The sequence below is a fragment of the Oncorhynchus masou genome, chromosome 14, assembly GCF_036934945.1.
Source record: "Oncorhynchus masou masou isolate Uvic2021 chromosome 14, UVic_Omas_1.1, whole genome shotgun sequence".
NCBI lineage: Eukaryota > Metazoa > Chordata > Actinopteri > Salmoniformes > Salmonidae > Oncorhynchus > Oncorhynchus masou.
The window spans coordinates 12,794,016-12,896,927 of record NC_088225.1 but is presented as its reverse complement, the minus strand read 5'-3'; the positions used below and the strand labels follow the sequence as shown (position 1 = coordinate 12,896,927).

At 43.2% G+C, this 102,912-nt stretch overlaps 9 protein-coding genes across 17 annotated transcripts; 6 read left to right on the top strand and 3 right to left on the bottom strand.

Annotated features, from left to right (window-relative positions):
* The first annotated feature begins 25,254 nt into the window (after positions 1–25,254).
* Positions 25,255–41,840, top strand: LOC135554268 (TLC domain-containing protein 4-B-like). 6 transcript variants are annotated; one of them, XM_064986461.1, is made up of 8 exons: positions 25,255–25,607; positions 26,369–26,471; positions 27,405–27,557; positions 34,469–34,558; positions 37,667–37,725; positions 37,840–37,934; positions 38,065–38,138; positions 38,237–41,840. In XM_064986461.1, the coding sequence occupies exons 3-8, from the start codon at positions 27,412–27,414 to the stop codon at positions 38,571–38,573; spliced, it is 801 nt and encodes a 266-aa protein (XP_064842533.1). In that variant the 5' UTR covers positions 25,255–25,607; positions 26,369–26,471; positions 27,405–27,411; the 3' UTR covers positions 38,574–41,840. The 6 variants fall into 6 exon arrangements, with proteins under 6 accessions (XP_064842533.1, XP_064842532.1, XP_064842534.1 ...); XM_064986462.1 differs by lacking the exon at positions 25,255–25,607 and adding an exon at positions 25,621–26,026; XM_064986460.1 differs by lacking the exon at positions 26,369–26,471.
* Positions 41,841–46,524: 4,684 nt separating this feature from the next.
* On the top strand, positions 46,525–60,739 carry LOC135554262 (calponin-1-like). Its single transcript, XM_064986454.1, has 7 exons — positions 46,525–46,773; positions 56,366–56,487; positions 56,710–56,776; positions 57,396–57,533; positions 57,676–57,792; positions 57,980–58,126; positions 58,310–60,739. Exons 1-7 carry the CDS (start codon positions 46,714–46,716, stop codon positions 58,547–58,549), a joined length of 891 nt encoding a protein of 296 aa, XP_064842526.1. The 5' UTR covers positions 46,525–46,713; the 3' UTR covers positions 58,550–60,739.
* Positions 60,740–60,859: 120 nt separating this feature from the next.
* Positions 60,860–63,134, bottom strand: LOC135554267 (transcription elongation factor 1 homolog). Its single transcript, XM_064986459.1, has 4 exons — positions 63,051–63,134; positions 61,775–61,905; positions 61,583–61,653; positions 60,860–61,427 (listed from the first exon to the last, which is right to left on the bottom strand). The coding sequence occupies exons 2-4, from the start codon at positions 61,888–61,890 to the stop codon at positions 61,363–61,365; spliced, it is 252 nt and encodes an 83-aa protein (XP_064842531.1). The 5' UTR covers positions 61,891–61,905; positions 63,051–63,134; the 3' UTR covers positions 60,860–61,362.
* Positions 63,135–63,527: 393 nt separating this feature from the next.
* Positions 63,528–65,898, bottom strand: LOC135554263 (uncharacterized). 2 transcript variants are annotated; one of them, XM_064986455.1, is made up of 11 exons: positions 65,832–65,898; positions 65,712–65,739; positions 65,523–65,599; positions 65,308–65,389; positions 64,914–65,136; positions 64,692–64,759; positions 64,534–64,589; positions 64,248–64,336; positions 64,068–64,141; positions 63,796–63,919; positions 63,528–63,637 (listed from the first exon to the last, which is right to left on the bottom strand). In XM_064986455.1, exons 1-11 carry the CDS (start codon positions 65,850–65,852, stop codon positions 63,628–63,630), a joined length of 852 nt encoding a protein of 283 aa, XP_064842527.1. In that variant the 5' UTR covers positions 65,853–65,898; the 3' UTR covers positions 63,528–63,627. The 2 variants fall into 2 exon arrangements, with proteins under 2 accessions (XP_064842527.1, XP_064842528.1); XM_064986456.1 differs by lacking the exon at positions 63,796–63,919.
* A 109-nt stretch (positions 65,899–66,007) lies between these two features.
* On the top strand, positions 66,008–68,572 carry LOC135554266 (transmembrane protein 205-like). Its single transcript, XM_064986458.1, has 4 exons — positions 66,008–66,118; positions 66,699–66,807; positions 66,975–67,138; positions 67,414–68,572. The coding sequence occupies exons 2-4, from the start codon at positions 66,708–66,710 to the stop codon at positions 67,714–67,716; spliced, it is 567 nt and encodes a 188-aa protein (XP_064842530.1). The 5' UTR covers positions 66,008–66,118; positions 66,699–66,707; the 3' UTR covers positions 67,717–68,572.
* Positions 68,573–70,293: 1,721 nt separating this feature from the next.
* On the top strand, positions 70,294–83,732 carry LOC135554265 (ras-related protein Rab-3D-like). The gene is made up of 5 exons (XM_064986457.1): positions 70,294–70,550; positions 75,092–75,331; positions 80,116–80,234; positions 80,327–80,451; positions 80,664–83,732. The coding sequence occupies exons 2-5, from the start codon at positions 75,092–75,094 to the stop codon at positions 80,849–80,851; spliced, it is 672 nt and encodes a 223-aa protein (XP_064842529.1). The 5' UTR covers positions 70,294–70,550; the 3' UTR covers positions 80,852–83,732.
* Positions 83,733–85,634: 1,902 nt separating this feature from the next.
* On the top strand, positions 85,635–90,571 carry LOC135554260 (erythropoietin receptor-like). Of its 2 annotated transcripts, none has more exons than XM_064986451.1 (8): positions 85,635–85,931; positions 86,296–86,446; positions 86,625–86,791; positions 86,895–87,046; positions 87,196–87,352; positions 87,496–87,583; positions 87,716–87,803; positions 87,908–90,571. In XM_064986451.1, exons 1-8 carry the CDS (start codon positions 85,832–85,834, stop codon positions 88,604–88,606), a joined length of 1,602 nt encoding a protein of 533 aa, XP_064842523.1. In that variant the 5' UTR covers positions 85,635–85,831; the 3' UTR covers positions 88,607–90,571. The 2 variants fall into 2 exon arrangements, with proteins under 2 accessions (XP_064842523.1, XP_064842524.1); XM_064986452.1 differs by having other exon boundaries at positions 85,637–85,931; positions 86,296–86,431.
* An 895-nt stretch (positions 90,572–91,466) lies between these two features.
* Positions 91,467–92,681, bottom strand: LOC135554261 (uncharacterized). Its single transcript, XM_064986453.1, has 2 exons — positions 92,418–92,681; positions 91,467–92,018 (listed from the first exon to the last, which is right to left on the bottom strand). The coding sequence occupies exons 1-2, from the start codon at positions 92,679–92,681 to the stop codon at positions 91,467–91,469; spliced, it is 816 nt and encodes a 271-aa protein (XP_064842525.1).
* A 121-nt stretch (positions 92,682–92,802) lies between these two features.
* Positions 92,803–97,430, top strand: LOC135554259 (zinc finger protein 653-like). 2 transcript variants are annotated; one of them, XM_064986450.1, is made up of 10 exons: positions 92,803–93,144; positions 93,371–93,408; positions 93,517–93,825; positions 93,969–94,240; positions 94,635–94,809; positions 94,972–95,062; positions 95,204–95,315; positions 95,484–95,598; positions 96,014–96,113; positions 96,332–97,430. In XM_064986450.1, exons 1-10 carry the CDS (start codon positions 92,849–92,851, stop codon positions 96,507–96,509), a joined length of 1,686 nt encoding a protein of 561 aa, XP_064842522.1. In that variant the 5' UTR covers positions 92,803–92,848; the 3' UTR covers positions 96,510–97,430. The 2 variants fall into 2 exon arrangements, with proteins under 2 accessions (XP_064842522.1, XP_064842521.1); XM_064986449.1 differs by having other exon boundaries at positions 93,969–94,498.
* The last annotated feature ends 5,482 nt before the right edge of the window (positions 97,431–102,912 follow it).

Genomic DNA, 102,912 nt, shown 5'->3' with positions numbered 1-102,912 from the left:
GTAAAATGCAGAGAGTGAGAAAGAAATTGGAAGAGTATCCTTATAGGCAGTGTGCAATGAATTTGTCTCCGGAACATGACTAGCAATTACATTTACCCTTGGAAAAGCATGCACACATAATCAGGCAATGTTTAAACTCCTATCCAGTGGAGGCACGAGGTTAATTAGTGTACATGGCTGAATCAGACAGGCAGGAAGCTCAGGAATCATGTTTGTTCAGATACATGACAGTGTAGTGTCCACGGATAATGCTCACATGAAGTATTTCTACATTTACACCGCCACCCTCTACACTGCAGTGATAAACAGAGTACACTCACAGAGTACACCTCTACTCACCACCCGCCTTTCTCTCTCTCCCTCTATTGTTTTCTATATGTCTTTCTCTCTCACCATCCCCTTTCTCTCCCTCCCCTTCTCAAGCACAAGCACAAGGTACACACTTCCCCCCTCTCACTCGCGTATTATCTTTCCCGGAAATTGCATTTCCAGCACAGCTAGGGCCCATTATAAAGAGGGAGCGACATGCTGTAACCTTTTTATAAAGCTATTAGTGATGCACCTGCCCCTCCCCCTTCCCAGCATCCCTCTCCACCCGTTTCTCCCATCAGCCCACTCTGACCCCCCTCCCCCTTCCGAGCTTCCCTCCCTACCCCTTCCTCCCATCAGCCCACTCTGACCAACCCCCGTCCCCCTTCCGAGCTTCCCTCCCTACCCCTTCCTCCCATCAGCCCACTCTGACCCCCCCTCCCCCTTCCGAGCTTCCTTCCCTACCCCTTCCTCCCATCAGCCCACTCTGACCACCCCCCTTCCGAGCTTCCCTCCCTACCCCTTCCTCCCATCAGCCCACTCTGACCCCCCCTCCCCCTTCCGAGCTTCCCTCCCTACTCCTTCCTCCCATCAGCCCACTCTGACCCCCCCCCCCTTCTGAGCTTCCCTCCCTACCCCTTCCTCCCATCAGCCCACTCTGACCCCCCCCCCCCTCCTTACAGTGTCAGTAATGTTATTAGCCTGTTTCTACACCCATTACCCTGATCTAACCAAACCCCTGGCCTGCAGCTGCTTAGGGAGCAGGGTACTGGGTGTACTGATAAAGTGGTTTTGGTGGAAAAGACGGGTAGAGAGAGCGAGAGAGAGAGAAACTCCCTGGCAATCGATGAATGTAAACAATGAACTGTCTATCTCCCCACCCCACCCCAAACGATTCCTAGCTATTGAAACACAAACAGCCAGTGTAACACCAGAGCAAGCATCAAACATCACACAAAGGCTCCTAGAGGCAGCAGCAGGCGTACCACGGCTCAGTACACAGCATCAGCACAAGTACATACGGATCTCTGCTGTTGTTGTTGCACAGTCATGTGGCCAATTACGAGAGCGATAAAAGGCAGGGCAGGGGAGAATGGAGAGCCATAGTGAGTGAAGAGGATGTTGAGACAAGCCAGACACACCGACGGACAGAAACCAAATCCAATTGCATGGGCTGGTTCCAAGAAGTGGGAACAGAGAGTGGGATTGAAACTGCGAAGCGAGGAAGAGGAGGAGGAAGGAAGGATAGTTTTCTGTAGCAGGCGGAGCTACAGTCAAGAGCCCAGCAGCCCTTAGAGACAGTGTCCCTGTTCTGTCCCACACCACCCTGGAGGGCATGATGCTGCACTCACTTCACCCCACTCACTGTCTGTGTGATGGAAACACAACAGTTTTACAATTCACATATTGACCCACCCATGGATGAGAATGAGCAGTAGCTGGAAGTAATGTGTGAATTCATCCTCCTCACATTTCCCCAGTGTCTCTGGAAGTTGGCTAAAAGGCTTGAGTCACTCTCAGCCAGTGAGGCACTCTGCTGTCCCTACGCCCCACTCCTCCATCTCTCCCTCCCTCCTCTATCCCAGCCAGCGCTGACACCCTATCCCACAGCAGACGCCCTGCTGATCTATACCATGACATCATCAGCGTGAGCCACCATCAGAGACTGTGGAAGAGACGGTGACCTGAGGGAATGAGATGCCTCTCTCTGCCTGCTGTTAATCTGACTGTTGGCGGGATCAGGACCTCATCACTTACACACACACACACACACACACACACACACACACACACACACACACACACACACACACACACACACACACACACACACACACACACACACACACACACACACACAGAGAGAGAGAGAGAGTGGGAGAGGGAAGGTGAAGTAATGGCCCATGAGCACATGCTGTCAGAGGAATTTTCTGGGTGTGATTAGTTATGTCCTAAACTGAACATGCATCCACTAAGGACTAGAGATGGTTAAGGTGAAAGCCCACCACATTGGTACTATCACTGCAATACTGTTACAGAACAGGAAAGAGAAAAGGATACAGTCTTATATATTTGGTGAAAAGCAAAAGTGTTTGATGAGATGACAGGTGGGAACAAAGGTGCTCTTGTGACTCTGCCACACTGACGACAAACAGTGTCTGTTGTCTGAACTCTGAATGCAGGAGGAAGCATCGGAAGCATCAACCAACCAACCACAGACCCAGCTGGGGCTCTTCATAGGAACGTCCCTTGTCAGGCTACCAGCCAGTCAGGAAGTGAACTCAGGACAGAGGCTTGAGTTCCTTCCCTCCCTTTCTCTCTTCCTTGAAGTCATCTCTGATCCAATGCAGTTGGACCGGTGTAAACATGGATTGGTTGATATTTCCATGTCAAGAGACAGCAATGTGAGTCAATACCTCATGCAGTACCTCTAGCCGATCACGGACCAGACAGACTGTCAGGGTCTCTACGGGATCCACTTCCCATCTAGAGTCTGGGCATCTGGAACCAAGTAGTGGTGCTGGAAGCCTGGCCTGCAGTGGGCGCAGAGTGAGTCTGTCTCCCCAGGGGCTGGAGCTCAAGTCTGGCTGGGAGTAGTGGGGAGGCTCCTGTGGGGAGCCTGCTCCACAGTTGTAGTCAGAGCCAATGAGAGCAAGAGAGGAGGAGGTGAGCAGCAGCAAGCATCACACCTCATTCTCAACTGAACATTACACATCTTTGCACCTGTGTGTGTGTGTGTGTGTGTGTGTGTATGTCTTTCAATACAATTTCCTCTGTCATTTCAGCTGAGGGTAAATGTCAGGAAATACTCCAAGTAAGATGTTCCTGTATGGGCCCTCTGAAGACATTTCAGGGGAATGGTAAACGGCCAATAGGCTGCCTTATCCCTCTTCAATCTAACCATCCTACATTTGACTATGTGATAGAGCAAACTGAAGTGTTGCTTTGAGTTCAGTCCTCTCTGCTGATTGTGTTCAGAGTGAATGGGCTTGACTTTGAGTTCCCTCCAGAGCAGGTGGCGCCACTGGCAATGAGGCAAAAGGGGCTTTGATTTCTAAGCCAGTAGCTCAGTGCATATTCAAACTAGCTCTTTTGTTTGTGTTGCTCCCAGTCCTGAGTCAGACAGACATGCAAGGAATACAAATCAGACCTTTGACAGGAGCAGTTAACCTGGCTCTAAATATAGCTGCCCTGGCCGGTTCTGGGAGAGACGGAGCACAGGGAAGAGAGGAGGAGAGGAGTGGAGAGGAGGAGACAGAGAGCAGCGTGGAGCTCTCTGTGGGGCTGCTGCTCGTTGCTCTCTTTCTCTTTCTCTCTCTTCTCTCCCTGAACTAGAATATGGAGGAAAGAGCAAGAGCAGAAACTACATGGAGCAATGACTGATGTGCTGTACTGATGTATCCAGCTCTGTGTGTGTGCAGGGACGTGCGCGTGCGTGAGTGAAAGAGAAAAATAGAGTGAAGGAGAGAGGAGGGAATGGGAAGCAGATTGACAAATGAAAGATAGGGAGAGTCTGTTTAATAAAGCAGCAATCTGGAGGGAGCGAGGGAGCGGGAGAGAAGGATAGAAGGAATGAGAAATGTGCTCATTCCAACAGGGATCTGAGGAGACTGCAAAGGAGGAAAGAGAGGGGAGAGTCAGACAGAACACAACAGGACGGGCGGGCGGTTAGAGGCATACAGGACTCCTGTTCAGTACTCCGCTGTGCTCGCCAGGCCCTTTGGAACTGCACACACCACAATGCCATTGCCTATGCATATTTAGTCTCTTGGGTAGCAAGATAAGAGAAGTGGAAATTCTCTTCACAAAAAAAGGAAAAAAAATAGGCGTAGATTTGAAATAAAACGTTTACTTTTTGCCTTCCATTGTATAGGCAGATTTATTTGAGCCTCTGATAGTTTCACTTCAGAAAAAATACTCATTTGTATCTCTAATAAATTGTGACAAAATATACAATATCAATTGATTGAGAGACTAAATCCATTGCTATATTTTTTAATGGCAGATCTACAGGTCAATGGGGAGCTGTGAAATAGCCAGATGCATAGATAGCAGGCTATCCATGGTGCAGGCCTGTGTTATCCCCCAGAGGATAAGGATGGTTTGGGGAGATTTGTTAAGCAAAGATCATAGAATTGAAGCTGTCTGTGTATAAATGCCATACCTGGAAATGCCGTGAGATTGGATTAGAGTGGATACAACCCATCTCCGAGATGTCACTGTCACTCACCACATAGCCCACTGTGTTCCTCAGGCAACATGGAGTGACCACTGCATGGACTCTGCATGCACTAGCAAGACATATGCACTAATTGCAATGATATACCCATCATAGCCTCATATGTTTTGTATGTTATCCTTTATTAAGAAATGATTGGGAGTCCCATAAGGCAGTGCACAATTGGCCCAGCGTCTTCTGGGTTTGGCCGGGATAGGCCGTCATTGTAAATAAGAATTTGTTCCTAACTGGCTTGCCTAGTTAAATAAATGTTGAATAAAAAATGTAAACATTTGGTCTTTATTAAGATATATTTAAATATTCTTTATTAGTCCTATAATTTGATGTATATGTTTTAAAGTATAGTGTACCCAGCATCTAGGTAACAATGTTCCGGCAGCCTTCATTTGGTTTGGCCCCCATGTTTTCTGAGCAAACAACATTTTAATTTTTTTTTCTTACTTAGATTGTAAAATCACCAGAAAATCAGCTCAAAGTGATTTTAAATTAGGAAGTCTTTTCCCAAGTATTCCAAAGCATAAATAGAAAGGCATTTGTGATTGTATCCCACCCAAGGTAATCCAGTTTTGATATATATATATATTGTTAAATACTGTTTTATCTGTTTTTGATTCTTGCGGTCAATTTCCAGTGTATAAATGATGTATAACTATGTTCAGGCGCCCCGACCATACGCTCAAGGAAAAAATGATGATCCCTGTTTTATAACCATGTTGTAGTGCAAAGAGCAAGGTGGGGCATGAATTTATAACAGAAATGTCGATCAGTCTGCCCTGAATCTAAATTCAGGACCATCTGTAATTTTAAATTACAGGTGATTAACGCATACCACGGTCATGTTTAGGGCAAAACGGCTCAAAGAGGGAGGTCTCTTAGCAGCATGGCACTGGTGTAATTAGTGTCCCTGGTGTGCAGTTTCATAATTCGACAACTTTTCTGAAGGTTACATTAGAATAATTGTCCTGCATTTTTAGCACCATTGTTTAATGTGGTTATTAATACAATGAAGGCAGTTGGCTGATTACAATAAAATGGTAGACTTCACTGGATTATTATTATTATTAGGCTATTATGACACAATCACAGAAGTCATCGCCCGCTCTTTTTGGCACTTATAACACTCATTATCTTGATCTGTAGGCTTTACATCGTGATGATGTGTGAGCGTGAATGTATTTCTCTCCCAATCTCGAGTCGCCTCCGCCGCGCCCCTTTGACCACGTTTGAATCTCAACAATGGGAGGTTCGAAGCGAGATAGAAATCAGAGAGAGAGAGAGAGAGAGAGAGAGGCATAGAGAAAGAGAGACAGAGTGAGTGAGAGAGAGAGAAAAATGCAAGAGATAACGAAGGAAAAATGGTGTAAGCGTGTGGCTTCTGCCTCCCGGATCTTCTTTTTTTTTTTAGAAAAAAGGGAGAGGCATTGGGATGGAGTATCTAGAGAGTGGGAGAGAGAGAGAGTTGGAGGGGGCGTTTCTCCTGGCTATGATTATCAGATATTTCCAATACATTGTCAACATCGTGTCGTCTACTTGAGTAGGGGAAACTGACAGGACTAAAAACAATTGGTGAGTATATGACATCTGAATGTAATATTTGGTAATGCTTTATATTTCTCCTCTTGCTGACAAAATACCCCAGTGGCTTACAATCACGAAACCCACGAGGATTTATAGATTGGTTGAAATTATCATATTTTTAACCAAACATTCGTGATCAATTGAACTTCATTGATACAATAAGGAACAGTACTCTTAACGGGTTGCTATGTAGGCTACACGTGATGGCAAATACTTGTTTGGCCATGGTAAAAGATAACCCTCCATCATCAAGTGGGAAAAGCGCTGAGTGTTTGAAACGCATCACAAAGCCAATGACTTCTCAAGCTATGTTATTCCATTTTACTTATCTGAAATGTAATTGTTTGATCTCAAATGCCCTTAACAGGACCGACTGTTTTTGTAAAGGCTAGTCTATGCATTCAGAGATAGACCTACGTGACTTGGTAGACTACCTTGTTCTAAATTCGTATTCCTCAATAGACAGCTCGAGATGTCACGAGCGACTTTATGAATGCATGTTGAGAGTGAGGCCCAGTATATTGCCAATGATTTACTTTTACCATGTCTGTTTGTTTTTACAGTAAATTCAAGTTATTGTTTGTAAATAGACGTTGATATAGATACAACACTCAATAACCTAAACCTTTGGAAAAAAATGAAGCCAACTAAAATTAGATAAGAAACTATTTTGATCAATAAGCCTACAGCTTAAAGTGTTGCTTGTTTTTGATTTTTCTCTATTGGGCCCCTTTGTTTTTTAAAGGTTTGTCATTTGGTTTAAAATAATGCCACATATGAAACAGGGCTATCCATATTGAATATGTGTAGCAGATGGCAACCCAATGCACAATGCAACACACAGATGAATGATATTCATTCACCTAAAACGTAACAGTATATTTAGGCTTAAAGCTAGAATCCTTAATTGCTACATCATTTTTTTAAATGTTAAATTAATGATATATACCAATTGCACAGGAGGCTGCTGAGGGGAGGATGGCTCATAATAATGGCCGGAACAGAGCGAATGGAATGGCATCAGACACATGGAAAACACTCATTCCGCTTCGGCCATTACCAAAAGTCTGTCCTCCCCAATTAAGGTGCCACCAGCCTCCTGTGACCCATTGATTCTCGAAGAATGTATGCCTCATGAGCTTCAATTATATTAGGGCCTACCCCATCAGAAACCAAAATATAAGCTTGTTTTACTCCATGTAAACAAACACCGTATCGCAACAAAAACACAAAACATGGTTAAAACTATCATTTTGATATCCTGGATGGTCAGCCCTTGCATCCATAGCTCTGACTATGAATTCGAGAGTGGTAACATTTCCCCAGGCTCATCCCTCAACTTTTTACCTAAACGGAGGTGGGTTGGCTGCTTTGTTATTGTTTCAATTAGCTATTCAAGCTTTTAAAGATAGGTATTCACGTATTTAAAGAAAGAAATATAATTTCTGTCACTACACGGTTAACGTCATTTCTTTAAAAAGAAGGTGATTGATGTGTCAGTCGTATTCTTCCACAATCTTATTTAGAATTGAATGATAATCTTTATAAAACACTGTAACTATTTGCATTTGTCCTGCATACATTTTTTGGGTTGTGAATTGTTTATATCTCTTGATCACTTTTTATAAGTATCTTGCATTTCAGTCTCTATGTTGTATATTTAAATGAACTTCTTTGAGGCAGGCAAGGTATTTTGTTTCAGTGAATCAATCAATTTTAGCCCATCAATACAACGTCCAAGGTTTATCCTATAGGTTTACCCGCTAGTGAGATACATAATTCAATAATGTGTGAATTATTACTCGAATGTCAGTCATATGAGCTTGGGACACATACTGCCTATAGACTGAATTGGATTGAATTAGTAGCATTTGCAGGGAACATTGTGAGTGTGCGTGTGAGCGTGCAAGTGTGTGTGTTTGCGCATGTGTGTGTATGCATATGCGTGTGGAGTGTGTGAGTGTGTGTGTCAGTCTCAGTGTGCAGTCAGTTTGCCCATAGGCACACCGGCCAGCATGAACTCCCTGAACTCAATCTTTGTCCATTAAATTCATATTGATCAAGGAGCAGAGAGAGACATAGAGTTCCGTCACATCTGTTTTTGACTGGGCTTGAAGCTGTGAGTGTATCTCCTCTAAGGAAGGAGATGAGAACAGAGAGGAATAAAAGAAACCAAGGGAAAATAGAAAAGGAGAGGGAAATGGGCATGTGTGTGTGTGTGTGTGTGTGTGTGTGTGTGTGTGTGTGTGTGTGTGTGTGTGTGTGTGTGTGTGTGTGTGTGTGTGTGTGTGTGTGTGTGTGTGTGTGTGTGTGTGTGTGTGTGTGTGTGTGTGTTTCTCTAAAAGCCAAACAAGCGGGACATCCATTTAGTAAACCAGCACAGACCTCTCCACTGGGAGCTGTCCTTGGTTCTGATCTGTGCTCCATCCCTCCTCCATCCCTTCCACCCCCCGATCTCCTCCCAACATCTCCCACCCCCTCCTCCCCCTCTCCCACCCTGCTAATTGACAATCTTAGCCTCCATTTGGCAAGCAGTGTGCAAGCAGTGTGTGTGTGTGGGGGGGGGGGGGATATCCTCAGATGGCCCTCAACATACTATGTTGGGAAAAGGCGAGAGAGGGATCAAATCTAATTTTATTGGTTGTATACACAGATTTGCAGATGTTATTGCAGGTGCAGCGAAATGCTTGTGTTTCTAGCTCCAACAATGCAGTAATACCTAGCAATAAATAAATAAAAACAATAATCCATAAAAAATGATTAAGAAATATCAGAACAAGCAATGTCAGAGACAGGAATATATACATATAGTGTGTGTGTGTGTGTGTGTGTGTGTGTGTGTGTGTGTGTGTGTGTGTGTGTGTGTGTGTGTGTGTGTGTGTGTGTGTGTGTGTGTGTGTGTGTGTGTGTATGTATGTATGTATGTATGTATGTATGTATGTATGTATGTATGTATGTATGTTACTGAACAAAAATATAAACGCAACATAAAACAATTTCAAAGGTTTTACTGAGTTAGAGTTCTTATAAGGAAATCAGTCAATTGAAATAAATTCTTAAGGCCCTAATCTATGGATTTCACATGACTGGGCAGGGGTGTAGCCATGTGTGGGCCTGGGAGGGCATAGTCCCACCCACAGGGGAGTCAGGCCCAGCCAATCAGAATGGGGTTTTCTCCACAAAAGGGCTTTATTACATATAGAAATAATCCTCAGTTTCATCAGCTGTCCTGGTGGCAGGTCTCAGATAATCCCACAGTTAAAGAAGCCGGATGTGGAGGTACTGGGCTGCCGTGGTTACACATGGTCTGCGGTTTTCAGGCCGGATGGACGTACTGCCAAATTCTCAAAAAGGACGTTGGAAGCAGTTTAGGGTAGAGAAAATAACATTACATTCTCTGGCAACAGCTCTGCTTGACCTTCCTGCAGTAAACATTATTAAAGTGACCAGTGTTCAATGACTATGTACATAGGGCATCAGTCTCTAAGGTGCAAGGTAGAACAGTGACTAAGGCTAGTGGTGATTATTTAACAGTATGATGGCCTGGAGATGTTTTTCTGTCTCTCTGTCAGAACTGTTTTTCTGTCTCTCGGTCACAGCTTAATTTAGTATTTTTCTTTGGTACTTTTTTACCCCTTTTTCTCCCCAATTGGTAGTTGCAACTCCCGTACGGACCCTGCAGAGGCAAAGGTCGAGAGCCATGCATCCTCCGAAACACGACCCTGCCAAGCCGTACTGCTTCTTGACACATTACTCGCTTAACCCGGAGGCCAGCCGCACCAACGTTTCGGAGGAAACACCGTCCAACTGGCGACCGTGTCAGCGTGCATGCACTCGGCCCGCCACAGGAGTCGCTAGAGTGCGATGGGACAAGGACATCCCGGCCGGCCAAACCCTCTCCTAACCAGGACGACGCTGGGCCAATCGTGCGCCACCTCATGGGTCTCACAGTTGCGGCCGGCTGGGACACAGCCCGGGATCGAACCTGGATCTGTATTGATGCCTTTAGCACTGCGATGCAGTGCCTTAGACTGCTGCTCCACTTGGGAGGCTGTCTCGGTCCCAGCTTTGATGAACCTGTACTGTCTCAGTCTTCTAGATAGTAGCGGGGTAAACAAGGCGTGGCTCGGGTGGCTTAGGGGGAAGAATTTCTTCAGCCTCCTGAGGTTCAAGAGGTGCCGTTGCACTTTCTTCACCACACTGTCTGTGTGAAGGGAACAATTCAGGTTGTCGGTGATGTACACGTAGATGAACTTTAAGCTTTTAACCCTCTCCACTGTGGCCCATTGGATGGGGGTGTGCTCTCTGTGCTGTCTCCTGTAGTTCATGATCAGCTCCTTCATTTTGTTGAAGTTGAGGGAGAGATTATTTTCCTGACACCACTCCGCCAGGGCTCTCACCTCCTTCCTATAGTCTGTCTCATCGTTTTTGGCCATGCAGACATGGTTGAACAAGGAGCATGGGGGGGGCACACAACCCTGTGGGGCCCCCGTGTTGAGAGTCAGCGTGGTGGAGGTGTTGTTGCCTACCTTCACCACTTGGCGTAGGCCCGTCGGGAAGTCCAGGACCCAGTGCCCTCCAAGCTTAGTGATGAGCTTGAAGGGCACTATGGTGTTGAAGGCTGAGCTGTAGTCGATGAACAGCATTCTTGCATAGGTATTTCTTTTGTCCAGTTGGGATAGGGCAGTGTGCAGTGCAATGGCGGTTGGATCTGTTGGAGCGATATGCTAATTGTAGTGGGTTTAGGGTGTCAGGTAAGGTAGAGGTGATATGGTTCTTACCTTAACTAGCCTCTCAAAGCACTTCATGATAACATAACTGAGTGCTACAGGGTGATAATCATTTAGTTCAGTTATCTTCACTTTCAAGGGTACAGAAACAATAGTGGACATCTTGAAGAAAGTGAGGACAACAGACTGGGATATGGAGGAGAGATTGAATGTCAGTGAACACTTCAGCCAGCTGGTCTGCACATGCTCTGAGGATGCAGCTTGGGATGTCGTCTGGGCTGGCAGCCTTGCAATAGTTAACATGCTTAAATTACTTATGTTGTCCACTGAGAACGAGGGCACACAGTCCTCGCAAGCGCCAGGGGCCCGTGTCAGCGACTCTATTTTGTTTGCTTTGAAGCGGGCAAAGAAGTGTCTGCGATCTGGCTGGCTTTCCCTGTATAATCTGGGATTGTCTGCCACATATGTCTCGTGTCACGAGCCATTGAATTGCGACTCCACATTGTCCCTGTACTGTAATTTTGCCCCTTTGATTACCTTACGGAGGTTGTAGCTGGTCTGTTGGTACACACCTGTGTTCCCAGTCACCTTGCCATGGATAAATGCAGTGGTTTGCATTTTCAGTTTTGCGGGTATGCTGACATCTATCCAGGGTTTTTGGCCTGGATAAGTTCTAATCGTCAGTGGGAATAACATCCTCTATGCACTTCCTGAAGAACCCCGTCAGCGAGTCAGTGTACACATCGATACTATTCTCAGAGGCGACCCGGAACATTTCCCAGTCTGCATGATAAAAACAGCATAGAATCCGATTGGTCTGGCCAATGTTGAACAGTCCTTACCACAGGAGCTTCCTGTTTAAGTTTCTGTCTATAGGTGAGGAGAAGCAGAATGGAGGCGTGATCTGATTTGCCGAAGCGAGGGCGGGTGAAGGGCATTGCCGCCGCCCTCATAGGGATAGTAACAATGATCCAGGGTCTGAGTTGCGCGTGTAGCACAGGATTTCCTTTACTAAAGTCCCCAGTTAATCTAAATGCGCCCTCAGGATATATGGTTTGCATTGTCCAGTGTAGTTTGTTGAGAGCCGTCTCTGTGTCGGCTTGGGGGGGGGGGGGGGGGGTAAGTGTACAAGGCATTGACAATGACCAAATTATTTTGGGAGGTAAATGCGGTCAGCATTTGATGGTTAGGTATTCCAGATCAGGAGAACGAATCCCTGATGTCTCTCTGGAAGGAGATCCTCGCCCTGAGCTTGTCTACCTTTTATTGTCCAGTTTATTGTGCAACAAGTAATATACTCGGAAGCAGTGGATGGTATGCACGCCGTCTGAGTCCGACTCGGGCCCCACTCCTGACTAGGGCCCCATCCTTCTTTGGCGTCAACATTTTGGTGCAGCCCCCAGGATGAATAGCTCCTGTCTCGGAAAGTTCATACAAAGGATCCAGGTTTCTGCTCAAATGACTGGTGAGTGACTACCGATCTAATATCCCAAAGTTATTTCCGGCTGTAGGTAATAATAAAATCAACGTTCTGAGCAAATAATGTAATAAAGAAATATTGCAAAGTTGTCTCGGAACTAGAAACAGGGCTACCATATCTGTCGACACCATCTTCTCATGTGAAAATAAAACATCTGTGTGGTATTTGGGCTCCCCTTAGTATTGTAAAACATACATTGACATCTGTTTGATAATTGGCTTCCCTGGCTCCTCGGCTTGGGTCATGCTAAATTCCGGTTTGGTGGAGAGGAAAACAAAGGTGTGTTATTGTGAGTTTAATCTGATGGGGGAAGGGGCGCTAGGTTGACAAATTATTTTGTGTTGGTAAAGGCTCCACAGGTTTCATACAAACAGCACTATACCATTCATTGGTCGCATTGGTCAATAGTTATTCTACATCTTTACAAAGAAAAATCACTGTTGGTAGTCATATAAGAGACTACCCACTGGGCACACACTGGCTGAATCAATGTTGTTTCCACGTCATTTCAATTAAATTATGTTGAACTAACTTGGAATAGATGTTAAATTGACATCTGTGCCCAGCGGGTATTGAATACTATCATACAGCCAAGCTAACTTGATACAGCATTTCCACCATAGCCTCTGAACATTCTGTATGTTGTGTGGTGATTTGAGACAGAAGCCATATTAGCAGCTTCCGCAATTTGTTAGGAGCTTTAGAGGGGAGCGTCCGTTAAATTGCATAGATAAATATGGTGAATAATTGATGTGATGCGTAGTGGGGAGCTGGTTTGGAGTGGCACTGATGCTCCTGGAATCTCACAGACGGTCAGTGGTAGATAGGTGTATGTATAGCTGTATCTCCTCTTCTACTTTAGGTGTCCATTCCCAGAATATAGTCCTGTTAGACAGCCCTGTCATGTTCACAGTGTAGACATTATATTGTTTATACCTCTATACAGTGTCATGACGTTAGCCTGGGGATAGGTTTATGACAGTCATAAATACCTCTTTCCCCCTTTTTCCTCTCTCTACCCTACTGATGTTACATTTGCAAACCCCTTGGTTAACATAGAGATTCTGGGAACATCAGAAGGTGGGGGGGAAATTAACTATATTCTGGTAATCCGACCAATTGAACATTTATGCGGTGGTACTTAATGAATATGATGTCAGTTCGGTTGTCATCTGAGACATTCTCATCAATGATAAGATGACATAAACTCTACAGTGTAAAGTCTACACATCAGAGTTATCGGATTCACATGGAATTGTTGTTCAATTTAGATGTTTGAATATGAAATTATTCATGATGGGATGAAATTAAATGTGATTTTAGCTTCTAAAATGTGAGATTTGGGTTTTCATAAAATAGGGCTCTGCTTAATCAGTGGCCCGCCCCTGTGAAGGGACATGGGCTATAAAACTTTTCAAACACGCCCTCCTCTCCCTTCCTATATAAGCCCTTGACGACAATATAACCTCCTGTTCCGAGGACGTGAGGACGACGGTCCGATGTCAGAATGGTTCAGATAATAACTACAGAACGAAGCCAACATCAGCATGAGCTTTGGTTGCGAATGGTATGAACTTTGAACTCTTATTCACTACAGAAATGATACCTCCTAGCCGTTGAGTTAGCAACAGCAGATGCAACGAGGGTTAGGAAGGAACAGACAGAGTATCCCGTCTATCACTCAACAACATTACTACAACGTATCCAATTGACAACCAGAGACGTTCTTCCAAGGACTCGGTTGGGCAACACGGCCTTCCATCTACCACCAACCTACCGAAGCGCAGCTCAGAGTAAATATTTATTGCATTTTCCTTTTCCAAATGGGTGGTAATTTAGGATGCATAAGATACTGTATTTACGATAGCACAGCTTCGCCCTTTGTTCCTCAGTCTTCCCGCTCTTTCACTCAAACCCAGCCCCTTTTCTTTTGTGTAACAAGCTGTCATATCTGTTCCACCCACTAGGGACGTTTTCCTTTATGACATAATTTGTAATGTGTATGTGTAATTCTGTGTGATTAGTTAGGTATTTAGTAAATAAATAATTAAACCCAATTTTGCATTGCTGATTCAACTTGTTAGCCAGGGTTCGTGCAGATAACTAAGAATTTACAACTTTCAGATGAGACTCCATGATCATGTACATTTTATAGATGACATCTTTGGTTCAGGGCTACAGTACTAGCTACATCCCATTGGGGTTTGGGATATGGGAGACTGCCCCTCTCCATCCTTCCCTTTAATTCACTCTCCTGTGTGAGAGCCTAAGGCAGTTTTAAAGAGGGAGTGGAGCTAAAAGACAGCTTTGAATTTCAGGCCTTGGATCCACAAGGATGCTATCAGACTCTTACCAAAATCCTCCCATTTAAACCCTTTCAGGGCTTTCTGTCTTCCTTCTTTCACTCCTCCTCCAAACGTGTGGTATGTCACATGCAGAAGTGTTTAGAATAATAGAGCTGGATTCATTCCTTTCATGTGCTCGCCTTTTAGCAGAGACGTGCAGAGCAGTGTTTTCTGGGTTTGATTCAACCCCTTCAGGAAGCAAGGGCATGAGGATGTGAAGTCTCCTTATCTCCACTGACAGCCAATCACAGCTCATAACGCCAGTCCAAAGCCAGGCGATAGCAGGCCCTTTAAGTTTACAGTCTGCCTGTCCCAATAAACATATCTCTCACTCAGTCCCTGCTCCCTCCTTTACGCTCTCTCTCTTTTTCTCTCTCTCCATTTCTCATGTGTTCAGCGTGGGGGCCTGGTCTCCCGGTGCTGCAGGGGCAGCACACTCCTTCAGATGTGTGTGTGACTGTGGCTCTCACTGATAGACACAGGGACAGGGATGGCAAGCCTCACAGCTTACACTCAGTCAGGGGCCGGGAATTCAAAAACTGCCAACTTTATTTTACACTGGTGTGGTGTGACAAGGTGACCGCACACGTGAGCTTGCAGTTACATCACGTTCAGCTGGCCTTTCACTCACCCCACACTGTGGAATATGGACTAGATGTCAGATATGGACTAGATATGGGAGAATTAACTGTATTTTTATACTATTACAGGCATAGATACAGGAGATATAGACATATAGAAGACATAGATACAGGTGATATAGACATATAGATGACATAGATACAGGACATATAGACATATAGAAGACATAGATAGGGGAGACTTATTCATTCATTGACTGTTAATTTCATATTACTACTCCAAACTGAAAGACAATTCTTCCTTTGCAAGTTGTTTTTCTTTTTTTCTCTAGGACCTGGACAATGTTAGCGGTAAATGAACCCCCGCCCACCCCTTCATCTCTCTTCCACTGTAATGGAGCATGGATAGGGGGATGGGGAGAGGAAATGGAGGAGAGAAGATGGAGGGGAGGAGGTGGCCGGAACGTTTGCTCCCGTCTCGACCACGGGTATTCTTGGGTTGATAATACAGATGTCGATGTTATTGCTTGAGAATACGCGTAGCTGAGTGGAAGCCATTTTCCTCAACCAACCTTTCCTTCTGGAGTCATATAGACATACAGGAGCAACATCCTCCGCCAAAGATCAATCTTCACTTTTGTACTGTCAGCTGTTTTAAATGTTCTACATTATATGGACCCTCAGTGTTGATCCAAGCAGCCTCAACGCTGCCCAACACTCTCTCTCTCTGAGCTGTGTTGTGACCAGTACCTTGAGCCCCAACCAGACATCCTCTTCAGAAGGTAAGCGCCTCCCAGCCATATATCACATCCCTTTTTTGCTCTGATTATTCCTCCGCTTGACAGATGCCCTTATCAGAGGCAGTGCGTGGTGGATGGGGAATCCAATAAGGGTTTGTGAGGAAGTGGGCCTGGGCGACACCACACCACACATCAGAGGTCCAGCAGCAGCTCCTGTGGCTCGTGGCGAATAAGGTCACAGCCAAAGAGCAAATCCAATATCCAGACTGGCAGGTAGGAGCATGGACTGAATGCATTAGAGCACAAAGATAAATCTCAGCCTGGATGCTGTTTTCCAGGCTGGCTGGAGGTGGTACAGGGACAGTCAGACGGGCAGGTTGAGGCAGGGCAACAGGGAAGGACATTCTAGGCTGAATGGTGTGGGAGATTTAACAAGCATTCCAACCAAAGATGTGTGTGTGAACTGGTGTATTTGTGATACAGTGATCTTGGTTAAACTACCTTTTTGTAACGCACAACCAAAAGTAGACATTTGACAAAACAGTATCATTGCCTTGCAAAGGTATTAGATTTTTTCACATTTTGTTGTGTTGCAAAGTGGGATTAAAATGGATTAAATTGTAATTTTTTTGTCAACAATCTACACAAAATATTCTGTAATGTCAAAGTGGAAGAACATTTATTTCTTTATACAAAACATTATAACGAAAGTATAGTAGTTGCGTAAGTTTTCAGCCCATTTGTTTAGGAAAACCTTAGTTAAATCACATAAAAAAAGTTACATGGACTCACTCTGTGTGAAATAATAGGGGTTGACATGATTTTTAAATGACTAACCCTTCCTCTGTCCCCCATAATGTACATACAATATCTGTAATGTCCCTCAGTCAAGTATTGAATTTCAAGCACATATTCAACTCCAAAGACCAGGGAGCTTTTCACATTTTTATAAAAAACAAATTAGACATTGAATGTCTCTTTAAGCATGGTCAAGTTAATAATTATGCTCTGGAGGATGTATTAAACCACCTAGACACCTCAAAGAACCAGTCATCCTTCTGAACTGAGCTGCAGGATGTTGCTCAGGGATGTTACCATGAGGTCATTGGTGATTTTAAAACAGCTATTTTAAAACAGAGTTCAATGGCTGTAATGGTAGAGAACTGAGGATGGATCAACAACATTGTAGTGACTCCACAATAATGGCCTAAATGACAGAATAAAAAGAAAAATATACAATATATTCCAAAATGTGCATCTTGTATGAAACAAGGCACAAAAGTAATACTGCAACAAAAAACATAGCAAAGAAATACACTTTTATGGCCTTAATGCAAAGCCTTATGTTTGGGGCAAATCCAACACAACACATCACTAAGTAATTGCCTCCTTATTTTCAAGTATGGTACTGGGGAGTTGTTAAGGATACAAATAAGTGGGATAGGGCTAAACACAGGCAAAATCCTAGAGCAAAACTCGCTTCAGGAATTCACTTTTCAGCGGGCAATAACCTACAACGTGAGGCCAAATCTACACTGGAGTTGCGCGCCACTTAGAAGGCCAAGTTACAGTTTTGACTTAAATCTGCTTGAAATGCTATTGCAAGACTTGAACATTGTTGTCAAGCTATGATCCCCAACATCTCGACAGAGCTTGAAGTATTTTAAATATAAAAATAGGCAAATATTGTACAATCCAGGTGTACAAAACTCTTAGACTTACCCAGAAATACTCACAGTTGTTATTTCTGCCAAAGGTGTTTCTATGTATGGACTCAGGGAGCGGAATACTTATGTAAGGACTATATTTAATTTATAACATTTGTATTCATCTTACATTTTTTATACATTTTTCACTTTGACATTAGAGTTTATGTAGATTGTTGACAAAAAATGACTATTAAATCCATTTTAATCCCACTTTGTTGCACAATAAAATACTGTATGAAGATATCGAAATCGTCTGAAAACGTTTGCCAGGCACTGTACATATACATTCATCTTCTGTTCCATTTTGTTATTAATACTTCCACTTGTTTTAACTGCACCTGTACGTGGACAAGCAGAAGAGAACTAGTATAACTTCCCACCGTGGTGGTTTTCATTTTAGTGTTTTTTTAATAGGGTGTAATAAGATTATGTAAATCCCTTCATTTCACAGTGGGAGGAGTCTGGGTCTCATCCATGTAAAGGGTCTTTGACAGCGTCTCTGTACTAAACACTGGAGACACTCAGCCAAGAGGGTTCTCCACAGCTGCCCCTCGAGACAGCACTGACATGAGCTCCTCTCTCTCAGGGTTGTGTGTGTGTGTGTGTGTGTGTGTGTGTGTGTGTGTGTGTGTGTGTGTGTGTGTGTGTGTGTGTGTGTGTGTGTGTGTGTGTGTGTGTGTGTGTGTGTGTGTGTGTGTGTGTGTGTGTGCGTGCGCGTGTGTGTGTGTGTGTGCGTGTGCGTGCGTGCGTGCACGTGTGATAGACAGTTGGCCTAAGGTTAGCACAAGCCTCCAGAGTCTTTATTCCAGTCTCTTCCTCCATCCTTTAATTAATGATAGAACTTGATCTCTAAGCCCCTGCTCATTAACCATTTTAATAACTTAATTTGTCCCTAATAAAACAAATTCCATGTTGACCCTATGTAATGGAAAGCTAGAAAGTAAACTACGGACTTGGCGGGTAAGATGCCCAAGATTTGGGTTTGTTTACTTACTTACATACATTACTGTATGTATTCAAGTTATCAATAAATGCTAAAGAGATTGCTCACACTGTTATTCCCTCCACTCCCATGGTCTTGCACTCAGCAATGTTACAGTAATGTCATATTTACAATTTTCTATTTTGGCTATATCAACTGATCATGTTTATTTTCTGTGCATCTTGCATGCGCTTGACACTAGCATATCACTAATGAGATCTACATCTGTGATGAAGCTGGTATGCTACTGTATATTGTTCACAATGAGCAACTACATCAACACCGGACAAGTCTCACTGCAGCCTGTCTCTCTGTACACTTCTCCTAATAACCATCCCAGTGAGCAAACAGAACAGAGACTTCAGACTGGGAATAAATAAGGAGGTCTTGGATTTGCTGGGTGGGTCTAGCTGTAATTTCCCCTGGATGGGTCACTCCATTACAATTACCCTGTAATATTTATCTAGACAAACAAAAGGCTGTGTGCGGGAGCAGCCGGCCGCAGGGAAGAAATCACTATGCAATAAGAGCCCTCTCTTTAGGACCCTGTCTTTATCATGGAGGAGCTCTTATGAGATGTGGCAGATTAGAGGAGGGCAACAGAAGGCCAGGAGAGAGCCATAGAGATTATTACCGTCATTGCAATGATCATCACTAATTGTCATCCAACACGCGCACTTTTGCACCTGTGGTAAATGTAAATGTAAACTAACCATGTGTGTGTGGGCTGTGAGTGTGTATGTGTGTGTGTGTGTGTGTGCATGAGAGAAAGTGAGTGGAAGAGAAAAAAGAGTTTGCATCCTTTTATGTGTGTGCATGCATGTGTGCGAGAGTGATTGGATGCATTTCGAATGAAGAAATAGATAAAGATAGAATTAAATAAATAAGATGCAATCACATGCATTGCTCTTGGTGCCTGGCAACCAGATCTCTTGGTTGTCATGGCAACAATTTCTACCGAATGTGAGGTGATTGGCAACCATGCCAACGAGGAGGGAATAACATTTGACCCCTCCTGCTGACGAGGAGAGGTGGGGGGCAGAGGGGAGCTGAGAGAGAGAGGGGGGGATGGAAAAGAGTAGGCCAAATAATATAGATATTCATCCTCTGAAACCTCTTCTTTCACACTCCTCCTTCTCAACCTCTCCCCTCTAGCACCAGCACACTACACTACCACAGATACTAACACACACTCATACTGCTCGCCTGCACACACACACATTCACACAATCCCAAACTCACACTCTCTCACTCACTCTATCACACCCCCACCTACAGACACACAAACACGTACAGTATCTACTCAACACAATCTCTCACACATGCATACTCAGCAGACCTGTATTCATCAGCAAGGCATTGTTTTGCTCCTGAAGCTATGCGAAACAGAAGGCAGTGTGAAGTCATTATGTGAGCTGCTCTGCCAAGAGGAGGGCCTCTCTCTTCCCTCTCCATCTCTCTATCTCTATCCTTGTTCTTCACTCTAGATCTCTCTTTCTCTTTATCTCTCCCCTCTTTCCTCTGTCTGCATGGCTAAACTAATAAGTGAGTGATTAATGGTCTGCTAATTGCTGTGTAATCTCCGTTAATTAGCGTTGAGATTTTTCAGTGGCTGAGTGCAGTGAGAGACAGATCTAGAGTTACTGACAGTTGTACCCACAGACAGACACACAGAAATACAGAGAGGGAGAGGAGAGAGAGACAGACCATGGGACGGACCATGGGACAGATGAGTGAGTAATTTGATAATGTATACATGTATACAGTATTTGCTTGTTGGTCAGGAACCCTCATGAATATGTTCTTTATTCCTGAATGGAGTTTCCTCTATGTTCACTGGTTATTCAACCAAGATGGGCAGAATATAGCACAGCAGTGTGTCAGTCAGGTCAAACCTGCACATTCACCAGATACAGATAAAATGAATGAAAGTGCATAAACAGTACACAATGTCTGTTCACGATTCGCATTTAGACTGTAAACCAAACACTGGCAGTGCTTTTGAACTCTACACCTGACCCACATGCACCACAGTGTCTGGACTGGAGTATCTGCAGGTGTTTTGCACCAGTGTTTAGACTAGTAGATGTATCTAGAGCCCCAGGGATGTAAAGTAGCCTCTGGGAGTTGGGATCCAGGTAAGCCAGGTGACAGGTGTGTGGGTGTCTTCAGGATGGAGAGCAGCCATCTCAGGCCAGATGTGCTGCTCCACAGATGTGTCGGTGAGAGTCATAACAGACCAGAGCCCAGCTGTTTAGAGAACACATTGCGCCTCGTCTAATGGCTGCCCTTAAACTGTGCATGGCAGGCCTTGTGTTAGACAGTAAACAGGGTTAAGTTCTGCTTGACATTTATCAGGGCAAATGTATGGGCTGATATGTTGTTTGTGGTCATTGTGTGTGTGTCTGTGTCTATGTGACCTGTGTGCAATATTTGTGCTTCATGCTTTATATGAATGTGTGCTCTGCTTGGTTGTGTGTATGTGCATGTTTCTGTTAGTTGTGTGTGTGTGTGTGTGTAGGTGTTGCATGGGATAGATTGTGCATGGCACAGTACAATTTATGGCACCTTCTACCACCCTCCCTTTCACACGCCCCCACACACAGGGACCTGGCAAAATCTGTACTGCTACACATCTCATTCCAACTGTTTTACATTAATAGCAGAATATTACATAATGTTGCATAAACTGAATATACACACAGAATGTATTCCTTTGGGATGAGGGTAAAGAGAGCAAAGGAGTTTGGTAAATATGGTTTATAATTTGTTTCTTTGCCATATTCACTTCTTACATCATGAAATATTGGTGCTCATAATGCGGAGTTTCACAAGCACAGGAGTCACTGACGACAATAAACACCTCGACTCCCTTCAGAGCTGTTGCCTGTTACTGTATGATAACAATGATGCCATCTTGTGTTCCTCACCGGTATGACAAGGCCTTCACATATTTTGAAAGCTTTGTCTCGTTTTGGCCTTTGACCTTTCTTTTTTAATATAAATTACAATAATAATAATATGGTAATTTAGCATACAATTAGCATACATGTTCCTTATATACAGGTTTTGTGGACATTTTACTCACAATCTTGGGCTTGTCAGCACTAAGCCCCAGGTCCAAACAACTGGGCCACTTTACTAAAACTGCTAATCTAATGTCATTATGGAAGAAGTCAGCATGTTCCAGGTTAGTTTGTCCTCATTAAAATTCTATAATTGTTTCCATTTTTCTTTTACAAGTTAATTGGTACTTGCAATAATCTAAGGCTACTGATTTGCACCAGAATGAGCTAATTAAACATACATAAGCTACGAACAGAACCTTTTATATTCAGACAGTAGGCTAACGCAATTGAACATGGAGTTTGGTGTTGCATTGCTCACAAGTGACCCTTCCATTGTCTTTTCTGAACCACACACAAATCAGCTTCTTGACAAAAATGGCCATAAGAGAAAGCAGTGTTACCCATCATTCTCTTATTTTGGCTTGGTTGTTTTGTAAGTCAATTTTTTCTCATTTGTGATATATCGAGACAGTTATTTTAGAGCTATTATTATTCATGTGTATTGTTATCGGAGTTAGTTGGCAATGGGCATGTAATAATGTGTGTTTGATCTCTCCCGCTTCCTTCACACCTGCATAACCTGCATTTCTTGTCACACATCCAGACACAATTGACACAGTTGCCTTCCCACGGATCATTATGCACTAACAAAGCTTTTCAAAATTCCCTCATGTTACCTAATTATGCCTATTAAATGACCACTGACATTATGTGGTTATTTTCCATCAGCCACTAGACTGACTTATTTTACTCCTTTCCTCCCATCTCCTTTCATTCAGCCACATTGATACCCACTAACTTTCTCTCACATACTTGAGTACCATCTTCTCGCAAGATTGTGTCTATTGCAGAGGGATCTCATGGATCCTCAATTCTGTTCCTACTGGGCAAAATAACCTGTCTCTTAGTCTCTACAGTACATGCGATGCACGTTGCACTATAATTGAATGACATAAAGTACTTTAGCTGGGAGGGGCCTTTTCTTTCTCAGCTGCTGACCTCCACCACTAGATATTCCTGAAATCCAATCAAGTCTCAAACAGCTGTTTCCTCAGGCCACGGCCAAGGCTATGTATGTATGTGTTTCTGTCATAGATTTGACTCTCATCTCCTTTCTTCTTTTTCCTCAGAGACATGTTCTCCTCAGCCTGCCAATCGACAACCTTCTCCTGGGCTGGATGACAATTATCCAGGACCTCCATCCTCTTTGCCAGTGACATCACACAATCCACTCTCTATTCCCTATGCTTCCCCTGAACTTGACAGTGGTTCACTGTTTCTGTTGACACACACCCAAAGATTCAAATAGTATCTTGAAATCTACTCTGTCCTCCAGCTAGTAGTGCTTAAGATTCATTGCTTATCATTACTGAGGACACCCACAATTGGCACAGCAGTAAGGTGACACATTCACTGGATAATTTTGCTAGCATGAGCCTAGAATAGCTTCCTTAAAATAGCTACTCTCATACACATATCATTATCATGATCTAATGGATTTAGTTATGTTAAAGAAATGTATGTTTTGCGAAAATAAGAGTGACAATGTGTTTAAAGAATGTGTTACTGGCTATTTGAGTTTGATTTGATCAGAAATTAAATCTGCTTGACAGCCTTGATTGTGGTAGACACAGCAACCTCCCATCATGCACCATAAGAAAATGATTAGAATGGTTTTGACTAGATGATATTCAGCTATGGATGAAAGTGACTTTTTTGTAGCAGGTTAGTAGAATTTAAGCTGCAGGTTAAGAGAATGAGCTTAGAAGGTTAGGATAATTAGATGGAGGTTATGAAAAGGGTTAGGGTTAGCTAAAATGCTCTCCTAACCTGTTACAAAAAGTCTCTTCCGTCCATACCTGTAGCCTATCTAGTCACAACTGATAAGAATTGACCTGTTAATACTACTGCTTAGTGCTGATAGAAACATGGTAAGACAACCAGGCAGCACTTTGGTGTCAATTATCTGCCAGTTATTCTACAGGCTATGTGCACAGAGCAGGCATTCTGCATTTTAAATATAATTATAAAAACACATCCACAGTAGAAACATCTGTGGTATGACCAAAGGTCAATGCAGCAATCTGAGGAATTCACATAGTTTAGCAGAAAGCAGATGTTATGGAATAAGCCATGTACTTTACCACTGTACCATAATGGACTGTATAGCATACTGTTTTCCTCATTTAGCTAAAAGCAGCCTTTCATGGAATATGTGGCTACATGTTAGAGGCCTGCCATAAGGATTTCCTTTATCTTTCTCTAGGCATACCGATAACAGTCGGCATGGCGAAGCACTGCCCTAACATAGTTTATGTAGGGCAAGTTTTGAATGTTGCCTGCACTCATGACCATGAAACCTCAGGAAGGGAAACAATGTTTCCCTTAAATTTTAAACTGAACGTCAATAAAAACATGTGCTACTCTGTGCAATAGTTCATGACCAATAAAGTGTTAGATAACAAAAATAGCATTTGTAAAAATTCTATAACTGTTCTTACAATCCTGAAGTAGTTTTCATTTCATATTTCCATTGCATGTGATTGCATTATGTCTCCCAAGGATGTGATTTTTTTGAAGACTGAGTGGTGTTTAATCTGTTCTGATTAGCAGTTCATGTTTAGTTAATCTTTGAAGCCCTTGATTGTTAACGATAGGATTACTTTCACCTGTGTCATCTGTCTCCATCCACTCTTTCAGCACTTTACTATCTTTGTCACTCGATCTCGAGCCCAGGGCCTTCTATTTACAAGAAGGCTCTAATCTAGTTTATAATCAATGCCAAATACCTAAGTGTTAACATGGGAAGTGCAGGGAACACAGGATGTTATGGCACCTTAATTGGGGAGGATGAGCTCATGGTAATGGCTGGAGTGGAATGATTGGAATGATATCAAATACATAAATCACATGGTTTCCAGGTGTTTGATGCCATTCCATTTGCACCATTCCTGGCATTATTTGCGCCATTCCTGGCATTATTATAAGCTATCCTCCCCTTAGCAGCCTCCTGTGCTGGAGAAACCAGACAGACAACCTTGACTCAGGAGGATGACTCAGTAGGTGACAGCAGAGAGCCATACAATTACAGAAATAACCACTCCTTTCAAAATAAATTGGATTCATAATAGCTCTGTCTGTAAAACCCTTTCAGTTTCCAATTATAATAAGTAAAATACACATATGGAATACACACATGGAAATGTGCTCATGTAAAAAATGTAGCCTTGATTTAATTGGCCCATGGCAAGTGTAAAAATATGACCTAACTATTTGTGGTGTGTTATTCAATAGCTTGTCAAGCCGCCGGCAGTCCTTCGTGTTTTAGTTGTGGACATCATTCAAATGCAGGGTTCATCATAGCAACGATGCTAACTAAGCCTTCGCATGCTATTGGTAGTGGTATCAGCTGTTCCATGTCTTTGTCATTGAAGAATATAATGCTGTAATGAATGTGGCCTTTGTTTATTGTGGGTGTGGCCAAACCGAGGGGTGTGAGCTCGATGGTGGGTGATATCTGCGTGTACGCGTCACAGGTTAATGCTAGCTGTCAATTGGAAAACAAAACGTCTAACTCCAACTTTACATTTTAGGCAAAACTTGGAACTCATTGTGGCAGGGAAATTAGCCTGGAATCCGCAATTATCTAGTTACTGTAATAGGTATGCATGAATGTCGCTGCTTTCTTCGTATAGCCATTTTCACGAGGACGTACACTAGAGAGCTAGCTAGTGGGCTACTGCTAGCTAGCTGACTTGCTAAATTGGCTACATCAGAAAGTGAAAGAAGACGGCAGCTGAACCGAAGCCATACCAATTTACTCAGACCTATGCGACTGATATCAGGTAGTTATTGATCTAGCTAGCCTTTCACTTATTATTTTGTTCACAACACAGCGATACATTGAGCTAATGCACTGCAATTTGTATGTAATAAACATCTAGCTAGTGACCGCAATACGACAATGAATACGACCCTGGTTGTGGCAGTATAGCACTGTTTTCTAGTCAATAGCTGTGCTCTCACAATTCGTGTAGCTAGCTTGGTTAGTCAACTTGTGGCTAAACTGGAAAGTGTACTACTGGCGACAATGTTTCCGAAAATCGAAGGATTGTACACGTTTCTTGTCGTGCACACGTTTGCTGTGTCACGCGCCGCAGAGAACAAGGGACTGTGCTGACAAGTTACGCATGATGATGATGTAGCTCTCTGCAACCGCAAAAAAAGAGCACTACACCAGACGGGAGAAGCTGTCCATTTACCAGTTATGTTTTAATATCCTCATTATTTTAAACTCTAGGCAAGGGGAAGTAATTGTACCCATTAACCCAAGCGTTGGTGAGGGGACTTTTGTCTGTATCCCAAGATTTACGTTATTAAATTGAAAGGAAATCTCATCACTTGTCAGTTGGCCTAGAATGCCAGTCGTAATTTTACCGTCATATGAGCTGCATTTAGACTAAACAAATATTACATTCATTGTATTTTTGCACAATCTGTCTTCTAAAAACCTCTGGTATATGCATTGCAGGAGAGAGGGGACGTTTTATATTTCCACTTGAACATGGGAAATTAAACCTCTTTGTGTTGGTCGATATACCAAAAGGTCTGACAACAGCAGGAGAGTGCAGGAGAACAAGGTCAAAGTGGATGGTGGTTGTCGGTATGCAGGCCTTTCCCCTCCTAGGCAGTCAGAACCAGCTTGCCAGGTGAAGAATGCTAATGAATAATTGAAGCACATGCAGCATATGATCAGCATGCTCTGGAACAATGAGGCTTCTCTCAAACACTGCTATTTTATTGGTCAAAATGCTATCTGGATAATAGTACAAATTCCTGATTGCTTACAGAGTTAGGCCTATTCCAAGGAGAGCTGGCGTTATTGCATGGGCCACTGCAGTAGCTAAGCTACCGGTTTCCTGTGATAGTGTTGATCAGCTTGACACAATTGCCTGTCCTCACATCCATGCTCAGAGCACATGGCACTGTGGTTTGTAGTAGCCTATGTTAAACAGTGAATGTGTTTGTATCAGACTAAAGTTGCATTAGGCTGTACTGTACCAATGCTCCTTTGTACTGGAAATGTGTGTTGATTTTGACACTAGACACTGAGTGAACATGGGGTGTTCCCCATTGTCCGGCTGTTGCTCTGTGGGTCCAGTCCTATTTTCTGTACATTTAGGCCAGGAGTACTGACTTACCCTATGAGGTTCTGAGCCTGCTGGTTTTCTGTTCTTCCTGATAATTAATTGTACACACCTGGTGTCACAGGTCTCAATTCTTCCCTGACTCTTGATTGCATGCATTCACCAACAGGAACCTCTAGCTCTTTACAATCATGTTTCCTTTTAATTCTTAGCCACAATTGCACATTTAATCCCTGTGCAAAATATTTGTCTAATAATGACTGATTTATTTTCTCTCGTTTCTGCTCTTTTACAACCATCTCCTTTTCAATGGCTCTCTCCCTTGCCCTCCTGTCCCTCCTTTGCCATCCTGTTTTGCTTCCTTCCATCCTCCACTTCTCCTATTCCTTCCGGCCCCCCTCTACATTACCCCTGCCAGTCTAGGGGTATTGTGTCTTCTGTACAGTAACAGTACATGCCTCTCACCCTTCTCTCTCCTGGTGTGGTACACTGTAGGTGAGTGATGGAGACAAGAGAGTTGACTGTGGTGGCTGGCAGCTTCGTGGGGTTTCAGCTGCTCTTCTCCGTGGCCAGCCCACTGTTCTCCTCAACCTTCACCCCTGGCTACGGCCGCCTGCCCTCCACCAAGCTCACTGAGTGGAACTCCAGGTACAATACCCTTCCAACAGGCCTCTTAACAGGTTTCACATTATAGACTAGTATTGTACCGTTTCTGCTGTAACATACTTCTATCAGACATTAACCCAGGCACACTGATCTTAGGTCAGAAATAGAGGTTGTCCGATTTATCGGAATGGCCGATTTTTTTAATTAGGGCTGATTTTCAAGTTTTCATAACAATTGGTCATCTGCATTTTTGGACACCGGTTATGGCCGATTACATTGCACTCCACGAGGAGACTGCGTGGCAGGCTGACTACCTGTTATGCGAGTGCAGCAAGGAGCCAGAGTAAGTTGCTAGCTAGCATTAAACGTATCTTATAAAAAATAATCAATCATAATCACTAGTTAACTACACATGGTTGATGATATTACTAGTTTATCTAGCTTGTCCTGCGTTGCATATAATCGATGTGGTGCCTGTTAATTTATTATTGAATCACAGCCTACTTCGCCAAACGGGTGATTTAACAAGCGCAGTTGCGAAAAAAGCACTGTCATTGCACCAATGTGTACCTAACCATAAACCTCAACACCTTTCTTAAAATCAATACACAAGTATATATTTCTAAACTTGCATATTTAGTTAATATTGCCTGCAAAGATGAATTTCTTTTAACTTAGGGAAATTGTGTCACTTTTCTTGCGTGCTGTGCAAGCAGAGTCAGGGTATATGCAGCAGTTTGGGCTGCCTGGCTCGTTGCGAGCTGTGTGAAGACCAATTCTTCCTAAAAAAGATTGTAATTCATTTGCCAGAATTGTACTTAATTATGACATAACATTGAAGGTTGTGCAATGTAACAGAAATATTTCGACTTAGGGATGCAACCCATTAGATAAAATACAGAATTGTTCCTTATTTCACTGAAAGAATAAACGTTTTGTTTTTCGAGATGATAGTTTCCGAATTTTGACCATATTAATGACCTAAGGCTTGTATTTCTGTGTGTTATTATATTATAATTAAGTTTATGATTTGATAGAGCAGTCTGACTGAGCAGGGGTAGGCAGCAGCAGGCTCGTAAGCATTCATTCAAACAGCACTGTCCTGCATTTGCCAGCAGCTCTTCGCTGTGCTTCAAGCATTGCGCTGTTTATTTTTATTTTTTTATTTCACCTTTATTTAACCAGGTAGGCTAGTTGAGAACAAGTTCTCATTTGCAACTGCGTCCTGGCCAAGATAAAGCTTAGCAGTGTGAACAGACAACACAGAGTTACACATGGAGTAAACAATTAACAAGTCAATAACACAGTACAAAAAAAGGCGAGTCTATATACATTGTGTGCAAAAGGCATGAGGAGGTAGGCGAATAATTACAATTTTGCAGGTTAGCACTGGAGTGATAAATGATCAGATGGTCATGTACAGGTAGAGATACTGGTGTGCAAAAGAGCAGAAAAGTAAATAAATAAAGACAGTGTGGGGATGAGATAGGTGAAAATGGGTGGGCTATTTACATTTACATTTAAGTCATTTAGCAGACGCTCTTATCCAGAGCGACTTACAAATTGGTGAATTCACCTTCTGACATCCAGTGGAACAGCCACTTTACAATTGTGCATCTAAATCATTAAGGGGGGGGGTGAGAAGGATTACTTATCCTATCCTAGGTATTCCTTGAAGAGGTGGGGTTTCAGGTGTCTCCGGAAGGTGGTGATTGACTCCGCTGTCCTGGCGTCGTGAGGGAGTTTGTTCCACCATTGGGGGGCCAGAGCAGCGAACAGTTTTGACTGGGCTGAGCGGGAACTGTACTTCCTCAGTGGTAGGGAGGCGAGCAGGCCAGAGGTGGATTTACCAATAGATTATGAACAGCTGCAGCGATCGGTTAGCTGCTCAGATAGCACATGTTTGAAGTTGGTGAGGGAGATAAAAGTCTCCAACTTCAGGGATTTTTGCAATTCGTTCCAGTCACAGGCAGCAGAGTACTGGAACGAAAGGCGGCCAAATGAGGTGTTGGCTTTAGGGATGATCAGTGAGATACACCTGCTGGAGCGCGTGCTACGGATGGGTGTTGCCATCGTGACCAGTGAACTGAGATAAGGCGGAGCTTTACCTAGCATGGACTTGTAGATGACCTGGACTTATGACTTCAAGCCTATCAACTCCCGAGATTAGGCTGGCAATACTAAAGTACCTTTGAGAACATCCAATAGACGAAGGTATATGAAATACAAATGGTATAGAGAAAAATAGTCCTATAATAACTACAACCTAAAACTTCTTACCTGGGAATATTGAAGACGCATGTTAAAAGGAACCACCAGCTTTCATATGTTCTGAGCAAGGAATTTAAACATGAGCTTTTTTACATGGCACATATTGCACTTTTACTTTCTTCTCCAACACTTTGTTTTTGCATTATTTAAACCAAATTGAATAGGTTTCATTATTTATTTGAGACTAAATTGATTTATTGATGTATTAAGTTAAAATAAGTGTGCATCCAGTATTGTTGTAATTGTTATTATTATATATAGAGATCACCTTCTGAGTCAAAATGCAAGCCGAGAATTACCGTTCTGCTTTTTTTTTTACATTACAAAAAAAATGTACGCCAATGCAACACTGACCAATTAAAAACAGTACTGTAGCAATGAGGTTTGTGCAGTAAGCTATACAAATCTTAAAATCTAGACAGAAAATATTTACACAAGAAGCAACCTAATATCACACAGTCAACCTCTCAGTCATTTAGTAAGTTCACCATTCTGCGATTTTTCACTGTTAACATCGCACAGTGTTCAACACAATGGCTCTTTGTCATTATTTATACACTATCACCTCATATTGGTTTTGCTTGAATTGCCCAATGCGTTGTTGTTGGGCCATTTTTTTTAAATTATACTTCAGAATTTGAGGAAGGCTGTATGATCACACCGGTAATAGATCCATTGTTGCATTACTTCTGAGGCACAGCTGATTGAGAATACATTTAAATAATTAGTCTTTTATTTTACTGGGCAGATGGTGCCTGCATCTACTGGTCAGTCTCAGCGGAGGGAGAGAATAGCAGACTGAGGTTCCGCCTGTCAACATCCCTCCGCTCTCCCTTTCCTCCACTGACACTGACCAAAAAGAGACACCGTCTTCCAGCTGATGGCAACTCGAGTTGCACCGTTATTCCTGCCTCATGCACATATTCATGTTGTTACTCCTATGAACAGAGAAAGTGAACTATTAAAAGACCCAAGACGCTAATAATAACAGCAATGCAAGCCTATAGAAACACTTTCCTACTCATTCATTACTGCTGCAGTGCTTGTTGTAGCGCTGAGTGGAAATGGGAAGAACATGTGTTGTATGGCTTATAAAAGTGTTGTATACAAAGTGTTGACAGTACTGAGGGAGAACTTGTGATCTCACTCATAAAACAGCAGTTCTTTGACATATTTGTTGACAGCCTCTCTAGTCATTTGAAATCGCACAGTATCAATTTTGCTGTAGCTTTCTTTTATGGCAGTAACGAAGCAGGCAATACAGTAATCTGAGCCACCCAATTGGCCAGCGGTAGGCCTATAGTGCACTTGATTTGTTCTCCAGCCCTGCCGGGAAGGCAGAGTTTGTACCTTCAGACACATGAAGTGGTTCAACATGGCAACAGTTGAGATACTTGGCACACAGGGCAGCTGAATCGGTTGCACCTACCACCAACAGCCCGAGACAAATAAAATAGGAACACAAGGCTTTATCGTTGTTTTGTTTTTTAGAGTTCATCTCAGCCTATGCCTCCCTCCAGTCCCTCGACTTCCTGGCACTGACGGAAACATGGATCACCACAGATAACACTGCTACTCCTACTGCTCTCTCTTCGTCCGCCCACGTGTTCTCGCACACCCCGAGAGCTTCTGGTCAGCGGGGTGGTGGCACCGGGATCCTCATCTCTCCCAAGTGGTCATTCTCTCTCTCTCCCCTTACCCATCTATCTATCGCCTCCTTTGAATTCCATGCTGTCACAGTTACCAGCCCTTTCAAGCTTAACATTCTTATCATTTATCGCCCTCCAGGTTCCCTCGGAGAGTTCATCAATGAGCTTGATGCCTTGATAAGCTCCTTTCCTGAGGACGGCTCACCTCTCACAGTCCTGGGCGACTTTAACCTCCCCACGTCTACCTTTGACTCATTCCTCTCTGCCTCCTTCTTTCCACTCCTCTCCTCTTTTGACCTCACCCTCTCACCTTCCCCCCTACTCACAAGGCAGGCAATACGCTCGACCTCATCTTTACTAGATGCTGTTCTTCCACTAACCTCACTACAACTCCCCTCCAAGTCTCCGACCACTACCTTGTATCCTTTTCCCTCTCGCTCTCATCCAACACTTCCCACACTGCCCCTACTCGGATGGTATCGCGCCGTCCCAACCTTCGCTCTCTCTCCCCCGCTACTCTTTCCTCTTCCATCCTATCATCTCTTCCCTCTGCTCATACCTTCTCCAACCTTTCTCCTGACTCTGCCTCCTCAACCCTCCTCTCTTCCCTTTCTGCATCCTTTGACTCTCTATGTCCCCTATCCTCCAGGCCGGCTCGGTCCTCCCCTCCCGCTCCGTGGCTCGATGACTCATTGCGAGCTCACAGAACAGAGCTCCGGGCAGCCGAGCGGAAATGGAGGAAAACTCGCCTCCCTGCGGACCTGGCATCCTTTCACTCCCTCCTCTCTACATTTTCCTCCTCTGTCTCTGCTGCTAAAGCCACTTTCTACCACTCTAAATTCCAAGCATCTGCCTCTAACCCTAGGAAGCTCTTTGCCACCTTCTCCTCCCTCCTGAATCCCCCTCCCCCCCCCCTCCTCCCTCTCTGCAGATGACTTCTGCTCACACTGCCCTACCCTGTGCTCTGACCTCTTTCTCCCCTCTCTCTCCAGATGAAATCTCGCTTTTTGTGACGGCCGGCCGCCCAACAACCTGCCCGCTCGACCCTATCCCCTCCTCTCTCCTCCAGACCATTTCCGGGGACCTTCTCCCTTACCTCACCTCGCTCATCAACTCATCCCTGACCGCTGGCTACGTCCCTTCCGTCTTCAAGAGAGCGAGAGTTGCACCCCTTCTGAAAAAACCTACACTCGATCCCTCCGATGTCAACAACTACAGACCAGTATCCCTTCTTTCTTTTCTCTCCAAAACTCTTGAACGTGCCGTCCTTGGCCAGCTCTCCCGCTATCTCTCTCAGAATGACCTTCTTGATCCAAATCAGTCAGGTTTCAAGACTAGTCATTCAACTGAGACTGCTCTTCTCTGCATCACGGAGGCGCTCCGCACTGCTAAAGCTAACTCTCTCTCCTCTGCTCTCATCCTTCTAGACCTATCGGCTGCCTTCGATACTGTGAACCATCAGATCCTCCTCTCCACCCTCTCCGAGTTGGGCATCTCCGGCGCGGCCCACGCTTGGATTGCGTCCTACCTGACAGGTCGCTCCTACCAGGTGGCGTGGCGAGAATCTGTCTCCTCGCCACGCGCTCTCACCACTGGTGTCCCCCAGGGCTCTGTTCTAGGCCCTCTCCTATTCTCGCTATACACCAAGTCACTTGGCTCTGTCATAACCTCACATGGTCTCTCCTATCATTGCTATGCAGACGACACACAATTAATCTTCTCCTTTCCCCCTTCTGATGACCAGGTGGCGAATCGCATCTCTGCATGTCTGGCAGACATATCAGTGTGGATGACGGATCACCACCTCAAGCTGAACCTCGGCAAGACAGAGCTGCTCTTCCTCCCGGGGAAGGACTGCCCGTTCCATGATCTCGCCATCACGGTTGACAACTCCATTGTGTCCTCCTCCCAGAGCGCTAAGAACCTTGGCGTGATCCTGGACAACACCCTGTCGTTCTCAACCAACATCATGGCGGTGGCCCGTTCCTGTAGGTTCATGCTCTACAACATCCGCAGAGTACGACCCTGCCTCACACAGGAAGCGGCGCAGGTCCTAATCCAGGCACTTGTCATCTCCCGTCTGGATTACTGCAACTCGCTGTTGGCTGGGCTCCCTGCCTGTGCCATTAAACCCCTACAACTCATCCAGAACGCCGCAGCCCGTCTGGTGTTCAACCTTCCCAAGTTCTCTCACGTCACCCCGCTCCTCCGCTCTCTCCACTGGCTTCCAGTTGAAGCTCGCATCCGCTACAAGACCATGGTGCTTGCCTACGGAGCTGTGAGGGGAACGGCACCGCAGTACCTCCAGGCTCTGATCAGGCCCTACACCCAAACAAGGACACTGCGTTCATCCACCTCTGGCCTGCTCGCCTCCCTACCATTGAGGAAGTACAGTTCCCGCTCAGCCCAGTCAAAACTGTTCGCTGCTCTGGCCCCCCAATGGTGGAACAAACTCCCTCACGACGCCAGGACAGCGGAGTCAATCACCACCTTCCGGAGACACCTGAAACCCCACCTCTTCAAGGAATACCTAGGATAGGATAAGTAATCCTTCTCACCACCCCCCCCTTAATGATTTAGATGCACTATTGTAAAGTGGCTGTTCCACTGGATGTCAGAAGGTGAATTCACCAATTTGTAAGTCGCTCTGGATAAGAGCGTCTGCTAAATGACTTAAATGTAAATGTAATGTAAATGTTTTACAGAAAGGTTTGTCAATCGACTAGGAATGCCTTGGAGATCCACCAGTTGATCGCAATTCACCTGTTGGGGGGGGGGGGGGTCCTGAGCCTCGGTTCATACAGGGGTCATGCCCACTAAACACTGCTACAGGATGATTCTCCTTCAAATTAGTTTGATTGCCAAGGTTCCACATGGCCCAAATGAGGTTTCTTCATTGTGTTCTCAGTGCTATAAAGGATGTTATTGTTATGTTACTTGAACTGTTTATTAGTATTACTGCTGCCGTGGTGCTAGTCTTGCATCATTCTCTGCCATGGCGCTGACTGTCCCTGTTTCTGTGTGCTTGCCCAGATTGGTGTCCACTGTCCATGCCCTGATCGTGGGCCTCTTCTGTCTCTACATCCTGTGTTTTGATGATGCTGTCAACGCAGACCCCGTCTGGTAAGATGAACTTCATTACTGTCTGCTTTCTGTCACTCTAGCAGCCATGGCTACTAGCCTACCCCAAGAGGGTGGGAAGGATGATGCTGCCATTCCCCACTGTCAGAGAGAAATCTCGGTGGAGTCTCCAGAGGTGTAGATTCAGTGGATTTGTCCTTTCATTGTCTTTTCTATGTTCTCTCTCCTACTGCTGACTGTGATTACATCATTGTATCCTGAAAGAGAGGAATGGTAATTTCCCCCTCTCCCTTCTGTTTCTGTCTTCTACTCTCTTCACTCTCCTCTTTCTGTCTTCTACTCGTGTTTCTCTCCTTCTGTCTCTCTTCCTCTGCCAACAAGGCTCCTTTTCATAGCAAACAACATCAGCCCAGTCTTAACCCCCCCCCCCCCCCCCCTTTCTGGTGACTGTCTCCCCTGAGTCCCTCTGATCCCCAGCAGCACCCTGCGTCTCTGGCTGTCTGATCAATACAGCACTTCCCTCGCTCTCATTGTCTGTCTGTCGCTGATGTAGCGGAGAAAAGGGGAAGTGAAGGGCCAATGGGGAGGAGTCCTGCCACCCCCTTCATCTGCTCTGTGTCCACATTTAGACTACTCTCTTTTTCCTTCTTTCTTTGTTGTTCCTTTACTCTCATAGGGTTTGTTTAATAGGGGTGTAATTGTTGTACCCTCCCAGCCCAAGCCATGTTGTCTTGTTTTTTTCCTTTGTTTTGGTCTTTGTCTGTGTAGTATTGGTACTTACCTTTTGTCTCTTATGTATTTGCTTTCCTGCCCATCTCTTTTAGTTTCTTACTTTTCCTCTATTTAGACTGGTAGCCATGTTATTTTGCTAGCGCAGTAGCTAGTTCCTCTTATTGCAACACTGAATGGCGTAAGCATTAAATCCTCAGACAATCTGATTGCATTACAGCATCATTTCGACATGCCACAGACTGGCATTGTGCTGGGCTTCACAGAACTAACCGCCCACAAAACCTGCATTGTGACAGATTCAGCTTCTTGCAACGTCACTCTGGCAGTTCTGCCTGGGTTTTGTCGTCATAATCCAATCAATCCAAAGCGTTTTCCAAATCCACCTCCTTCACATCGCTTGATTGGTTTATCTGAGCTTTAAAGGTACGATGTAGGCCTCCCGGGTGGCGCAGTGGTTAAGGGCGCTGTACTGCAGTGCCAGCTGTGCCACCAGAGACTCTGGGTTCGTGCCCAGGCTCTGTCGTAACCGGCTGCGACCGGGAGGTCCGTGGGGCGACGCACAATTGGCCTAGCGTCGTCCGGGTTAGGGAGGGTTTTGCCGGTAGGGATATCCTTGTCGCATCGCGCACCAGCGACTCCTGTGGCGGGCCAGGCGCAGTGCGCGCTAACCAAGGTTGCCAGGTGCACAGTGTTTCCTCCGACACATTGGTGCGGCTGGCTTCCGGGTTGGATGCGCGCTGTGTTTTCAGAAGCAGTGCGGCTTGGTGGGGTTGTGTATTGGAGGACGCATGACTTTCGACCTTCGTCTCTCCCGAGCCTGTACGGGAGTTGTTGCTACGATAGTAGCTACTAACAATTGAATACCACGAAATTGGGGGTAAAATTCAACAACAACAAAAAACAAAAAAGTACGATGTAACCAGTGAGCGCAGAATACAGAGTTCAGAGATGTAACCCCAGGTGTGTTTACTGTAACATTAAGATCCCTTTATTGGTCAAATACACAAAAGGTCCAACTGAACTGTGACTTCCACTTTTTAACCCAACACCTCCAAACATACACATAAATATAGAGGTTTTGGAGAGGTGCAGGGGACTACCACACTGGGCGCCCGAGAACTTCCCCAGCAACAGCTCAAGTGCCTCGCTCACGGACACAACGGCAGACAATGGAATCTAGGATTTGATACCAGCAACCCTCCGGTTGCCAGCTCACTTCCCAACAGATTTTTCCCGGCAGACCCGGGATTCAAACTGGCAACCATCCGGTTGCTGGCTCGCCTCTAACCACTAGGCTACCTGCTGCCCTGCCATACCTGGATCAGTGATGGAATCTGAGAATCTTTGGACCGATCTCATCCTGGCCCCTCCTGTTGATCTGTCTGAAGTTTATCTTAGCTTTAACAGTTTCACAAGTTTATCTACGAATGGCTTTGATTCTCTATATGGTTGAATATATTATTAGGCTTATGGGTGGGCTCCAGGATGTACAGTAAACATGAGGAAGTGGAGAAAAGATTAGTTGCATATGACATTGATCGTGGCTACATGAGTGGGGTTCAGAGAGGATGTTGCACTCAGACATACCCGTTCAGGGTACGTTGAGGTAGAGGTGAAGGAGGGCGGTGTCACGTGGAGCCCCCCTCTGATCCAGAGAGCACGTCGTGGTGTGCTGTCACAGAGCCATGACCCCGCCCTCAGCAACAGGATACCTGTGATAGAGAGAGGACAAAATCAGTTCGTGTCACTTTACTGAGACACACACATTATTTTGACCACAGTCACTTAGCAGATGCTCTTGTCAAGCGCCTCTTGAACTCTAGTCGACACCCAGGCCTAGGCAGTAAATGTGGCCCATGTGATACGGTGAACTGATAACCATGGCGTTGCCCAAACCTTGTCCAAGCAACAGAGTCGTACAATCCACTCTACAGTCAAGAGAAGTGGTTCTCATTCTTACAGTATGTACTATATGCAGGCTACTGTTCACATGTACACACATCCTGACACGTATTTGTCCATGAGCACACAATCACAAGGGTACAGCAGGCAAACAGAAACACACCCTCTGTGTGTGAGCACAATGCATTTGTCAACACAGTGCTGTTTAAACTGGACCTTCCAAGGACTACGGTATGTCAGCAGTAGCAAGACTGACTCTTGACATGGCCATGAGAAAAATGTGCCTATTTGAATGCCAGAAAAAAGATTGTAGTTAGAAGTTTAATTTTTATTTAAATGAACTATCATTGGAGACCCCTGCAGTGGACTTCACTAATACAGTATGTAGAATGTTTTGTGGACCTCACTAGATTTCTGTGAAATCGTAAGTAGCTTTTGTTTCTGTTTTACTGCATTAATCTGTAATGTGGCAACTGTTATTCTGAAAGAACACTTTGTTTTGCTTTTGCTGTACAGGGGGGAGCCTGGACTAGTGAAACTTAATGTGGCCATAACGTGTGGTTATTTGCTCTATGGTGAGTCTCTCATGTTTATCCTCTTGTATAACAATAAGCCATCCACATTCCCCTGTAGACAGTAGATGAAAATAATAAACTGTGTGCTAACTACCCACTTGTTGTTCTGTGTAGACCTTGTGCTTCTGGCCACTAACTGGAGCACAATGGGGGACAGCTTTTTTGTCTGCCACCACTTGGCGGCGCTCTATGCATATGGATATGTCTTGGTGAGTCTGGGAGAAAACCATGAGGACAATGGCTAATATTAGATGGTTCTTTGTGTTGCACATTTAGTCTGTTTTTAGTTTATTTCTGCCCATGTCTGTTTGTGGTAATACGTCTTTATGCTCTCTGCAGTCTCGTGGCGTACTTCCCTATTTTGCCAACTTCCGTCTCATTTCAGAGTTATCCACACCTTTTGTGAACCAAAGGTAAGCTAGCTCCACTTTTACTATATATGAATGAATACTCCTGTTTATCAGCCCCTACCTCTCAGTGTTGATATTATTCCGTTCTCATCCATGTATAGGTGGTTCTACGAGGTGCTGAAGTACCCTCGCTCGGACCGCTTGGTTGTGGCCAACGGCATGGCCATGGCAGTGGTCTTCTTCATGGTGCGCATCTTCGTCATGCCTCCCTACTGGGCCCGGGTGTTTGCCACCTTCGGAACGGAGGCCTTTGAGCGCTTGGGCATCGGTGCTCAGGTGGCCTGGATCACATCCTGTATCGCCCTGGACATCCTCAACGCCATCTGGATGTACAAGATCGCCCGCGGCTGCTACAAGGTCATGATGGGCGCCAGCGGCAGGAAGACCAAAGAGGTCTCCCCGCTCAAGCAGAACCATGTGAATAACCACACAGACTAAGAGATACTGGCCGGAGGGGGGAGATAGACAGACTCTGTGGAAGGGAGACAGGAAGGACTTCAAGGGCTCTTATAGCCCCTGCTAGCTCCAGCCTTGCTATTATCTCCATACCTGGAAATCATGTAGCCGAATGGATTCAGGTCCTCATCAGATTCAGTCTCACAGAATGAGACTGGTCCCACACTAGCTTCTGTACCTCAGTGTTTCATCAATGGTATTGTGGTACCCTGGCTGGGTTTGGTTGGAGATGACAGAGTAGCTGTTAAGTAAACTCATTCTTGTTCACCTTCAACTTCAACCCAAACTCAGTCATCTGAAGTGCCTGTGATGGACAGGTAGAAAGCAATAAAAGAAGAAACCGTACTCTGGCTCTGTCAGAGACTCCCTCGGCCATCATCCTTTACCCTTTTCAGTTCCCTGACCCGTCCACCCAGAGGAGAGCCTCCTGCTTTGCCCACAGAATAAGTACCTGTTAGTGTGCTAGTTTGACAGACCGAGACACCGCAATGCCTCTTAATGCATTTGCTGTGGCCTCCTTTTTATGAACACCACCTACATCGCCAGCAGACTGGTCCCCCGCTCACAGCAACAGTTCAGATTGAATCACCACTGGATTTCCCAACCACAGCCTGGATGCACATCCAGGGGAAATGGAGACGGGGATGTGGGGATTGGATCCTACCGCTGCCGCCAACTCTCCGGAATCATGTTTTTCATTGGACGCTTTTGCCTCATCTCGTCCAGGGTCTGGCTGTGCTCTGTTTGGGTCTCAGTTATCCCATTTGTTCCTCCTGTTACTCAACATCAAAACCAGGAATTGACAACGCGTCTTAACTTCACTACACTCTCATAACCCTCTGTCACAGCGGAGCGGTTAAATCCATCCAGTTTGATGCTTCTGTTCTACCTCTCCCCTGCCTTTATAAAGACGGGTCAGTCCCTCCATATGAGAATAATCACAATGAGTTGTTTTCTCCTTCTGTAAAGATGTTTTAGCCTTTGAAAAGATCTCATCCATTATCTCTAGTTCAGTGGACTGGAAAGGACGTTTTCTCTGTTTCTCTGGAGATTTTCCCAGCCACTGCAGTGTAACACTACTGTTAAACAAACCCTTGTTCTAGTGTCTATCTAAGGTACCTCTGGGGATTTTAACTTCCATTTTTCTCCTCTATTTTCTGTGTTCTATTGAACTGAATTTGGAACAAGAGTGGGTCCCTTTAGGGGGGGAAGCATCCTCCTGTTTTAGGTGCTGTTCTGCCTACAGAGTGGCAGCCATAGGAATGCTGGAAATGTGATGTTCCCAATCGTTTCTATAGATATTCATTTAAGATCAATTATGAATGACCTATCTGACAAGAACAGCCATACGCTGGCAATGTTGTACTATATGTGTAACCATGTAAAGTCCTACTGTATTACTCAGTTGGAAATCGTCCTTTCAAATCAAGTTGATTGGATTGATTCAAATCACTGAGAGCCTGTTAAGGAAACGTTGGATTATGATGATTTATACTCCAGTTTGGATCACTAAACAGGATAAATATGAATTGCATTAATCAATGGGTTCCTCTGCACTTCATTTTAATCCGTGTATTTTATGTTTTTCACCCAGCTGTATTGAGTGCATGTTAAGTGTTTTTTGTTTTCTGTCCTCCTCCTGTCCCTAAAGCGTTGACGTCGTTTGGGACGGGGTCTGAAATGTTTGACTTTTCACTGTGGAATTAAAGCACACTCCCCATGGTGGAGCAATAACCTTTTGAGACCCTCCATGTACCACCTAGGAGGGTTGTATTGTCGTGCCTTTACGCAAACAGGAAATCTTAATGCAGTCCGGTCGAGATTAGCATGACATTTTAATGTAAAACTGCTGTTTTTCCTCTTTTTGTTCTCGCTATTGTAATCTCTTCTCTCTATGGATACTGTTGTGTATATATTTTTGTACCCTGCACAATAATGAATCCAGACCAGTATTCTCCAAAGTTGACCCCTCTGTAGGGGCCTGCTTGTTTTTCTTCTGAATACGGGAGCAGGTCTCGATATGAATGTTGTGGTGGTTCTAGTGACATTAGGAGGAGTGGGAAGTGGCCTAGAGGCTGCTGGTTATGACCAGAATGAAGATGAGATTGGAAATGTAATTATTGTCATGTAGTTATTCAGCTACTTCAGCTCGGTTGAGAAGCTAGTGAGATTCAGCTCACTCTTCTCACCCAGTCCTCCAATACTTCAAGCTGTGAATAGAGCAACATGTTTATCATTCATCAGTCAAGAAAACAATATTTTCAACTGAGTACATGTGCAGCCTGATGATGAGATTTCTGGTGCGCCAGTAGGCTGTGGTGCGCATTTAAGTCTGCTTCGGATGCCTGTGAGAGAGGTTGTACTTCTGCACAATGTCCAAAGTTTGTATAAACTATTAATTGGATGTTTAGTGTTTCACTGGCTTCAGTGTGTCTGTGGTGTGTTGAATTGCAATGTAGACCTCTGGGTGATTTAAAATAGTCAAAGTTTTGGTTTTTGGAAATGAGGAAGTGACACGGCGGTTTCTGTAACATCATGCCCGAGTGCACTTGTGTCCGCAAGAAATAACCGTGTGGCCTTCTATCCCTTTTGGAAGGCTAACATTGTGTATTAAGAGGGTCTCAGGCCCTGGTGAGAAATGAGGACATGTTGTAGCTCCTGGAAGAACTGGTAGAACCGTTGCATTTATTTCAGCTGCATTTCATCTCTTGTGTAAAGGTTGAACTTAGCAGCGTCTCAAGACTTTTAGCCATTTGATACTAAATGCAATGGATTAGCCAGTAAATAACCTTTGACTGAATCCATGAATTCTTGCCCCAGCTTTTTGTGGACCCTCTCGGATAGTCCTGCTTCACCTGTGGAGCAGATCTGTAGACCGCAGCAGTCGCATCCTTTAAGTCACAAGTAGGTGCGGAGATGGAACAAATTAAGTCAAGAAAATAACGAATATAACTGATAGTGATGAAACGAGTGAACATGAACTAATGAGGAGAAAATCATAGATCAAATGTTGCCAGTGGGTTTTTGGTTGTTTTTTTATTATTTTAATGCAATGACATTTATTGTTACATTATTTTCTGAATATTTTAATGTGAAAAGAATACACAGGCCTTAGGGTCCCTGTCTCAACACCATGTGATTTAGATTGTCTGTCTACAATGACCACTACTAATGATGTCGTTGTAGCACTGAAAGTTCAGAATTACTTGAAAGTTTTGCTCTTCAATAAATTTGAAGACAGAAAAAAGATTTGTCTCAATCGCTGCTTTTTGGCTTCAGATTAACAATTCAAACACCATTGCCATTCAGGTATTTTGTTTACACTGGTGCACACAAACAGATAATTTCATGAAAATACTGCATGTTGGATGCATCGTAGTCAGAATGGGTACAGCAGTGTTGGATGGTTCTAAGCCTTCTAAGGTATGTCTGGATCAGTCCAATCTAGCTAGTCCATAACATTTTAATTGTTACATGCTTCGTAAACAACAGGTGTAGACTAACAGTGAAATGCTTAGATATGTACATATGGGTAGGGCTACTGAGTGGCGCAGTGGTCTAAGGCACTGCATCTCAGTACTAGAGGCGTCACTACAGACACCCTGGTTCGAATCCAGGCTGTATCACAACCGTCCATGATTGGGAGTCCCATAGGGCGGTGCACAATTGTCTTACGGGTTTGGCCGTCATTGTAAATAAGAATTTGTTCTTAACTGACTTGCATAGTTAAATAAAGGTTACATAAAAAAATGGAAAAGGGATAGTGACTAGGCAACAGGATATATAATAGTTACCTGTGTGAGAGGGTGCCAGCTACCGCTCCTCTTCTGCCCATTCTAGAGGAGTTAGAGAGAAAGAAGCATCTGAACCACTGTTTGGCTCTGATTGAATCCAGCTCTACTGTGTGCGCCGGTCAAGGGGCTGGGTCACAGACTGGGCCTGGAGAAAGTTACCAAACATGGTCACATGAGACTCAATGAAAGTCTCTTCTGCTACACACACACACTATGTCACCTACACTAGTACACAACATAAATGCACAGACGTCAGTGCTTGTAATGTTTTTGTAGTCTGACTGAATCTGCAAATCTGTTGTTGCTCCTTGGATCACAAATCTGTCTGTTTACTGTAAGTGGATAGTGTATTTAAACACAGATCTGATCGTTTAGGTCTGTAAGTATTGGTGAAATCTCCTTTTACATTTTTACATAGCATCTTAACGCTTTCAGCAGTTGCATTCAAGCTCCCCATGTCTTTGGCCAGCACTATTGAGCAACATAGCAACTAACAAAGGCAGTATTGGGATGTTTGAGGAGGTATTTGTGCAGAAAGCTTTCCCAGCCTTAAAAACAACTACTCTGAAATCAACATTCCAGACTTCTGAGAGGCTATTAAAAGTAACAGATTTTTTACAAGGTACTTGAAACCCTTGACAATTCAGTGGGGATTTAACATGACTTTTAACCAGTTTATCAAATAGCACTTTGCTATACTATACTATACACAAACACTTTATAAAAGCACCCAGACACTTGGGTATTAAGCACAGATTTCAGTCCTACTGTACATAGACAGCCCAAATTATGATGCTAAGAACCCAGCCTTCTGAATTCTTCTCAGCCTAGGTTGAGGAGGCCTTCTACCCTAAATAGCCAGACAGAGTGGATGAGGGTGTGGAGAGGGGGGAGCTGGAACTTTGGAAATGCCCCTCTACCATCCAGAACAGCAGTTTTCTCAACAGTTCCAGCTACACATGTGCACATTTCTTTGCTTTGTCAAATATTATGACTTGCACAATTTGTCTGCCTCTTGAATCTCGTAGCTCTCCCAAAGTCTTCTCATCTCCCTTTGCCTGAGCTCTGTTTGTAGCCTTAGGTGTCCTTCCTACCAAGGTGTACTTCCTACCAAGTTGTACTCTCTCTAATGGCTCTTTTCTCGTGTTTATAATTCAGTTTGAATTTAAAGTTGTAATGTTATCCAAACCTTGTCATCTCCTCACGACTCCATGCAACACAGTATTTCCAGTATGTTAGCGTTCAAATAAACAGACCATCATAAGAGGTTTCCAATCTGGAGGTGTGGTATGTTCCCTATGCTTCCTCACTGTAAATTACCCACAAAAGACCCACAGCACAGCAAATATGTAACAGTAGTTCATTATCAGTTTGAGGGATTCCACTTTCACATCACATTACATCTGGGCTGCTCCAGCCAGTCATGGCCCTTCCTTCTCCCATCATGCCCAAATAAAGTGTCCAAATTCCTCCCGTGTGCCTCTTCTCTCCTTGAGATGTTTATAAGACCCTTGCTTGGTCCCACACTCAGTTACTCTCTCTCTCTGTGCTTGTGCGCTTCTGTATTTCACTGACAGTCTGTTTATGGCCACGTTACATAAGGCTCCACTATAATTTGAGTTTGTCATCGCAGCCTCATACCTAAAGTAAGACTTTAAGGTGAGCTTTAAAGGGGCAATCAGCATAAATTAATGTTTCCTTTGATTCTTGAAGAATGTAACTTGTAAATGCCTCATGAGCTTAGTTGTAATGTACTACCCCATCAGAACCCAAAACATAAGCCTTTTATACTCCAATGTTTATAAACAAATTCAATGTAAACAAACACTGTATAGCCTCATGGTTCAAACTATAATGTTGATACCATGGATGGTCAGTCCTTGCATCCATAGGTCTGCCTATGAATTTGAGAGTGATTACATTTCTACAGCTCCATCCCTCAGCTTTTTACCAAAACAGTGGTTATTGTTTCAACTGCTGATTGGCCCTTTATGGTTTATGAGTCCTATCTTCACAAACAAGCTCTATCTAAGCTTTGCTTAGTGTACCTTTTTCTGGTCATTGTTTGTTAGTGTGCACTTTCAGATTCACAGTGTTCCTCAAACTCTTCATGACTATGTCCTGTTAATAAATGTCAACTATTGGGTTATAACGTAGTTGTTAACATTGTTAATGGTGCTCAGTAGTTAGATCAGTAACTCAGTAAGAGTCTACGCTTCATAACCTATTGGTTTATACACTGTAGACTACTGTGTGAAAAGATGTCTGCCAAACTCAAACTTCTACTACCACTACAGCTAGCCTATCAGGCTGAAACTCATTTATCGTCAAATAATGTGTGACCTTTTCCACACAAATGCAGTGTATTTGCAATCGTCTGAGCTGAGGCATTATTACTCTTCTCAACCCAAATAATTTACTTTTATAATGTTAGCAGGTCTGTGATCTTCTAGAAACCATTATAAAACAGGTATTTCTCCACTAGTGTACTGGTGGAAATAGTTAATTTGTCTTTGTCGCAGGCAGAGAAAGTCCACCTGACTTCCACTCTTCTTCATTTGAGATGCCCTGCAAAAAAACACATTGGTGTCCCAACGATATGCTCCAACATGTAATTACACTGTAACTGGAATTAGTCATTAATTGTCCATCATTGTCTAGGAACCTCCGTATTAAAAAACACTTGGAATCATGTGAGCTTTGCAGACCGTTTCACTGCTGCTGTACCATACTACTCTTGGCATGTTATCAACTTGATTTATTTACAGTAATCCTGCCTGTATTGTTACTGGGTCAGGGTGTTTGAACTCCACTATTCCAGCACTCCCACAGCCCTCCACCATAACCCTTTTCCCCATCCTCCATCCCCTCATAGTGCTTTTTCCAGAACCTTCTCCTCATGCCCTGTCTGGTAACGCATTACCACCATGTGTGTGGGAGAGTGAAAGTGGGACAGGACAAACAGCAGTAGGGTGAATCATCATGCTGCTCTCTGGGGAGCAGTGCTGCCTGTTCCCCTTTGACACTGCACAGCCCGCTGGCTTTGCATTCCATTCCCTTGTCATCTGCCTGTGGACGAGCAGAGCAGTGGAGTGAAACACTGGGGTATAAGAGGAAAACCAGCTCATTGTTCCAGGTGACGTCAGGCCCCCAAGCCATATAGGTCAGACCAACGACCTGAAATGAAACTCTATGGAACACACTATACTATATGTGTGGGTATAGGGGGTGTATGGGGGTGTTGTATAGGTAATGAAAAGATGGTAGAAAAACACTTGCCAACAAGGGTGTTTAGCACTTTTTCTTGGCTTCTTTTCAAAAAGATATCAACTTTTTTTATTTAAGTAGATTGTAGTATTTAGTTCCAAGTTTGTTATGGAAAAGCCAAGACAGGAATTGTAAAGCATCAGGGTTGAAAATGGTAAAGGAAGAATACATATAAAATGTGAATCACTACATAAATACATGTGGGATACATTTAATGTATTATTATCAGGATGAATCATATTGCTATTCATACTGGAATCCTTTTGCATAAGAAAGTGATCAATTCAATATGCTCAAGTGAGAAAGTATACATTTAGCCTTTTCAATATCTGCTTTCTTAGCCATCCTTGACCATGACCATAATTAGGGTTACACTCGTCTTGAACCTCTTTGCCCAACAATAGAAACCAAGCTTCTTCAGGTTTATGATGGACGGGTCAATACTTTCAGGCCTGACAAATAATTATGTCATATAGGATCAACACATACAGTAATGAAACACCTTGCCGCATGTATAAATATTACTTTATAATACTTTGTATAAATATAAAGTGATTGTGAGGTAGACCCTCAACTATTTAATAATAGCTATAGGTCTATGAATTTGTGATGTGCTTGATATTTATTTCATTTGGTAATGAAAGTAAAATTGGATGCAGTAAAATTAGGCAATTGAAAAGGATCATCCATCCAACATCCAATTCCCCTTAAGGTGGAAAAAGTGACACTGAGCGAGTCTAATGCCATACTGGTGACATCACCCAGAGGAAGAGGCAACGTCGGGATTGGATGGTGGCCCTAGCCAATCGCGCCGCACTCCAGAAATCCACAGATGGGAAGAGTTTAAAAAAGATTGAGAAAAGTGTTGCAGAGTGGTCCACAGCCTCACCAGAGCGAGCAAGAACGTTACAGAATCTGAATACTCCTGCAACATCCGCGGGTCTGTCATATCCATTGGAGTCCAGGGAGAAAGAGGACTTTGCTGTGGGTTTTCTCGTGCCAGGATAGAGGGGTGTATTTCACCATTTTTAAATCTCCTCTGTGAATAATCAAAGATAACTATGTCAAAGAATTTCAAAGGTGGACCATCCTTCGGACTTTCTGCCGAGGTCAAAAGTAAGGTATGTATCTCGCATGTCATGTAGCGTTCCTTTTAATTGAAATGAAAATAATGGGGTCTTTGAGTCATTTGCATCAGTGGGCCAAGAGGATGCTCGCGCTCAGGAAGGTGCGCACTTGACGCTCGCATATCTTGTTGTTGGTACGCGCATCTTCTCAGATGTATTAGTTGTAGGGGAACCAATGGTATATCGAGGGCCAATAATATATTTTTGCTTTCTGTTACTAGATTTTGTCGAATAGGCTTTTTGGACCGTCAATGGTGATCATGGATGACTATTTCGGCCTATACTGATAAATGGCAGCCTACCATTCTGACAGTTTACTTTATCGTTTAATATGTGAGGGTATCCAAACCAATTGTATCCGATTCATAACTTTGAACTGGGTCGTTTAGATTACAAGTGATATCACCTCACCTGTCTGCCACAGAGCACAATGACAGAATTACTCCCATATGAGCCCACAAGGCCTGATTTCAAGGTGTCTCTAGAAGGCTACCAGTATGTACATATTTTTTAAAGAGGCAATCTGTGATCGCTACATTCATTTTGGACTTTTAAATTCATGATATCCATTGATTATTGAAGAATATGACTTCTAAATCCTTCATGAGCTTAGTTCATTGTTCTTACCCCATCATCAGAACCCATCAATGGTTACATTTCTACAGACCCATCCCTAAGCTATTTTACCAAATGAGTCGTGGTTTGTTATTGTTTCAACTGCAGATTGCAGCTTTAAAGTCTAGGCGAGAACTAAATGAGTCATCAACACCAACCAAGAGTCAATGGACCAGCTACTGTAGGCCTACCATGTAGGCGACTGTGCTGTCAACATCCACTGATGTTCTGGGAGAGATTGTATTTTCAGTGACAGTGCAATGACAGTGATGCACAAAATGTGTGTGTGTAACAACTGCTGACAACCCATGTTCAGCTTGGACATAGCATGACTCTGCCAATGGGATCAAATAACTATCCCATGATATTCCAGAACTCCCAATTCCCTGTCTGTCAATGACAACTGAATTTGCTATCCCTATCATCAACCTTATCGTGTTGGAAGAGCCGTGGTTCCTGCATACATAGTGGTTTCCTATCCATACTTTCACAGGGGCACTCTTCAAACGAACATTTCCTTATAGTTGGCCACCATGGTTAGTGCCATCATCAGTGCTGCAGTATAGAAATAGGTCATATTCAATAGTGTATCAGTCAGTATATATATGTAGTGGGGCAAAAAAGTATTTAGTCAGCCAGCAATTGTGCAAGTTCTCCCACTTAAAAAGATGAGAGAGGCCTGTAATTTTCATCATAGGTACACTTCAACTATGACAGACAAAATGAGAGAAAAAAATCCAGAACATCACATTGTAGGATTTTTAATGAATTTATTTGCAAATTATGGTGGAAAATAAGTATTTGGTCACCTACAAACAAGCAAGATTTCTGTCTCTCACAAACCTGTAACTTCTTCTTTAAGAGGATCCTCTGTCCTCCACTCGTTACCTGTATTAATGGCACCTGTTTGAACTTGTTATTAATATAAAAGACACCTGTCCATAACCTCAAACAGTCACACTCCAAACTCCACTACGGCCAAGACCAAAGAGCTGTCAAAGGACACCAGAAACAAAATTGTAGACCTGCACCAGACTGGGAAGACTGAATCTGCAATAGGTAAGTAGCTTGGTTTGAAGAAATCAACTGTGGGAGCAATTATTAGGAAATGGAAGACATACAAGACCACTGATAATCTCCCTCGATCTGGGGCTCCACGCAAGATCTCACCCCGTGGGGTCAAAATGATCACAAGAACGGTGAGCAAAAATCCCAGAACCACACAGGGGGACCTAGTGAATGACCTGCAGAGAGCTGGGACCAAAGTAACAAAGCCTACCATCAGCAAGGGCATTGAAGATGAAACGTGGCTGGGTCTTTCAGCATGACAATGATCCCAAACACACCGCCCAGGCAACGAAGGAGTGGCTTCGTAAGAAGCATTTCAAGGTCCTGGAGTGGCCTAGCCAGTCTCCAGATCTCAACCTCATAGAAAATCTTTGGAGGGAGTTGAAAGTCCGTGTTGCCCAGCAACAGCCCCAAAACATCACTGCTCTAGAGGAGATCTGCATGGAGGAATGGGCCAAAATACCAGCAACAGTGTGTGAAAACCTTGTGAAGACTTACAGAAAACGTTTGACCTCTGTTATAAACCCTTTGTTGGCAATGACAAAGTATTAAGATAAACATTTGTTATTGACCAAATACTTATTTTCCACCATAATTTGCAAATAAATTCATTAAAAATTCTACAATGTGATTTTCTGGATTTTTTTCCCTCATTTTGTCTGTCATAATTGAAGTGTACCTATGATGAAAATTACAGGCCTCTCTCATCTTTTTAAGTGGGAGAACTTGCACAATTGGTGGCTGACTAAATACTTTTTTGCCCCACAGTATGTATATATGTACATGCATAATATATATATACACACATATATATATATACACACATATATATATAAATCAAATCAAATCAAAATCAAATTAATTTATATATATATAGCCCTTCGTACATCAGCTGATATCTCAAAGTGCTGTACAGAAACCCAGCCTAAATCCCCAAACAGCAAGCAATGCAGGTGTAGAAGCACGGTGGCTAGGAAAAACTCCCTAGAACGGCAGAAACCTAGAGAGGAACCAGGCTATGTGGGGTGGCCAGTCCTCTTCTGGCTGTGCCGGGTGAAGATTATAACAGAACATGGCCAAGATGTTCAAATGTTCATAAATGACCAGCATGGTCGAATAATAATAAGGCAGAACAGTTGAAACTGGAGCAGCAGCACGGCCAGGTGGACTGGGGACAGCAAGGAGTCATCATGTCAGGTAGTCCTGGGGCATGGTCCTAGGGCTCAGGTCCTCCGAGAGAGAAAGAAAGAGAGAAGGAGAGAATTAGAGAGAGCACATGTGGGGTGGCCAGTCCTCTTCTGGCTGTGTCGGGTGGAGATTATAACAGAACATGGTCAAGATGTTCAAATGTTCATAAATGATCAGCATGGTCAAATAATAATAAGGCAGAACAGTTGAAACTGGAGCAGCAGCACAGCCAGGTGGACTGGGGACAGCAAGGAGTCATCATGTCAGGTAGTCCTGGGGCATGGTCCTAGGGCTCAGGTCCTCCGAGAGAGAGATAGAAGGAGAGAATTAGAGAACGCACACTTAGATTCACACAGGACACCAAATAGGACAGGAGAAGTACTCCAGATATAACAAACTGACCCAAGCCCCCCGACACATAAACTACTGCAGCATAAATACTGGAGGCTGAGACAGGAGGGGTCAGGAGACACTGTGGCCCCATCTGAGGATACCCCCGGACAGGGCCAAACAGGAAGGATATAACCCCACCCACTTTGCCAAAGCACAGCCCCCACACCACTAGAGGGATATCTTCAACCACCAACTTACCATCCTGAGACAAGGCTGAGTATAGCCCACAAAGATCTCCGCCATGGCACAACGCAAGGGGGGGCGCCAACCCAGACAGGATGACCACATCAGTGAATCAACCCACTCAGGTAACGCACCCCTTCCAGGGACGGCATGAGAGAGCCCCAGTAAGCCAGTGACTCAGCCCCTGTAATAGGGTTAGAGGCAGAGAATCCCAGTGGAAAGAGGGGAACCGGCCAGGCAGACAGCAGGGGCGGTTCGTTGCTCCAGAGCCTTTCCGTTCACCTTCCCACTCCTGGGCCAGACTACACTCAATCATATGACCCACTGAAGAGATGAGTCTTCAGTAAAGACTTAAAGGTTGAGAACGAGTTTGCATCTTTGACATGGGTAGGCAGACCGTTCCATAAAAATGGAGCTCTATAGGAGAAAGCCCTGCCTACAGCTGTTTGCTTAGAAATTCTAGGGACAATTAGGAGGCCTGCGTCTTGTGACCGTAGCGTACGTGTAGTTATGTACGGCAGGACCAAATCAGAGAGATAGGCAGGAGCAAGCCATGTAATGCTTTGTAGGTTAGCAGTAAAACCTTGAAATCAGCCCTTGCTTTGACAGGAAGCCAGTGTAGGGAGGCTAGCACTGGAATAATATGATCAAATTATTTGGTTCTAGTCAGGATTCTAGCAGCCGTATTTAGCACTAACTGAAGTTTATTTAGTGCTTTATCCGGGTAGCCGGAAAGTGGAGCATTGCAAGTAGTCTAACCTAGAAGTGACAAAAGCATGGATTAATTTTTCTGCATCATTTTTGGACAGAAAGTTTCTGATTTTTGCAATGTTACGTAGATGGAAAAAATATTGAATATTATATTGATATGTTCTTCAAAAGAGAGATCAGGGTCCAGAGTAACGCCGAGGTCCTTCACAGTTTTATTTGAGACGACTGTACAACCATTAAGATTAATTGTCAGATTCAATAGAAGATCTCTTTGTTTCTTGGGACCTAGAACAAGCATCTCTGTTTTGTCCGAATTTAAAAGTAGAACGTTTGCAGCCATCCACTTCCTTATGTCTGAAACACATGCTTCTAGCAAGGGCAATTTTGGGGCTTCACCATGTTTCATTGAAATGTACAGCTGTGTGTCATCCGCATAGCAGTGAAAGTTAACATTATGTTTTCGAATAACATCCCCAAGAGGTAAAATATAGTGAAAACAATAGTGGTCCTAAAACGGAACCTTGAGGAACACCGAAATTTACAGTTGATTTGTCAGAGGACAAACCATTCACAGAGACAAACAAATATACACACATATATATACACACATATACATATATACATATATACATATATATATATATATATATATATATATATATATATATATATATATATATATATATATATATATACATATATATATATATATATATATATATATATATATATATACACATACATGCACAGTGGGGAGAACAAGTATTTGATACACTGCCGATTTTGCAGGTTTTCCTACTTACATAGCTTGTAGAGGTCTGTAATTTTTTATCATAGGTACACTTCAACTGTGAGAGACGGAATCTAAAAACAAAATCCAGAAAATCACATTGTATGATTTTTAAGTAATTATTTTGCATTTTCTTGCATGACATAAGTATTTGATACATCAGAAAAGCAGAACTTAATATTTGGTACACAATTGCAATTACAGAGATCATACGTTTTGTGTAGTTCTTGACCAGGTTTGCACACACTGTAGCAGGGATTTTGGCCCACTCCTCCATACAGACCTTCTCCAGATCCTTCAGGTTTCGGGGCTGTCGCTGGGCCATACGGACTTTCAGCTCCCTCCAAAGATGTTCTATTGGGTTCAGGTCTGGAGACTGGCTAGGCCACTCCAGGACTTTGAGATGCTTCTTACGGAGCCACTCCTTAGTTGCCCTGGCTGTGTGTTTTGGGTCATTGTCACGCTGGAAGACCCAGCCAAGACCCATCTTCAATGCTCTTACAGAGGGAAGGAAGTTGTTGGCCAAGATCTTGCGATACATGGCCCCATCCATCCTCCCCTCAATATGGTGCAGTCGTCCTATCCCCTTTGCAGAAAAGCATCCCCAAAGAATAATGTTTCCACCTCCATGCTTCACGGTTGGGATGGTGTTCTTGGGGTTGTACTCATCCTTCTTCTTCCTCCAAACACGGCGAGTGGAGTTTAGACCAAAAAGCTCTATTTTTTTCTCATCAGACCACATGACCTTCTCCTATTCCTCCTTTGAATCATCCAGATGGTCATTGGCAAACTTCAGACGGGCCTGGACATGCGCTGGCTTGAGCAGGGGGACCTTGCGTGCGCTGCAGGATTTTAATCCATAACGGCGTAATGTGTTACTAATGGTTTTCTTTGAGACTGTGGTCCCAGCTCTCTTCAGGTCATTGACCAGGTCCTGCCGTGTAGTTCTGGGCTGATCCCTCACCTTTCTCATGATCATTGATGCCCCACGAGGTGAGATCATCCATGGAGCCCCAGACCGAGGGTGATTGACCGTCATCTTGAACTTCTTCCATTTTCTAATAATTGCGCCAACAGTTGTTGCCTTCTCACCAAGCTGCTTGCCTATTGTCCTGTAGCCCATGTCTTTATACAGGTAACGAGTTCAAATAGGAGCAGTTAATACAGGTAATGAATGGAGAACATGGAGGCTTCTTAAAGAAAAACTTGCAAGTCTGTGAGAGCCAGAATTCTTACTTGTTGGTAGGTGATCAAATACTTTTGTCAAGCAATAAAATGCAAATTAATTACTTAAAAATCATACAATGTGATTTTCTAGATTTTTGTTTTAGATTCCATCTCTCACAGTTGAAGTGTACCTATGATAAAAATGACAGACCTCTACATGCTTTATAAGTAGGAAAACCTGCAAAATCAGCAGTGTATCAAATACTTGTTCTCCCCACTGTATATATATATATGCATATGCCAGTGGCATGACATCCGATGACAGCGGATATGCTCCAGAGACTGATAGACAGGTATGTCAGCAACCTAAATCTCCTTTTAAGGTGTCCCTGAGCTCTGTCTTACAACCTGAGCAAGTGTCTCTCTGTAAACAATTTACACTCCAGTGGGGAATGACAAAACACTGTTGAGGCAGAGGAGAGGCAGATAGAACAGGGCCTTGTGGATTCACTGGAATGTCAACCTTCAACATGTTTGTATCCAGGGGTGAAAGTAAATGTAACGTATTCCCGGTACAGGGACCTCCAATGTGTGTACACACTTATAGAAAATCTATATGGGCCTAATCATAGAATTACATTTAGAATCCCTATTAATTTAATAGGATCTCTACAGACCTAATAGTAAAGATTTGTCCTTTAACTTTTAAAATGTATTAGCCTATCTTTTAATGTGGCATAAACATGACCTGTCATGTGTTTTCATCTGAATGTCAATCAATTACTTCAAAGGCTAATGTAGGCTACCTGTGCAAGTTTCTCAGGTACTTCTGAACAACAGAAATTGCGGGAATAGTTTTAAAGCCATATTTAGATATTTTTCTGCTTTTTATTATGTAACATTTGTTAGTCAACTTGTCTATAATTAGATCCTTACAGCTCCTCTTCTGTCATTACTTGATGCTCATCTAGAATACTAGATAAACCCTTGCTAATGATGGCATAAATCGTTAGAATGATCAATGCATCATCTACAATCGATACAGAACAAAAATATAAATGCAACATGTAAAGTGTTGGTCCCATTTTCCATGAGCTGAAATAAAAGATCCCTGAAATGTTCCATATGCAATAAAATCCCTGTTAGTGAGCATTTCCCCTTTTCCAGGTGTGGCAGATCAAGAAGCTGATTAAACCACATGATCATTACACTGGCCTACAAAGTTGTTTTAGAGAATTTAGCAGTAAGTCCAACTGGCCTCACAACCGCAGACCACTTGTAACCATGCCAGCCAGGACCTCCACATCCGCCTTCTTCACCTGCATGATCGTCTGAGGAGGGGGAGTGGGGGTGCTGAGGAGTATTTCTGTCTATAATAATGCCCTTTTGTGGGGAAAAACTCATTCTGATTGGCTGGGCTTGACTCACCAGTGGGTGGACCTGGCTCCCGAGTTGGTGGACCTATGCCATCCCAGGCCCGCACTCCGGCGCCCCTACCTAGTCATGTGAATTAATTTATTTCAATTGACTGATTTCTTTCTATGAACTGTAACCCAGTAAAATCTTTGATATTGTTGCATGTTGCGTTTAAATCTTTGTTCAGTATATGTGACATAGTTAAAGTTTCTCTTTAATTTCTGCTTCTCTCCCGGACCGAGGACGTTTCGGGACCAGGGAGATTTCCAAATGACATCTGTTTGACCGGTTTAAAGGAAATGAAAAGCTGTGAAAACGATCCAACATGTTTCTGATAGTATTTCATTTCGTCTTGGATGCATATTTAATGTGGCTGATAATGAAATACTGCCAGCTTTCATGAAGCTGATGAAATTGCACTTTAAGGCTACACAACAGGTCCCTAAAAGCGCTCAATCTCATTCTCTCAAGATGCTGAAATAAATCAATCGCATTTCTCCACTCCTGATCCCAAGACAAATTTAACATTTGGTTTATAATTTTACTGTGAGGAACACTATTTTCTGCAGGAGTTAACATTATAATAGGCAACATGTGAGACCTCCAGTCAGTGTCCAGACATCAGTTACTATTCCAACTATTAGGCCAATCCACGCTAAAATAATTCCAACATTCATACAGCAGTGCCTTTTGATAAATGCAAAGAGACATCACTTTTTTGTCCTTCATTTGGCCTACACAAGTAGCCTGAATTGATGCGTACACTGCTGTCCGCGCGCATCTCGGTCTCGGCCGCTCATCTCTGCCTTATCAAAATGTCAGTGTTATTGTTGAACCACACTGCATTTTGGAGCGTATTCCACAAGTTTTCAAGTATATTCGCTCATTTTTCATGCGAATGACATGCGGTATGAAAAATAGTGTGATAGCCTACAGTTTTCTTGAAATCTGTTTTAATAATTGTGATAGGTTCATGTTTTACCGGCATGACGTACACCCACTCTCTATTTTGCCAGAATCAATGGATAGGTGCCAATTTTGGCATCAAAGACTTATACATTTTTAAATAAATGAACCAGTTCTGATTACATTCCTGACCTCCTGACACAGTTAAATGAAACTCTGACCAAAATACCTTGGCTGGATGCAAGTGTTGTCTGCAGGTCTTGGCATCTCATTATCAGATGTGGTTTGCCTGAGTAGATCGCCTCACTGTAAAAGGACAGATTCCGGAAAACCCAGAGGGAGAGAGGGAGCACAGGGAGGAGTAATAGGGAGAGCTGTTTCTCCCAAGTTTGGTGTGATGGACTGGAAGCTACACGAACCCTGCTGCTTTGAAATACCTGTTTGTGTTGGCTCCTGGTCTCACAAGCCCTCTCCCAGACTGTGAGTGAGCAGAACATTCAGAAAAGGAGAAAGTGCAGAGTGAGAAGGGGGCTACAGACCCACCATAGAATTTCTGGTATTAGGGGGATGCGTTTGCGCCAATAGGGAAATACATGGAAGCGGAGAATCAGTGTTTCTCCATGCAGGAATGTCCCATGTAACATTTCTTCCTGTTGTTTTTTAACTCTAATCTTCATCGTTAGGTTTTATTACAACGGGTGGGCTTTCAAAGGAAAGTGGAGAGGAATGTTATCCCTCTGTTACAAGATGAGAAAGGAAAAGGGAGAAGGGATAATAGCTCTGATAAATATCATAGTTCTATGACTCGTTTACTATAGTTAGTTTGTTGTAAGATCAATTTTATTTTTCAGGTAGCCAAGCACCTGTCACAAGATCATTCATCATGCAGAACTGACAGTTACAAGACCTGAGTGTCTGCAGATGTTAGGATGCAGTCAAATGCAACACATTTACAGTGCATCCGGAAAGTAATCAGACCCCTTCACTGCGTTGTTTTCGCTGTGTCATTATGGGGTATTGTGTGTGGCGGAAAAATAGTAACTTAATCCATTTTAGAATAAGGCTGAAATGTAACAAAATGTGGAAAAAGTGAAGGGGTCTGAATACTTTCCGAATGCACTGTATAACATTTGACCTCTGCCTCTTCAGTTGGCCCAGAAGTATGACCCCCAGAAGGAGGAGGAGCTGAGGCTGTGGATCCAGGACGTAACAGGCAAGAAGATCGCTGATCCTTTCATGGAGAACCTAAAGGATGGGGTCATCTTGTGCGAGTGAGTGAGCGATACTCTCCTCAGTACTGTGGCCGTGCAGAATGTCATGCAGAATGTCATGCAGAATGGCAGAGAGCATATTGTGTGTCATATCACCATATTACTTTCTGTGGCTTCCAATATAATTTTCTCATTCATTTCCCCACTGTTAATGATGACTGGGCCACTCAAAGTCAGAACAGTGTTTTGACTGTTCTGTGCTTTCTCTTTCCTTGTGTGTAGACTTATAAACACACTTCAGCCAGGATCTGTGAGAAAGATCAACACTTCCCCTCAAAACTGGCATCAGGTAAGCTTGTTCTGAGACAAGAAATGTTTTTGTATTATTATATAACATCATGCCCATCATGGCGTGCAGTAGGCTTTAGTTATTATAGATACTTTGCTTAGTATTGAGCAGCAATAAGCATGCCAAGAGTCAGTAGTTTTTTCCACTCCATACCTTTCATCCACTGAACTCGCTGAAATATGTAACCAGATAGATAGTCTTTTGCTTGGCATAGTGTTTATTTATTTACATTCCAAGCTGCAGCTACGTTGTTTAATAGGGCACATCTCAGCGTGCGTCTTCAGATCTCTTTATATGAGACTCAAAAAGAAAACAGCACTTTTAAGTGTTTGTTGAGGCACTTTCAAGAATCATCCATGACATACAATGTTAATAAGAATCAATGCACTCACATGTGGTGGTCCATTTGTCAAGAATAAAAGAGAAAAATATTATCCAACTGGTGAGTAGGGCTTTGAAGAAAACCCCACACAGCTGACCATTCTGAAGTCCTGAGTACAATGACTATTTAAAGAAACATGACAATATCAAAATAACAAATAACTCTTGTTTGTACTCTTGCTTTTACCTCAGTGGACCATTTTCTCTTGGCTAATTATTTTTCCTTTTCATTGCCCAGCTGGAAAACATTGGCAATTTTGTCCGAGCCATCACAGTTTATGGTATGAAGCCATACGATTTGTTTGAGGCCAACGACCTGTTTGAGAATACCAACTACACCCAGGTCCAGAGCACGCTCATCACCCTGGCTGGAATTGTGAGTGGAAACCCATAGAGGAATCTCAGCACATTGTACAGTACTGTATGTAGAAAGTATTGTCAGTGGCTTGTAAGAAACCTACTTCTACTTCACGTGAGGATCCATAATCTGTTTTTCTATCCTTCCCCTTTTTCACCAGGCCCAGTCCAAAGGTTTCCACTCCAAGCATGACATGGGAGTGAAGTATGCAACAGCACACCAGCGCCGTTTCGCCCCAGACATGTTGAAGGAAGGGCGCAATGTCATCGGCCTGCAGGTCAGAACAGTCTTTGTATCATATACACCTTATACACTAAGATATCACTGTTATTACAGGTGTAATATAAGTAGTCGTAGCAGCATGTTATAACATACCTTCATTTGTTTTTAGTTTGGCCGATAGGGTTGGTTTAATGGTATTAGTTCAGGCATAACCAGTGCACTACCTTTGCCTGTCTGTCCAGATGGGTACCAACAAACTTGCCAGCCAGAAGGGCATGACATCTTATGGCACGCGACGTCACCTGTATGACCCGAGGGGGGGAATGGAGAACCCTCTGGATCAGTCCACCATCAGCCTCCAGATGGGCACCAATAAGGGTGCCAACCAGGTGGGGTGCCATTTGATTTCACAAATATATATTCTCTGGTAGAGATAGAATTGACTAACATTCTGCACATCTTGGGAGTTTTCCCTCACTGCCTATCATGAAAGCAATTAATATGATATAAAATATTACTTTGTAGCCTATATCTAATCCCCCCCTGCTTTTCTTCCTCTCTCCCTCTCTCAGTCTGGCATGACGGCCCCTGGCACCAGGAGACACATCTATGACAAGAGTCTGGGCTTGGAGGAATGCGACACCTCCACCGTTTCACTGCAGATGGGCACCAACAAGATGGCGTCCCAGCAGGGCATGACCACATACGGCCTCCCTCGGCAGGTCTACGACAACAAGTACTGCTCCAACCCTGATGAATTCGTCAACAACGGAGAGAGGGCTGAGTTTGACGGTACTATGTACTATGACTAAAGAGAACAGAATAACCCCAGTCCCCTCCTCTCAAGAACCCCTCTCCACCAGCAAGACCACCCAAACTGTTATTTACTGTTTCCATTATTCTCCTCCCTTGGTGTTTTTTTGTGATCAACCATTCAAATCATTTTTGTCCTTTGAGGGGATTCATGCCTGGTTCAATCTCTTTGACCTTATTATTTTAAATCACTTTAATGTAGTGGCCCACACCCCTCTCTCCCTTTGCAATAGAGATTGTTCTATTCAAATACGGTGAAAATAAATACTAAGAGATACTAATAATGTCAAGAGACCCATTCCTTAATCAATCTTATTGTTATGTCATTTTTTTATTTATAGATCTTTTATAGTTTATAAAAATGTATATTTTCAGTTGTAGATCCCCCCCATCCAGCTTAAACATTGAGAATAAAGGAAAATGTTCCTTGAATGGAAAGAAGTGACCGACATGTTGCTGTTAACCTTTAACCCCTGAGGAACAGGAGTCCGCTCTGGGATTCAATCCCTCTGGATGACTCGGGGCCCACAGAATCAGAATGAGTCTTCCAGGACACAGGGACATGGACTAAAAACTTTGATCAGATGTATTCCTTGTGACTTTGCCTGTGTATGCACGTCTGCACTGCGCTGACATCCCTGCTCTAGCTCACAGGACTGCCAACCAGCCATTTTATACCACAGATGGATTTTTTAAAATAGTATTCTTTAAATCATTAGAAGATCAGTAGTAGGGTTCTCAAACCTGATACTTGAATTAATGTAAGCCCCTAAAGGCATCGTGAAAAGCCAATAGATTTTAATATTTGTAGTATTATAAGCAGTATTCTACACGTCTCGCACACTTAATTAGTGGTAAACAATGCAGAAGAAATGTTAGCCATTGTGCCAGCTATGTTAATGTGGATGTCATATAGGCCAGTTGGCATGAGACAAGTTATAATCCTTCTATAGTTTCCATGGCACACAGCTTTAATATATTTCTGCGCTATTTGCACTTTGCATCACCTTGTTGAATATGTACATGGATAGAATTGCTTATGACTAGAAGGCAGACAAGCCAGGTCGTTGAGAGATCCATAACATCTGCACGCTGTTATACACAAGATAACGGTCTAATTAACGTCCACTTAGTCATAGTTCAATACAGCAGACCCTGTATCACTAACTACTACATGATATGGGGTACCCACCGCAGATCTTGAATGTAATGTGATTTTGAGCACTGCAAGATGTGACAGTCATTCTGTGGATTCATTAATCACCTTGTACCAGCAGTTGCAAATGAATAACATAAGTCTGCAACATATTTATGCTTGGGATAATGTAGCCTAACACAGCTGCTAATGGTTTAAACATTAAACTGTGCATGATTGACCAAACCTTTGAAAAGCAGGCTTGTTTTGCTTGCTGAGGTTTGTTCAAGATCATGTCTTGCACCTGGAACGTTCCACAGAACACATCTCTATGCCTTGCATGCTCATGTACAAAGCATGGATTGGTTATGCCTTGTCCACAGACTGCGTACAGTAAGGAAAACAATGTCATTTTTCAAGTTGGGTGAACGATCCATTTAAGTTAAATTTGAAAGGTCTTGATATCGGTTACCTGGCAGTATTGTAATGTTTTTTTAAATAGGAGGTAAAGGAGATAAAGCTACATAAAATATTGAGTCCCTCCTGAGGTTCTGACCTCTGGAATTTATAGTGATGATTTGTCAAACTTTTGAAGGCTTAATACTTTAATTAAAGGGAACATCATTTGATGCTGAGCCCGTAATAATCTGAAGGCAATGTTGCATTTTCCCCCCCTACATTAGTGTGCCATCTAGTGTTTTGAAATCCCTTTAACATTTGGAGAAAAAAAACAGACTACATTCCACAGACTTAAGGTAAAAGTCATATGTACCACAAGAGGTGTCTTTATTAAAGCACCTAACCTGTTCTGTATAGTCACATGTCTAATAGCTATATAAGAAGTCAGTTGTGTATTAAGAAAATGTTTTTAGTTTAGAATGAGAGCCAACAGTGCCTAGCCAAAATACAATTGGCAATATTACCCTCTGGTCTAAAACATGTGTCAATGTTGTTCAGACAATTAATTGTTCAGTATTCTTAAAATCTTGTATTTATTTAGCTTTCACTTATAATGAAACTAGCTGCAATACAATAAAACACATCAAAATTACAATTATTTAATTTGGGTTGTGAGTGAAAAACTTGCCACCAGGCCATATCAGATTAATTTTCATTCATATTTGTTCTAGATATTTGAACCATTTCAGCGGTATGTGACAGATGCAGTTAGGTGTGAATTACATTGATGTGTTTATTGATCAAGTCATTCCCGTACAAAAATAATAATAATTGAAATAAAAATCATGACATAAAATAAAAACTACAGGATCACCCTTTTTTTCTCTTTCCAAATGAAATCTACTTGCTCCAGTAAAGGGGGACATGGCAGCTTGGGAAAGTCTAAAGACATATCCACCAACAGGCTTACCTGTAAAACATAAGAAATGATGAGGTGGTTTGAAACTTAGTGAGATTCTCAGAGATCAGGACCATTGGGACATTTCATTGCCCTACCCCTATCCCACCCTGCCGCAGAGAGGGAGGACAGGAAGTGTATCTTTCTTCATATCAAATCCATTAGTGTGTAGACACTGAAGTTTTCACAGATGTGTTATCTGTCTTCGTTTGTTCTCCACATTCACTACTTGACAAAGCCCTGGCCCAGCCAGAGATATGTGACCCATCATAGGGAATGAGGGGTGAGGTCAGACAGGAATAGAGTCAGGGGTACCACTGCTACTGATTGGCTGCTTCGCAAGCATCTATCCAATCACTATAAACATCCACTGGTTCTGAAAGATCTGGAGACAAATGTCAAGGAGAAGTTCATTTGGGATGTGCAGTTGTAAAGACATAGCATTTCTATTTTTTTAAACAAATGCACAAGCCATTCTGTGAGCAATATGGTGTATAGATAAGTGAATATAGTGATCCAATCAAAGAATCGAAAGGATACAAGTAATGGGAGTCTGGAATTCTTCCAAGCAGACAGTGCACGATATTATTCCTGTGTTTCGAGTGCGTTCCCTGAAAAGAGTAAAGAAAATGTGCATTTGAATAGGGTGTTAGGATATGTATCAACATGGAATCAGTGATCATATTTTACAGCCAGATCACTTGGTTGTGTTGGAACAGTATATGAACTTACATTTTGACATCACAGGACTTCTCGTGGTTACAAAAGGGACAGGTGAATTGGGTGTCCAAGTTACCCGTCAGTTTCTTTTTGGGAGGTGGCTTCCTCTTTGATTTTCGGCGTCCCATTCTCGATGTATAAATCTGTAAAATACAATAGCTACATTTTTTGGAGTTTACTAAACAAGTTCTGTTGGCGGTCAAATTCAATAAATAATTATGTCAATCGTGTTAGCTAGCATATATTATATATCTACTGCATGGTGCTGATATTCATGATTTTGGGCAAAAAGTCATATGCTGCGTTCAACTCGTAATCTCGGAAAACACTACTTGTAACTAGGAACAACGAGATGTGTGGGTTCATGTGCTTTGGACTCGTTGAGAATGCCGATTGCTGGTTAATGGCAAACAAACTGTGTCAACCATGAACGAAAAGGTACAGCTTTCATACTCATAGACATATTACTGTTAAAATAAGACTTTTATAAATCATGCTTTGTTGTTGAATTTAACTGCTAAAATTGCTGTTATCGAGGTATTGGCCTTAGTAGTTGATGTCAGAGACAGAGTTCATCATATGGACAGTCCAGCAAATTGGAGCACAGGGATCACAGACAAGTTTCGCATTAGTAATTAGTACGAGTTGCGTCAATGTATTTTCCCCAGTCCTATGCCCATATTTGCAAATTTACAAGATGTTATAAATGCATAAATATTCTGCCGCTGTAGACCATCTGCTAGTACGCATGTGCGAGCTAATACTTGACTCGTGTAAACAAACACATTTTTTGGACCGTATTTTCCACATAAATTCTAATTATATTTTCGCTAATTTAAAAAAGTCAGATGTCGATGATTAATGCTATTCTCTTGTTGGAGCCATGTTCACACTACACAAACGTGTAGTAGTAGCTAGTTCTCCGCCATCGCGCATGGACTTTTTTTTTTAGCTTGCAGCTATAATATATGAGATCAACCATACTTCCTTTTACACAAAACGTCCTGCAAATTCTACAAGTCCATTTCCAACAATATTGTTAATTGCATGAACCGTTTATTTTGGGATGATTTCTGAAGAGGCAGCTAGTAACGTTAGAGCGCGAGGAAAACAAAAGTTAGCTTGTGTTAGCTAGCTAACTAACACTGGCTTTCTATTATGCTAGCTATGCACAATTTAAACAAAATAGGATAATCACACATGTCATTTAAAATCGTGCTGGGTATATTATTTAGTTGTTTGCATGTTAGCCATACAATAAAGCACGCTGGATTAAGCATTTTCTTACCAGATAAATGACCCAAGTAATGACGCTAACAAATAGAAATTGTATCCGGAAATTATTCTGAACTCTTTCATCTGATTGGAAGATTAAGGCGTTTTTTAGGGTTGTCATTGGTCAAACAAATTATCAACCCGCCTCAGAATTTATAAACATATTTGATACAATCCCAAAATATATACATTGATTATGTAGTCTACCACAGGAGGCTGCTGAGGGGAGGACGACTCATAACAATGTCTGGAATGGAATAAATAGAATGGTATCAAACACATGGAAATAATGTATTGATGAGTTTGATTACCATTTAATTCATTCTGTTCCAGCCATTACTATGAGCCCGTCCTCCCCAATGAAGGTGCCACCAACCTCCTGTGTTTAATAGTGTACAGGAGATAATTCTTTATTAAAAAATAACTGCCTTTTATGTGAATTATTGATAAAGAAATGTGTTGAATGTACAAAGCTCAAACAGAAAATAACTGTCAGTGTAGACCACATTTGATTTTATTTGGCTGTCATAAAGAAGACAGTGTGAGACAAGGTAGGGCAAAAGGTAGATAGAGGATTCCAGCTATGACCTTTATTTCCTTCTGCAACAGACAAAATGAAGAATTCACTTCTAATGTGGTTACCCTTATAACATATACATACAATTAAGTGTGCTTATTAATAAGATGATAACATGAATTACTGTTGTCAGTAATAGATGAGAAACAGCAAAGCAGGATATTAGTGTGCTTTCATTTACCTGGCAGACACATCGATTTCCACTTTGATCTTTGGTGTCATTCCTTTAGCACATATTCCACTTTGCCCTTCATCTGAATCTGAATTGGCTGGCATAACACTCTGTCCTATTCGTTCAGTTCGGCCTAGCATGCGATGCAAGAGACCATGCACATAGCAAAAAAAATGATCAATAAAAACTGATCTCAGCAAACAGAAAAATACACTTTGTATTTCAATGCAAATGCTGCATCTTTTGTAGATCAACAGCAAGTTAATTACCAGATATCTTACCTGTTTTATTGGGAGCCTTGCCTTTCGATATTGTTATAGTCTGAAGCTTATTCTGTAACTCAGAAACATCTGACCTAGGGGAGAACACTTGTTATAGGGATGCATACTCATAATTCCTTTAGTAATAGCAGTCTGTCAGATTGCTTGCCATCTACTCTAACCTCACCCCAGAGCTTTCACCTTGCATTTGACCTGAGCATGTCCTGAGGTCTCTGCAGTTTGAGAGCGTCGTCCTTCATCTGATAGCTGTCAATCATCCTCTCCATGCACTGAAAATGGAGACAGATAGACACATATTCCAGAACATGTCACATAACATTAGATAAGCTTCAGCAGTCCAAATCATTATAGCCCAAGTACAGTTCAGAAGATTGTTTCAATTGTAAAGTTTGTATAATTTGTTTAATGAAGTGAAATCATTCAGGTCAAAGTGATTTGTGGGAGAGAAATGTGAGCTCTGAAATACCATATCTTTGCAGTATTTCTCTGTCAATCTGCGCATAGTTTCATCTCTTAGTTTTTCTAAAAAGGAAAGGAAAACTTGAGTAAGGTTTTAAAAAACCCTCCATTAGAACAACATTATGGAAGAGGGTCTTGTTCTGAAAAACATCAAATCAAACTTGCTAAGCAGGCCATGAATGTTGTGGATTTCCTCCCTTAGCTCAGCAATCTGCTCCCACAGGACTCTTCGACTGAAGAAACAGACAACATACACATACAAAAATGGAGAGAGAATTACATGTTATTACTGCATTAGCCTACTGAGCTAAAGTCTACTTATCATCATGCAAGTGTAGTTCACCAAAGTATCTCCACCACACTTCAGACTGCCTTATCCAGATCTACCTGTGGTAGAGTTCCTGAGAGATGTGGTTGATGGCAGCCTGCCTCTGGATGTCTGAGGGGTGAGTGCTGGAGCAGGAGGCTTGGAGAGTAGGACAGGAGCCGAGAGAGTGGGACAGGAGGCTGCGCAAGTAGTGGAGCTCAGTGGAGACCTCACAGCGTAGGCCCTCAAAACGCTCCTCAAGGTGCTGAGCGGCAACATGTGCAGCCAAATGGTGCACCTCGGCTGGAGGAACAAGGACAGGAGGACAGTTTATGTCATCTTTAAGTCATTGTTATGACAGTGCTATTTAGCCCTTATGACAGAGGGTTCAACTCAATTCAACAGTAATAATAATAATCATGGAATCAAGGGTCAGGTGTGGTTCGGGCGTGATTGTGTTGTGTCCTCACTTACATTGAAGGACTGCCATGGTATTGAGATTCTGGGTTCTCTCTGCCTCGTGCATGAATAAAGTTTTGCACAGGGAATCAATAGTCTACAAAACAGAAAATATTAATTGAAACAATATCCCCTGAATAAAACAGTAACCAAAACAAGCCACCAAAGAAAACAGTAGACAATCGTGAATATGGGAAAAATACTACATTTTACAGGAAGCAGTTTGTCACCTTGGCTTGTATTTCAACCTCTGACCTAATTCTTTCCACAACATCTCGGAGAGACTCCTGAGATTCACCTCCTGCTACTAGAAGACAACTCAAGAAAGTCAGTGAACAATGACCATGCAGTATTACACCAGGTATTGTCAAGTTATGTTCGTTTCTGATGATCACACTGACACAAACACATTTACACACCTTCAGCAGGAAGGGGCGGTGGTTCACACTGAAACAACAATCGGCATTGTATTAAAAATCATTCTAACAAACTATTTTGGTAGTGTATGACATTGATTGCCAAATGTGTTTTCTACTCACCAAGGCCCTCTTGTCGTCCATGTCAACTGACCTGAGCTAAGTAAATTGTAAGTGGGTGGATAAAAACGGTGTCACAATGACAAGGCGGGGATACGTTCTATCTCATTGATGATTGGTTTGTGGGTTATAATTTAACGTAATATTCATTTTGTCATCATGTGATTTGTAGATATTGCTTGAGGGCGTGGTTAATGGAAATTGACGTCTGAGAGAGGAAGTGTTTTTCTGGTGTTCGATCAACGGTAGTTGCGAAAACTGTTTCCCTTCAGTCAACATACCACATCCAGGTAGTTATTTTTCAGTTTGAGTTTTTAAGGAAAAAATAAGACAAACAAGTGAAAAGCCACTTTCCTCTCTTTGGAATGCACTGCAACACTACACGCGCGCAGTTGTGTAACTCACCTAGCTACGAATTACTATGTTAGCTGACTAACGTTAGATGAGTTGTGCTAGCGACATTTCTAGTTTATCTGACAAATGCCATTCCACTTTTGGTTTCCAATTCCCAAAATATGATATTGAATTCAGTAATTAATCCTCAATTAACAGTATAGAATTGCTGTTTGCTAGATAGCTAGCTATCCAACTTTGGAGTATTAGTCTTAGTAAACAGGTCAGAACTCTTATCTCTCGAAGCCACCATTACTTGCATGATAATTAAGTTTGCACGAGTAGACGGACCTCTTTCCAGTCCTCAAATTATGCTGTTTGAAGGGTCTTCCAAAGGTCTTTGTTGAATTAGTGTTTTTGAGTGGGGATGTGTTTTTTTTTTTGTTTTATGTCCCCCAATGCTGCAATGGAACTTAATAATTTATCTGGGTTGCTTGCTAACATTTATCTGGGACTTTTTCTCTTTTTGTCCCCCAGATTAATACCATGGTCACAGAAGGGGAGCCTACAGATTTGGTGAAAGTGCTGCACCTGCTGGTGCTGTCCTTCGCATGGGGAATGCAGTTGTGGGTCTCCTTTATAGCAGGTGATGATATTGGGATCGATAGGGGATGAGCAGAAGAAATCTGTTAGATTGTAGGGTTCTGCTAACACTCAAAGTGGCATATCAAAAGAAGCCAAGATTAAGAATTTGAGGCACAGTATTTGTCTCCCCATTTCTCTCACTTACATTATCCCTTTTCCCACCCACAGGTTTTACACTGGTGAAGCAGGTAACACTGCACACCTTTGGGCTGGTGCAAAGCAAGCTGTTCCCTGTATATTTCTATTGCTTACTGGGCAGCAACTTTATCAGCCTTGCTGTGTATGCAGTCTACCACCCCAGAGAGCTGCTGGATTGGCACGAAATCCTGCAGGTCATATCACATTCTATTTTGTAATTTAGGGCAGGATTCAATCTGTACCGGTGAAGCATTACAGCTTGCACAATCGACATGTAAAGATTATTTACAACGATTTAGATAATGGTTGTATCTACATTATAGACGTCACCTATGTCCAAATCAAATTTATTTATATAGCCCTTCTTACATCAGCTGATATCTCAAAAGTGCTGTACAGAAACCCAGCCTAAAACCCCAAACAGCAATCAATGCTGAAATTCTGAATAAAAATGGTTCTTCCCCTATAGATGGCTGTGTACTTTGTGGCAGTCATCATGGCAGGTCTAAACGCACAGTGGTTTGGCCCGTCTGCCACAGAGGTCATGTTCAAGCTGCGGGACGTGGAGCAGGAGCATGGCCTGGGGAACCAAATAGGGATAGGGAGCCAGAGGGAAGCCTACGCCAAACTCAGGGAGCAGGACCCCAAGTATAAGGCCTACAAGAGCACCTTTGGCCACTATCATGGCCTGTCCATCCTGTGCAACCTGATTGGGTTTATCTGCACAACCACCAACATAGTGTACACAGCTCTCAATTTACACACCATTTAGAGATTGTGTTTGGTGACAGGTTTTCATATTGACTTTCAATGAGGGGATGTATGTATCAAGTGTCTCAGAGTAGGAATGCTGATGTAGGATTTTTGCCTTTAAATCACAATAAATAAGATTCCATAGATTTCTCATCTGAACAATCAGATCTGGAAAAAATCTGAAAAGATCTGATATGATTGGTCAAGACCAATTAGTGGGAAAAAAATATCAGAATTGGCTGCTTGTGTAAACACAGCTTTAGGCATATTACATATGGGCCTGATCTTATTTCAGCACTCCTAGTGAGACGCTTGATGCATACGGCCCCTGAACATAATGCTTAACCATATTTTTTAAAATATGCCTTTTTAATCTAATCTAATTGTTTCACCTGTCAATAGAAAACAGCACACAATGTCAAAAGATTTCAAAGTATTTTTGGTCTTTCCTTTGTCAAAACCAGGAAAGGATGAATGTAATAAACATCGATTTATATTTTACAGATGTACATGATTTAGAAAAATAATTAATGTTAGTTATCCTCTTTTTGATTTCCCTACAATTATTGTTAATTTTACATTGATGTACTTGAAGGGTTAGAGCTGAAGTATAATGTGCAGTGATCCTGATAATGTTTCGAAACGGAGGTTTAACACTTACACAGAATTTGTAGATACATTTTTGTTGTTGAAAAGCACAAGATTCTGGACTGTTATGAAATGGGAAATTGTATTGCTTGTGACTTCCACTAGAGGGTAATGTCTGCAAAAAAAACATTGTACAATCATTAGGTGGATATTTTTTGACAACATAACATTTAGTGCAGGGTTGTTGCACATAATTATGTACTGTGAATAAATTACAATTATGGAAATTCCTACAAATAATGAATTCAATAGCACCAATAATATTGTTAAGTCATCTTTGATGTTGAAACAAGAAAAAAAAACAGTTTTAGTTGTTACCCTTGATGGAAGCAGGAAATGCACTCCTACAGTTTGAGCATTTTCTTTTGAAAATCAGGTGCAATACAGCGTCAATAACATGCAACATATTAAGACCAGACCACACAGTTGGTGCCCACCTCTTGAACAGACTGGTTCTAACTTCATTATTGTGACGGACATCATGTTAAAAAAACAACAACATTTAAACAGCTTTGAATAAATAGACCGACCAGTGCTTTGCTGGCAAGTCTGAGAGGAGAGGGATGATGTCTTAATAAAGTTAAAATATCACTAATGGATAACTGGACAGAACCCAAAACTGTAATGGTGTTTCAGAGTGGGTGAAAAGGATTCTACAACCTACATGTTGTGATGTATTAGTCTGATTGTTTTAGCTGTATGCATGTATGTATCTTTATTCGTGTTAATGTCAAACTACAATGTTGAGATGTTGACTCAGAATAGTTAGTTTACAGTGGTAGATCAAGATGAAACCGTTTAGTATGGAAAGTACAGGGAGAGTGACAGTGTCATAGGAAATGTTGTTTAGATTCTTATCATGCCTATACTGTATGTCTCTCAGCAGTCTGGGCCACTCCTCTTGGCTCAGAAGGAAAGACTTAATCTTGAGATGAGCCTTGTCAGACAAGCTAAATTGGCACCAGGAAATTGCATTCTTTTAACTCCAGCAGCACAAGTTCACCTACTCTCTGATTAGATGAGATTTCAAGAGAAATCTCTCCCTGTGTAATTAGAGGTAAACCAGGCCACCAATTCTGGAGTTTCTCTTGGAGTGAACTAACACTGTTTACTTTTCAAAAAAAGGAAAAGAGAACAAATTATTTACAGATATACAGGTACACCACAACCAAACTCATTTACTCCCCATGTTACATTACCCAGATACCACAGCAGGTCAATGAGCCACAAACTGGTGGTATGGTGTGGCTGGAAGTAAGCCGTATGAACTAGAAAACAAAGTACCCTTCATGTGCAGTAGTAGAAAAAACATTTCACACGCTGCTGATTTCTGGAATTCCTAAGTAGTGACTATGAGCAAGTGTCTAAAACAGGATTTCCAAAACTCGGTCCTGGGTGCATGTTTTGTTTTTCCCTATCACTAACCACAGGATGTTGGTGGCTTTGATTATTTGAATCAGCTGTGTAGTGCTTGGGCAAAAAAACAAAAAGTGCACCTAAAGGGGGCCCCACCAGGAAGTGTCAAGGATGTGCACATATTCACTCATGGAAATAATTGTATGATTTATTAACTGGTGGATGCTTTTCCAAAGTTGGCCTACCATATCTGCATGATAATATTAACTTACACATCATTTTAGGATCTAAGCCCAGTGATCTCATTAGTGTATTTCTAATGATCTGCATTATCAAATGTTGAGTTATACTTAATAAATTATGAGGTTGGCAGACTGCAGAGCATCTCTGAAGTTCAGACCAGAAGACTGACCCAGCTCAGAATATTCTCTATATTATTCAACAATGTAATACACATAAACATCAAACACAAACATACTGTACATGCTGCCTTGATTTGTGAAAGCTCTTATTTCGAAACAGGCTAGAGCTGAGTGAGGGATCATAAAGTACAGTAAATTTGCTCTCTGGAAGTGTGTGAGAGAGATTATAGCTGTGTGAATACTGTCGTGTGAGTTGATCACAACATTGACTGCTGCGCTCTCGAAGGGTGCTCCTTTGTACACAAACGAGATCCGGGAGCTGCCTGTTCTATTCCACAAACGCTCAGAGGAAAACGGTGAGGCAGAAAGCGGTGGGCGGAAAGAGAATTCAGGTTGTTGAAGACCCTAGGGAACTTTCACTCTTCACTTGAAAGGAAATAACACTGAAGATTAAAGTCAAAGAAATTCCGTTTCCATAGATTAGTAGGTAAGTGGCTGGAAAAAGTTTGGTCAATATTTTCTGCACCATTGTCCAGCTTCCTTCATGTCAAACGAAAGTTATTTGCTGGGCATTATATTCTCGTTTACTTAACTCAATTTAATGTACACTGGATTTAGTTTTACATGTTTCTAAAATGCGACAACAGGTTTTCGAGACATCGCCAATTAATCCTCGAGGCTCGAGCACCTGGTGCGATTTGAAGAACCGAAATGACAAATTGTCAGCTATGGATTTTCTTCACCCCCATTCTCTGTATAGGGTCTACTTTGGCAGTTCTATATCATATAGAGATATAGCTGTCAAACTCTAGGCGGCATTTGCCTTATCCCTATAGTTTTCAGCCATTCACGACTCTCATGTGAACTTAAATCCCGACGCTGTTTCAACGTTTTGAAACGTCAAATCGTCGCTTGCTGTGGCCTTTGTTTTAGCGAGAAAGAATCCTTCAACAACAAAAAAAATGCACAGATCTATACAGCTATGGGTGCCTCCATCTGACAAAACTACACCTCCCGAGTTACGCTTACATACAGGTGTTCAGAACACGCTAATTAGCACAGGTGGTCGCCTCTTATCTTCAGTAAACAAGCTCTGTAACATGGAGATATGGCCTTGTGGGAACACTAACCACAGGAGTTTGGTGGCACCTTAATTGGGGAGGACAGGCTCGTGCCAATGGCTGGAGTGGAATGGTTAAAATGCATCAAGCACATAGGTTTCATGTGTTTGCAGTTCACTCCATTCCAGCCATTATTAGGAGTCCTCCTCCACTGACACCAACCCTATCAAGGTGTATCAATTCAACCTTTTTAAATGATTTCTCACTGATATGAAAGATAAGTTTCTGTATGCTTCCAAAACAGACGCTTGTTAATGTTCAGATTGAGCATCGGGGCTCTTAACAAAACTCCCCCATACAGAAGATGCCTTTGTCCAATGATTTATGTGTAATGTAATGAAACTGATAGTCATGATCAAGGGCTTATAGAGATGTAGAATGGACACTTGACAACTTTCAATATGATGGGTAGAGAGTGAGTTGACAAGTATAGGCCTACTTATTGTGCTATTCATTTGAGCTTGTCCAGGTATACTGAAACCACTACATTTTACTAACCTACTTCCTTCACCTGTGTTTACGACCATTCTTTAATAGGGAACAGACAGCTGCCAACCAATCAAGAGCTAATTTCCTATAACAGCCAGGGACCTTACTCTGCAAACAGTGCCAGCTGAGAGACCACAATAGGCCTATTCACCATAATGGCCTCTTATTTGTTTTACAGAACGAATGCTTCTCCAGTGCATAAAAAATGACTCCCATTTCAACTCTACTAAGTGGAGGCCTGTTCTGTGATGACAGTGATGTAAAATCTGTCCCGATTATTTTGGCAGATGGTGGCATGCCAGTATTAAATTTATCACCCCCTGGTCAAAGTGATTTAATGCTACTTGTCCACAAACAGTTTTGGCCATGTGTTTCTCAACACTTCATCATCCAGTAACTTTGGTCTCTAATATCTGAGTATAATTTGGACAGTATGACTGTAGCATTGGGATGGCTTATATAATATTATTATTGTACAATGGGATATTGAATTGAGTGATATTGGATATTGTAGGCTACTCATTGCCTCAGCAGCACAACAGTTGTCACAGATTTAGGGTAGAAAAACAGTTTCCCAAAATATTATTTTGCCTCAAGACTTCTTGAGCCACAGTGTAAATGTGCATGATGTGACCAGGATTTAGCAGGCTTACATTCTGAGAGGAAAATAACATTTGATCCAATGGGTTTCCCGCATATTCTTTGTACACACAGTGTGGGACCAATGATCCAATGACTTTAGACCCACAAAGCAATGGTCAGATGAACGTTTGATTGGTGCCATGTGATAGGGGATTATCGTACAGACCTGCCTTTTTACACAGAATCATTTGGGCCTTTACATCATTTGTCTTATTTAACATTTACCGCACAGATCATCCCCCATGTTACAAGTAAGGGGCAGTGGACTCACTCTCACACCCCTAAAATCTCGGTGGGCACAAACATGGAATCATAGAGATACAGCTTCAACAAGAGATTTTCTTTGCCCCACAATAGTGTCTGTGGATTAGAGGTCGACCGATTTAATAGGAATGACCAATTTAATTAGGGCCGATTTCAAGTTTTCATAACAAAACGGTAATCGGCATTTTTGGACACCGATCATGGCCGATTACATTGCACTCCACGAGGAGACTGCGTGGCAGGCTGACTACCTGTTATGCGAGTGCAGCAAGGAGCCAAGGTAAGGTGCTAGCTAGCATTAAACGTATCTTTAAAAAAACAATAAATCTTAACATAATCACTAGTTAACTACACATGGTTGATGATATTACTAGTTTATCTAGCTTGTCCTGCGTTGCATATAAATCAATGCGGTGCCTGTTAATATATCATTGAATCCCAGCCTAATTCGCCAAACGATGATTTAACAAGCGTTTTCGCAAAAAAAGCACTGTCGTTGCACCAATGTGTACCTAACCATAAACATCAACACCTTTCTTAAAATCAATACACAAGTATATATTTTTAAACCTGCATATTTTGTTAATATTGCCTGCTAACATGAATTTCTTTTAACTAGGGAAATTGTGTCCCTTCTCTTGTGTTCTGTGCAACAGAGTCAGGGTATATGCAGCAGTTTGGGCTACCTGGCTCATCGCGAATTGTGTGAAGACCATTTCTTCCTAACAAATACAGCCAACTTCGCCAAACGGGGGAAGATTTAACAAAAGAGCATTTGCGAAAAAAGCACAATTGTTGCACGAATGTACCTAACCATAAACATCAATGCCTTTCTTAAAATCAATACACAGATATATATATATTTTTAAACCTGCATATTTAGTTAAAATAAATTCATGTTAGCAGGCAATATTAAACTAGACAAATTGTGTCACTTCTCTTGCGTTGAGTCAGGGTATATCCAACAGTTTGGGCCGCCTGGCTCGTTGCAAACTAATTTGCCAGAATTGTACGTAATTATGACATAACATTGAAGGTTGTGCAATGTAACAGCAATATTTAGACTTATGGATGCAACCCGTTAGATAAAATACGGAACAGTTCCGTATTTCACTGAAAGAATAAACGTTTTGTTTTTGAAATTATAGTTTCTGGATCTGACCATATTAATGACCTAAGGCTCGTATTTCTGTGTGTTATTATAATTAAGTCTATGATTTGAAAGACCAGTCTGACTGAGCGGTGGTAGGAAGCAGCAGGCTCGTAAGCATTCATTCAAACAGCACTTTACTGCGTTTGCCAGCAGCTCTTCGCTGTGCTTCAAGCATCGCGCTGTTTATGACTTCAAGCCTATCAACTCCCGAGATTAGGCTGGCAATACTAAAGTACTTATTAGAACATAGTCAAAGGTATATGAAATACAAATGGTATAAAGAGAAATAGTCCTATTATAACTACAGCCTAAAAATTCTTACCTGGGAATATTGAAGACTCATATGAAAGCTGGTGGTTCCTTTTAACATGTTCTCATGTTCTGAGCAAGGAACTTACACATTAACTTTTTTTACATGGCACATGTTGCACTTTTACTTTCTTCTCCAACACTTTGTTTTTGCATTATTTAAACCAAATTGAACGTTTCATTATTTATTTGAGTCTAAATAGATTTTATTGATGTATTAAGTAAAAAAAAGTGTTCATTCAGTATTGTTGTAATTGTCATTATTACATATATATATATATATATATATATATATATATATAAATATATATATAAATAAAAAATGGTCGATTTAATCTGTATCGTTTTTTTTGGTCCTTCAATAATCGGTATCGGCTTTTCTTGGTCCTCCAATAATCGGTATCGGCGTTGAAAAATCATAATTTGTCGACCTTTACTGTGGACCGTCCTCTACATTCCCCTTTGATGTTAAATATCACTACTTCTTAAGATGGCCATGCTGAGCTTGCTGGCCTGGCCCACTAATGGGCCTGGCAGCTATGTTCTTGACCGGTTTTCAAGAAGACAGTCCTCATCAGAAGGAAGCTGTGGTGTGCAGCCCTGATTGTTCAGCTGAGGATGAGGGGGGAGGCCATGGACTCTCCTTTCACACCCATTCCTTGCAGTCATTACACCCACTTTTAGGAACAAGTGACAGACACTAAAAGGTCTTTATACTGTGCAATTTGATACCCAGTGGCAGATGCTGCAGCCTGCAAGTGACTGAGTCATAATAGCTATGATGAGCAGGTTTTGAAAACTCCCCGCCACATACTGGATCATAACAATTTAGGGGACTGGGCCTGGCCTGTTGATTTTACCTACCAACTGTTGAGTTGTATTGGTATAGAATTCAAAGACTCATATCAAATGTTATTAGTCACATACGCCGACGACAACAGGTGTAGACCTTAGTGAAATGCTTACTTACGAGCCCCTAACCTGATGATTTGGTGTTTAATTCACCCTGAGCTGTAGTATCACCTCTCACACCTCTGCCTTCCCTTCTAGATGGCGTCAGTGAATGACTCTCGCCTTCAGCAGCAGCCTGCCCAGAAGGATGCGGCTGACCAGAACTTTGACTACATGTTCAAGCTGCTGATCATTGGCAACAGCAGTGTGGGGAAGACCAGCTTCCTGTTCCGCTATGCTGATGACTCCTTCACCCCAGCCTTTGTCTCCACCGTGGGCATAGACTTCAAGGTCAAGACCGTCTTCCGCAATGAGAAAAGGATAAAGCTACAGATATGGGTGAGTTAGCATTTTGTCCCACATGCCAGCAATGGTCTCTACAACATGATTGCCACCTTTGTGCCACATTTTTGCCATCATAGTGGACTCTCATACACATCCCATCAAGAGGAAAGTTGTCCTCTGTATTAAACCAGAATATAAATCCATAGACCAAATCCTTCACTATTGAATTGAGTTTTTCTGACAGGTGGCTGATAATTATATAGTGGGCCAATCACAAACTTTCATCTGCAAGGCCCTTGCATTTTACACGGTGGTGTAAAAATACTTTGGAGTACTACTTAAGTCATTGTTTGGAGGTAGTTTACTTTACAATACCTTTTTGACAAATTTTACTCCATTTTATTCCAAAGAAAATATGTACTTTTTACTCCCATACACTTTCCTTGACACCCAAAAGTATACCTTACATTTTGATTGCTCAGTAAGGACCTCAATATGGTCCAATTCACACACCTATCAATATAATGCCTCTGGTGAACTCACTAAACACAAATACTGCATTTTTAAAAGATGTCAGTGTTGGAGTGTGTCCCTGGCTTTCTGTAAATCACGCCATCGGGTTTGCTTAATATAAGGAATTAGATTTATAGCATGTCATTTTTTACCTTTACTCAAGTATGACAATTTAGTAATTTTTCCACCAATGATTTTACCCTCCGTCTCTCTTGTATGTTTTGCAGAAAACTTGGTTTCTCATCTCAAGCTACTGCAGTGTGTTGTTGCTGCTTGTACCACATGCTCTAGAGACTAAGGCTGTGTTTGGACAGGCAGACCAATTCTGTTCCATTTTCCACTTATTGGTCTTTTGACCAACAACATCAGATCGTTTTCAGAGCTGAACTGATTGGTCAAAAGAACTGATTGGAAAAAAATATCATGTTCTGTGGAAATACTTGAATAACAGGGCTACCAGAATTGTACAATTTCTTACAATGTAGTCTAGTACCTTGACGTCTGAAAGTATTTCAAGGCAAACTATTTCCACGTACAGTGAATGCTGTTTAAACAAGACAAACACCCTATATGGTATTGTATTCAATCAAGATGAATCAGCAGCAACCGTGTCCACACCAATGTACACACCAAAACCAAGCTGACTGACGCACTGACCCTGTTTCCACCTATGACACATGATTTGGCTTAATGTTGTCAGTGGTGGCTGGGATCACTGAATGCCATCTGATGAGTTTCAAATCAGAGAAGAATAAAACCCTCCTCAGTTTGCCTCATACATTGGAGGTGTGGAAGTAGCAACCGTGTCCAATAAATGAGCCCTGGCTTCGAGAGCAAGTGTACAGTTAATGAACAACCCTATGTGGAATGGCCAGGGGCGTTTAATCGGCAGTGTCCTGTTTTCACTCGAACCCTCTGAGCCTCGCCTCTCTATGGAGAGTATACAGGTGGTGCCCTGTCCACACTGCTGCAAGCTTTCCTCCGCGTGTGTGGCATGAGAAGGGCTTGAAATGATTTTTTATCATGGTTTTAAAAATGAGTTTAATTTGAAGCCTTCTATAGTACCATTATGGTTCTACTTTCTCAACCTGAACCATACTGTTTATTCTAAGAGGATACACCACATGGCAATATGTTAACTGCACAATGACACACCTGGTGTCGGAACCACAAAGCCCAGGGCTTAGAGTGTCCCTGCTTTGTGTGGGCGGCAGGACCAGGTGACGCATGCTGAGAAGGGTCCTAGTGACATCAACCCCCAACCATTTTACACTCATTGTCATCATGCATTTGTTTTTGGACAGTATTTTCTTTACTTGTTGTATAGATAGTTATGGAGACAATGTGAGCCATGGGGACAGTGTATTTGGTTAGTGCTGTAAGATCCATTACCCTGCCAAATATTTGATCATGTCTGCTCATATCAGGTAAGATATGCATCTGGTATCCTTCATTCATAAATTAAACAAAAATGACCCTGAGATGACGCAGACTCTCCTTCTGGGTAAGGTCATTTAACAGAAGTACACCGCTGCGGATACACCGACTCACACACTTATAGAGCACTCGTCTCTCTAGCCTGGCACCTGCTCTAAGTTAAGAATAACTCTATTTTTTGCAATCTCTAAATCGGTGGCAGTTCATTCGGGCTGACTACCCTGCACACTATTAGCCCTAATGAAACATTCATAACCCCCCCCCCCCCCCCACTGTTCAGTGATGTAAAGACCTAAAATGCAAATGAGGGACCCAGGCCAGGTTACCAAGCGACGGCCAAGGATAGTTGCCGTGCCAATTTAATCTCCTCACCTGCTTGACTATTTTTTTTCATGTTAACCTTTTCCAGGGAAGCAACTCTGACATCAAACTCAACCTCTACATAATTGAAAGATGTTTCCGATAAACAGGTCTCTACAGCTCTACGGCACCAGAGAGCTGTTATCGACATCTGGCGCTCTCCGTGTTCTTTTTGTTCTTACTGGGTTTTTGTTAGTTGGCCAGGGTTTGTTGTTTGACAAGAAGTTATGTTGACGGACATGGCAAATGTAGGTGTTACTCTGTTTAATCATGTATCTGACACTTTAATTTCTAATAGTCTGAAGTTAACAGTGGCTTTGGGTGGGAAGGTTTTGGCTGATAGGACAATTTAAAGGACAAAGCACTATCACAGAAATATGTTTATTTATGTCATATCTATTTTGTATGTTAACAAAAAAATATTAATTGTAGTCTTTTCTAGACCTGAATATTTACAAGCGTATACACACTAGAGGTCGACCGATTAATCGGAGTAGCCGATTAATTTGGGCCGATTTCAAGTTTTCATAACAATCGGAAATCTGTATTTTTGGATGCCAATTTTGCACCTTTATTTAATTACACAGGTCACTTAAGAACACATTCTTATTTTCAATGGCTGCCTAGAAACGGTGGGTTAACTGCCTTGTTCAGGGGCAGAACAACAGATTTTTACCTTGTCTGCTCAGGGATTCAATCTTGCAACCTTACAGTTAACTAGTCCAACGCTCTAACCACCTGCTTCACAAGGAGACTGCCTGTTACGCAAATGCAGTAAGAAGCCAAGGTAAGTTGCTAGCTAGCATTAAACTTACCTTATAAAAAACAATCAATCAATCATAATCACTAGTTATAACTACACATGGTTGATAATATTACTAGTTTATCTAGCGTGTCCTGCGTTGCATATAATCGATGCGGTGCACATTCGTGAAAAAAGACTGTCGTTGCTCCAACGTGAACCTAACCATAAACATCAATGCCTTTCTTAAAATCAATACACAGAAGTATATATTTTTAAACCTGCATATTTAGCTAAAAGAAATTCAGGTTAACAGGCAATATTAACCAGGTGAAATTGTGTCACTTCTCTTGCGTTCATTGCACGCAGAGTCAGGGTATATGCAACAGTTTGGGCCGCCTGGCTCATTGCGAAGTAATTTGCCAGAAATGTACGTAACTATGACAAAACATTGAAGGTTGTGCAATGTAACAGCAATATTTAGACTTAGGGATGCCATCCGTTAGATAAAATATGGAACGGTTCTGTATTTCACTGAAATAATAAATGTTTTGTATTCGAAATGATAGTTTCCGGATTCGACCATATTACTGACCAAAGGCTCGTATTTCTGTGTGTTTATTTATGTTATAATTAAGTCTATGATTTGATAGAGCAGTCTGACTGAGCGATGGTAGGCACCAGCAGGCCCGTAAGCATTCATTCAAACAGCACTTTTGTGCGTTTTGCCAGCAGCTCTTCGCTGTGCTTCAAGCATTGCTCTGTTTATGACTTCAAGCCTATCAACTCCCGAGATTAGGCTGGTGTAACCGATGTGAAATGGCTTGCTAGTTAGCAGGGTGCGCGCTAATAACGTTTCCAACATCACTCGCTCTGAGACTTGGAGTGGTTGTTCCCCGCGGCTTTTGTGGAGTGATCGGTAACGTTGCTTCGAGGGTGGCTGTTGTCGATGAGTTCCTGGTTCGAGCCCAGGTAGCGGCGAGGAGAGGGATGGAAGCTATACTGCACTATTGTAAAGTGGCTGTCACTATTGTAAAGTGGCTGTTCCACTGGATGTCAGAAGGTGAATTCACCAATTTGTAAGTCGCTCTGGATAAGAGCGTCTGCTAAATGACTTAAATGTAAATGTAAATGTTACACTGGCAATACTAAAGTGCCTATAAGAACATCCAATAGTCAAAGGTATATGAAATACAAATCGTATAGAGAGAAATAGTTCTATAATTCCTATAATAACTACAACCTAAAACTTCTTACCTGGGAATATTGAAGACTCATGTTAAAAGGAACCACCAGCTTTCAAATGTTCTCATGTTCTGAGCAAGGACATTAGCTTTCTTACATGGCAAATATTGCACTTTTACTTTCTTCTCCAACACTTTGTTTTTGCATTATTTAAACCAAATTGAACATGTTTCATTATTTATTTGAGGCTAAATTGATTTTATTGATGTGTTACATTAAGTTAAAATAAGTGTTCATTCAGTATTGTTGTAATTGTCATTATTACAAATAAATGCAAAAAAAATATGTAAACAATATTTTAAAAGAAAATTGGACGATTAATCTGTATCTGCTTTTTTTTTGGTCTTCCAATAATCGGTATCAGCGTTGAAAAATCATAGTTGGTCGACCTCTAATACACACACACACATTCACCTCTTGCATCTCAAGTCTGTTGGTCTTAGTCAATATTGCCCCCTTCTGGTCTCACAAAATACCACACAATTTAACATGTTCCCAAACCCAACCTGTAAAGAATGACCATCCATCATGTTCCCCACAGGACACAGCAGGACAGGAGCGCTACCGTACCATCACCACAGCCTACTACAGAGGAGCCATGGGCTTCCTGCTCATGTATGACATCACCAACCAGGACTCCTTCAACGCTGTGCAGGACTGGTGAGTGAAAGGTGAAAGGTTCCATCATTTCCATATTGACCCTGCTGCCTTCTCAGACTGTGTATTCGTCTACTCTCACCTCGGTCATACAGGGCAACTCAGATTAAGACATACTCTTGGGACAACGCACAGGTGATCCTGGTGGGAAACAAATGTGAACTGGAGGATGACAGGCTAGTCCCCACAGAGGATAGCCAGAGACTGGCCAAAGATCTTGGTGAGTAGTATCCACAACAGCATGCAGTCTTCGCAAAGACTATACACCAAGAGGTCACACTACCACAGCATACTGACCTCATGAGAACACACTTACACACAGATATAGCAGGGGACACCGAACCCTTAAGCCTTAATATCTCATCTGCTTTTCTTGAAATCTCTCCACAGTAAGTAATTACTCTACTCAATTTCCCCGTCTCTGTCTGACAGGGTACCAGTTCTTTGAGGCCAGCGCCAAGGACAACATCAACGTGAAGCAGGTGTTTGAGCGGCTGGTAGACGTCATCTGTGAGAAGATGAACGAGAGCATGGGCGGAGATGCCAACCTGTTGTCCAATCACAGGAGCACCAGTCTACAGGACTCTCCTCCAGAGAACCATGGGGGCTGTGGCTGCTAAATCCCACCTCATTTCTCCTCACAGCCCCACACCAAACCCCGTCACTGTGCCTGAAGTATAGAGAGTACACCTCATAAACTACACCCCAATCTCACACCCCCTAACACAGCATATACAGTGAAAACCATAAAGCAGGTAGCTGAGATAACCATCGGTCCCCTCCCCTCGGTCCATCCAGTGTTATCCCACATATCCCCTGTTCTAGTTTCTGTATTCCCTGAAAAGGCCCCATCTCTCTTGTGTACTGCCCCCCCCCCCCCCCCGCCCCGCCCCAGCCTCTACCACATGGCATCCCCTCTGCTCCCCTCTGCTCTTCTGGCACAAAATAAATGTAAGTACTGTATTTATTGTGAGAAACCTTTTTAATGGCTTTATTTTTAAAACAAAGGTAGTTCAAATCAGCTTAAAGAAGTGCCAATGTGAAGAAGATTTGTCATAATGAAATAGTTTCCAGTAGTCATTATTTTAGGTCATTGTTGTGTTCAGAGTTTAATCAATGAAAATATAATAGTTCAAGACTCAAACAGAGCAGAAGGTGCTTTTGTTTTGGATGCCCCCTGGCGAGATGCTCTGCTTTGAATGTATTCATTGGACTTAACTTCTCCGAATCCAAAACCGGACAGAAAACAACACCCCAAAACCTGATAAAAAAAATAAAACAAAAAAAACGTTTTCTGTCATATCCTTGATCAAAATCTAAATGTAACTGTTATTAATGAAGATGACATCATCCAGACAATCACAAAACTGAGTTATTCTGCTGCTTTGGCCTTTTGCTTCCTTATTCCCTGACCTCCATGCTTTACTCTGTGACACTGAAGATGCTATTTTGCCATGTCCTCAGAATAATTGTGCACTACTATTCTTGAGACTTTCTTAACCACTACTGCTTATGGGAAAGAGAAGGTGAAAAAGTATGAGATTGTTCCAAACAATGTTAGAGCAATGTTGTGCTCCAGGATATTTGTCTGGGAGGAAGTCGTATAACACTAGTGACACTGACACGCGTCATGTGATCTGCTCTGGCATGTCCTCACTCACCCCTCTGTGCCTCCCCTTCCTACTCATTGTTCTTACAATTTCCAACCTGATTGCACAAGGCTTCAACAGTGTCCTGTAATCTGGATGTGCCAGTGTAAACTGCCTGCATTACTTGCATGATGTTACTGTACTGTTCTTGCATCTAAGTTACTGTCTATAAAGTAGCCTAATTAAAGCGTGGTGATTGGCCAAGCATGACACCCATGTTAATTCATTTTCCAAATCATATGCTTAAAAGACAAATGGTGCACCTAAAGCATGTACAGTACATTCCATTGTACTGCTTGGATGGCTTCAGTAGAAAAAATATGCATCTCTCCAACTGGACTGGAGAGACATGCATCTCACTGTTCATTGGTCCTCTGTTACTCACAGACACTGCCATTTCCCCATCACTAGCCTCACACTGTTCATTGGTCCTCTGTTACTCACAGACACTGCCATTTCCCCATCACTAGCCTCACACTGTTTATTGGTCCTCTGTTACTCACAGACACTGCCATTTCCCCATCACTATCCCCACACTGTTCATTGGTCCTCTGTTACTCACAGACACTGCCATTTCCCCATCACTATCCCAACACTGTTCACTGGTCCTCTGTTACTCACAGACACTGCCATTTCCCCATCACTAGCCTCACACTGTTCATTGGTCCTCTGTTACTCACAGACACTGCCATTTCCCCATCACTAGCCTCACACTGTTCATTGGTCCTCTGTTACTCACAGACACTGCCATTTCCCCATCACTAGCCTCACACTGTTCATTGGTCCTCTGTTACTCACAGACACTGCCATTTCCCCATCACTATCCCCACACTGTTCATTGGTCCTCTGTTACTCACAGACACTGCCATTTCCCCATCACTATCCCCACACTGTTCACTGGTCCTCTGTTACTCACAGACACTGCCATTTCCCCATCACTAGCCCCACACTGTTCTCCGGCCATCAGTTACTCACAGACACTGCCATTTCCCCATCACTATCCCCACACTGTTCATTGGTCCTCTGTTACTCACAGACACTGCCATTTCCCCATCACTAGCCCCACACTGTTCATTGGTCCTCTGTTACTCACAGACACTGCCATTTCCCCATCACTAGCCTCACACTGTTCATTGGTCCTCTGTTACTCACAGACACTGCCATTTCCCCATCACTATCCCCACACTGTTCATTGGTCCTCTGTTACTCACAGACACTGCCATTTCCCCATCACTAGCCCCACACTGTTCTCCGGCCATCAGTTACTCACAGACACTGCCATTTCCCCATCACTAGCCCCACACTGTTCTCCGGCCCTCTGTTACTCACAGACACTGCCATTTCCCCATCACTAGCCCCACACTGTTCATTGGTCCTCTGTTACTCACAGACACTGCCATTTCCCCATCACTAGCCCCACACTGTTCATTGGTCCTCTGTTACTCACAGACACTGCCATTTCCCCATCACTAGCCCCACACTGTTCATTGGTCCTCTGTTACTCACAGACACTGCCATTTCCCCATCACTAGCCCCACACTGTTCTCCGGCCCTCTGTTACTCACAGACACTGCCATTTCCCCATCACTAGCCCCACACTGTTCATTGGTCCTCTGTTACTCACAGACACTGCCATTTCCCATTCACTAGCCCCACACTGTTCACTGGTCCTCTGTTACTCACAGACACTGCCATTTCCCTATCACTAGCCCCACACTGTTCACTGGCCATCAGTTAGGGACAGGCACGGTCTCGGCGTGATAGCAGCCTTATGTTTTTACGCCAAAACACTGCTAAAGCTGAGGGGTTGGGTCAAAGCCCGCCAAAAGTATTCATAAGCAATGGGAGAGAGTAGGCGCTCATGAATACTTTTGGTATTCATGAGCGCCTACTCTCTCCCATTGCTTATCACACCTATCCACCTGGAAGCACAGCTGATACTGACTCGTTGTTTGATATTAGCTGGCTGATTTGTATCAAGTGGTCTCCCCTGTTCATCTCCTACCACGAGCAAGTGGTCTCCCCTGTTCATCTCCTACCACGAGCAAGTGGTCTCCTCTGTTCATCTCCTACCACGAGCAAGTGGTCTCCCCTGTTCATCTCCTACCACAAGCAAGTGATCTCCCCTGTTCATCTCCTACCACAAGCAAGTGGTCTCCCCTGTTCATCTCCTACCACAAGCAAGTGATCTCCCCTGTTCATCTCCTACCACGAGCAAGTGGTCTCCCCTGTTCATCTCCTACCACGAGCAAGTGGTCTTGTTGTGGTGTGAAACATTTTACTGGAGACTTAACTGTTAACCTTTTATAGCTGTGTAAAAACACTATACCCACATTACATCTGCATTATGCCCAAGTTGTAAAGCTTTCTGGGTGGTGTTTGTCAGTGTACTTAAATAGTGTTTTTCTTTCTGCTGCTGAAGGTAACTGGATTGAAAGTGGTGAGGTTTTACTGAAAGTCCTGAGGAGGACTTCTCTAAATCACATGCTGATGCACTGACACCCAGTTTATCTAAATACTTCAATGTCAGTTGATTAAAAGGACCCATAACATATCTTTTGATAATTATGTTCATCTGAAGTTGTAAGTGAATCATTTTATTCTTTTAAGTTCTTTCTGTGGGATTGGTTAGTTTTTGTGTAGTCTGGCATTCCATTGGTTATATAGGAGGTTTGTTATACTATTAAGGGGGAACTATACTGTTGTGTCTTAATGTATAGTTGTTTTGTTCCAATTTAAGGCTCTCTGTTTGATGGAAAATCTTATTAGAAAAGGCATATACATTGAATGTGTTTATGAAAATAAAAAGACTTCATTACAAAATATAAAATCTTGAGTTGCCGTTTTATTGTGCAATCCTGATGCTAAATCGTTTAGATGATTAGAACTTGTGAAAGCACAACATCTATGCAGTCAAGCGGACAAAGGCTTGAGACCCATGCTCTATGTGGTTAGGTTAGTCTTTATGGTGATATCATTAATAATTTATGGCCTTACGTCCTACCTCCCTTCCCATTTGGATAAGAGGTGGGGGTGGGGGGGTTGTGGTGGTCTTTTTATCTAACGACACAGAAAACCACACTGCTGTGGTCCTCCTCAACAATAAGAGGTTTCCTGGTGCCCTTTCCTGTCACCTACCAGTTAACCACAGCCTTTGTGTCCTTTGCAGTTAATCTTCTTGCAATGTTTTGTAACCTTTTTATATTTTTACATCATACTGTAGTCTTCCATCATATACTGGTGCCTATCAGTGATCTTCCTTAGTGCCAAATGAGAAATCCTCCGCCTGAGCCCACTAAAGTCAAGTGATCTAGGCCAGGCTAAATTACATTCAAATGATGTAGGGTTGGGATGAGCCTAAACGCCCCCATGCTTATCACGGGACACTACCCCTTGCAATACAGATAACGCAGGTCGAGCTCAAAAACATGGGTGTAGGACAGAGATAAGAGACCGTTTACGCTGAGTTGTGAGTTCACTGGCTCCATGTGGGTTTTCAGTTTTTAGGCCTACACTATTACCTGTGTATGTCTGCCACGTGCCTCCTTTGTTCCTCACAACAAGGAACTTCAATTATGCATGGTGAAAAAATAGCCCACTACAACTAAATGCAGTTGTCTCCGAGGGTCCTTGTGGTTTGGTGGGACATATTGTTCCAAAGGAAGCATGTTGTAACCTTACTCTAGTCCCGCCCACAGACACGAGTGAAAATATTTTGTATGCTCCACCTCTACAGTTGGGTTTGAGTAAAAAGTAAACAGCTTGGCTTGTCACTCGCCCACACCTTATCTCCTGTGATGCACGCACAACTGTGTTGCACTATCCATAGTATCTCGGAGACAGACTGTCACGAAGCGAGATGGAGAAAACAGACGTTTGGAGCTGGTTGCCTACCAGTTATGCAGTACAACAGAACGCGTAGGCTGCTTTGTTCTCAGAGGAAACAAAAAGATGACAAATGATAACCTGAATAAGCTGTTGGCTTTTTGTGTATTATTTTGCGCTCAGAAAACATCCATCGTGCATGGTGCACAAGCTTTGGAAACTAAAGGTAGGACACATTTCCCCAAATAGCCTACTTGTTTTCGTCACCTTCTGTAACACAAGTGTTTACAATTACAACGCTTATTTTCAATCATGTTATATTTTGTATTTCCACAAAATATGTTTGATGTTTTAGATTTGGGTTAAGATAGAGAGGTTATCAATTGTCAAAGGTTTGTGTTTCCTCGCACAATTTGGTGAATTTAATAGCTGTTAAAAATAGTTATAATAATCACTAATCAGCAATCGTCATTCCTCTGGAGCTATTTGGAGACTAAGTCTTCACCTGTGTTTACTAAATTGTCAATACCAATAATGCCCCAACACACATTTACCTTGTGGACTAAGACTTCCCTCCCTTGTCCACACAGTGGCTCTGCTGCTCCACGTTGAGCCAGAGAATCCAAAGTGCTTTGCTGAAGGGATGTCTGACCTCACCTGCTTCTGGGAGGAGGATGAGGAAAGGGCTGGCTCTGCTGACCAATACTCATTCATATACACATACCAGTACGTCATGATCAGGCAAAGCGCTCCGTTAATAATTGCTGCTACGTTGTACCATATTCTCTCACCTTGTCTTGGTAGAAGGTTGCTACCTGCTATGAAGATGTGTTTTGAAGAATGATCACCTCAAATTTCCATTTAGCCTAGAAACGTTATACAAAGTGTAAACAATCCACATGTCTCTCCTCCTCTGCAGGAATGAGAACAGCAGTGAGTGTTCCGTAACTGCCCTACCAGCAGCAGGCGGCAAGAGGCTGTATTTTTGCAGGTTGTCCCAGACTCAATTATTTGTGCCCCTTGACATCCGGGTGTTTCGGGACGACCTGCTGATCCACAACCGCAGTCTCTTCATTGAACTTGTCTGTGAGTTATAGAGTTTTGGTTGTGGGTAACTTTTGGGAACTATTCCATTTGTTTTTTTCTCAGGATTTAGGAATGACATTTTCTTCTCATGTCTGTGTGTCAGTCCTGTTAGACCCGCCTGCCAATCTGACATTGATGAGTACAGGGACGCAGGGGCAGCTGAAGGCCAGCTGGCTGCCTCCCTCTCTCAAGTACATGGGTGACAGCATGATGTACGAGGTCAGCTACGCCATAGCATGGAGCCACATTGGAAAGGTATGAACAACACACACTCATATCAGAGGTAGAAGTTTTTTTTACCAGACAAGAGAAACGTTGGAAGTTCTTGTGAATAATGGTGTAGTTCCTTTCTTGGCCTTCGGCAGAGATGTGTCACTGACAATGCATTATCATCTCGTCTTCAGGTGGAGGAGGTGCAAGCCAGCTCTGAGCTCATCTTGCGTGGTCTACAGTCAGGCACTAAGTACAAGGTGCGCATTCGTGTCAAACTGGACGGCATCAGCTACAGCGGCTACTGGAGCTCCTGGACTGACCCGGTACTGATGGAAACAATGCCTGGTGGTAAGCTTCTTTCTCCTGCAGCAACATTCACAAAAATAATGTGCTTGTCTCGTGAGCTCAACATCTTTGTTCTATTTGTGAGGGATCCCTCCCTTGGATTTCATCCCTGGTGTAACCTTGTTGCTGTGCTATCTTATTTGCAGACTTGGACCCTCTCATCGTGTCCCTGAGTCTCATCATCTCTCTCGTCCTCACCCTGCTGTCTCTCCTTGTGCTCATGTCTCATCGCAGGTCAGTTACCATAAACAACAACTTTCCAAAGTTTTTAGTCTACCACTGTAATTACACTCTTTAGTGATCTCCTTTGTAGAGACATCCTCAGTGGTGTATTTATGGAATAAGGCTGTACAATATTGTCCTCAGGTTCCTGTTGAAGAAGATCTGGCCAATCATTCCCACCCCTGAAAGCAAGTTCCAAGGCCTCTTTAAGGTTTATGGCGGTGACTTTCAGGTGAGACCAATAAATCCAGTATTAGTCTTCGCATCCTTGGAATATGAAACTCGGTATGAAGTACCCTGTGCAGTGCTTATCTATATCCTTTGGTTTGTCAATAGGAGTGGTTGGGCCACAGCACTGGAGGCTTATGGTTGAGGCCAGCCTACTTCTACTCCGAGGAATTCCCTGCGCCACTAGAGGTGCTCTCAGAGGTTAGCCTTGGTCCCGCCTTACCCAGCTCCGCTTTGCCGCCCAAGGCCTCAGAGGCACTTGGTGAGGAGGATGAAGACGAGAAGCTAAAGAGGGTGGATTCTGCATTGGAGGGGTGGAGAGAAACCCCCCAGGAGCACCGGCCGATGGACCAGCTCCGGGCTATTCATCAGCACCCTGCACCCTGGACCCAGTCTTCTCTACTGGAGTCCCATGATGCCTATGTCACCCTCAATGCTCAGAACCACAGTGGGGAGGAGCCTCTGGATGACATATTGGAAGAAACCTTGCCCCTGCAGGTTCTCTTTGCCTCTGGAAGGACATCCTCTGAATCTCGATCAGACTTGGGCTCCTTCCAACAGAGCTCAGGATTGGGCCGCCTCTCGTCCCAGTCCAGTTTTGAGTACCCAAACCACACCTGGCCGCCCAAGGGCCCCGGGTACACCTACATGGCAGTGGCCGACTCAGGCGTCTCCATGGATTACAGTCCGATGAGCTCGAGTAAGATCGATGACATTGGGAAGGGAGTTATCTATACCAATGAGTACAAGAACGAGATCCCTGCACACAGAAGACCCATAGGTACGCCCATCCACTTTGCATTCTGAATTAAGGCTAAGCTATGTTACAGGCTATGAACTGAGGCTTAAAGGTCCAATGAATTTGAAATACAGTTGGGATGTTTGGCCAAGGCTTCTACATGGACTCCGTCTCCTTGTCAGTGGAATGTAAAAAGCCAGGGTGTAGGCTACTCTCATAACTATGACATAACAGGCACAGCAACATTTAAGCTCAAAGGCTTTGGTGAGGAAAAGTCAAAGGTATCCCTGACAAGGATTTCATCATTCTTTGGATGTCACAAGCTCATTCTCACAATATCCCTTTAATCAGAAGGCAGCTGTTTGAGAAATACATGACCAACTGAAACACTCTGAAGTTGATATTATACAACACATGTAATGTGTATATTCTAAGATCATTGGATCTTGTAGGTCAATTTATAAGGTTATTTTCTATATTTTTATTGGAATAACTAGATAATGTTGACACTTTCATTGTAAATATTGTGTTTGTCTATTGTACAAGAGTATCACTAAGATGTAGCCATGGTCTTAACATGAAGCTCCTGCGAGAATGAAGAGGTACTGTAGGATGTGCAGGAATGTGTTTAGGCAATGGGTCACATTTCAGTATGATGCTATTGTACACCTCTTGCTTGCAATGCTTAGATCAACAAAGGTTGTAAAAGTCATGATGGTTCCAGTGTATGAATGTTTGTATATTTGTCTAATTGTCACCTCATTGAATCTTACATATTATCATACATTTTGAGAAGCCATAATTGTTGAAACTGTAAATAATTCAAATTACATTTTTGGGGGGGTTTAAATAAACACCAGTTTGTTGAAAATTTAGGTAATTCCTCCCACCCAACAAACAAAAATTGTGATTTGGCTAAATGTATGAGTAGATTGAAAAAACATTGTCACATTTTAAGTTGTTCCATTGGTGAAAAAGAGTTGTTTACATCGGCACATGTGAATATGACAATTCAATGTGGTCGGGCAAGCATACTCAACTCTGACCCTACGAGGTCCGGAGCCGGCTGGTTTTCTGTTCTACCAGGTAATTAATTACACACACCTGGAGTCACAGGTGTAAATCGGTCCCTGACTCGAAGGGAACAATGAAAACATGCAGTTGAACTGGCTTTGAGGTCCAGAATTGAGATTGAGGGTGGTAGAGTATCGCAATATTTTTTTCATGGCAAAAAGGAAACACAAAGCAGATGAAACTCTTTGGTCCTTTAAAAACCTGCTGTATGTAAAATATTGTGCACAATAGCTTGGAAAATAAATACATGTGACTCTGGATGACAGCAAATAATTTGCTTCCAACATTAGGGCTGTTTTCCTAAAGAAGTGAAATCTGTTTCATGTTTTGTTTCTTTGCCAAGATAGTGGTATCGTCCCGTTCCTTAGAATGTGGACAGTAGTTGAGTAGCCTGGGCATTGGGGAAAAGGGTATTTGACGTCATAACAAATGAAGTTCACAACAATTTCCTTATATGAGTGACCTAGATCTTAGCATAATGAGATGAGGTTCTGATCTGTCCAGATAAGATGAGGAGCACAATCCCCTCACAGAACACAGTTATAGAACATAGACTAGTAAATAAGGGAAAATCTTTTAAAAACAACCAAAGTGAACATTTGTTTAGAAAAGGCTCCAATCAAACATGTTTATTTTTTGTTTACTAACATTTAACACTTAACTAGTTCCTCATTTTTCTATCTTTAAACCCTTCAGTTTTCAGTTATTTTCAGTGTTCATTAAACAAACTGGTGAATGTTTCCTGACATGTTCTGATAATACTGTGATGAACTTCTGACAATCCTTTCTGGAACTCAGTATCTCTTTATGGTCAACAAAAATGTCATTATAATGCTTGAAATATAACAAATCTTAATCGATTCTGATGCGCTTCCATATTAAATATCTTCAATGTTTTTTTTGTACTAATATGATTTAAAAATGTATGGCATTAAAGCAAATGTTATTGGTCACATACACATATTTAGCAGATGTTATTGCGGGTGTATCGAAATGCTTGTAAACTGATGTTCTTGTTGTCCTTTAGTTGAAAAAAACGTGGGGAGACATTCTAATTGCCCCTGATAGCTAATATCTATAGACGGGTTGGTTGTTTAGCAATAAAACCAACGGGTGCACAACTATGTGGCAAAATCGACGGGGTTGGCTTAGATTGTTGACAACATGTACACTATATTTCATCTCCAATGTTTATTGAAATCATAAAGGTTGTACAATGAGCACTTGTCTCAAATACATAGTTACAGTTGGTGGTTAGCTAGCTAATGTTTGCCATATTAGCTTAGACGTGACATCAGTCAAAACAATACATGGTATCAAGAACAAGATAAAACCCGCTGAAACTAGCCACTTGGCAGTTTGTCATTGTTGTTAGCTATCTGGCCATCCAGAATGACAACACACAGCCTTCTGCCCCATTGAAGAGTGCACATCGTTTTTGTGATGTTCTCTGCTGTCCCGTCTATAACATCAGCCTAATCTTCCCTCTACAAATTATTTTAGAAAGCGCCACAAGCACAACAGTTAGACAGAAAAGTAATGTGAATTGAATGGTTGAATGTGAAATCACATTGTGTAGGAGAGAAGACAACAGGGCAAGGGAGGAGAACAGACTCAAATTATATTGTGCCAGAGCAGTCAGGAACAGTACAATTCCGTCAGAGTGGTTTAATTCACATAAAAACCTTGCTGAAAACTTTTGTATACACTAGTGAAAACCATTTTGTACAATGGGGAAAAAAAACTGTTCCCCTTGCATCTGTCTTTGGGAATGCAATTGTTAAATATAAGTATATATGTTTTTTGCATGTCTTTTATTTCTTCCTTGTCCACTAGTAAGTCATTTAATAGATTTCAAACCATTGTAAACTCCATTGAGCGATTGGGGCAAATTACCAGACGCCATTCTCGTGCCAGACTTGAGTCCTCCTCATCCTTAGCAATAGGGTCTTCTGTGATCCCAGCACCAGAGAGGTAAACATGCCACGTGTCCCGTGGTCCTGCTACAGCAGGGGCAGAGTTCCAGTCCTGGTCCAAGGTACACCTAACCTGAAAGTAGCGGTCTAACACTGAGAGGACAGGGTCTGAGGAGTCCCCACCAGCATGCCCTTCCCACTCGGACTGGAACGAGGCTATGACCCGACAGGGGGCCAGACTAGCGGTTCTCTCTTCCAAGGTCTGTGAGAGAAATGCAGCCGTGTCATACAGTAGAGCAGAGATGTGTGCAGCAGAGGACTGCTCCGCCTGCTGAAGGCCACCACTCACCCCAGGCCCGCGCAGGTAGCCCTCCAGTCCGTCCACGATGATCAGCGACGTAGGGGCAGCAGATCCAGAGGCTGATTCATGCAAAGAGGCCACATCCTGAAGCAAATCTTCCAAGGACCTGGGGTATGAAAACGTGATTTTCTGCAATAAATTCATGCCAATAATCAGAACAGTTTGTTTAGGACTTTTCCGGAAAACATTTTCTCCCTCTGATTTTTAGGGAGGACTTGGCCGTGGGCCCATCAGACATGTTTTGTGCTGATAAGTGATGCACATCTCTGTGACTGATTGGGGGTGCTTAGGACATACACATGTATAATTAACTTGCTACATCTTCCAATTGAACATGGCACAAAATAAAAGTGCTTGATGTCATAAGACATTGTTAGGTCAGTGGGCTGACCAATGATTTCAATAGGGAGTGTGGTACTGTGTGTTATGTTATGTCATGTTTATCAAGGTAGTGCCAAATAACACAGATGCTGGAAGCTAGTTGGGTAGTTGTTATTAAGGCCTAGTAGTATGTAAATAGCTAATTACCTTCAAATTGTCGGGGCTCAGGTTGGACATGGATTCGTGTAATGATCCTGGAAGGCTCTGAATTTGAACCTGAGTGAAAAATGAGACTTTGAGCCCCAATTCAGAGGCAGCAGTCACCGCCGCAAGTAGCAGCAACGAACGGTTGACGCTACAGTCTCCGACCACCAAAGTACTGCATTTTGATGGTGCGATGATTTTGAAATCCTTCGTTTTTCCATTGTGTTGGATAAATGTCCTAAAGACATGCGTCAAAATATCGGCCATATCTTTCTATGGCTATCTATGTACATGTATGAACTTGGTTTATCGTTGATAAAACGTTCTGCTCAATGCGTGTTCTGCAAAGAACATTTTTGTTTCCCGCCAAGTGGTGTCACTTCCTGTAAGACAACTTCCGCTAGGAATGACAACAACAGACAGCTGTTGTCAAGATGGCGGATGGCTATGGAGGAGAAGAGGGTCCCCTGGACGCTGAAGAAGCTGGGGATCAAATAAAATCAATTTTGAGGCGTTGTAGAGGCCGCCCCAGGCTCACGGATTCTGACCGAGCACAAAGACGCCTCGAGTCCCGCAAGAAGTATGATGTCAGGCGAGTTTATCTTGGAGAATCTCACAAGGTTTGGAGTGAGCTTCGCCGGCGAACGAGTTTGAGTGACGCTGGACTTGCCGAGTACCTAATCCTGCTCAACTCCACGTACGGGATGAGATACCAGCAAAAATACGGAGGGTGTGTTTACTGATAATACATAAAATCAGAATATAAAGCTAGATAGTAACTAATATTGTTTAGCTAGCTTATCCCCTCTCTCGTCCTCTGTTAAATGTGAGTCCCTTCCCCAGGCCACCTCCTTCAATCAATTGGGTTAGCTAGCTCGGGCTATCAGCTCAATAGTGCTTAACGTTAACACAGTATCCTCATGCAATAACGTCATATTTATATTCCTGGCCGCTAGGAAGACAACCCCAGAAGTCTGTACAAAACTGAAGAGAGGTAAGAAAGAACAATGCAGTGTATCCACTTAACCATGAAGAAAAGTATCCCTACATGAGGGATTGATTGATTACATTTATGTCACTGTTGATACTTATTTTCTTATAGGGAAAAATGGGAGAGTGTCTAGCCTTTGTAGCATGGTGACCTGGTACCAGGATCACTCTCAGACCTGTCCACATGAACCGCAGCTCAGAGCTCTGGAACCCCAACCTGGATTCTCCACCTCTGCTATTTGGCAGTGTGATGCTGACCATTCATTTGTGCAGCACCTCTCCTCGCCACCAAGAGGGGTCAGTGAGCCTGAGATGGAGACAGAGACGGAGGAGGAAGTTGATAGTGACACAAGGACAGAGGATACCAGAGGAATCATGACCAGGAGGAGGAGAGAGACAGATGCCCACATACAGCTCACTGGTAAGAGATACAGAACATTCAGATACTAATTTGGCTTTTAATTGCTCTGGGTCACATGTAATTGTATGGGAACCACTCATTTGACATAAACAGGGTAACTTGTATTTAAATGCATCCGTATTCTGTAACCTTCTCTTTCCTAGATGCAGGAGGGGATTTGGAAGTGGCCGGAGCCCCTGTGACTATGGATCAGGTGGAGCAGGCCACAGCTCTCAGCCAGCTCCCAGGGACGGAGGCCCCATCCAAAGACACTCCACTAATGGAGCATCTCTCTGAGAATCAGTCTGTCTGGGAGATGGAGGTGGTGATGGAGGCAGGCAAACAGCAAGCCCAGGAGTCTGACGAGGAGGAGACCGGTTACACTGCTGTAGGGGAGGACATCAACCCAGAGGCGGAGGACCTGAGAAGAGATGGAGTGGGTACATCACAAGATGGCTTTGAGTGTGTTGTAGTGACCGCATCCTTAACTGACAGACTGGACAAATCCAATGAGCAGGACACCACACAGACAATGGGTGACATAGTTTGTGTAGACACTCAGACCATCCTCCATCCAGTCCCAGCCTCTATGCAGGTGCCTGGGCAAGGGGAGCTATTTGATTCTCAGACACTACAGAATGTGGGGACCACCTGTGAGATACCAGACCAGCGAGAAACTCTGGATGGTTCTCAGGTTAAGAAAAATACTCATTAGTCATTTGTCTTGGAATTTTATCACAATCAAGTATTTGTCATCCCTGAAAGCACTGCCTTTATATAGTAATATTAACATGTAGCCTATCCTATGTCCCTCTCCCTGTCATTTGTAGCTGATCATCATCACTGGCCCCAGCTACGAGGCTTTGGCATCCGAGGGCATCCAGCTCAACATGGGGGGTGGAGACGTGGAGGAGGTCACCTGCACTGTCATAGAGGGCGTGGCTTACAACCAAATGTGCCAGTCAGTGGCAGACTTTAGGACGACAGAGGAAGAATCCATCACAGGTACTGCTGGCACAGAGTATTTTAGCCTTTGCTTACACCAACAGACAATGCATTAGAATATGCTGTAATTGTTGTATATGCTGATTTAATGGATACTGACATTGACAAAAATCAATGATGAATAGCTTGCTATTCCAATGGTTTGAGATATTTTTCTCTCAGGCCTGAGTGACAAGGACCTGCTCCAGCCCAGTGTTGAATCTCATGGCTTGGAGACCACCTGTGAAAGGGAGCTACAGAGAGGCCTAAGCAGGTGAGTGGCCAGCATGGAGAATTATGGGGATCATATCTGTAGAGACAAACTTAGATGGACATGCCATTTACATTCCCATCTTGACTTCCTCAGAGCACTTCTGTAGACAAACCACGGGCATCACTCCCTTTTCTATTTCAGATGTAGAAGGAGCAGACGAGGTCCTGTCATCGAGGCAGACGGAATGCTCAAGATGTTCCACTGTCCGTATGAAGGCTGTAGTCAAGTCTATGTAGCCATCAGCAGCTTTCAGGTAAATAGGCCCCTTTAGGCACTACACTTCAGCTTTTGCCTTGAGTTGGAACACCTTGACCTTGTTGTGCCATCAAGTTACGAATAAAGATAATAAAAATGCACACATGTTGCTGTAACTACCATTTCATGCTGTGATTCATAATATGTTTTTTTATGTTCCCTGCAGAACCATGTGAATCTGGTTCACAGGAAGGGGAGGACCAAGGTGTGCCCCCACCCCGGCTGTGGCAAGAAGTTCTATCTGTCCAATCACCTGCATCGCCACATGATCATCCACTCAGGTGGGCACAAACAACTCTAAATCTGGGCTATACTGATATACTGTACAGTGGCGCTTGAGCTAGTAATAATGTGTTCATATTTATCCTGCTATGATATGTACTATATAATGCAGCTTTGAATGTCAACCCATCTCTAAAGCTAATGGTTTTGAGCGTATGGAACTTTACTGGGTGATGCTTCTCATCTAACCGTGCTGCCCGTGAAATGATTGCTGACCTGGTTGTAAAATCACCCAACTTTACACTGGTCTGTTTATTTAGTCAATATTTTCTTAACTCATTTTCTTGAACTGCATTGTTGGTTAAGGGCCTGTAAGTAAGTATTCCATAGTAAGGGCTACTACACCTGTTGTATTCGGCGCATGTGACAAATAAAATTTGATTTGATTAGAATTTTTCGTCAAACTTTGTGTAGGAGTCCGAGACTTCATCTGTGAAACATGTGGGAAATCGTTCAAACGGAAGAATCACTTGGAGGTTCACCGGCGCACGCACACAGGAGAGACGCCCCTTCAGTGAGTGAAACACTTTGGTCTCTCAAGTTTTTACACCCAGACGGTTTATTTCATTTTCTCTACACATTTTATATTTTGGTTTTGTACAATATATGCAATTGTGTCTCACAAACAGAAATGACTACATTGCACTCCTAAAAACACTTTCTGCAGATTAGAATCATCCTACATTTTCCTTTATCTCGTCTCCCTCCTCAACCCCTCTACCTCTTCTGCAGGTGTGAGATCTGTGGGTACCAGTGTCGCCAGCGAGCATCTCTCAACTGGCACATGAAGAAACACACCCCCGAGGCCCACTACAACTTCACCTGCGAACACTGTGGCAAGAGGTTTGAAAAGCTTGACAGTGTTAAGTTCCACAAGTTAAAGAGCCACCCAGACAAACAGGCAACATAAGGCGCAGTGCGGCTGGAATGTGCACTAAATATCAACTGGTCAGGGTCAGACCAGAAAGGGACTGAATCTGTCGACACAGAGAAGAAGAGTGCCCGTAGAGACGGGTATGCCCTTTTGGGGAAAGAGCAGCTCTTTTGAATGAACGTTGCTTAGACTCTCTCACTATAATGGACTTTAGAACCTGCTCTCAAAGCTGTGCTGGACACAGCCTAGCTGTTGATATTGTACATTTCAGCACAGTTGTTTACATAATGTGCTGTACGCCTCTAAACCATACTGTCTCTATACCATATTATTAACATATCCATAGATTCTCTCTTTTTTATTCTTTTTTATACGCTTGTCATCCACAGTTGTAATGTACTTGTTTGGAAAAAATGTTTTTGTTGTTGTTAATTCTTGTGTTCTCACGTCAGTACATGAACTGATGCCTACTGGTAAAATGCCAAAACTAACAACTTACATATTCATGGGGAAATGATAATGACATCTTGAGTAGTAATTGTAACAATGTGCATATGGATGTAAAGGACATGTCAGTGGATTCAGAAAGAAGAGTTGTGTTGTCACACAAGTGGGCTGCCTTCATTGAAATAGACAATTGGTCATTTTTGTCATTGACCTGACCAAGGAGTAGTCTTTTTGTGTGAAAGTCTTGCATTATCTTTCAGGTCTGTCTGTTGAACTGTGTGTCTATGAACAGAGTGGTGTTGTATTGTGTACTAAAATGGCAAATGTAGTTTTTGAAAACCTTTTTTTCTAAAGATCCAAAGCAGAATCGCTAATTTATAGTTATTTTCCTGTTTTCTGTATTACTGAAATGATCAATGTAAAATATGTGAATATGACCCAAATAGACTACATATTTATGGAAGAGACATTTGTTTGAGACAAATGTAAAATAAAAAAATGAGTATTGTATTGGAGTTTGGGATTGTCTGATGTGGCAAGGAAAGGCATAATGTGAGTGTCACTGACACACAAGGAACTGGCAAACATATTTTCAGTGGATGGTGGGATGAATATAAGACACATTAGGTATGTCACCAATGGCTGGCATGACAAATGTTCTAAATAATTTCATTGAGTAAGTCAAGGTACTTGAATGCTAATGCTCTAATCTGATCATTAGACTTGAGCTAAAATCATATACTCACCACAATACTGTATTAAACTAACTGTCCAGTGTTTCCATATTTCTATTAAATATGTCCTACAGGGTAATTAATTACATTATAAGTTAAATAGTTTTACTTCAATTTCTTTTAAGTATATTCAAAAGCAGCTTTTCTGTGTTGGAATGACATCACCCTCTGAGGAAATACAAGCATTTTTGAAACGTTTGAGATACAAGTTTGAGGTAGGTTTTATTTAAGTATAGGATGAGTCAATGTTATTTGGGTATGAGCTAATAGAATATTAACTTCTAAAAGTTAGATTTTCAATGGACAGTTACTGTTGAAAAGTAGATAAGCCGTGAAATGGTCAATTCACAGAAGCTTGCGACTCCGTAAGGTTCTGTTTCAAGAGGGAGGGATCCTTAGATCAAATCAAATTTTATTTGTCACATACACATGGTTAGCAGATGTTAATGCAAGTGTAGCGAAATGCTTGTGCTTCTAGTTTCGACAATGCAGTAATATCCAACGAGTAATCTAACCTAACAATTTCACAACAACTACCTTATACACACAAGTGTAAAGGAATGAAGAATATGTACATACAAATATATGAATGAGTGATGGTACAGAACGGCATAGGCAAGATGCAGTAGATGGTATCGAGTACAGTATATACATATGAGATGAGTAATGTAGGGTATGTAAACAAATAAAAGTGGTATTGTTTAAAGTGGCTAGTGATACATGTATTACATCAAGATGGCAAGATGCAGTAGATGGTATAGAGTACAGTATATACATACGAGATGGGTAATGTAGTGCTGCTGCGCCTTCTTCACCACGCTGTCTGTGTGGGTGGACCAATTCAGTTTGTCCGTGATGTGCACGCCGAGGAACTGAAAAGTTACTACCCTCTCCACTACTGTCCCGTCGATGTGGGGGGGCGGGGGGGAGGGGGGGGTGCTCCCTCTGCTGTTTCCTGAAGTCCACAATCATCTCCTTTGTTTTGTTGATGTGTGAGGTTATTTTCCTGACACCACACTCTGAGGGCCCTCACCTCCCCCCTGTAGGCTCTCATCGTTGTTGGTAATCAAGCCTACCACTGTAGTTCGTCTGGAAACTTGATGATAGAGTTGGAGGCGTGCATGGCCACGCAGTCGTGGGTGAACAGGGAGTACAGGAGAGGGCTCAGAATGCACCCTTGTGGAGCCCCAGTGTTGAGGATCAGCGGGGTGGAGATGTTGTTACCTACCCTCACCACCTGGGGGCGGCCCGTCAGGAAGTCCAGTACCCAGTTGCACAGGGCGGGTTCGAGACCCAGGGTCTCGAGCTTGATGACGAGTTTGGAGGGTACTATGGTGTTAAATGCTGAGCTGTTGTCGATGAACAGCATTCTCACATATTCCACATGTCTAGATGGGTTAGGGCAGTGTGGTTGCGATTGCGTCATCTGTGGACCTATTGGGGCGGTAAGAAAATTGGAGTGGGTCTAGGGTGTCAGGTAGGGTGGAGGTGATATGGTCCTTGACTAGTCTCTCAAAGCACTTCATGATGATGGAAGTGAGTGCCATTTAGCTCAGTTACATTTAGTCATTTAGCTCAGTTACCTTAGCTTTCTTGGGAACAGGAACAATGCTGGCCATCTTGAAGCATGTGGGAACAGCAGACTGGGATAAGGATTGATTGAATATGTCTGTAAACACACCAGCCAGCTGGTCTGCGCATGCTCTGGGGACGCAGCTGGGGATGCCGTCTGGGCCTGCAGCCTTACGAGGGTTAACACGTTTAAATATTTTACTCACGTTGGCTGCAGTGAAGGAGAGTCCGCAGGTTTTGGTAGCGGGCCGTGTCAGTGGCACTGTACTGTCCTCAAAGCGAGCAAAGAAGTTGTTTAGTCTGTCTGGGAGCAAGACATCCTGGTCCGCGACGGGGCTGGTTTTCTTTTTGTAATCCATGATGGACAGTAAACCCTGTGTCATGACTCCCACCGAAGGTGGCTCCTCTTCCTGTTCGGGCGGCGCTCGCAGTCGCCAATCCCTTTTCCCTTTTCTGTTGGTTTTGTAATATTGGTTACACCTGTTACTTGTTTAGATTTTAGTTGGGCTATTTAAGGTGTTAGTTGGTCTGTTCGTGTTTGTGGTTGTGCGATTTTCTTGTTTTTCTCCAGACTGGTTGGGTCCTGTTTTTGGGCCGGTCTTTGTTATGCACCTGGTGTTTTGGCGCGACAGTTTTCCTGCGCTGGAATAAAAAGCAATTGTCCTTTACCCTCTGTTCCCTGCGCCTGACTCCGCACCCACTACTCATAGAAGTGCGTTACAGAAGCCCGCACCACCATGGAGTCAGCAGGAGCAGCGGCCACCCTCCTTCTATCTATGGAGGAGCGCGTCCTCCATCATACGGCCATCCTCCATTGGATTGGGTCGGCGATGGACCAAATGATGGAGAGAATGGACCGATGGGTGAGGAGTGGTCTGCCTACCTCGCCTCCAGATCCGACGACTCCACCCACTCTTCCGGCAGGGTCCGGCCCCAGCGTACTTTGTCTCGCGCCCCCGAGGGAGCACGTTGGAGTGGCGGCTGGGTGCCAGGGATTTTTGCTCCAGCCTGAGCTGTACCTGGCTACCGCGAGGCCGACTCCCTCGGGTGAAGAGAGTGTGAGCATCCTTGTCTCCTGCCTGACGGGCCGATCCCTGGAGTGGGCCAACGCAGATTGGAATGGCCCAGACTCGGCTAGGAACCACTACCCAGAGTTCACCCGCCATTTCCGGGCCATGTTCGACCACCATCCGACTTCGCGCTGGAGTTCCGGACATTGGCTGCTGGGGCTGGGTGGAATAACAGGGCCCTGATGGACCACTACCGGTGTAGCCTCCGGGAGGACGTACGCAGGGAGCTAGCTTGTCAGGACGCCACTCTCTCCCTCGATGAACTCATAAACATGTCGATCCGACTGGACAATCTGCGAGCTGCCCGCGGGCGTTCAGAAAGGGTTCTGTCAGTTCCACCTCCTGGCCCTCCCGCTCCCATACCTATGGAGTTAGGGGGGGCCGTATCGAGGGGTATCGGAGGATGCTCCTCCTGCGCCAGCTGTGGTCAGAGAGGACACACTTCCGACCGGTGCTGGAGGAGCTCGTCTGGGAGTCGAGAGGGCAGGCAGAACACTTCTCGGTCACCCCAGGTGAGTCAGCACCAAACTCACCCAGAGCTCCCTGTTGGTCACATGTTTGTATTCATTTATTTTTCTGAGTTTTCTCCCTCTCTCCAGCATAAGGCGCTAGTCGATTCCGGCGCAGCTGGGAACTTTAAGGATCGTGGACTCGCCCGTAAGCTGGGGGTCCGCTGGTGCCGATAGATCCACCCTTCCCCATGCACTCCTTAGATAGCCGACCGTTAGGGTCAGTGCTGGTCCTGGAGGCCACGGTTCCACTGGACATGTTAACACAGGGGGATCATAGGGAGCGGATTAGTCTCTTCCTTATCGATTCACCTGCATTTCCAGTGGTGCTGGGGATTCCCTGGCTGGCTAGTCACAATCCCAGGATTTCATGGAAACATGGGGCTCTCCAGGTGTGGTCAGAGGAGTGTTCAGGTAGATGTATAGGAGTTTCCATCTGTGCCACGTCGGTGGAGAGTCCAGACCAGGTTTCCACTGTGCGCATTCCCTGAGAGTATGCCGATTTGGCTATCGCCTTCTGTAAGAACACGGCGACCAAATTACCACCTCATCGACAGGAGGATTGCGCGATAAACCTCCAGGTAAATGATGCACTTCCCAGGAGTCACGTGTACCCATTGTCACAGGAGGAGACGTTGGCTATGGAGACATATGTCACGGAATCTCTGGGACAGGGGTACATTCGGCCCTCCATGTCACCCGTCTCCTCGAGTTTCATTTTTGTAAAAAAAAAGGAGGGAGGTCTGTGTCTGTGCATTAATTATTGAGGTCCCAATTCCATCACAGTGGGGTTTAGTTACCCGCTACCTCTAGAATCATTTCACGGAGCGCATTTCTTTCACGAAACTGGACCTCAGGAGTGAGTAAAATCTGGTGCGTATTCGGGAGGGAGACGAGTGGAAAACCGTGTTTAGTACCACATCTGTACCTTGTCATGCTGTATGGGTTAAAGAATCCAATCCTTTGTATACAAGATTCTCAGGGACCTGCACGGGAAGGGTGTGGTGGTATATATTGATGATATCCTGATCTATTCTGCCACACGCGCCGCGCATGTGTCTCTGGTGCGCAAGGCACTTGGGCGACTGCTGGAGCATGACCTGTACGTTAAGGCTGAGAAATGTGTGTTCTCCAAACGAGCCGTTTCTTTCCTGGGTTATCGCATTTCCACCTCGGGGGTGGTGATGGAGTGTGACCGCGTTAAGGCCGTGCGTAATTGGCCAACTCCGACCACGGTAAATGAGGTGCAATTGGCAGTTTGCCAATTACTACCGGAGGTTTATCCGGGGTTTTGGCCAGGTGGCGGCTCCCATTACCTCACTGCTGAAGGGGGTGCCGGTGCGTTTACAGTGGTCGGCAGAGGCAGACAGAGCATTCAATCGTTTGAAGGCGCTGTTTACTTATGCTCCCGAGTTGGCACATCCGGACCCCTCTTTGGCGTTCATAGTGGAGGTGGACGCGTCCGAGGCTGGGGTTGGAGCCGTGCTATCACAAGGACGTGAGGTTCCATGTCTCTTCCTGTTCGGTGTGCGCTCAGAGTAAGGCTCCTAGGCACCTGCCTAGAGGGAAGTTACAACCCCTCTCCGTTCCACAACGGCCGTGGTCTCATCTGTCGGTGGACTTTCTTACCCATCTTCCCCCGTCTCAGGGGAACACCACGATACTGGTCGTTGTGGATCGGTTTTCTAAGTCCTGTCGTCTCTTCTCGTTGCCCAGTCTCCCTACGGCCCTACAGACTGCGGAGGCCCTATTTACCCACGTCTTCCGGCACTACGGGGTGCATGAGGACATTGCTTCTGATCGGGGTCCCCAGTTCACATCCCGAGTTTGGAGGGCGTTTATGGAGCGTCTGGGGGTCTCTATCAGCCTGACCTCGGGTTATCACCCAGAGAGTAATGGGCAGGTGGAGAGAGTGAACCAGGAGGTGGGTAGGTTTCTGCGGTCGTATTGCCAGGACCGTCCAGGAGAATGGGCAAGGTACGTCTCATGGGCAGGGGTGGCTCAGAACTCGCTCAGCCATTCCTCCACGAGCATGTCACCGTTTCAATGCATGTTGGGGTACCAGCCGGTCCTGGCACCGTGGCATCAGACTCAGATCGAGGCTCCT

Bases quoted from the DNA above. Each gene is read 5' to 3' on its own strand.
- LOC135554268 (XM_064986460.1), top strand. From the start codon at position 27,412: ATGGAGACAAGAGAGTTGACTGTGGTGGCTGGCAGCTTCGTGGGGTTT. The intron at 34,559-37,666 runs GTAAGATGAACT...TTTGCTGTACAG, and splicing joins GTCAACGCAGACCCCGTCTG to GGGGGAGCCTGGACTAGTGA. The intron at 38,139-38,236 runs GTAAGCTAGCTC...ATCCATGTATAG, and splicing joins ACACCTTTTGTGAACCAAAG to GTGGTTCTACGAGGTGCTGA.
- LOC135554262 (XM_064986454.1), top strand. From the start codon at position 46,714: ATGTCAAAGAATTTCAAAGGTGGACCATCCTTCGGACTTTCTGCCGAG. The intron at 57,534-57,675 runs GTGAGTGGAAAC...CTTTTTCACCAG, and splicing joins TCATCACCCTGGCTGGAATT to GCCCAGTCCAAAGGTTTCCA. The intron at 57,793-57,979 runs GTCAGAACAGTC...CTGTCTGTCCAG, and splicing joins GCAATGTCATCGGCCTGCAG to ATGGGTACCAACAAACTTGC.
- LOC135554267 (XM_064986459.1), bottom strand. From the start codon at position 61,890: ATGGGACGCCGAAAATCAAAGAGGAAGCCACCTCCCAAAAAGAAACTG. The intron at 61,654-61,774 runs GTAAGTTCATAT...TACTCTTTTCAG, and splicing joins AAGTCCTGTGATGTCAAAAT to GGAACGCACTCGAAACACAG. The intron at 61,428-61,582 runs GTATCCTTTCGA...ATTTGTCTCCAG, and splicing joins ATTCCAGACTCCCATTACTT to ATCTTTCAGAACCAGTGGAT.
- LOC135554263 (XM_064986455.1), bottom strand. From the start codon at position 65,852: ATGGACGACAAGAGGGCCTTG. The intron at 64,760-64,913 runs GTAGATCTGGAT...CTGTTTCTTCAG, and splicing joins TCTCAGGAACTCTACCACAG to TCGAAGAGTCCTGTGGGAGC. The intron at 64,142-64,247 runs GTGAAAGCTCTG...GTTCTCCCCTAG, and splicing joins ATGCTCAGGTCAAATGCAAG to GTCAGATGTTTCTGAGTTAC.
- LOC135554266 (XM_064986458.1), top strand. From the start codon at position 66,708: ATGGTCACAGAAGGGGAGCCTACAGATTTGGTGAAAGTGCTGCACCTG. The intron at 66,808-66,974 runs GTGATGATATTG...TCCCACCCACAG, and splicing joins GTGGGTCTCCTTTATAGCAG to GTTTTACACTGGTGAAGCAG. The intron at 67,139-67,413 runs GTCATATCACAT...CTTCCCCTATAG, and splicing joins ATTGGCACGAAATCCTGCAG to ATGGCTGTGTACTTTGTGGC.
- LOC135554265 (XM_064986457.1), top strand. From the start codon at position 75,092: ATGGCGTCAGTGAATGACTCTCGCCTTCAGCAGCAGCCTGCCCAGAAG. The intron at 80,235-80,326 runs GTGAGTGAAAGG...TCGGTCATACAG, and splicing joins TTCAACGCTGTGCAGGACTG to GGCAACTCAGATTAAGACAT. The intron at 80,452-80,663 runs GTGAGTAGTATC...TCTGTCTGACAG, and splicing joins GAGACTGGCCAAAGATCTTG to GGTACCAGTTCTTTGAGGCC.
- LOC135554260 (XM_064986451.1), top strand. From the start codon at position 85,832: ATGACAAATGATAACCTGAATAAGCTGTTGGCTTTTTGTGTATTATTT. The intron at 85,932-86,295 runs GTAGGACACATT...TTGTCCACACAG, and splicing joins ACAAGCTTTGGAAACTAAAG to TGGCTCTGCTGCTCCACGTT. The intron at 86,447-86,624 runs GCAAAGCGCTCC...CCTCCTCTGCAG, and splicing joins TACCAGTACGTCATGATCAG to GAATGAGAACAGCAGTGAGT.
- LOC135554261 (XM_064986453.1), bottom strand. From the start codon at position 92,681: ATGGCCGATATTTTGACGCATGTCTTTAGGACATTTATCCAACACAAT. The intron at 92,019-92,417 runs GTAATTAGCTAT...AATTTATTGCAG, and splicing joins TGAGCCCCGACAATTTGAAG to AAAATCACGTTTTCATACCC.
- LOC135554259 (XM_064986449.1), top strand. From the start codon at position 92,849: ATGGCGGATGGCTATGGAGGAGAAGAGGGTCCCCTGGACGCTGAAGAA. The intron at 93,826-93,968 runs GTAAGAGATACA...TCTCTTTCCTAG, and splicing joins TGCCCACATACAGCTCACTG to ATGCAGGAGGGGATTTGGAA. The intron at 94,810-94,971 runs GTACTGCTGGCA...TTTTTCTCTCAG, and splicing joins AGAGGAAGAATCCATCACAG to GCCTGAGTGACAAGGACCTG.